At 43.7% G+C, this 144179-nt stretch overlaps 2 protein-coding genes across 2 annotated transcripts; one reads left to right on the top strand and one right to left on the bottom strand.

The window, feature by feature from the left end:
- Positions 1-10477: 10477 nt before the first annotated feature.
- Positions 10478-54522, top strand: rtn4rl1b (reticulon 4 receptor-like 1b). The gene is made up of 2 exons (XM_068008459.1): positions 10478-11252; positions 48495-54522. Exons 1-2 carry the CDS (start codon positions 11240-11242, stop codon positions 49838-49840), a joined length of 1359 nt encoding a protein of 452 aa, XP_067864560.1. The 5' UTR covers positions 10478-11239; the 3' UTR covers positions 49841-54522.
- A 31273-nt stretch (positions 54523-85795) lies between these two features.
- rpa1 (replication protein A1) lies at positions 85796-143734 on the bottom strand. The gene is made up of 17 exons (XM_068008458.1): positions 143577-143734; positions 140510-140557; positions 137935-138007; positions 135602-135710; positions 131769-131857; positions 130966-131049; positions 130038-130170; positions 124986-125088; positions 119926-119994; positions 117030-117222; positions 115346-115485; positions 113371-113519; positions 110471-110600; positions 107314-107490; positions 102419-102526; positions 100043-100129; positions 85796-86310 (listed from the first exon to the last, which is right to left on the bottom strand). Exons 1-17 carry the CDS (start codon positions 143607-143609, stop codon positions 86206-86208), a joined length of 1830 nt encoding a protein of 609 aa, XP_067864559.1. The 5' UTR covers positions 143610-143734; the 3' UTR covers positions 85796-86205.
- Positions 143735-144179: the final 445 nt, after the last annotated feature.

Raw genomic sequence — 144179 nt, 5'->3', positions numbered from 1 at the left:
AAATAGTGAAATTATAAGACAGATAAAGAAGCAAAGATAGGAAAAGACCAGATGGTACATTGAGCTTGCCCCATCTAGACATGGTGCGGCCATGTACACCACTGACCCTCCACTGTCTGTCACGCAATCTCCTAGAAGAGGTAAAAAAACCTGAGAGTAATTGTAAGTTTAGGAAATGCGTCTCCAAATCCTTAAGACAATCAATAAAGCTCCAGTAGATTGCAGTAACCTGTAAATCCTTCGAACACCAGCAAACCCACAACTCTCCCTCTACAACTGGAAATGGATCTGGTTAAGGGGGAGGTTGTACACTGCCAGCTTGGCTCCACTGGTAGCATTCTCACTTCTGAGTCAGCGCCTCGTGGGTTTGAGGCCCAGTCCAAGATTTGAGTCCATGATCCAGGCTAACACTCCATTGCAGCACTGAGGCCCTGTCTTGCTTGTTTAGGTGGATGTTAAAGAGCCAGAGCAGTATTTTGAAGAGCCGAAAGTTCTCCCAGTCTCCTGGATAACATTTCTTCCTCAAACAAAGCCAGCTCGAGCACATTGATTGATCTGTGGGATCTTTCTGTGCACAAGTTGCATTTGCCCACTTTGCAGCAGCCATTGCACTTTAAAGTAATTCATTATGTGAAGCACTTCCAGATGCTTTTGAGAGATGTTATGTAAATCCAAGTCTTTTTCTACATGCAGTTATGTCTCCTGTCTCCACACGATGATCTTTTCTCAGTCTGGCTGTTGAAGGGGTGGGAACTAAGAGATTGAGTCAACCTGGGCAGCATCTGTCCTCCCCCTGGTGGCCGATTATGGAGTGGCAATGGGAGCACAGGTTGCCTTCCTGTGCTCTCAGCTGGAAAAAGATGTGACGCAGCCTAAAAAAAGTTAGGAAAAAAATCACATGGGGCTCCACTAATGGCTCAGATGGTAAGTATGTTGTGGTACTAAAACCATACAGAACAGGAAATTCTGTTCAATCCTTGATCTGGGCTGAAGTAGTTGTGCTCATCCAGACTGGTAGTGTAGACATTACAATTTGCCTCAGTACCTCTGTCATGAGCAAAGGCTACATCTGATTGCTACCCAATGACACATGCTGTAAAGTATGTGAGTGCAGACATTGGTTGAGAAGTGGATTGGCTTGGCTGTGATGCTTCTCATAGTAGAATAGCCTGCTGACACTAATTGTACGGGGCATTGATTTCGAAAGGTCAGTCCTAGTTGACAAATTCTCCCATGACCTGGCCCCACCCTATCTCTGCAATCTTTGCCATCCCAAGACATAATCTTTGCTCTATTCACTCTGACCTGTTGTGTGACCCCCCTCCCCTCCCCCCGCTCCACTCCACCATCAGTGGCAGAGCTTTCAGCCATCGTGTTTCCTGCACTCTGGAATTCTCCTCCTAAACCTTTCCACCTGACTGCATCTCTCTCCATCGTCAAAAGCCTCCTCAAAACCTAGCTCTTTTACAAAGCTTTCCTCTAGCTCTTCTCCCAACTCTTGCTTGATGACCCCTCTCCCCCATCACCCCTTCAAATGATTTGGGAGATGTTGCTACATTAAAGGCACGACACAAGTGTGTGTTATTGGAAATCCTCACACAAGATCATGGAAGGCCACAGCATAGAAACAGGCCAATCAGCCCATCGAGTCTGTGCTATTGTTTTTTTACCATGGGTCACCTAGTCTCACCTCCCCCTCTTTGCCCCCCCCCCCGCCGTGCCCTTTAACATATCCCTGTTTTTTTCAAGAAACAATTTAGTTTTCTTTTCAGTATAGTCTTGAGATGTTCAAGTTTAAAGAGAACATGAAGCATGGCCACTTTTGCAAGGTAATGGAGAATTATTGATGGCCATGCAATCACACCTCAGCATGAGTTACTGCTGTCATCAGGAGAAAGGAGGAACTTAAAAAAATACATACAAATATGAGAATGAAATGCACCAATCATGGGTTTCAAATGTATTATTATTAAAGAAGCATTTTTTGCTTGCTCAATCTGCATACGTAAAGTCCCTTATTAATCACTTTTTAAAGTTTTTTTTTTCAGCAGTAAGAATTTATAGAGTTGTTTCTCTTTAAGGTCAAATTCTTACCGCAATAAAGAAAAGACAAAAACTCTATCTCCATTGAATTCCCATTTGCTCGAGAAGGGGATTTGCTATTAATCTTAATCAAATGATTCATCCAATCTGAAGAAAGTGCTTTCTCTCCCAGTTTATTTCCTTCTCTTTCAAATGGCCTTCGGTTGTTCTGCAATACCTTGGAATAACAACACTATCAAATATTAACTTGAATTTCATTCTCCGCCATAATGAAAAGAAGCTGATCTCTGAAGTTGGATGCACCTCCCGCTATTCCTTTAGGGATAGATAACATACGCTTGAAATGACTGGTATATCATGATTCAATTAGAAATAATGAAATCTCTCAAAATGCCATGGTACAATTTTTATTACAATCAATACTTTTTTTTCAGGCTTTACATTCTTTTTTCCCCATTTTCTCCCCTTGTCTTAGTTCCACCCGCACTGCACTAAGCAAAGAGGATATGAAGAAACAGCCATGATAAGGAGTTAGCGGTAGAGCAAGGACATCAGCAGCAATTGCAGGATTCGGAGCAGGTGACAGAGGGGAACATACCTCGTGCTTTGACCTTACTTGACCTGAAGCCATGAGATTTCACGGGGTCCAGAGTCAATGTTGTGGACCCCCTGAACCATGCCCATATGACTATATACCACTATGCCCCCACCTCTGATGGGTCTATCCTCCCAGTCCCGGAGACTCCTGTGAATATTAATGCACTCCTGGAGACTCCTGTAAATATTGATGCACTCCTGGAGACTCCTATAAACAATGATATACTCCTGAGAACCACCTGTAAATATTAATACACTGCTGGAGACTCCTGTAAATATTAATACACACTAAAGAACTCTTGTCCCAACTTCAAGTCAGCCCAATAATTGCAGAAAACATTTTTATTAGTGTGCAGCAACAGATATTATGTGCTAGGAAGTCAACACGTATAGATTACTCCTCTTAATTAAAAGTCACTTAATTCAAATTATCTGAAACATTTTTAGCACTAAATTCCCACTTTTTTGGGTTATTTTAGCTGTTTAATTCACACTATTGGATAATTCTGGGTTTTTGTAGCACTAAAATATGACTGAGTTATTAAGAATAGTCAGTACCAGAAATCTAACAATGAATAAATCAGGAATTTTTTTGAGTAGTTCCATGAGATCTTTTATGTCCACCTGAGAGGACAGATGGGCAGTTTAAGGTCTCAGTTTAGTGCACCTCCAACAGTGCAGCACTCCTTCACATTGGGTACAGTAGCATAGTGGTAATGTTGCTAGATGAGTAATCCATGTGGCCTGGACTAATAAACTATAGGGACATGAGTTCAAATCCTATCATTGTAGCTAGGGAATTTGAATTCAGTTCATTAAATAAAATCGGGAATAAAAAACTAGTATCAGTAATGGTGACTATGAGACTACTGGAGTGTTGTAAAAACCCATCTGGTTCACTACTGCCCTTTAGGGAAGGAAACCTGCTGTCCTTACCCGGTCTGGCCTATATGTGACTCCAGACCCACAGCAATGTGGTTGATTCTTAACTGCCCTCTGAAATGGCCTAGCAAGCCACTCAGTTGTTCAATCCTGCTACAAAAAGACCTTCACCACACAGATTGTAGTGGTTCAAGAGGATGGCTCACCACCACCTTCTCAAGGGCAATTAGGGATGGGCAATGAATGCTGGCCTTGCCAGCGATGCCCACATCCCATGACTTTTTAAAAAAATCAGTACTGCGCTGAAATGTTGGACTTGAACTTGAACTCACAACCTGCTGACTCAGAGGCACCAGTGCTACCACTGAGCAAAGATAGGCTCTTCCTAGTCAAGGTGTAGCCGTGCAAATAATGAGTTAGGCAAGGATGACATCATCACTCCTAAATTCCAGCATTTTCACCCAGGATCCGCTGATTGAACATACCACTACAAGACCGGGGTCACTTAGACTAGCAGTTGAGGAAGGTTTATGCTGGGACCTTAAATGTGAATTCCTGTGTTTTATGAGGAAACATTTTTTTACGCAACGAGTTGTTATGATCTGGAATGCACTGCCTGAAAGGGTGGTGGAAGCAGATTCATTAGTAACTTTCAAAAGTGAATTGGATAAATACTTAAAGGGAAGAAAATTACAGGGCTATGGGGAAAGAGCAGGGGAGTGGGACTATTTGGATAGCTCTTTCAAAGACCTGGCACAGGCACGATGGGCCGAATGGCTTCCTTCTATGCTGTACCTTATTATGATACTATGATTGTGCTTTTGGATAGAGGCTCATGACTTTCATAGAATCAATTGGTCGATTTTAAAATTCTCATCCTTGTTTTCAAATCCCTTCATGGCCTCACCCCTCCCTATCTCTGTAACCTCCCCCAGCCATACAACCTTCCGAGATCTCTGTGCTCCTCCAATTCTGGCCTCTTGTGTAGCCCCGATTTTCATCGCTCCACCATTGGCGGCTGTGCCTTCAGCTGCTTAGGCCCTAAGCTCTGGAATTCCCTCCCTAAACCTCTCCGCCTCTCTACCATTATCCCCTCCTTTAAGACGCTCCTTGAAACCTACCTCTTTGACCAAACTTTTGTCCTAATATCTCCATATGTGGCTCGGTGTCAAATTTTGTTTGATAATCGCTCCTGTGAAGCGCCTTGGGACGTTTTACTACGTTAAAGGGGCTATATAAATGCAAGTTGTTGTCGTTATTTGCAGGCAGCTGCCATGAATCATTCATCCTTTGGCAGCCAACTGTCTCTGCACTCTTTTAGAATCAAGGGCAAGCTGCTGGCTGTCTTCCTGGAGTCAAAGGGTATCCAATACTGCCGCGGCAGCTAACACCATTGCAAGGGACCACCGCTGAAGCAAGAGGAACGCTACGAGACTCACATACAAACTGAAATTAAAATTGAATGGGGCACTGGCACGCTGAAGGGGAAGATTTAGCTGCCTAGATCGGACTGGGGGCCCCCTTTCCAGTGTGCTCCCAATGTTGTGGTGACCTGCCGTGTCCTCCGCAGCTTTGCTCTTCAGAAAGGCCTGCAAATTGAGATTCCCGAAGAAGAGACCGGGTCAGAGCTGAACCCTCGGAGGCAGGAGCTTGGTCATGAGGAGGGCACAACAGGGTCACAGATAGCTGTTGGGGGAGAGCTGCAAGACAAACAGAGACTTTCAGTCACGTCTGATTAGATTATAGCTGTAGAATGTCTGTAACAACCAGGATGCTCCACATAATTCACATGTATAACCCTTCAGAACAATCCATTCATCATTAAAGTAAGTCCCATGAGGGCCCCAAGTCCACAAAAATCTTTTCAGTTCCATTGTGACTTTATGGGTTCAACAGAAAAATCATGAACATCATAACAATATTTCTGACAACAATCATACAAGGCTTCTAGAATTTTATAACTGAAATCCCAATTAGAATCATCACTGTACACCCCTCTTTTTCCTTTTCCCTAATTCCTAGTCTGCCACCTCTCCTAAGTGCATCTGAGGGTGTCGGGTCTGAGATGCGGACGGTTGCTGTATGTGACGACGAGCCCCTTAGGATGGACATGGGCTTTATCTCAGGGCCACTTAAGTCCTGGGATGGACCCCCGCTAGACTGCTTTTCTGGCCTTGGAATTTCCACTGTCTTGGCCTGCTAACTTCCTTCCATCTGTGACGGTATCTGAGGGGACTGGGCAGAGAACCTCTGTCTTGAGGGAAGGCAGAACACTTGGACCCATCTCCTGCTCTCCCAATAGAGAATGGGATCACACGATTGTTTTCCATTGATAGGTGGGAGAATAGATCTTGTGGAATTACTCATATCTTTTAATCCCTGGGACAGAGCATCTCAGATATCCAGCAAATCCTCTGAAATGATGCCCTGGACATCTCGGATTCTGGCGGATGTTGCTCCCACCATTCTGTCCCCCAAGGCCTGAATGCCAGCAGTCAAAGCCTTGATGTTGGAGGTGCTGACTTTGTCTCCGGGCCTCTGTGAACCGTGTCATGCCAGCAGAGACTCCTGCAGCTGACAGTCCTTCCAAGCTCCTCTGCATTGCTGAGACGCCCTCTCTGATGCTGCCACAAAAGAGTGCACTGAAGCGGAGGGAGTTCGATGCTGTGCCAGCATCCTTCCCTATCACTACAGGACTGCTGAGATCATCAGCCACATGCTCTGAAGCCAGGGGCTGATATTTTTTTAGCCTCTACTCAGGAACATCCTTCCCCACTTCCACTATCTCTTCCTCTGGCTTCCCTGTGTATTGTGCATCACCCAGTGTCCACTCCTCATCTGGACTACCTCTATTCCCCCCTGAGTGACTCTACCTGCAAACTGAGAGGGTGGATGATGGTGTGGGCCAATTTCTGCTGGCTGACCATTCTGTTGCGGGTCCTGCCATTGACTCCCTTTCTCTTTCTGCCTCTTCGTCCCTGCATCCAGCCCTTGTGGAAAGAAAAGGAGGGAAATTCAATGACCTAGAAATTCAGGTGCACCCCATTTTTGGGCCCACGGGATGGGAGGGGGGCAAGAAACAACCCCTGTGCCTGAATGGTGAGGCCCAAGGTGCCCCCGATATTGGGCCTCAGGTCTCATTTCCATCGAGCTGGCGAGCTGCGGAGAGTGACAGGCAGCTCGCTGGTGAAGCAGGATTGAAGATCGGGCCACTGCGACGCTGGACCCAGCTGCCTCAGGGCAAACCAACTCTCGCAGTGGGGGCCTCCGCGTGCTCCTGCTCCTCCCTGCTTCACATTCAGCAAAGTATTTTTTGAAAAACTTACCTTGTTTGGTTGCGAATGGCAGTGGTCCCTTTAAGGACCGCCTGTTAGGCCGCACATAGTCCTGGTTTTCCTGAGTGAAGTCGCTGCTGGCTGCCTCAGGGAAAACCAATCTTGCAGGGGGGTGGCCTCAAAACAGGCGTTAGGCTCCTTATTTGCATATGCAAAGGGACTAATGCTTGTTTCAGGCATGGGCCCCGAATGCTGAATTTTTTTCAGCTTTTACCAATATGGCGGGTGGCGCACTTCTGGCTCGTAATTAGCGTGCGCCACACGCCATATTGGTAAAAGCCAAAAAAAAGAGCGCCATATTGGAGGCTTTGGGGGCCGCGCAGCCAGATTTCTCAGCCGAAGCAACTTCCTTTTACAATCAAATACAAGTTGAAGTTGTCGATCCAAACCACAGCGAGGTGCCAACTGGAGGCTTCTGCATCTTCATCCAGGAGATAGGAACACCTGACGGGAAAGGCATGCCCCTGTGGTACCTGACACCTCTCCGGGGCCAGTTAGGGAGAGCATTTACAGTGGTCTGAGACCAATCTGCCCTCTCAGCTGCTGAAGTGTAAAACCTCGTAGACAAAAAAAGGGTTGGAGATATCTTGAAAAAAGGGGGAAAATACCCCCTCAAAAAAGTAAAAGGTCCCACGGACTGATTTCAAGGCTGTAACCTAATCTCAAACTACAGACATCCAGTTGAGAGTAACTCACATAATTGGTGTCCCCTGTGTCTTGGCCAATATTTATCCCTCAACCAACCTCACTAAAAAACAATTTATTTGGTCCTGATCACTTTGCTACCTGTGGGATCTTGCTGTGCGCAAATTGGTTGCCACGTTTCATACACTAACACAGTGACTAACTTCAAAAGTACTTCATTTGCTCTAAAGTTCTTTGGGATGGCCTGAGGTCCTGAAAGGCGCTATATAAATGCAAGTCTTTCTTTCTTTTCCCTCCTTATAATCTCTCCCATGTAAAATTTCATCAAGTTACATGTCCAAGGTTTAAAATTGCACTGTGAGAAAATAATAATCCATTACCGCAATTGCATACAATTCATCCGACCGCTATTTTAATGAAGGTGGGTCCATGCCTTCAATAGAATAGTGGACAGAGGCATTTCGTAGCTTAATTATAAAAATGTCACAGCGCAATTTTAACCCTCAAGTCTTGAGTGGTTGGATGACGTTCCAATAGAAATCCCAATGAAAGGATCCAAGCTGGCTAGCTTGCCATCTCTCTGCAGTCTCCTCCAGCCCGATATCCCTCCTCGTACCCTGTGCTCTTCCAGTGCTGGCTTCCCTCTCTCTTCTCTACATCAGTGACAGAACCTTCAGCCATCTTGCCCCCCACACTCTGGAACCCCCTTCCTAAAGCCCTCCACCTTGCCAATAACTCCTCACCTTCAAAATCCTCGTTAATGACATCCTCTGTGACTGTGTCCATGGTCCCTCCTCATCCTTCTCTGCAGCCTTTGACACGGTTGACCACGCACCATCCTCCTCCAATGCCTTTCCCCCATTGTTCAGCTGTGTGGGACTCCCCTCACCTGGTTCCATTCTTAAATATCCAGTCATAGCCAATGAATCTCCTGCAATGGCTTCTCTTCCCACCCCCACACTGTTACCTCTGGAATCCCCCAATGATCTATCCTTGGCCCCCTCCTATTTCTCATCTACCTACTGCCCCTTGGTGACATCATCTGAAAACACAAAGTCAGGTTCCACATATATGCTGACGACTCCCAGTTCTACCTTACCACCACCTCTCTTGACCCCTCTATTGCTTCTGTGCTGTCAGACTGCTGGTCCGACATCCAGTCCTGGATGTACCACAATTTTTTTTTATATTCGTTCATGGGATGTGGGCGTCGCTGGCGAGGCCGGCATTTGTTGCCCATCCCTAATTGCCCTTGAGAAGGTGGTGGTGAGCCGCCTTCTTGAACCGCTGCAGTCCTTGTGGTGAAGGTTCTCCCACAGTGCTGTTAGGAAGAGAGTTCCAGGATTTTGACCCAGCGACAATGAAGGAACAGCAATATATTTCCAAGTCGGGATGGTGTGTGACTTGGAGGGGAACATGCAGGTGGTGTTGTTCCCATGTACCAGCTGCTCTTGTCCTTCTAGGTGGTAGAGGTCGTGGGTTTGGGAGGTGCTGTCGAAGAAGCCTTGACGAGTTGCTGAAGTGCATCCTGTGGATGGTACACACTGCAGCCACTGTGCGCCGGTGGTGAAGGGAGTGAATGTTTAGGGTGGTGGATGGGGTGCCAATCAAGCAGGCTGCTTTGTCCTGGATGGTATCGAGCTTCTTGAGTGTTGTTGGAGCTGTACTCATCCAGGTAAGTGGAGAGTATTCCATCACACTCCCGACTTGTGCCTTGTAGATGGTGGAAAGGCTTTGGGGAGTCAGGAGGTGAGCCACTCGCTGCAGAACACCCAGCCTTTAATTTCCTCCGATTAAACATTGGGCAGGCCAAAGCCATGATCTTTGGCCCCTGCCACAAACTCTATATCCTTGCCATCGATTCCATCCCCCTCACTGGCCACTATCTCAGGCTGAACCAGACAGTTCACAACCTTGGAATCCTAACTGACCCTGAGCTGAGCTTCTGACTCCATAATCCTCTCCATCCCAAAGATTCCCTGTTTCCTCCTCCGTAACATCACCTTCAGCCGTCCAGGCCCTAAACTCTGAAATTCCCTCCCTGAACCTCTCCACCTCTCTCACCTCCTTTACCACTGTCCTTAAAACCTACCTCTTTGACCAACCCTTTAGACTCCCATCCTAATATCCCCTTCTTTGGCTCAGTGTCAATTTTTGTCTGATGACGCTCCTGTGAAGCGCTGCGAGGCATTTTACTATGTTAAAGGTGCTATATAAAAGCAAGTTGCTGTTGCTGTTAAAACCTTGCTCCTCAACGTCCCTTTGGCCATCTCCCTTACTTGCCCTCCTATTACCACTGGGAATTGTGAAGTGCCTTGGAGTGCTGGCTACAAAGGCCATAGATAAATTCAAGCTGTTGTGGAACGTGGATTGAGGCAAACTATTGATATTCCGCCACTAGATGTCCCTAGCTATTATATTATAATAGCTATCTTGGTATATTTAACAAGCATGAATATCTAGGCACATCAATTATTTTGTTTTATTGCTGAATATATTTACTCTGTTGTTGGACTTGGAGCAGTTAGGGCCTCGGCTGTTGAAACCAGGAGAGATGGCCTAACCCGTCATCGATCCAATCACTGTTCCCAGGTAACAGTAATTCTATATTTAAAACGCTGACTGTTAACCTTGCGAGATATGAACACACACACACACACACACACACACACAAATATATATAACACTAGGGGCTGGATACAGGACTGAGGCAACCAGTTAGTCAATCTCAGATAACTTTCTCAACTTTTTTTTTCTTTTTTTGCTTTGAATTAAAATTGCCTCTAACTGTCTGTAAATCCGCAATTCTTCAATCACACACACAAACACAGTGCCTCTCCGACAGTCACATGTCTGTGCGCAGGGTTCTGGGGGAATTCGCTGATATTTTTTTTGAACTCTCCCCAGCAGAAGCGCTTTATTCCCATAAATTGTAGATGGTGTAGATCGCGCGGAATGTTAAAAGTGCTGCAGGTAGGGGAGCGGGGACGGGATCTTTTTTTTCTCCCTCTCTTTCCTTCTTCCGTGCTCTCCCTTTTTTAAAATTTCTCTGTGAGGGTCGACCAGTCTCTCTGGGTTTTTTGTTTAAATTTTTAAACGATTATAGATTGAATTGGTAGATCGATGGAGGGGAACGCGGGTGTAGTCTGGGCTGGGCAGGAACTGGGGTGTGAGATTTGACGGATAAGGAGAGGTGTGTGTGTCTTTTTAGATAAAACAGACGTGTCCATCCCTCCTTATAAGGAAAAACATGTTATTTTTCCCTTCTACCAGGCGCTGGTTGCACGTCAGCTCCCCCTCTCCAGCCTGAATTAAACATTTCAACATTGAACGTATTCCAGGGGGCACGCGTGTTACTAACCGGCTTTAATTATATATATATATATATATTTTAAAAATCTTCTTGCAAAAAAAAAATTAGGCTGGTTTTCTGTAAACCCCCCCTCCCTCCCCCACCTACCACCCCTCCTCCTCCTCCTCCTCCTCCCAGTCTGACAACCCCCGGGTCGCAGCCCCTTCTCTAAGCCGGGCTCGGTGCGTCTCCTGCCGGCTGCAGCTGCCGGGTCCAGTCGCTCTCTCTCTCTTTCTTTTTTTTTAATGCTCTCAGGATGCGGGAGAGCTCGTTCGGGATATCTGTGCAACAACCCAGGACTCGCTTCTCCCTCCCGGATCGTTGCTAATTCGAGGTGATTTAGTCCAAAACCGCCAACTTTTCTTTGGCTGCACCAGGGGCGAAAATGAGCAGGAAAGGTAAGTTACATTTTTTTTTGGAAAAAAAATATTTAATTCAATGGAATAAAAAATAGAAGCGGTGTTTTATTTATGGTGCTACCCTGTGAATTTCTAATATTTGTTTTCTATATCGGCATAGGATTCAATGCATAAAATATTCATATATATATATATAATACGTAACATTTATTAAATATAGCAAGGACCGCCGCAGTGCGAGTTTTTAAGATTGCGCTGAATGCTGCCTTTATATTTAGGTCTCGTTTAGTGACAGATTGCGGACTTTTAATATAAGTTTTCGGGCTGTTTGGAAGCTGTTAATGGAAAGCGTCTAAAACGGGATCTTATTTCTGTATTATAGACGCGATGTTATTAAATCATTACTTGGCTCTCCCTCCGCTTTGATCATCTACCTTTCTCTCTTCTGGTTGTATTCTGAGGGTCAACTCAGTAATGTTACTCATTTTTAATTTTTTTAAAAAAAAATTGGCACCATCTCTTTTTCATTCTCTCTTACTCCCTTCGCCCTAGAATAGATGGAGAGGTTTCAGCCCCTGTACAGGGATCAGCTTTAACCAGCAGATAACAGGGAGTCGGTCGGTGCTGAGTCTATTTTTAAACATATTTTGTGTGTGCATATATATATATACAGCTCATCGTTATTTGACATCTGGTGGTACTTTTTAAGGGAGAAGGGGGTTGAAAGAAAGCAGCCCATATGCCTAATTCCCAAGTTTTTTTCTCTGAATCAAGGTGTCACCTATCTATCAGGAAGTATCCACTATGTGTGTGTTATGTCTGTTTTTTTTTAAATTGTTGCCCTAATGTAGCTTTGTTGATGTTGTCTGTCGCCTGAGCCTCTCGGGCTCTGATCTTCTATTCTCTGTTATCGAGCGCCTTCAGTGGCTGCAATGCTTAAAGAAGAGGATTAGGCGGATGAAAGTTGGTCTTTGTGGTGCTACCCTTCGTGTCAACACCCCCCATGATCTCCTCATGTAACCCAAAACAAATTGCGATCCGCCAAATCCAAGGAGGCAGCGAACCATGGATCCCGGCGAGTCTGCAGACTGCAATAATAAATAAATAAACTCAAATAAAAACTGCCGTGTTTAACTCTTCAGGGGCCAACAATCCCTCCCTCACAGCGAGATCTGGGGAGGGGGGGGGTTAAAAAAGCCTCAAGAGAATCTCTTGAGTTTATTTTTATGAGTTAACCAACAAAAAAGTTAAACTGAAAACCTTATGTTAAATATTGACAACAAAAATGCAAAGATAAGTTTTGTATCAAGTGTACGGCTGTCGCAGTTCCCCCAATACGTCTCAGCCCAATATTTAATGGCAAGGTTGGGGATAATTCAGTTTTACTTACACTTTTGGACAACGGTTTGTATATATATATATATCTTAAAAGGCAAAATTCGAGTTAAAACGTAACGTTAGATTTAAGAGTAGAATCTAGCTCACCACCACCACCCCTAAAAAAAAGAAAAATCAGTTCCTTTGATGCGAATAATCGGTTATGGAAATGCATTCAGTATCGATTTGTGATCGCCTTTATTCAGAGTTCTCGGGTTAAAGTGAATGGCTGCCAACGAACTTGGACTCAAACCAGAGCCATTAGCTCATTAAAAACAGCCCGGAGTCTCGATCCTAAAATAAACCAAGTGCCGGGTCAGCAACACAAGTATTTAATATTGGTCGCATAGATATAAACCGTGAGGATTTCTTTCTAAAGATTCTGGCAGGACTCCGACCTCGTTATTACAAAACCCGTGCGGCTCCGCTAAACCATTTCTTAGCCATGGTTCGCCTTATAGAGGCTTAAGCCTCCTCTTGGCTGCAGTTGCTGTTTCTGTACAGACCTTGGACCAAGTTGGTTATAAGGAGAGATTTTTTTTTTAAAAATTGTAGTTTGTAATAATGGAATTTAAAAAAAAACAATATATTTATATCAGGAAGTTTTGTAGCATTAAACATTTGACAATGTCAAGCCAGAGAGAATAAAGTGCTCTTGTCAAAAGTAAATCTTGATAGTGACACCTGTGTAAATATTGGTGTGTATAAATCCAATACTGCAGACAGACCTTTTAAGATCATAAGATAGATACGGGCGAGGCCCGTCATTGCTCATCTATCAAAACAAATCTTCCTGCTCCCTCCCCCACCAACAGCATCCGACTCTGATTTTAAAAAAAACTGTAGATTTTCATGAATTGAATCTAAAACAGTGCACGCACTCAGTGCGAATCGACAATGAGTATAAATATTGCAAAGTTTAAATGCTAGCGGCTCAAGTGCTAGACCCGGAGAAAATCAGCACTCGTATCCTCATACTATTTGTTATTTATTAAAGTCAGTGAAGAAATACCCAGCAATTTAACATATAATGTGGTGTAAAGCGTGCACAGGCTGTCTCTGAGACTCAAGGGCGGTGGTTGGGCCAATGGAATTCTGATGATATAAACTGCAAGAGCGAAGTTCAACCAGTTTCCAGTGGTATCAGAACACTGAGTTTGAATCACCGGCCTGCATCTTATTACCATCCTTTTCGTGTACATAATACATATCAGGCTGCGTTCATGTTTATTACAGGCTGTTTCAGTTGGTTCCAGGTAATGGCTGCTTTTTTAAAAAAAATGTCACTGTTATTCCCTTTGGGAAGTGAAGCTCTTGAATGAGATGGGTAGTGGGTATTACACACAGAAGTCAGAATGAAGATAAAACGTGTTATGTGACTGACGCTGTAGCAATACTAAGAATTATGTGACGGCAAAAGACAGGAAAATCTAATTAATTATGTATTAGGTGATGTACATAGGAACAAGAGTTGGCCGCTCAGCCCTTCGAGCCTGTTCCATCATTCAATGGCTGATCTGTATCCTAACTCCATCCACCTGCCTTGACTCCATATCCCTTAATACCCTTGGCTAGCAAAAATCTTATCGATCTCAGATTTAAAATTCTTAATTGAGCTAGCTTCTACTGCTTTTTGTGGGAGAGAGTTCCACATTTCCATCACCCTTTGCGTGAAGAAGTGTTTCTCTCCTGAATGGCCTGGCTCTGATTTTAAAGTTACGTCCTCTTGTCCTAGACTCCCCCACCAGCGGAAAAAGTTTCTATCAACTCTACCAATTCCTTTCAAAATCCTAAAAATCTCAATTAAATCACCCCTTAACCTTCTAAAGCCTAGTTTACATCATCTCTCCTCATAATCTAACACTTGGAGCCCTGGTAACATTCTGGCGATTCTGCGCTGCACTCCTTCCAAGGCCAATATATTCTTTCTAAGGTGCGGTGCTCAGAACTGTACACAGTACTCCAGGGATTTGTATAGCAAAACTGTAGCAAAATTCCTCCCCTTTAAATTCTAGCTCTCCAGTTATAAAGGCTAACATTCCATTAGCCTTTTTGATTATTTTTTGTCCCTGACTGCTACATTTAAGTGATCTATGTACATGGACCCCTAAATCTCTTTGGACTTCCACTGTTCCTCACTTTTCACCATTTACAAAATACTCGGATAGGTCCTTTTTTGGTCCAAAATGGATGACTTTACACTTACCTGTGTTGAAATCCATCTGCCACACTTTTGCTTACTCATTTAATTTATCAATGTCTCTGTAATTTTATGCTCCTGGCTACACTACTTACTATACCACCAATCTTTGTATCATCAGCAAACTTGGATATATGGCTCTCTATTGTGTTATCTAAGTCATTAATAAATGTAGCGAATAATTGAAGCCCCAGCACAGACCCTTGTGCGACACCACCAGTCACTTCCTTCCAATTCGAGTACATACCCATTATTCCTACTCTCTGTCTTCTACCTCCTAACCAGGTCAATAATTTGCCTTCAATTCCATGAACTTTAATTTTAGCTAACAGCCTCTTATGTGGAACTTTATCGAATGCCTTTTGCAAGTCCACATAAACTACATCCATAGACATTCCCCTGTAGTAACTTTAGTTACTTCCTCAAAAAATTCAGTTAAGTTCATTAGACATGACGTACCCTTTACAGATCTGTGTTGGCTCTCTAATTAGCTCAACGTTCTCTAAGTGTTCAGTCATAGAGTTATAGAATGGTTACAGCACAGAAGGAGGCCATTTGGCCCATCGAGCCTGTGCCGGCTCTTTGTAAGAGCAATCCAGTTAGTCCCAATCCCCCGCTCTTTCCCCGTAGACCTGCAAATTTTTTACCTTCAAGTATTTATCCAATTCCTTTTTGAAAGCCATGATTGAATCTGTCTCCACCACCCTTTCAGGCAGTGCATTCCAGATCATAACTACTCGCTGCACAAAAAAGCTTTTCCTCATGTTGCCTTTGGTTCTTTTGCCAATCACCTTAAATCTGTATCCTCTGTTTCTCGACCCTTCCACCAATGGGAACAGTTTCTCTTTATTTACTTTATCTAAACCCTTCATGATTTTGAACACTTCTATCAAATCTCCTCTTAACCTTCTCTGCTCTAAGGAGAACAACCCCAGCTTCTCCCGTCTATCCATGTAACTGAAATCCCTCATCCCTGGAACCATTCTAGTAAATCTTTTCTGCACCCTCTTTAAGGCCTTCACATCTTTCCTAAAATGCGGTGCCCAGAATTGGACACAATACTCCAGTTGTGGCCGAAACAGTGTTTTATAAAGGTTTAACATAACTTTCTTGCTTTTGTACTCTATGCCTCTATTTATAAAGCCCAGGATCCTGTATGCTTTTTTAACCGCTTTCTCAACCTGTCCTGCCACCTTCAAAGATTTGTGCACATTTACCCCTAGGCCTCTCAGTTCCTGCACCCCCTTTAGAATCATATCCTTTAGTTTATATTGCCTCTTCTCATTCTTCTTGCCAAAATGTATCACTTCACACTTCTCTGCATTAAATTTCATCTGCCATGTCTCCGCCCATTCGACCAGCCTGTCTATGTCCTCTTGAAGTCTATTACTATCCTCCTCACTGTTTACTACACTTCTAAGTTTTGTGTCATCTGCTAATTTTGAAATTGTCCCCGTTCACCCAAGTCCAAGTCATTAATATATATCAAAAAAAGCAGTGGCCCTGGTACCGACCCCTGGGGAACTCCACTGTATACCTCCCTCCAGTCTGAAAAACAACCATTCACCACTACTCTCTGTTTCCTGTCACTTAGCCAATTTCTTTTCCATGCTGCCACTGCCCTTTTTATTCCATGGGCTTCAATTCTTTCCTTAGATATACTTTTCACCTTTTACAAAATACTCGGATCTATCCTTTTTTTTGGTACAAAATGGATGACCTCACACTTACCTACTTTGAAATCCATCTGCCACAGTTTTGCCCCAGTCACTTTTTCTTTAATTGTAAATTCCAATAACTTCCCCACAACAGATGTTAGACTGACAGGTCTATAATTTCCTGGTTTCTCTTTCTCACCTTTCTTAAATAATGGAGTTACATTTGCAACTTTCCAATCTAAAGGGACAATTCCTGAATCAAGGGAGCTTTGGAAGATTATGGCTAAAGCATCTGCAATTTCCTCACCTACTTCCTTTAAAACCCTGGGGTAGAAGCCATCAGGTCCTAGGGATGTCAGTTTTTATTGTCATTATTTTTTCAAATACTATTTTTTTGCTTATGTTAACTTTAATGAGTTCCAGTCCTTGATTCATTATTAGTTTTCCTGGAATATCAGGTATATTATCCTCTTCCACCACTGTGAAGACTGACGCAAAGTAACTATTCAACAAGTCTGCCATTACCTTATTTTCGTTTGCAATGTTACCCGCATCTGTTTTTAAAGGGCCCACATTACCCTTGACTACCCTTTTTCTTATAATATAATTCTAAAACCTTGTGTTAATCTTGATATCTCTCACAAGTTTCTTTTCATATTCCCTTTTTGCAGCTCATACCATCTTTTTTTGTCTTCCTTTGTAGTGCTTTATATCTCTCCCATTCCCCAGGATCTACACTATTCTTTGAACTTTTGTACACTCTTTCCTTTAGTTTTATGTTATCTCTCACCTCTTTTGTCAACCATGGCTGTTTTATTTGGTAAGTAGAGCTCTTGCCCCTTAGGGTATATACTGGTCCTGCATTAAACTAAACTGTTCATCTGTAGTTTTACCCGATAACAGTTTGCTGTCGTCAGCCTCTGTCTCATCGCATTAAAGTTAGTCTTACCAAAATCTAGACTCTTAGTAACTGTGTTAAGTTTCGCCTTTTCAAACCTAACATTGAATTCGATCATATTATGATCACTGTTAGATAAATGTTCCCTTACTGTTAGATTATTAACTAAGTCTGGCTCAGTACTCATTACTAAATCTAGTATGGCCTGTCCTCTTGTTGGTCCTAGAACACATTGCTCCAGAAAACTACCTTGAATGCACTTAAGAAATTCATTACCTTTCTGACTGGTCCTACTCTGCCCTTCCCAATCTATATGAAAATTAAAGTCTCCCATTAAAACAACTTTGCTTTTGCTACAAAACTCTCTAATCTGTGAATTAATACATTCTGCCACTTCATTGCTGCTATCAGGAGCCCTGTAGGCAAGTCCTGTTACAGTTTTAAGTCCTCTCTTATTCTTCAGTTCTAACCATAGCATCTCCGCTGATTGCTTCCCCTTACCTGTATCCTCCCTTACTAATGTTGTAATAGTTTCTTAAATCAGTAAGGCTACCCCTCCTCCTCTTCCAGTTTCCCAATCCTTTCTCCCAATCCCTTATAACCTGGATTATTTAACTCCCAATCATGACCAGTTTGCAGCCATGTCTCAATAATGGCCATCATGCCATACCCTCTAAGTTGTATTTGAGCCTCTAATTAACTCAATTTATTTCTTATACTCCGTGAGTTAGTATATAAAACAGTTATTTGGGCAATGTAGTAAAATGGAGTCTATTGGATGGTATAGTAATAGTGGAGTGTGTTGGATGGTGTAGTAATAGTGGAGTGTGTTGGATGGTGTAGTAATAGTGGAGTGTGTTGGATGGTATAGTAATAGTGGAGTGTGTTGGATGGTGTAGTAATAGTGGAGTGTGTTGGATGGTGTAGTAATAGTGGAGTGTGTTGGATGGTGTAGTAATAGTGGAGTGTGTTGGATGGTGTAGTAATAGTGGAGTGTGTTGGATGGTGTAGTAATAGTGGAGTGTGTTGGATGGTGTAGTAATAGTGGAGTGTGTTGGATGGTGTAGTAATAGTGGAGTGTGTTGGATGGTGTAGTAATAGTGGAGTGTGTTGGATGGTGTAGTATTAGTGGAGTGTGTTGGATGGTGTAGTAATAGTGGAGTGTGTTGGATGGTGTAGTAATAGTGGAGTGTGTTGGATGGTGTAGTAATAGTGGAGTGTGTTGGATGGTGTAGTAATAGTGGAGTGTGTTGGATGGTGTAGTAATAGTGGAGTGTGTTGTATGGTGTAGTAATAGTGGAGTGTGTTGGATGGTGTAGTAATAGTGGAGTGTGTTGGATGGTGTAGTAATAGTGGAGTGTGTTGGATGGTGTAGTAATAGTGGAGTGTGTTGGATGGTGTAGTAATAGTGGAGTGTGTTGGATGGTGTAGTAATAGTGGAGTGTGTTGGATGGTGTAGTAATAGTGGAGTGTGTTGGATGGTGTAGTACATTGAGTTACATCGAAACTGCAGCACAGAAACAGGCTATTCGGCCCAACTGATTTATGCACCACAAGAGCCTCGTCCCTCCCTACTTCATCTAACCCTATCAGGATACCCTTCTATTCCTTTCTCCCTCTTGTACTTATCAAGCTTCCCCTTAAATGCATCTATGTTATTTGCCTCAACTACTCCTTGTGGTAGCGCATTCCGCGTCCTTAACACTCTTTGGATAAAGAAGTTTCTCCTGAATTCCCTATTGGATTTATTAGTGTCTAACTTATATTTATGACCTCTAGTTCTGGACTCCCCCACTAGTGGAAACAATTTCTCTCCATCTATCCTATCAAATCCTGTCATTACCTTAAAGACTTCTATTAGATCACCCCTCAGCCTTCTCTTTTCTAGAGAAAAGATACCCAGCCTGTTCAGCCTTTCCTGATAAGAATATCCTCTCAGTTCTGGTAACATCCTTGTGAATCTTTTTTACATCCTCTTCAGTGCTTCTATATCCTTTCTATAATATGGAGACCAGAACTGTGGACAATACCCCAAGTGTGGTCTAACCAAGGTTCTATACAAGTGCAGTGTGATGGATAATGTAGGTAAGAGTGGGGTGTGATGGATGGTGTAGGTAATAGTGGGGTGTGATGGATGGTGTAGGTAATAGTGGGGTGTGATGGATGGTGTAGGTAATAGTGTGGTGTGATGGATGGTGTAGGTAATAGTGGGGTGTGATGGGTGGTGTAGGTAATAGTGGGGTGTGATGGATGGTGTAGGTAATAGTGGGGTGTGATGGATGGTGCAGGTAATAGTGGGGTGTGATGGATGGTGTAGGTAATAGTGGGGTGTGATGGGTGGTGTAGGTAATAGTGGGGTGTGATGGGTGGTGTAGGTAATAGTGGGGTGTGATGGATGGTGTAGGTAATAGTGTGGTGTGATGGATGGTGTAGGTAATAGTGGGGTGTGATGGGTGGTGTAGGTAATAGTGGGGTGTGATGGATGGTGTAGGTAATAGTGGGGTGTGATGGATGGTGTAGGTAATAGTGGGGTGTGATGGGTGGTGTAGGTAATAGTGGGGTGTGATGGATGGTGTAGGTAATAGTGGGGTGTGATGGGTGGTGTAGGTAATCGTGGGGTGTGATGGATGGTGTAGGTAATAGTGGGGTGTGATGGATGGTGCAGGTAATAGTGGGGTGTGATGGATGGTGTAGGTAATAGTGGGGTGTGATGGGTGGTGTAGGTAATAGTGGGGTGTGATGGGTGGTGTAGGTAATAGTGGGGTGTGATGGATGGTGTAGGTAATAGTGGGGTGTGATGGATGGTGTAGGTAATAGTGGGGTGTGATGGGTGGTGTAGGTAATCGTGGGGTGTGATGGATGGTGTAGGTAATAGTGGGGTGTGATGGATGGTGCAGGTAATAGTGGGGTGTGATGGATGGTGTAGTTGTAGTGAGGTGTGTAGGATGGTGTAAATAGTATTGGGCAGGGTTGGATTGTATGAGCAATAGTGAGGTGTGTTGGATGGCATAGTAATAGTGTTGGATGGTGTAAGCAATGGTAGAGTGTGCTGAATGGTGTAGTAATAGTTGGGTATGTTGAATGGTGTAGTAATAGTGGGTCTGCTGGATAGTGTAGTGATAGTGGGTATATTGGGTGGTGTAAGCAATGGTAGAGTGTGCTGGATGATGTAGTAATAGCGGAGCTGAATGCTGTAATAATGGTGGCGTGTATTGGAGATATAGTAATAGTGGTGTATTCAGAAGTAGACTTTAGATGTAAAATGCATGAGGTAGAGTGTCACCATTCTGATATGTATAAACTATTAGATGTTGTATAATATATTAAGTGTTGCATAATTTAATAGATTGTGTATAGTGCATTAAGTGGTGTGCAGTGTTGGTGTGTATTGTGTGCAGGAGTCCATCCCGCCGCCATGAGTTACGTGTGGCCCCTTCCAACAACCCAGTCCTGCAGACTCCTATTGTTTGATGATTCATATTCCTTAGTTTGCCTTCTTTGAATTTTGTGGGTCTGGAGGTACGGAAGGAGCTATTCTTTCGCGCTGCCGCCTCGATGGTGGATAAATCCCAAATCACAACTCCCAGTACTTGAGATATATACAAATGGAACATAGATTTAAATCACCGAGTCTGCACCGTACACACTCCTGCGGCCCATTATGTCCCCTGGTGTATTAATGTATATTAGACGGCTACAGTTTTTAAATAGATCACAATGTGCTCTCCAGTGTATAATTCTTGATAGCTACTTCCTAAAACTGGTGTTGCTGCAGTTACAGTCAAAGGGTACCTGCCGTCGGTTCCTACGCCTCTGTCACTATCACTACTGAACTTATAAGATAAGGGGAAAAAAATCGACTATTTTCTTTGTATTATCACGAACAAAGAATTCCTGGTGGTGAGTTTTAGCCAGTCGCTAAATGTTTAGGTTCTGCTCAAGTTTATAAACCGCTCTGTCTTCACTGTTAACGGTTTATAACACTCATGCATCGACTGCTGTTGTTACTGCCAACCATCTATTGCCCTTTGTACACGGGGCTCCCAGCTGTGTGTAGGCACTTTGAGTGGTAATGTAAGCCAGTCGCTCCCAGGTGGTGCAAAATGAGCGGCCGACAGGCCCTCGCAACAGATCATTGGAAGGCTGGAAGGTTAGTCCAGTTAAAGCAGAATGAAGCATTCCACTGGAGTACTGTGTTATTCAACGGGTAGATTCGTGATCCACCATTGTGCGAGTGTGGTAGGTGGATGGGTGGTGATTAGGTGTGTGGGTATGTGTACAGTAGGCGGTAGGTGCGTATGTGTGGCGTGGGGGGCGGGAAGTTGTATATGAGCGGTGGGTGTGCGTGTATATGGGCGGTAGGTGCGTGGGGTGTGTATATGGGCGGTAGGTGTGTGGGGTGTGTATATGGGCGGTAGGTGTGTGGGGTGTGTATATGGGCGGTAGGTGTGTGGGGTGTGTATATGAGCGGTGGGTGTGTGGATGTGCGTGTATATGGGCGGTAGGTGCGTGGGGTGTGTATATGGGCGGTAGGTGCGTGGGGTGTGTATATGGGCGGTAGGTGCGTGGGGTGTGTATATGAGCGGTGGGTGTGTGGATGTGCGTGTATATGGGCGGTAGGTGCATGGGATGTGTATATGGGCGGTAGGTGCGTGGGGTGTGTATATGGGCGGTGGGTGCGTGGGGTGTGTATATGGGCGGTAGGTGCGTGGGGTGTGTATATGGGCGGTAGGTGCGTGGGGTGTGTATATGGGCGGTAGGTGCGTGGGGTGTGTATATGGGCGGTAGGTGCGTGGGGTGTGTATATGGGCGGTGGGTGACTGGGGTGTGTATATGGGCGGTAGGTGACTGGGGTGTGTATATGGGCGGTAGGTGCGTGGGGTGTGTATATGGGCGGTAGGTGCGTGGGGTGTGTATATGGGCGGTAGGTGCGTGGGGTGTGTATATGGGCGGTGGGTGACTGGGGTGTGTATATGGGCGGTAGGTGACTGGGGTGTGTATATGGGCGGTAGGTGCGTGGGGTGTGTATATGGGCGGTAGGGACGTGGATGAGTGAATATGGGCGGTAGGTGCATGGGTGTATGTGCCCATTAGTGTGCGTGTGGAAAGATAGGGGACATTGGGTATCTCTAGAAAGAGTATAAAGATGGGTAGACGATAGGCACAGCACGACTGGAGCAGGTCAGATCTGACCGATTAATCTGCTCTGAGGAGAAAAAAAATCTGACGGAAATGGTAAAAATGAGACTGCAGAATACAAGGGGAAACAACAATGAAGACATACACATTTTATATAGTGATATTCACTGTATCTGAGAAGCAAAGCAAACAATAGTTGGTGTTACTAACTCCCTGACTTGGAAAGATGTGCCTTTTGAGAACAGTATCGTATATTCATTGCGTTTTACACAATGCAATTGTTATGAGACGGGTCTCGAAGCTCTCCAGCCTTAGAGACCGAGCTTTTTACACAATGGGTTGCTGTCTCTGCCCACGGAAAGGGTTTCGGCGAGGAAAGGGTTAAATGCATGAGTAGGCACAGTCTCATCTCAATGGGTTGTGGTCCATGTCGCACGATGCACATGCAGCTTCTACAGCTGAAGACCCCCCTCTCTCTCTCCGCCCGCCCCCTTTCCCCCAAATCAGAGAATTGTCAATTTCAGAAACTGACCCATGGCCGGCGGTCAGCGCGGGTCCATCCAACACCCGGGAAATAAGGAGGGAGAGAGGGTCAGAAAGGACAGCGGAGAATAACAACCGGGCATCAGCTCGGATTCCGACTTATTTAAATACCTATCGGGAAGAGCGCAGTTTGGTGTAAATGGGTCAAGAGGTTTTTGGACGGGTTTAACGGCATTTTAATGTCTCGCACAATCTGCTTTCTCCCAACGTCTATTTACAGGCACTCACTCGCTGCGTCCGTGTGTGAAACTGGGGCAGAGGGTCCCAAGGGGAACCTGGAAAACAACCCCCCCCCCCCGCCATCTCCCACAAAACACTCCCGTCCCTTTTTAAATATGGTTGTCCGAGAATAGTCTACACCCCATCCTGGAGTAGATTTTATTTAAACTTTGAGATAAGGAGAAAGAGAAACAATGTTGAATTTCTCAGACAGTTGGCGGATTTGGCAGGATGTATTTTTTGTTAGAGAGGGAGGGGTTCTGCTGTGTGTACCTATCGAACCCCATAACCTACCCTATTAATAAAACAATATAAATAACGCGGGGCTATTTGGTAAGTCAGCACTGGTTGTGATTTCTGATTTGAATCGGTGACAGCAGGGGCGATCGAGATAGAATAATGTATTAGTTATAACAAGGTCACTTTAGACAGCAGTAGAATTAAGTGAAAGGAGGGCTGTTAAAACGTTAGCGGGACCCGGACTCCTGCTCCATCACTTGCAACGGTTGAAAAAAAAAATAACCCAGGCAGTTCTAATAATTTTACGAAGGAAGCATCCGGACATCTAACCAGACATGTGCTCTTTAATAAAAAAAAAAATATTTCAGCATAATTGACTTTTCACCACGAGCCAGTGCAAGGGGAGAGGGTTCAAACATCTGATTCTGAGGAATTAGTCAAGTTTTATAAAAATAGATTGGCTGCAAACGAGATCAGACTAGATGTGTTTCAAATGATTTAGAAATCTTTCCTAGAACGACCTTTTATTGTCTCATCTATCTAATTTTTCCTGTTTTAGTCTTTATTTTAATAAAGACTTTTAACAATACAATCTTAATTCAAAGGCACTTAATTCAAATTAACTGACAATTTGACATTTTTAGCACTAAATTCCCATTTTGCTGTCTTATTTACTTTGCTTAATTCACATTATTGGATAATTCAATTTGTATTTTAGTGCAGAAAATGACTTTCAATTATCGGGAACAGACTGTAAAAGGTTTTTTTTCCCTTTGGTGATGGCGGGGGGCGGGGGGGGGGGAGATCGTTCTTTCATGGGGAAGAAAATAGTCCTGTTCCTGATTCATTTTATTTGGTCCTTTGGGTTTAGGAGACTCAGTAACTTAAATTTCACTGAAAAATAAATCTACATAAATACCTAAATAATAGAAAGATTCACATCACAGAGTGCCACCGAAGCGATTCGGTGTACACTGGCAGCATCGGTTGTCATTGTTTGTACAGTGCTATTACTTATCTTTCTTCATGACTTGTTCCCTAAGTGTTTTATCTCATTGTCAGCAAACCTGCCTGGGAGCTGACTGGGGTGCAAGAGGATGAAAGAGACTCTCGGACAGAGGGGATTGCGGATGGAGGCAGTGTCCTGATTAGATTTTATTTGGAGGGGAGTTTGAGGAAAGCTGTATGTAGGTCAGACAAACAGGATACAGTCTCTGAAGCAAACTTGAGGGATTAGATGAGAATCTTTAAAACTGAAGCTCTTGCTATGGTAAAATTCCGCTGTGCGGTTTTTTTTTTCTTTGCATTAGATTTTTTTTTCTCCCCTTCCATTTCAAACACGTTGCTTGCAGCATTCACAGCAGTTTGTAAAGGGGGACTCTGGCGACTTACTGACTGTATGGAGATGATTCTAGCTCTTCAATGCCCAATTCTATATCTTCAGAAGATAATATTTTCTCTCTCGCTGTACTCGATTAACACCAAAGTCAGCAATCACAGCAGAAAGGAGGTACTAAACGTTGCAGCTCACAAGGTAGTTAAATAGGAGGAAGAGTATTAAGCCCAATTTAACTCATCCACCCAGAAAAAGCCCAACAGTCCCCCCTCCCTCCCTGCGTCGCCCATCGCTCGATACAACTGCTTCTTAAATGATTCCAGAGATTTTGCCTCCACGACCCTATCTGGAAGTCCATTCCACGTGTCCCTTAATCTTTCTGTGAAGAAAAACTTCACAGTATATCAATAATAAATTTGCCTTTTGTTAGTTTGGACCTGTGTATGCTTGTCCCATTGTCATGATTTAGTTTGAAGTCATGTTGTGGAATGATCCTTATCCACACCATTTACTATCTTATACAAGGTCCCCTCTCAGTTGCCTATGTAAACAGTCAATATGTAGGATAAAAGGTACACCATTTATTCCCCCCCCCCATTTCCTTGTAATTTACATGCTGATTTGCTTTTTAATTATTTGCGTTCACGTAATTCAACACTGCTGTGTGTTTTATTTTACCATCTGCCTGACTGTCTATCTTTATTTGCATTTAGTTTAAAAACACATTTGTCATTATTAGTGAGAAAGGTCAAACATCTTTGAGATTCTAAGTCCTGCGGTGTTTTCGAAAGTTCCCCCCACCCCGCTCCCGGTGACAATGCTTAACTCGGAGACACAGGAGGATAACTAAACGAGCTTGCACTTTACAGGTATAGAGGCAGATACATCAGATTGCTGTTGGTTTCTGGAACCATTCTAAAATGAGCCATTTATAATCCCAGTCACTAACAGATCTAGATCTGTGCAGTCAACAAGCCTCAAGAGCAGTGCCAGATTTACACTGCTCAACAAGCTCTGGAACTGTTCCAGATTTCTGCTGAGAACCAGCTTCAGAGAACAATGTGTGACATCTGCAGCTAACCTGACACTAGAACTGCTCCAGATTTTTGAAGCTAACCAGCCTCTGCCACAGTTCCAGATTTTTTTGGTAACCAGACAGCTTCTGGAACCATTCTAGATTTTTTTTAAATTAAAAAAAGTTAACCCGACTCTGGAACCAATTCTAGAATATTTGTAGTTGACTCATCTCTAGAACCATTCTAGATTATTTGTAGTTAACCCACCTATGAAACCATTCTAGATTACTTGTAGTTAACCAGTCTGTACAATTGTTCCAGATTTTTCTAAAAGGTCTGCCTCATTTGCAGACGCCATTTTACAGAGACTTACAGTATCTGAAGGCTAATTTTAAAGATCTACATTAAAAATTCTAAACTTCCTCAGGAATTTTTAACGTTTTCTTTTCAAAACAAATGATTTGGGGAATTTTCCCCCTTTTTTCCTGTAATGTTCTCCCTTTCTTCTTGGCCAACTCCCAAGCTGCCGCCAATACCCCCTACCCCCTCGCTCTTCGGACACACTAGTGACCATCCAGGTGGGACTCCCCATTCCATGTTTTGCTCCCCAGTGCTGGGAGATACCACAGCCTCCATTTGGCTTCTCTGTACTCATTGCAGCTCAAACTGTGAACTGTGTAAAGTGGCAAAGGTGCAAGTACGTATAAGGAGTTGGGGACATCAGGGCAATTCTGAGATTTGGACCATGGTGTGGGGGGGTTTGGGGAGAAGGAGACAAAAACCCAACCAAAAAAAATCTGTGGCAGGGTGGGGGAGGTGGGGCAGTGGTTGCAGTTCTGGAGAGCAGAGTCATACCTGCATCCATACAAGCTCTGTGGTACTGAGTATTAACAGTGTACAGATTTGAATTTACAGAATTAATCATCCTGCTGAAAGCTGGGAGATTGATGCCAATAAAGGACCCTTTTAAATACAAGAAACTCAATGAGAAAAGAATAACATCTCTAACTTTTAAATAATCCAATACATGAACCAGCTGAACAGATGCAAACCTGTAGTTTGTGGACTGTGGTTGCACACTCTCAAGCTATTAGATTAGGTATTCTTTGGCAGCTAATTGCTCAGGTACATTTGTGATCTTATGGAAAGATCTATTTCTTCCTTGATTATTACAAAGTACATTAAAAAAATCAATACAGCTGTTTGCTAAAGTATTGAAAAGCCGAGCATAGTTTAGCATAAAGAAGTTATGTTAAACGTGTATGGAACCTTGGTTAGATCACACTTGGAGTATTGTGCACAGTTCTGGTCTCCATATTATCGAAAGGATATAGGGGCATTGGAGAAGGTGCAAAAAAAGATTCACAAGGATGGTACCAGAACTGAGAGGATATCCTTATCAGGAAAGGCTGAACAGGCTGGGGCTCCTTTCTCTAGAAAAGAGAAGGCTGAGGGGCGACCTGATAGAGGTCTTTAAGATAATAGGGTTTGATAGGGTGTTCGTAGAGAAAATGTTTCCACTTGTGGGGGAGTCCAAAACTAGAGGTCATAAATATAAAATTGTTGCTAATAAATCCAAAGAGTGGTGAGAATGTGGAATGTGCTACCACAAGGTGTAGTTGAGGCAAATAGCACAGATGCATTTAAGAGGAAGCCAGATAAGAAAATGAGGGAGAAAGGAATAGAGGGGTATCCTGATAGGTTTCACTGAAGTAGGGAGGGAGCAAGCTTGTGTGGAGCATAAAAGCCGGCATAGACCAGTTGGGCCGAATGGCCTGTTTCTGTGCTGTTGTTTTGATGTAACTCAATGATGTAACCACAGACTGTACACATGTGCAATGCGGTGCAATGCACATTTTGTAACCGTTGGTCCATCCTGTAATAAATTGGGTAGCCAGGTGGTGAAGTATAGTATACTAGAGCCTGGTCTTCAGTTGCTTCCAAGCCTTTATTCACAGAGATCCACATTGCCCACACTACACCCTAGATCAGCTCTCATATAAATGAATACAAGAGAGACCCCAATTGATATGCACCACCTGAATACAATTAACACCAATTGATATAAATCATATGGATACAATTAACACATCCAGTCCCACCCTTCCAAACCTCCCATCAGTTCAGCTCTTTCAAAGAGCTGGCACAGGCACGATGGGCCGAATGGCCTCCTTCTGTGCAGTAAGATTCAATTCTATGAAAGTTGCCTTTCTGTTATTCTGGAGAGTAGCTCTGTATCCCTTTGCACGCTGGTGATTGTAGCTTTTCCCTTGGTACTTCTGTCTGCTCACACTCCCACGCATTTCTCAGTCAGGATTCCCCTTCCCATGACCCTCAGTTATCAAAAACCTTCTCCACGCAGGCAGGAGGCTGCTTAAATCAGCAAATCAGGGTTCCTACTCCAGTTGTAGGACCCTGATTGTAATTTTCAGGTACAACTAGGCGGAATGTGTACTTCACGTGCTCCACCTGTTTAGCTGTTCAACAAGCCTTTAATTTTTTTTTGGCGGAAATCAAAGCCCCTAGTGTCCTGCCAGCACTAGGACAAGCACAATGACAGAAAACCTGCCAGGACTGTATTAGTTCTTAACATTTGCCTTTAAAGTGGGCAAACTTCCATGCTTCTACACATTCCCTGACCCTCCTGCATAACCTGCCCATCAGGGGTTCTACCTGCTTGGTTTTGCGTGGTCTGGCTGGAAACTAGCCATTCAGAGTCTCTCTGTTTTTAAATCGGAGTCAGTTTTTCCCACTTATGCGTCTTATTATGTGGAGGCGTTAATTATTAAATTAAATTAAAATTGCTAAATGGACTAAATTACTAATTTTTGAGGCTTCCAATGAATTTTCCAAATCTGAATCCAAAATTGAAGCCACGGTCCCACTCCTGACCTCTTGGTTCTGGACTTGACAAAAGCTGGTAAATCTACTACGAACATAGGAACAGGAAATGGCCATTCAGCCCCTGGAGCCTGTTCTGCCATTCAATGTTGCCATGACAACATTCACCTGAGGAAGGAGGAAGCCTCCGAAAGCTTGTGAATTTCAAATAAAATTGTTGGACTATAATTTGGTGTTGTAAAATTGTTTACAATTGCCATTCAATTAGATCATGGCTCATATGTATCTTAACTCCATCTACCTGCCTTGGTTCTGTAACCCTTAATACCCTTGGCTAACATAAATCTATCAATCTCAATTTTGAAATTTTCCATTGACCCCCCCACCCAGCTTCAGCAGCTTTGTGGGGAAGAGAGTTCCAGATTTCCACTCCCCTTTGTGTGAGGAAGTGCTTCCTGATATCACCCCTGACCGGCCTTGCTCTAATTTTAAGGTTATGCCCCCTTGTTCTGGACTCCCCACCAGAGGAAATAGTCTCTCTCTATGTAACCTATTAACTCCTTCAATCAGCCCTTTGTTCCTGATGTCAGGAATTCTACCTCCCTTACTTCTCATTTACTTGGGAGTCTAATGGGGCTGGGTCCCATTCTTGCAACAAGGCACTGAGCCAAGGACTGCAGGGACCAGCAGGTATGTTTTCCTTTGATCATTAAAGGAGTCAAAAAGGCGAAGCAAATAGTTATCTTGAAAATTGAACTACCGTCAGACAAAAGGATTGAGGTCGTCTGAAAGTCTCTCATTCATTGGAAAGGTAGATTTTTTTTTAAGGTATCTCAAACATTGCTATGCTTGAATATTGAGATGAGAGAAAACAACCAAAGCATGAAATATCAGTTGACCTGGAAATTGTATGAGGGTCATTCTTCAAGGGGCTGGTGGTAATTAAGATTTGTGTTTCATATAAATCCAACAGAAGAGAGCAAAGCTCATTATTTACATAAAAGAATAGGCTGCGGCTTGATATTTCATTTCAAAATGAAATCCGCACTAGAAAAAAAATGTTGAAAATCTCAACTGGTAAATGTTAACAATGTCAATAAATAGGGAATATTATCTGATTGAATCTTTGTCATTTCACCAGTCAGAAGTATGAGTACATACCAGGAGCAATATAGGTACATACCAGGAACAGTATAGGTACATACCAGGAGCAGTGTGGATATATACCAACAATGGTATGGGTACATACCAGGACACTATGGGTACATAACTAGAGCAGTATGGGTACATATTTAGAGAAATATGGATACATATCAGAAGCAGTATGGTTAGGGGTACATACCTGGAGCAGTATGGGTACATACCAGATTTATGGGCAGAAACCAGGAGATGTATGGGCACACACAATGCGATGTATGGGCACACACTATGAGATGATTGGGCACATTGAGATGTATGGGCACACACCATGAGGTATATGAGCAGGTACTGAGATGTATGGGCACGTACTATGAGATGTATCGGCATGTACTATGAGGCGTATGGGCACATACCCAGAATTGGAAGTCTCACAGGGTGCACAAAGAACCATACAGCACAGAAGGAGGCCATTCGGCCCATCATGCCTGTGCCGTCTCTCTGAAAGAGTTACCAATTAGTCCCACTCCCCAAATCTTTTCCATGGACCTGCAAATTTTTCATCTTCAAGTATATATCCTTTTGAAAGTTACTATTGAATCTGCTTCCACCACCCTTTCAGGTAGTGTATTCCAGATCACAACAACTCGCTGCGTGAAAAAAATTCTCCTCATCTCCCTCCCCCTGGCTTTTTTGCCAATTATCTCCCTATCTACTCAATCAAAACCCCTCACAATATATTAGAGTTATCAAATTGACAACCTTAAATAATTAATGCTTCCACATTATAAGACAGAGAAGTAAGCAGAGAAAGGGACTCTGAGCCCCTGAGCTAGGGAGAGAGTAAAAAATATCAGGCCAGGCCCTTGTCCTGGTTAGAATCCATTGCCTCATGGTAGAACATGTGCATGTGACTGTTGGGCGAGGACAGACTTGGGTTTGTTAATGATGCCCCCCATGGTTGAATTTTAAAAGGGATGGGTGGTAGCCTCAATTGATACATTGAAAGAAAAATCAGGCAGGGGATCATAATGCAATATTGCCCATTTTACACTATTTTTTAACACCGTTTTGTACCCATCCAATGCTTTTGTTACCTCCAGACTTGACTATTCCATTGCTCTCCTGACCGGCCTTCCATCTTCGATCCTCAATAAACTTGAGCTCATCCAAAACTCTGCTGCCCATATCCTCACTAGCACCAAGTCCCGTTCACCCATTACCTCTGTGCTCGCTGACCTATATTGGCTCTCAGTCCGGCAACGCCTCGATTTTAAAATTCTCATCCTTGTTTTCAAATCCCTCCATGGCCTCACCCCTCCCCGTCTCTGTAACCTCCTCCAGCCCTACAAAACCTGGAGAGAACTCTGCGACCCTCCAACTCTGGCCTCTCCCACTTCCTACCATTGGCAGCCGAGCCTTCAGCTGTCTAGGCTTTAAGCTCTGGAATTCCCTCCCTAAATCTCTCCGCCTTTCCTCCTTTAAGACCCTCCTTAAAACCTACCTCTTTGACCAAGCTTTTCATCACCCCACTGACTATCTCCTACTCTGGCTTCCCTTAACCATAAAACATAGCCATACATCGAACACACTGAACTTTCCAATCATTCTTCTCCCCTCCCCCCCTCCAATATTCTTCCCTCCTTTCATGTGTGGGTGTACGGCTATGTTTTATGGTTAAGGGAAGCCAGAGTAGTTATATTTGATTGTGAGGGTGATAGGTAAACAACAACAACTTGAATTTATACAGCGCCTTTAACGTAGGAAAACATTCCGAGACGCTTCACAGGAGCGTAGTCAGACAAAAATTGACACTGAGCCAAGGAAGGTGATATTAGGAGAGGTACAATCAATGGGCTCCTAACTGTCCTTCACAGTACCTTGCCTGGGTGGACATTCTTCGCAAGTCAGCCTAGGCAGTAAGAGTTGAGCTATTCCACCGTGGAAGGCATCGCCAATGCAAATCTGATGCTTCTGCCTTCGCCCGACGCCCACGCCTGTGGGAGTCGCTCGACAATGATCAGGAAGGCCAACCGGAGCGATCTGACACAAGAGCTCTGAGACCAATTACAGCGGCCCCTCCACCGCCGTTCACTCAGCACAAGCCAAAGAGGAGCGAAGCGGTGACCTGGCAGCTCCGTAGGGCTCTGCACAACACCGCACGGTGCAGTTAACTCACTGAGCGATGCCGGGGCCAGGGGATACTTTCTTCTATTTGAACGACAGCTTTTTAAAAAAAAATTTATACACAACAAGTTAGTAGAATTCCCTTATGAAGCTGGTTCTGTTGTTCAAATCATCTGTGTTTGCACAGAGATCGCACAGCGGCTGGTTCTGGATGTTTGAAACCAGCAGAACAAAGAAAGGGGGGCTCTACGGTGTGAATGAGGCTTTCACCAACCTCAGCCTGGGAATTTTTGCTGTGCAGTATTATTTTTCCAACACATTCCTATTGAGTTCCTTTGTCTGCTCGTTAGCAAGAGGGCGTGAACGTGCTTAACATGATCAGGTCCTATGCCCCTGTTATGACAAATGGAGGAATTTGCTAAGAACCCGTTAAGTGTTCCGTAGGATAACACTGCAGGATTTACACAGGCAAGGTGCAAACATAGTGAAGTCTGACAATTAGTGAGTCTCCTGGTGAGAGTTCCAACACAAAGCAACACTGACTTGACACTAATAAAAAAAAACTCGAAACACCTCAGCAACTGTTCGGCTGTGGTGATGTCTGAATTTATAAAATTAGGAACATAGGAACAAGAGTCGGCCATTCAGCCCCTCGAGCCTGTTCTGCCATTCAGTTAGATCCTGGTTGACCTGTATCTTAACTCCATTTACCCGCCTTGGTTCTGTAACCCTTAGTAACCTAACCTATCAAAAATCTATCGATTTCAGTTTTGAAATTTTCAATTGACCCCCCAGCCTCAACAGCTTTTTGGGGGAGAGAGTTCCAGATTTCCACTCCCCTTTGTGTGAAGAAGTGCTTCCTGACATCACCCCTGAACAGCCTTGCTCTAATTTTATGGTTATGCCCCCTTGTTCTGGACTCCCCCACCAGAGGAAATAGTTTCTCTCTATCTACCCTATCAAAACATTTAATCATCTTAAACACCTCAATTAGACCAAAATTACAACAAAATGTTTACTAAAAAATAACTGGAAGTATGACCCAGTCAGTAAATAACACTGTCTGGCTGGGGGACTGAGCCATACAAGATAGGAAGTCTCAGCTTTGATCTCTAGTCTGCGCTGAGCTAGCTGGTCTGAGACTGGGCAACGGTCAGGATGCTACAGTTAATTTGGGATTCTGGGCTTGGGAGACGGGGGAGGGGCGGGAAGAAAGAAAGAAAGACGTGGGTTTATATAGAGCCTTTCACGACCTCAGGGCGTCCCAAAACGCTTTACAGCCAATGAAATACTTTTGAAGTGCAGTCACTGTTGTAATGTAGGAAATGCGACAGCCAATTTGCGCACAGCAAGATCCCACAAACAGCAATGGGACAACGACCAGATCACCTGTTTTTTTGTAAGTGATGTTGGCTGAGGGATAAATATTGGCCAGGACACAGGGAAAAGTCCCCTGGCTCTTTTTCAGAATAGTATCACGGGATCTTTGACATTCACCTGAACGGGGCCTCGGTTTAACGTCACAGCTGAAAGACAGCACCTCCAACAGTGCAGCACTCCCGCAATACTGCACTGGAAGTGTCTGCAGACTTGAGCACAAAAAAAAAATCTAGGCTAAGTGGGACTTGAACTCATAACCTTTAAACTCAAGAGGCGAAAGTGCTACCCACTGAGCCACAGGGCAGGAAAATCAACCAAGGTTCCCACCCCCCAATTGGTCCCTGGTGGGTGCTGCTGGATGATGCACAGGTGCGGACATCAGGTGTGGACCAGAGCAGGATCAGAATCAATTACCCTGCTCCAAACGGCTACGGCTCAGACGACGCGAATGGCCACGCAAATGAAGTAAAAGAGGGGCTGACAGAGCCAGTGGAACCGCACCCCAAAACCGGTCAACACATTCAGGAGAGAAGGGTTAAAGATGTGAATAGGCAGAGAGGTTAAATTAACTGAACATAGACTTGCATTTTTGTGTTATAAATTCTTGTGGCATAATCCAATATGTTGCCTTCGAAACAGGATTGAAGACGTCACGTTTTATACAGTAAACAGGCTCGTACTGGAAATGTCACCGTGACCAAACTAACAAACACTGTACCGTACTCTCCACAAAGGAAATGATGCACAATCAATTAAAGGAAAAATCCATAACTTTACGGATTTAAATAATAAAATACATAAAGCAAATCAAAATTAATTATAAAATCCATTCAATGGAAACATCCTGTCCGAAGAGGGCAATGAATAATGTCTATCTGCCGGTGAATGACACACAGAACAACAGAGTTTGGAGTGTCTTTCAAGGCAGTAATACATCGTCGGTGTAGAAGAACAAAGCACTGACACTGGGAATCGGAGATTAAAAACAGGCCCATCAGCATCTGAACGGAGGGACAAGTTAATGTTTCGGATATGAATCCTTCATCTAGTCCCACTCAAAACAACCTTTCAGGGTCAAGTTGGCTCAGTTGGTAACACCCTTGCCTCTGAGCCAGAGAGGTTGTGGGTTCAAACCTTCACTCTATGACTTGAGCTCATTATCCAGGCTGACACTCCAGTGCAGGAGTGCTGCATTGTTGGGGGTGTCATCTTTTGAATTAAATTGTTCAATGGTTAGATAGCAATGATTTCGTGGCACTATTTGAAGAGCAGGGAAGACTCCTGGAGTGTGGGCAATGCTTGGCTCTCAAACAACTGGTCCTTCACCTCTTTGGTGTTTGTGGGATCTTGGTGTGTGTAAAAGACTTCCTTTTGTATAATGCCTTATCGTGTCTCAAAGCGCTTCACATCATTCTGAAGAGCAAGGAACAGTTGCGTACGTAACAGTCATCACTCTTCAAAATGATGTGATAAGACTCTATACAAAAGTCAGCCTTTCTAGCACCTTCTGTTTTTATTTCAAGGGTTTGAGGGCATCATAAACTGCAACAGACAAGCCGATGGAACTTCAATGCAACACAGCTCAGTTATTTATTTTTTTCTTCTCCTCATTTTAGCCCCTTCCCTCCCTCTTCTCTCCTGAAGAGGTCAACTCCTTCCTTGAGCATGGTTCTACAGGCAGTGCTAGTCTTCAGGTACCTCACCCAAGTTGCCAGGCTTCATGTGTGAGCTTTGATATGATGGGATGTCAGGAGCATATCTGATTGAGGTGGATATCAACAGCTAATGCCTGCTCCTTCCTTACTGGGATACCTCCGTCAAGGGGGTACTGAATAACAACAACAATTTGCATTTATAAAGCGCCTTGAATGTAGTAAAAACGTCCCAAGGCGCTGCACAGGAGCGATTAACAAACAAAATTTGACGCCAAGCCACATAAGGAGATATTAGGACAAATGACCAAAAGCTTGGTCAAAGAGGTAGCATCCTGAAGGGGGAGAGAGAGGTGGAGAGGTTTAGGGAGGGAATTCCAGAGCTTAGAGCCTAGGCAGCTGAAGGCACGGCCGCCAATGGTGGAGCGAGGAAAATCGGGGATGCGCAAGAGGACAGAATTGGAGGAGCGCAGAGATCTCGGAGGGTTGTCGGGCTGGAGGAGGTTACAGTGATAGGAAGGGGCAAAGCCATGGAGGGATTTGAACTCAAGGATGAGAATTTTAAAATAGAGGCTTTGACAGACCGAGAGCCAATGTAGGTCAGCGAGCACAGGAGTGATGGGTGAAAGATACTACCAAAGGAGCAGAAGCCCTGACCGATTTTATCCTTCCCTGCCCAGGAACGCTGGAGCCAATGATGCCAACCCTAGCTGAGATCAGCTAAGTCAGCATTGATCTGGGATTGAACCTGGTTCCTTCCTGCTCTGTACAGCTCAGAGTTGGAGATTTTACTAAGTACCATCAATCAGGATCCTGGCTTACCTTGCTTAAAATCAACAATCTTGTGGACAGCAGTTGGGATAACACAATTGGCCTCAAGTGTCCCTGGGTTAAGAAGGAGAAATTAGTCATGGGGTTCTTCTTGCTCCTCATTGCTACCCGGTAACCCCTGCTGGAAGTCCGTTTGTGTGTGGACATCGAAGTTCTTAAAAAAAAAAATTCTCAGGATGGGCGACACTGGCAAGGTTATATTTATCGCCCGTCCCTGGTTGGACTGAGAAGGTGGTGGTGGGCCTTCTTTTAGCGATTGTTTTTACGACTATAAGTGGCTTCGTAGGCAACTTCATTAAGAATCAACCATATAGTGTGGGACTGGAGTCACGTGCAGGCCAGATTGGGTAGGAATGACAGGTTCCGTTCCCTTCCCTGAACCACATTAAAAACCCAAATGGTTCACGACAATAACCAGGTAATTTTCATGGTCAGCTTTCCTGGTGCTAATGACTAGATTTATTGAATTTAATTTCACAACTTGCTACAAGGGATTTGAACAGCTGACCTCTGGGCTGCAAGTGCAGTATCTCAACCACTACACTACATGGCTCAGCAGTGATGCATCGGCAGTGGAATAGCCTGCCGGCACACACCGCCGAGGCTCGCGCGTGAATAATGGCCACTCGGGCGCAATACTGGAGGATTCCCGTTGAACTGTAATCCAGGAAATAGGATTCGTTTTCAGCAATGGGAAGGGAGACAACTAGTGGGGGGGGGAAGTGAGAATTCTTGCCATTTGCAGCATATCCAGAGATATAACCGATAATGCACACACTTCGATTTTGAAAATGTACCAGACAGTTTGGCCACCAGTGCTATCAGGATTTATCACAGTCCAAGTTACAAGGAAATAACATAGCCCTTATCTACTGTGAGGCACTAATCTGGGCTTGGGTTCAGAAGGTGACATGCTTGCTGTCTGGTTTGACAAATATATAGATATTGTTTATATCTTTATAAAATTTACATCTGCATGCACTCCCTGATAATTTTTTCCTATTATAAATTCCTATGACCACATTTATAATGGGAACTACCTATGGAAACTTGTCAGGTTGTAATTATGCTCTCCTCACAATCGAGGTGCTGCAGCGCCACCAGTGGCAGGAGGGTGTAATTACAGTGTGACAAGTTTACATAGGCGGTTTCCATTATAACTGTGAACATAGGAAGTTAGAATGGAAATATAAAAATAAGGACAGAATATACATATTTAAAATGGGGACAGAATATCTGCATAAATTATGACTGATCCTATCAGGATGGTCAGTTCTCTGCTGACATTTAATTGTAGCCCCATTCAGTGCCGTGGACCCCTTATCCTCCCAGTCTGGAGGATGGAGTACTGGTCTCAGGTGCTACTGGCTCATGGTTCGGCAAATGTGACAAAGCTCATGTCAGACAATGGCCCTGTCTACCTGGGAAACACCAGATGAAGGCATCTCAACTAATTTCCTTGAATAGTCTTCATGAGAGCTAGCCACTGGAATGAGAGGTCTCACAATGACCGTGTAGGAAGCCATTTCCACCCCTCCCCCCCCCCCCCCCCAGAGAGCAGGACAGAAGTTATCAGTATAATTCAGACCTTCCCACCCTATGTCACTATCAAGCAGGTCATAGCCTACGACTTATAAACAAAAATGTGGATCAAGGAAAACTGAGGTGCCCCACATATGCCACCGTCTGACAGGCCTGGTAAGTTTTATCCAGCCTGTACGACAGTTTAGCCTTGGGGTTTATGGTTAAAATTCCAACAAGGGAGTTTGGAAGATAGGGTTGCCAACTCTGGTTGGACATTTTCCTGGAGATGTCGTCACATGACCTCCTGCCTCCAACCACCCCATCCCCCCCACAATCCCGCCATTGACACGTCCGTTCTCATGACACACTGCCTTTTCACTGCCAATCAGAAAGCCAATAGACTCTTCATTACCCGATTAGATTATTCTTGGCCGTCAGTCAAACAGCTTTTTTTTCCCCCAAGTCTGATATTTTTAACTAATGAACAATAGCGTTCGAAGAAAATAAAAAGAACACAATTTTTTAATGCCCCTATGATTTTTCTCCCGGGTTCTTGCTCACAGCAGTGTCCCAGAGATTAATTTTTAATTCCTGGAGACTCCAGGGCAATCCTGGAAGGTTGGCAACTCTATTGGAAGACTCCCCATGAACTACAGATACAGAGAACTGATTCTGTGTATTGTTGTGGAGAAGCCTGGCCCATTAAAACAATCCTACACTAACTCATCTGGCCTTCCATACCTGCCAGCCAATTACTCACCTGCTTGCGCCTTTCCTGCCCGCAATTGGGGATCTTAGGCCATCAAATGCAGTGTATCAATACCCTTGGTAAAAGTTCCACGGGCCTTCTCCTGCCAGTTCTGGAGTTCTGGGTCTCCATATTACAAAAAGGATATAGAGGTACTGGAGAAAGTGCAAAGAAGATTTACAAGAATGATACCAGAATTAAGAGGGAACAACTATCAGGAAAGACTGAACAGGCTGCGGCTATTTTCACTAGAAGACTCAGAGGTGACCTCTTTAAAGTTATGAAAGGGTTTGATAGGGCAGACGTAGAGGCGGTGTTTCTACTTGTAGGGGAGTCCAGAACTAGGGGACACAAATATAAGACAGTCACTAATAAATCGAATAAGGAATTCAGGAGAAACATCTTTACTCAGAGAGTGGGTAGAATGTGGAACTCGCTACCACAAGGAGTAGTTGAGGCGAATAGCATAGATGCATTTGAGGAAAAGCTAGATAAGTACATGAGGGAGAAAGGAATAGAAGGATATGTTGATAGGGTGAGATGAAGTAAGGTGGGAGGAGGCTCGTGTGGAGCATAAACATCGGCATAGACCATTTGGGCTGAATGGTCTGTCTCTGTGCTACAAATTCCACGTAATAACTTTAACGGGAGATGGAAGGAAGCCCCAAAGGTATGCTGTAAACATCTGTTCCACCAGGGTTTCTCCCACTCTCCCCTCAAAGTGATGGCGGTGAGATTGGGAGTTGCCCCACGAAAATTCCGACCGAGTGTGTCTGATGAAATGCATGACCTCTACGGGTTTCGTTCTTGTGCCAAGTGTCAGTTTGGCTCAGTTGGTGCCACTTTTGCCTCTCAAGTCAGAAAGGTTGTGGGGTCAATCCCCACTCCAAGACTTGGGCACGTGATCCAGGCTGAGAGCTGCACTGTTGGAGCTGCTTTTGGACGAGATGTTAAATGGAGGATCCATCCGCCTATTGCAATGGCTCAGGCAGAAGTAAAAGATTCCCATGGCACTAATGGAAGAAGAGCAGGAAGTTCTCCTGGTATTCTGGTCAATATTCCTTCCTCAACCAACCTTGGGACCTTGCTGTGCACAAATTGGCTATTGCACGTGCCTGTATAACAAAAGTGAACTGAATTTCAATTAGATGTGGAAGAGTTTGGGATGTCCTGAGAACGTGATAAGGTGCCACCTTCTCTGTGCCATCTTTTGAATCCATTGATTATTACTACAGCCTTGTGACCAGTTCCCTGCCATATTTCTGTGCACTCTGGATTCCTGCGAGTCAGCTGACACTGACTGAATAGTTAATTTTGACATCGCATAAGCTGCTGGACCTTCAATCTATGTAACTTCAGCTCTGCTTTTATCTGTCATTACCACCGTTTTCATTTTACCCAGATCATATTATATATTACAAAAAGAATAATGGATGATAAGGAAGGATTAAGAAGGCTGTAATTCAATCGAGGGGTTCGGATGTCTTCCATAAACCTGTCATCCAAACCCTCAGATTACATTACAGCCTTATTACTTGCTCCCAATCATCAATAATTCTATATATAGAAGTGTGTGCGTACACACACACACACACACACACACGTCAGCGACACAGAGTGGGAGAAGTACCTTGGGCACTCTTCAGACCCCACTCCACTTAACTGAATTCATGAAAAGGTACCTCGGGTTTTTCTGTGCCTCTGTGCCCTTTCTTTCTGCTCCTGCCAGTTTCCCCCCCTCTTCTCCTGAAGGCGTTGACTCTTGCTAAGGAACAATGCATGCGTGTTAACAACCCTCCAGTTCCTTAAGCAAGAAGAGAGGTTTGGGGAAGGAAGGGGAGGGTGGAGAGGGAGTGCGGTGAGGGAGGGCATCACTGCTGAAACTGACCCTACTTTCACATGACATAAACACATGCACTTTCAGCAGGAGTCATTGGATAGCGATCAGGAGTGGGGACCCTGGCTGATTATTCTCTCCCTAGCCCAGGACCCTCGCTACCCCTGTGCCAGCTTAACACAGACCAGCAGTTGAACTTGAGACCATCTTGGACTGAATATCTCAGCTACTCACATTGGGGAACCAATTTTTGCATTTTTAACAAAAACTAATTAAATGACCTCAAATAATTAAATTACTCTTCAGGTCTTCGAGAAGGTACTGTCACATTGATGCCACCCTAACAGGGCATCTATGCAAGACCTGAAATCTTAAAAGACTTTTAAGATTAAAGTCTTAAAACCATGTATAGATTTGACAGTAAGGGTACCGACATCTTTCCCAAAAGTCTTTTCCAAAAAGTTTTCCCTCGCGTTCGATTCAGTCTCCAACGCGCACCTCTGCTCTGGAGCGAGCTCAGCCCCTGGGAATTAAGTAAGAGCTACTCCAATATGCATTGCTGCTTTTTCCCTCCCCATGGCAGAGAGACTGATCTCCACGCAGTCAGGGCCTCAACCCAACCTGGGGGATCCATAGTCACAGACCCCATGGTCTATGTGGGGTGTCAGCCGTGGCTCAGTGGGTGGCACTCTCGCCCCTGAGTCATGGGTTCAAGTCCCACTCCAGAGACCTGAGCTCATAATCTGGGCTGACACTCCCAGTGGAGTGCTGCGCTGTCGGAGGTGCCGTCTTTCGGATGAGACGTTAAACCGAGGCCCTGTCTGCCCTCTCAGGTGGACATAAAAGATCCCACGGCACTATTTTGAAGATGAGCAGGGGAGCTTTCCCAGATGTTCCCAGTCAATATTTATCCCTCAACCAATATCACTAAAACAGATTATCTGGTCATTATCACATTGCTCTTTGTGGGACTTTGCTGTGTGCAAACTGGCTGCTGCATTTCGTACATTACAAAAGTGACTACACTTCAAAAGTACTTCATTGGCTGTAAAGCACTTTGGGACATCCTGAAGTCATGAAAGGCGCTATATAAATGCAAATTTTTTTTTCAAAAGTCCTGTTGCTGGGTCTTGACACCAGTGGCTCCATGGACTGGTAATGAACTGTTGATCTATCTGTTAGAGTTTAGCTGTTGGAGAAAAAAAATTACTCTTAAGGTCTTTGAGAAGATACTATTATTGATGCCACCACAACACGGCATGTTTGCAATTATACTGGGCTTCGTACTGCAGCATGTTCCACATTTATTGCTCTTAAACGCGGACTCCTAACAAATGTTTAATGAATAATTGTTATTCATACAGTTACTCATACAGTTAATAGGGTGTGCTGTAATTCTATGTTACCTGAATTCCCGTGGGCAACTGCAGATGTAAACAGAGAATGTGGGCTTCACGGTGACTAAAGTGGAAATTCGCTGCTAATTAGCCACCTTATGAATCTGCTGCGAACTTCTTCCACACAGCTTCTTAACTGCTGCACTCGGGCCCCGCTGGTGAAGAAACGCCCACATACACACAACTCACGTCGTGTTGGCCTTGCACTATTTATAAATTCATGGCCAACGCTCTTTCGAGTAAGTCATTCGGCTGAGATGCTGGAAAACTTTTGCACTCACTGAGATGAGGGAGGTTAGTGGGAAGAGGGCACATTCCCAGTGTCACGCACACTCCCGGGTCAGATACAAGAACATAAGAAATAGGAGCAGGAGTAGGCCAATCGGCCCCTCGAGCCTGCTCCGCCATTCAATAAGATCATGGCTGATCTGATCCTAACCTCAAATCTAAATTCATGTCCAATTTCCTGCCCGCTCCCCGTAACCCCTAATTCCCTTTACTTCTAGGAAACTGTCGATATCTGTTTTAAATTTATTTAATGATGTAGCTTTCACAGCTTCCTGGGGCAGCTAGTGGCACAGTTGCCCAATTAAAAAAAAAAGACTTGTATTTATATAGCGCCTTTCACGACCTCAGGACACCCTGAAAGGCTTTACAGTCAATGAAGTATTTTTGAAATGTAATTGCGTTTGTAATGTAGGAAACGCAGCAGCCAATATCCCACAAACAGTAAGTGATAATGACTAAATAATCTGTTTTACTGATGATGGTTGAGGGATAAATATTGTCCAGGACAGAGGGGAAAACTGCCCTGCTCTTCTTCAAAATAGTGCCATGGGATCTTTTACAGCCACCTGAGAGGGCAGACAGGACATCGGTTTAACATCTCGTCCGACAGACGGCACCTCCGACAGTGCAGCACACCCTCAATACTGGCACTAGGAGTGTCAGCCTGGATTTTGTGCTCAGGTCTCTGGAGTGGGGCTTGAACCCACAATCTTCTGACTCGGAGGGGAGAGTGCTATCACTGAGCCACAGCTGCCACTGTTCAAATCATCCCCAACAAGGTGCCTCAGCCGCAACCTCAGAACAACACCCTCCCCCCACCCCAGTGGACATATGTGTCACACCAGCCATCCTGTGGCCTCTCTGAGTGAGGTGCCCAACGTAGCACTAAATGAGGGCTTATTTTGTGCTGTTGGCACTTACCCATTAAGAGTTGGATTGGGACTGCCCAAAGCAGCAGACAGAGATTTTCATCCCATCAGTCTGGATTTGAACCAGGTCCTAGAGATGAAAGGGCAGTATCTGACCCCTTGCAGCACCCAGTCCTCATTTAACATTGCCATCGATTTTGGTCACAGGAATCTTGTTGAACATTATTTTTATTTTAGGATATTTCCCCATTTCTTTCTTCCCTTTCAGCCACGTAACGGGTGGGCTGGACGTGGGGGTGTGGGGGCGGGTGAAACAACTGCTCCCAGGCCTTTGCAAACAGACACAAGGCAGTGCCCACCCCTAAGTAATTTCTCCCTTCTTTAGAACTGAGAGGTTATAACTATCAGGAAAGGGCTCTTTTCTCTAAAAAAGAGAAGGCTGAGGAATGACCTAACAGAGGTCTTTAAAAGTATAAAGGGGTTTCATAGGGTATATTTACTTGTGGGGGAATCCAAAACTAGGAGTCATAAATATAAGATAGTCACTAATAAATTGAATAAGGAATTCAGGAGAAACTTCTTTGCTCAGAGAGTGGTTAGAATGTGGAACTCGCTACCTACCACAAGGAGTGGTTGAGGCGAATAGCATTGATGCATTTAAGGGGAAACAAGATAAACACATGAGGGAGAAAGGAATAGAAGGATTAGATGAAGGAGGGAGGGTGGAGGCTTGTGTGGAGCATAGACTGGTTGGGCCGAACGGCCTGTTTCTGTGCTGTAAATTCCATGTAATTCATGCCCTCTGAGAGAACTCTTTGCTCAGTCCTTCCCCCAGGATGGAGGCAGGCTATGGCCAGGAACTGAGGAGTGGACCAAATCAAACTTGCTACATTTGTGCTGCCCGTAAAATAATAAATAGTTTAGAAGCAATCTGTTGGCAGCACTCTCACCTCTAAGTCAGATGGTTGTCAGTTCGAGCCTCCCCCCAGAGACTTGAGCCCACAATCCAGGCTGACACTCCATGGCACAATTGAAAGAAGAGCAGGGAGGTGCAATGACCAACATTCAGCACCCAAAAATAATTAAACCCGATTGCTGTTTGTGGCATTTGTGTTGTGTGCAAAATGGCTGTCACTTTTGGCTACTGTTAGAGATTAAGATTGAGGAATAGTAAGGGAAACCATTTTATGTGAGAAGAGTCACTTATGTTAGGTTCCATTTTGTATTCTGTAGTTAAATCTTAGAATTAAAGACTGCAAAAACAACTAATTGTACAATATCTGTACAAGAGGCCAGGCTGACACATGTTTACATTTAGATTTGCTTTATCACGCTAAACTAGAGACTCAATATTGTTGTTTTGGGGGCGTGGCCCCTTTTGTGACCTGAAAACACCAAAGCGAGACCATAAGACGTCAGAACGGAGATTGAGAGTGAGTAAAGGGGCTACGGTATGCAGATGCCTAGAGGATTAGTGCAGCTAGAAACAGTATAAATGGTGTAAAATCGTAGTCATAGATCGGGAGATAAAGAAGGAAGACATCTGGAGGATTGAGCTGTAATGTGTGCATCTTCTGTGGCAAAGCTTCCTTTATAACCTCAGGTGTTCATCGTGAGTATGTGTAGCATTTAATCATTAATAAAACTTCAAGTGTTTGACTGAGTGTTGAATCTATCCTTGGCTTATAGGCACAGGACTGTAGCCTCTTGTCTATATTAATACAAAATGTACATTCCTAACACTGCAACACAACAGTCGCTGTAATTTATTGTATGTGAAGTGATCTGAGATGTTTGAGAGATGTGATAAGACCCTAGACAATCTGCTCCTATTTAACCCTCAACCAACATTACTAAAAAAAAGATTATCTGGTCAGTATCACATTGCTGTTTGTGGGATCTTGCTGTGTACAAATAGCGGCCATGTTTCTTACATTACAACAGTGACTGCACTTCAAAAGTACTTCATTGGCTGTAAAGCCCTTTGGGGGCGTCCTGAGGCTGTGAAAGGCGTCATATAAATGCAAGTTCTTTCTTTCTACCTCTTAATTCAAAGCTGCTTCATTCAAGTTATCTGATGATTCCATTTTGTTTCACCATTAAGTTTCCACTTTGCCATTTTTATTGCGTGTTATTGAATAATTCAACTTTTTTTTTAAAAAGGGGCAAAATGACTCTGAATTATCAGCAGTGTAAATGCAAGTCTGGAAATAAAGAGCAGGTCATTCAACATCTGGAAAGAGAAAAGACAGGTTCCAGCATTTTGGGCATGTTTGCTCGATCAGTTCTGATGAAGGATGTGTGCCGAAAAGTCATAACCTGTCATTTTTCTTTTCAGATGCTGACTGACCTGTTATGTATTCCAAGTGGTTTCCATTTTTAGTTTAGAGTTCCAGCATTCTCTTTTTATGTTTCATATATAAATGAGGGATAAAACTATTTTTAAATTGGTTTGAAACAATACATATTGTTTCTATATTCTTGCAGGATTTCAGGTTTAAAATATGTAAGAGGAAAAAAGAAACGTGAATGTCTCTTTAATAATTCAAAACAATATTGTTTGCTTCAGAAGGTGCACGGAGCTGAAAGGTTCCAGCACTTCTGCACGCTGACACTCAGCCATATCTTTGCAGTTAGTCTCAGTCTGCCCTTCACAAGGCTCTGGTATAAAATCCCTCTGCCTTCTCTCCCCAATCATCCTCAGTAACCCCACAACAACAACAACTTGCATTCATATAGCGCCTTCAACATAGTAAAACGTCCCAAGTCGCTTCACGGGAGCGTAATCAGACAAAAAATTTGACACCGAGCCAAAGAAGGAGACATTAGGACAGGTGAGCAAAAGCTTGGTCAAAAATGTAGGTCTTAAGGAGGGTCTTAAAGGAGGAGAGAGGCGGAGAGGTTTAGGGAGGTAATTTCAGAGCTTAGCGCTTAGACCAGCAACCACTCAAGGGATATGGGGATTGGGCGGGAAAGTGGAGTTGAGGTCAAAGATCAGCCACGATCTTACTGAATGGCGGAGCAGGCTCGAGGGGCCGTATGGCCTACTCCTGCTCCTATTTCTTATTCTTAATGCCCCCCCACCACGGTCACAAAACCTCTCCCACACAGGCTGCAACCCCTAGACTACGGCCGAGATGGCAGAAAATCGAAGCTCATTCCCCCCCCCCACCCCGCTTTGTTTCTGTGCCTTGTGATGTAGAAGCCATTTTAGTTGCAAAGGCTTCTGTTGAATTTTTACAATCAGAGGAGAATGATAGCAGAATGCTGGCACCTACCCTGCCCCCATATGGTTTTTTTTTAACTTGGCAAAAAAAGCGGCAACTCCAGACTGCTCTCATCAGTGCAACTCTTGAGTTGGTTGTTAGGGGCCCTGTGCAGGGCTCTTGGGTCACACAACCTCCAACTGTCCCCGAGTGAGACTAACCAACTTGGTGCCAGATCAGAGTTTGGGGCAATGGTTTTGGGCCCACAGCACACTGGATTGGGGCCGTCCCAAAGATGCTTACAGGCAGCGGACAGAGGAGGCTTCAATCCTGCCAGTCTGGGCCAGATGTAAACCCAGTCCCACTGCAGTAGCGAGACCCCGTTTAGTGCGGCTTTCAAATTGGTCACAGGAATTCTTCCCGTATATCAAAACCAATTTCTATTCAGGTTATCTCACCATTTTCTCCCCTTGGGCAGAGCGTTAAGACCAGGACCACGATGGAATGAGATGGAGCAAGAAAGGGGACAAATCAAACCTGCTTCTGGTCACTCTGGGGCTCCCTCCCCCACCCACCCCCCCCACCTCAGTTCCCCAAGTAGGAGCCCAGCTATGTGACAGCTGATCTGGTAGCTGGCATGTGCAAGAGCAATGCCGTTAGATTCAGCCTTTTCTTTCCCTCCTCTTTCCCCCACCCCCACCATCCTCCCTCTCTCCTCAGGCCGACATGGTTAGAGTAGTGACGCAGCACGAACTCACAAGTGTGACCCCTCCATCCTTGCAATCAGTGCCACAGCCCATTGTTATGCCAGTGTATACATTTTTAAGCACATCTCTCGAGACAAGTAATTTGAGAAAATTCAGACCTCACATCGAGTTATATCATCGAGTTACATCAAAACTACAGCACAGAAACAGGCCATTCGGCCCAACTGGTCTAAGCCGGCATTTATGCTCCACACGAGCCTCCTCCCTCCCTCCTTCATCTAACCCTATCAGGACACCCTTCTATTCCTTTCTCCCTCATCTGCTTATCCAGCTGCCCCTTAAATGCATCTATGATATTTGCCTCAACTACTCCTTGTGGTAGCGCATTCCACATTCTTACCACTGTTTGGGTAAAGAAGTTTCTCCTGAATTCCCTATTGGATTTGTTAGTTATTATTTTATATTTGTGACCTCAAGTTTTGGACTCCCCCACAAGTGGAAACATTTTCTCCACATCTATCCTATCATCATCCATTGTGGTACTGAGCTGTATAGACTTAGAAAGTCCTTGGTTTGATCCCCAGTTTGTGTTGAATTAGCTGGTCTTAGCCAGGTGTCAGTACGGGGAGCTACAACTATTTTAGCTGCATTGGACGAGGGAGGGGAACCAACCAATCAGGGTACCTGCTCTCGACTACGGTCCGATCACGGTGTGCTGGAAACAGTGTGTCACCGTGGGGTGAAGGCAGGATTGGGCTTGATTTTGATGGCCCCTCCATGATTGAACAAGAAAGAAAGAAAAGAACTCACATTTTTCCAGCATCGTTCACGACCTCAAGACGTCCCAAAGCACTTTACAGCCAATGAAGTACTTTTGAAGTGTAGTCACTGTTGTAATGTAGGAAACACGGCAGCCAATTTGCGCACAGCAAGATCCCACAAACAGCAATGAGATAAATGACCAGATTGTCTGTTTTAGTGATGTTGGTTGAGGGATAAATATTGGCCAGGACACCGGGGCAAACTCCCCCCGCTCTTCTTCGAAATAGTGTCGTGGGATCTTTTACACTCACCTGAGAGGACAGACGGGACCTCGGTTTAGCATCTCATCTGAAAGACAGCACCTCCGACAGTGCAGCACCCCCTCAATGCAGCACTGGAGTATCAGTCTAGATTGTGTGCTCAAAGTCTCTGAAGTGAGGCTCGAACCCATAACCTTCTGACTCAGGTCAAGAGTCTTAACCACTGAACCACAGCTGACACTTAAGCCACTGACACACACTGTCTTGGTTCAATTATGTAAGGCATATCATGGCAGCTTGCCTGGACAAAATGTAGGAAAACCTTGCCAAATGCCAACCCTTGCTCGCTGTCCCTGGCCAGCTTAGAGAGGGCCATTCCCAAAACGAAGGGTAAAAGGCAATGTGAAAGAGTGCCAAGAAAAATAATAACTAATACTTTTATTACCATTTTAATTTAATCTTGCTGCAATACGATCAGGAGCATATCAGGTTGACTCACCTCCCCATCAAAGTACGGCTGACATTGGGAACTGAGAAGACCATAACGGATAAAACCTGCCACCTCCTGGTGCGCAATAATTTGTTTTTGTTCAGAAACAGGAAAACGCTACGGTTGAAAACTGTAGGAATGGAAAGCGAGGCAGATTACGAGTAACACAGAGTGAGGCGACACAGAGTTTGAGCTTTACACTCTGAAGACTGGGGGAGGTAGGGCGCGCGATAGTTTTTGAAGTCCTGGGAAAGCGAGCTGGAGCAGGAAATAGTGAGAGAGAGAGAGAGAGAGATTGATTGACATACAAGGAAGGTTGCAGTGGGGAGGAGAGAGAGGTTGGAGGCCAGAGGCGAGAAGGGTTCAGGTATTAGATGACCAGGTTTCGTAGCATCTGGTCCGCGCGTGTATGATCAATGCTAGACGAGGTACACCAACATATTTCTGTTTTGGTTAACCACGTTAGACTGGAATGATGTGAATTACTTTCAAGTCTTTTTTCCAGACTAGTTAAAGTTTTTAAAGCAAAGTCACCTCACATGATCGGACTGTATATAACTGATAATGTGACTCAACATTTGTGTTTTCTCCTATTGCAGGGTGTGGCCTCGAGCTGTTCCTGGTGTTGCTCGGGTTGGAGCTCCATATTTCAGTCTCTTGTCCCAGACACTGTGTTTGTTATCCTTCTCCTATGACTGTCACCTGCCAGTCGCACGGATTCACCTCCATCCCAGAAGGAATTCCTGTCAATAGCGAGAGAATATTCCTCCAAAATAACAGGATAACTCTTCTATTGAGGAACACATTCAGCCCGTCCACGGTCACCCTTTGGTTGTACTCCAACAACATCACTTTCATTGACCCAGAGGCCTTCCGTGGATTCAGCCTCCTCGAGGAGCTTGACCTTGGGGACAATCGATATCTGAGGTTCCTGGATGCAGAGACCTTCAACGGTTTGGAGAAGCTTCATGCCTTGCATCTCTATCGTTGTGGATTGACCTTTCTGCCCAATGGAATCTTTGAGGGCCTCCACAACTTACAGTATCTCTATCTACAGGACAACCACATAGAGTACCTCCAGGATGATCTGTTTCTGGAGTTGGTCAACCTTACTCAGCTCTTCCTGCATGGGAATAAGTTATTGAGCTTGTCTCAAAACACCTTCAGAGGGCTGATCAACCTTGATCGTCTCTTGCTGCACCAGAATAGGCTTCATTGGGTTAACAAACGAGCTTTCCACGATCTTCGGAGGCTAGCCATTTTATATTTGTTCAATAACAGCCTGAGCTCGCTTCCTGGGGAATGTTTGGCCGAGCTCGGGTCACTGCAGTACCTCAGGCTCAATGGAAATCCTTGGGAATGTACCTGTAAAGCTCGATCCTTGTGGGAATGGCTCCAAAGGTTCAGAGGATCAAGCTCCAGTGTGATTTGTGAATCCCCCAGGGATCTAAAGGGGAAAGATCTAAAGGTCCTCTCTGCCCGGCTCTTTAAGAACTGCACAGGGTCGGAGTCGCTCAATCAGATCCGAACTAGCCCCAAGCAGCACCCCCATCGCACGGTCAAGGACGAACTGGAGCCCGGGCACCGGCTGCACACCGGCTCACCCTCTTCGGGATCGGAACACGGCCTGCCCGGCAAGAACGGCACGACCCAGCAAGACGACACGGCCAAAACCTACTCGGGGGAGGCCACACCAAAGAAGTCGCCCAACGAGGTACACCAGCACCTCGATGGGATGCGGGGCAGAGATTACCTGCCCGACGTCGGCCAGAAATCGCAGACCGTCCCCCCGTTCCCTCCCAAGCGCAAGTCACGGATTAAATGCACCCGCCGGACACGTTTCGAGCCACCGCCCGGGATCCAACAGCCCGCTGGTGGGGGCAGCCCCAGCCCGAGGGCCGGATTGCTCACCCTCCTGGCGGCTTTGGTCCTCGTCATCCGTTGAGCCTGCCACACACACCCCCCCACCTCTCCCCTCCCCCAGTAATGAGAAGGGCAAAAACATTCTAACACTGCCGTCAATCCAGTAGGGACCAAAAAAAAAGAGAAAAAAAAAGAAAAAAAAAAGAAAATTTTTAAATTACAAGTGATTAAATACTGTTACTGTGTGCTTAGGCAGACCACGGAATTGTTGGATGGCATTCTGTTTTGGATCATTGGAATATAATTGGAAATTGTTGGAATAACACACCCAATGGAAATGAATCGGCAAACACGGGACAACACAGCTAAGGGTTCCCACACTACCTACGGGCAGCAAAAATGCATCGAAGAGAGCACTTGGAAATACTATTTAAAAATTCCCAGCGTCGATTTGACATTCCTGCTGCTAAAATGTGCTTGGGAACACCCCTAAAACTCTGATTGCACCATTGTTTCCTGGAGGGATTCTGTTTTTTTTAATGCGAGGACGAACGATGGTAACCAAAGCAATGGTGGTTCTAGAAGTTTTCTGCGTAGACATGGGCATCTTTCTCAACTCTAAAAAAAGAAGCTGGCATCAGCCACCTTCTAATGAGGTTTCATTGTGACGATCCCAGCTGAATAATATGCATTGTATAATCGCAAAGGATGAACATGGTATAAAGTCCAGAGCTAGAATCATCCAAGTACCAAAAACTGGAGGCCACATACTTGTATGAAAAGATTCATAATGGAATAATTTTTTTAAGTGTCTACCTATAATTTGGACAATGTGCAGCCCTTATATAATTGACGTGTATTAATTTACGGAAATATATGTTTACAGATTATATTGCTACCCTATTACAGCTTATGCTAAGGTGTTTTTTTTCAAGGAGGCGGTGGATGGTTTATACACGAGCCACGGATCGAGATAGGATCGACACTGGAGTCTGTGCTGTTCTGGTTTAACTCGTTGGCTTCTGCTTTGTCTCCCCTAGATTTGGATAGAAGTTGCCCGGAGTCAACTTAAGTGGAAATAAGACGCTACCTTTGTTATTCAGGATGTGGCTCCATTTTATGAGGAAACTAAATCCTCTCCATTTATTTAATTTTTTTCTGTACTAAATATAAAATTTGTTGTACCTGAATTTACAGAATTGCTTTAAATATATATATATCTATATAAAAAAAACTTTTTTTTGGAAGAAATCAAGGTAACAAGTGCAGTATCCCTTTTTGTCAACCCATCTAAACAATTGAAAATGTAAATCTACACAGCTACTTTCACACAGTACTTTTTAGGTAGGGGTGGGGAGAAGGTCTGGGTTTCAGGACTGTGGCAGTGCTCACAGTGTGTGTGGAGGGAGGCATAAGGGGGCACCAATTGTCCTCCCTAAAGCCAAGTCTAAATAATTACCCTCCACGTCAAATCCTAAACCTCAGATGTATTAAAACAACATTGACTTTACTCACCCGTTCAATCTCATTTCCTTTCATTTCTAAAATCCCACCATCTAAATGGGACATTTAATATTGCAGACACAGAACACACACACAGTGATATTTTGTGAACAGCGTTAGATTTAAGGTAATACTTTGCAGAAGAGTGGGTGGTGGGGAGCTGGTTGGGACAGTGGGTTAAACATTGGTTCTTTTCACCTCTGGGACTTGGGGCTCAAGTCCAGCCCAGGCTGCTGGAGATGAAAGTCTCCTCTCTCTCTACAAGCTCTGGGGTCCAATGTGAAATGGGGTTGGGCAGTCTCCACTGAACTAAGTCCACTGCACAAGTCTGTCCCTAATTTGGTACAAACTGGTATTCTCAACAAGCAGATGCAAGAAGTTGAGAAGCTCAAGTTGGCACAGTAAAGGGGGGGTTACTTCTCCAAGGCTGTGGAAAGCAGAGGGAATTTTACTCTACACCTGAACATGGTATGCCCACATGAGAGCACTTGACATTGACATGGGGAGTGGGGGGTGGACAATTGCTCTGGGCACCTTTTGCATTGGCACGATAAACATGTTCTTTGTTGATGCACTTACTACGTTTTTTTTAAATTCATTCATAGGACATGGGCATTGCTGGCAAGGCCAGCATTTATTGCCTATCCCTAATTGCCCTTGAGAAGGTGGTGGTGAGCCGCCTTCTCGAACCGCTGCAGTCCGTGTGGTGAAGGTTCTCCCACAGTGCTGTTAGGAAGGGAGTTCCAGGATTTTGACCCAGCGACGATGAAGGAACGGCGATATATTTCCAAGTCGGGATGGTGTGTGACTTGGAGGGGAACGTGCAGGTGGTGGTGTTCCCATGCGCCTGCTGCCCTTGTCCTTCTAGGTGGTAGAGGACACGGGTTTGGGAGGTGCTGTCGAAGAAGCCTTGGCGAGTTGCTGCAGTGCATCCTGTGGATGGTGCACACTGCAGCCACAGTGCGCCGGTGGTGAAGGGAGTGAATGTTTAAGGTGGTGGATGGGGTGCTAATCAAGCGCATAGTGATCCTCCCCCTGGGTAACAAAAGCAGGAATAAAAGGTTCCATTCTCCAGCACTAAAAGTTCTGATAAATACAAAAGAAAAATAAGAAATGCCACCTGACAGCAGTAATGTTTTGATGTTCATTCGCTGATTTGATGGAATTGAAAGGTTTTAAACACTGATGAGGAGCCTCCTTCCCCGAAATAAAGTGGGCTGCGTATTGTTATTACCTGTGCAGCACATCCCTCCCCATAACCCTATTCCATTGAAAAGGTGCCACTTACCATATAATGAACAAACAATTTGTGCAGCACTCACCAAATAAAACGGTAGCGCAAATGACAGCCCTACCTAATTTTATTTATTGCTTGTGCGGTTGTTTTTTAAAGAAAAGGCTGTAAAACGTTATTAGGCAAAGTAAATCATATTCCTAGGAACTGGAGTAGGCCTGTAGTCAAGAATCGGATTTCTACTATCAAAAGATTATTTCACTTTCCCAGCACAAATTATTTCACGGCAAAATACATTTTTAGCAGAAAGATTTTATTTTGAAAGATTACATTTTAGCGGTTTGACGGGCTGCTCGCCCCGATGGCCTAGTAGGTGAAGGCAGCCCCTGATACACCATTAAGCTATGCAGACCAGGAAGGTCCTGGGTTCAACCCCTGATCTCAGCACTCCACAAATGGCCTCAGCATGCACAGGCCTTGGGGGGTGGGGGTAAGATCTGATCCAAGCCTCCTGCTCCTGATTGCCATTCATTAAGCCCTGCTGGAAAGCGAGTGTGTGTGTGTGTGTGTGTGAAGTTGTTAGCAGGCTTGGTTTGGCTGTGATACCATCTGTGGTTGAATTGCCTGCTAACACTCATGAAGTCGGGAAACATAAAGGATACCAGCCAGGACCGATTCAGGAGAGAGAAAAAAAAAAGATAGCGGCTCCTTCTTTCAGCCTCCAATATATTTTTAAATTTTGCGTTTGATTCTTTAAAGAAATAAAAGGGATACTGCAACTTTAATCGTTTTAGCAGTGATCTTTGCTGCAGATTTAAGCAACGGTCACACACGAGTCGGCCTCCAAACCAAGCAGCTTCCAAGAGGTCTGGAAGTGCACTGGTAGCGCCCCCTGGAGGTTGCAGGCAATAACTTTCAGGGAAAAAAATCTACCCATGTGGGAAGGGGAATGGTCAAATCAGGATTGAAGCATTATAACAAAGTCATCAAAACACTGTTAAAACACCTGAATATAGTTTCTTATTGGAAACAAGGCCAAAAAAAAAATCAAACAAAAAAAAGTCTATTATTTCATTTCTGCAAGATTTCCTACTTAATTTTCACATAATTTTAAGGCGAGTTTTCTATGAACAGCTATATTAGCTCAAAGTTTGCAGGCCACGAATGAGAGATTAGAGAGATACTGATTAACATAAAAAGCATTCTCCAAGAAGTACAAAGCCTCTCTTCACATTTCCATTATAAGAGTCCTGCTGGACCCTGGAGTTCTAACAAAGTATCCTCCCCCCCACAACCTCAAAAAGTGTTCTCCCGCCCTCTCTCTCTCTCGAGGGTGCTGACTCACATGGCACAATTCTTACAAGCACTTGCTGTTTTCTAGTACCTCGTCCAAGTAACTAATCTTCATGTCCGAGTGAGTGTCAGCGGGGTCTCCTGACCGTGAGGGAAGGGGGAAGGAATGGAGCTTCTTCAATCGGGTCCAATCCTATCCTCATCTGACATCCAGCAGGAGTCACTGGACATTAATCAGGAGCAGGGACCCCAGCTGCTTTCCTCCCTCTTTTGCCCAGGTGTGCTTAGGCCTATTGCAGTGTCCTACAGAACCTGGAGGTTTAAACCTTTATTTCTTCTTCTTCCTGCTCATCGCCAGAGCGTCCTCCACCATCTGGGATTGTGCACAGTGCAAGCCATGGACCACGACGTGACTACCACCGCACAACTCAAATGGCCAGGAGCTTGACGCTGGCGGAGCGAGTTGGACCAATGTATTTATTTTTATTTAGACTCCTGGGGTCCAGTTAGGACTTGGCAAAGCTCATCTAATGGGGAGGTAGAGGAATTTAGACGACAGGTAGTCCTCAGACAGCTGGACCTGAGACCGTCTGGTTTGGAGTCAAGCATGTTTTACATTGCTGGGGGACCTCATCGTGCTGTTACATTTAACTGTCTCTGTGTCTTCAATGGCACTGTTACACTCCCTGTGAGTACTGAATAAAACATGTACCATAACAGATTTGACCAGTAAATTGTGCTAGTGGTCTATCATTTGCCAATGTTTCATTCTTTAGTAATTGCCATTACATGCTCATATTTACTCTGAGAATGATTTTTTTTCTTGGGAACTTTGTAGCAGAGCACAGGCAGCTAAACCATGCCCTTTGATGTCTGGGCTAAGGGTTGGAAAAAAAAGAGATGCTTGCATTTATATCTTGCTTTATCACATCTCAGTGCCATCACGTACTAAATCACTTTGAGGTCCATTGTTGTAATGCCAGCAGTCTCAGCAGCCATCTTTCACACAGTAAGATCCCACAAAGAGCAATGAGATGAATGATCAGTGAAAATGTTTTCTTTATGGTATTCTGGATGAGGGGAGGAATGTTGACTCGGACATTCCTTGCCCTTCTGTGAATAGTGCCTTGGCGTCTTTAGCATCCACTGTAATGCCCAGCCAGAGGGGGCCTTGGTTTAATATCTCATCTGAAGGATGGCACCTCCAAGCATGTACAGGTAGTTTCAAATTTAGCCCAGACAGAGGGAATTGAGATCTTTCTAATGCGGGACATGGGTGAAGCAGTGTGCTGGAATACATCTTTTCCACCTCTGGGCTTGGGTTCAAATAAAGGCAGACAGAGGACATAGAGGTCTCCTCTTCCTGATTGAGACTGGGACGTGCAGTGTATCGTAACGCTATCCTTCCACCTCTGGGACTTTGGGCCACCTCCACTTTTGGTGGATATAATAAGGGTTTCTTCTCTACTGTTCCCTGTTAATGACCCTCCGTAAAATTAATTCAAGGCCCAATATATATGGGCGAAAGAAAAAGTTGTGCTGCGATTTCACATCAGTTGGCATTAGTTCCACACTCATTCTCAATGCTCGTCATACAGGTATAAGTTAGAGCAATGATAATCTTAATTTGGCGGTGGACGGGTCGATTTTGACTGCCGTCGCCTGTCATTAACTGGGTGGTAACGAACTCAAAATGGGGTCGGCAACCTCAGTGCCCTGTTAACAGTGACGATGCAGCCGGGTCCATTTTGAAAGGGGCCCACCGCCGAGTGTCCAAGGCAGGTGATAGACCCCTTTAACATGGAAATCAGGGTACTACGACATAGATAGGACCCCGATTGCCATTTTAGGATGGAACTGGTTGGAACCTGAGCCGTGCACACTCCGACCAGTTCCGCGGGCGGTGGAACCGAAGAGATCCGGCCAAAGGTAAGTGTCAGATTAGTTTTGCGGGCCCCGCAGGAGCAGGAGTGTTCATCTGGGTCCCACAAAAATAATATGGGCCGCAGCCACCCTGGGACCCGCACCCTCTGCGATCATGATCCCCCTCATCCCCCCGCAACTTACCTTGAGTCCTTAATCCGGCGAGCTGGATCGGGGCACCTGCTTGGCGACCCGTAGTTCACCTGGTCAAATTTAAATCAGGCCGTCGCCTCAAAATTAGAGAGGCCTCTTCGCCGCTGGAATGGGCGGCCAATCAGCATGCTCCGCCAGTCAATGGCCCAAAAGTCAAAATCGATCCAAGAGAGTCCACTCTCTGGGAGTTTGGGAATGAGGCGCATCGTTAGGAATGGGACATTGCTCCTGCATCGTATTTGGTCTGTGCCTTGCTGGATAATGCCAAAAAGAATATTTCATGTATCAGTGCCTGTAAGGTGGATAAATGGAATGTTGCATTCCATAGCAATGCCATTCCTCACCATCGTGACAAAAAGAAAATCATCTAGCCTTTCACTTCTGCCACCTGGGCATGGATCCAGTGTACATTGATGGGATAAAGAAAGAAAGAAAGAAAGAAAGAAAGACTTGCATTTATATAGCGCCTTTCACGACCTCAGGATGTCCCAAAGCGCTTTACAGCCAACGAAGTACTTTTGAAGTGTAGTCACTGTTGTAATGTAGGAAATATGGCAGCTAATTTGCACACAGCAAGATCCCACAAACAGCAATGAGATAAAAATATAGGCCAGGACACTGGGGAAAACTGCTGCTCTTGGAAATAGCACCATGGGATCTTTTATATCCACCTGAGACCTCAGTTTAACATCTCCTCCACAAGACAGCACCTCTCCTTAGTACTAGAAGTATCAGCCTAGATTTGGTGCTGTAAGTCTCCAGAGTGGGACCCGAACCCACAACCTTCTGACTCACAGGCAAGAGTGCTACCCATTGAGCCACAGCTGACACCTGTTCAAGAAGGTCTCCAATGCTGGGTGTAAAGATCCCACCTGAAATGAGTTTGGGCCGGCTTCAGCCAGTTCTCAATTGCACCAGAAAGCTGTCCCTAATGTGGCAGTGTCACTCGGTGAGGCCACCGGATGGGTATTATGGGAGGTGGCAGAGTAGGTGGTCATCTGCCGAGATCGGAGAGAAGGAGCGTCGCTGGCGCAGAATGGATTGGGGGGCAGGTGGGGGGGCAGGAATACTTTGCATCCAAATCATCCTGTAATTGACTTGGGAGTACATGATGTGTGAAATATTGAAACAGCAATCTGTTCAGTTTCGGAGAACTGACATCCCTCAATCTTGATGAGCACAAAAAATTAACACATCTTTATACAGAATGGAGAAAATCAGTCAGTTTCTGAAGGCTGATTTAGAGTGAAACTTGTGGCTGTATTAGTGATGTTGCTACCAGATGTTGAACAGCAATGTTATCCCGCTAACATCTGCTGTTGTTTTGTGCTGTTTCTTCCAAACTCGCTCTGTCTAATCAGATCAGTCAACTCATTAATTCACATCAATAAGTGTGGGATGTTGTGGACTCCAACACATGGCTTCATTTAAAAAATTATGCTGTGAAATGGAAATATGTAGCTCTTAAAAGATTTTCTCTGACGATTGTTAATTAATATTTATGTGCGAGCAGAAATAGCCTTGGAAGCCTTCATTTTTCAGTGCACTTTTACACTTGTTAGGTTAAGGATTGTTAGCACTGGAACAAGGGAACACTTTCCATTTTGGCCCAGTAATGTTTCTCAGCCCCCAGTCTCAGAAAAGTTCTCCCCTTACTGCACTCGTGTGACCTTGTTCAATTCCCATTTCAGCCATCTTGTGGCCTCTTTGAGTGAGACTGCCAACTCAAGAGTTGAATGTAGGGCGTTGCTCACCAGCTGCTGCATTGACATTGCCTCCACTCATTTTACATAGAACCCTTACTTACATCACAGAGGTGAAAAGCCTGTTCAATCCCCACCTTCATTTTTCTATGTTACTTGACGAGCCATTTTTTTTTGTACTTTTTACAGACGGACTTAACTTGAAGCTTAACTTTTTTTTTAAAAATTTTAAGCGCCATTTCTTAAGTAGCAAAAAAGTGCTAGTCTCTCATTCACAAAGCCTGAGTTTTAATTGTGGTCTCAACTGCTTGTCCACAATTGGCAAATTTCACAAGTTCTCGGCTAGGCCCGGTACTACTACGTCACTTCATCGTAGGGGGATTGGGGGGAAAGAGAACAAATAGGGATTCTCTCCCTCACTCCCAAAAGTGCTTGCTTCCGACCAGCTAATTTATGGAGGGGCCCTAAGGGCAACATTGGAACGCAGGCCTGCCCTCGCATAGATTCAACATTTCTACAGCGTTCCTCAGATGCAGGAAGACATCTCAAAGTTCTTAATACTGAGGAAGAGGAACAGTGGAGGGAAGGAGGTAAAAGCGAAGAAGGTTAAGGGTGGTGGACCAAAGACACGGTTGAAGAGATGGTTTGTTTCAAAGTGGCAAAGTGACGGGACCATAGTGGCTGAATAAGTGGCCAAGTAGAGGAAGACGGGGACAAGGAGAAGCCAAGTGTCATCCAAATGGCCTGGACAGTTCCATTTTTGAACTTTTCACGTTTCTGAGATTCCACTTTTTAAAACGGAAGCCCATCTTCCCCTCCAATTCTGTATTCACTGTGCATTGTGGAGTCGTCAGTGAGATTTTCAGCAAATTTTCATTTGTCACAAAGAAAACATTAGAACTTGAGCCAAGTTCTCCCTTCTCCCCCATTCAACCTTGAGAGCGGCAACAGGTGCCAACCCTGCTGCTATAGGAGGATGTCTTGGAGCTCGACCAGACTGGGAGAATTACAAAGTGTTTACAATGTGAATGGGGATAATTCTGACTTTGTGCAATAGAGTAAAGCGGGCGAAATAGGATCAGCCACCCCGTTATACATCTCTTCCGATTGAAGATAATGGAAATGAAAATCAGTTGGTTGATCTGATATGGCCCGTTTTACACTATCACCCCAAAGTCAAATTTACCCCCCCAGTTTTTCCTGTGGCAATAGGGTTAGAATTTAACAAGAAGAAGCAAAATACTGCAGCTGCTGCAAATCTGAAATAAAAACAGAGAACACTCGAACCTGCTCAGGCAGCACCCTTGGGGAGAGGAAGGAATGGTTAACATTTCAGGTCAGTGAGCTTTCATCAGGACTCTGGGTTCAGACGAAAGGTTATCAACCTGAAACATTAAGAACATAATAACTAGGAGCAGGAGTAGGCCGTACGGCCCCTCGAGCCTGCTCCGCCATTCAATCAGATCATGGCTGATCTTCGACCTCAACTCTACTTTCCTGCCTGATCCCCATATCCGTTGATTCCCCTCGAGTCCAAAAATCTATCGATCTCAGTCTTGAATATATTCAATGACTCAGCATCCACAGCCCTCTGGGGTAGAGAATCCCAAAGATTCACCACCCTCTGAGTGAAGAAATTCCTCCTCGTCTCAGTCCTAAATGGCTGACCCCTTATCCTGCGACTATGCCCCCTAGTTCTAGACTCTCTAGCCAAGGGAAGCAAACCTACCTTCCTCTCTCCACAGGTGCTGCCTGACCCACTGAGTGTTCCCAGCATGTTCTGGTTTTATTTGGGATTAATAAAGTTGTTCCTGATGCCGCAGAGTACAAATGTTTCACTGGGGGGTCTCATACTCCTACCACAGACTTGCAGATTGTTTCGCATGTTAGTCCTAATGCTCAGGAATTTGCTGCTCTACCATCAGGGCTCAGTATGGAATTAAGGAGGCAGCCATGGCAGCTTAAACAGCTGAAACAGGTTGTTCAACCAAACAAAGAATCATCAACCGATCTTCTGCACTTAGCTCTCTAGAATTTAAATAATTTATCAGTCTACAACCATTAGTAATATTACTGAGATGATTACTCACCAGCTAAAGTATGTTACTGGAAATGCCTGAATGCTACAACATGACTGCTTCTGGCCTCCGACAGCTCAGAAGACCCTCTGCTCTTCAAGGCCCCTTCAGCTAGGACACTAAAATCATGCCTGCTGTATAAACTGCTTCCCAAATAACAAGATGGTGAATAATTTTGTCATTACATAGAATTTCATGTTACATAGAATTTACAGCACAGAAACAGGCCATTCGGCCCAACAGGTCTGTGCCAGTGTTTATGCTCCACACAAGCCTCCTCCCACCCCTCCTTATCTAACCCTATCAGCATATCCTTCTATTCCTTTCTCCCTCATGTATTTATTTAGCTTCCCCTTAAATGCATCTATGCTGGTCGCCTCAACTACTCCTTGTGGTCCCGAGTTCCACATTCTCACCACTCTCTGGGTGAAGAAATTTCTCCTGAATTCCTGAATTCTAAAACAGCTTATGAACAAAAAATGAAATGTGAACCAGTGGTGAAAATTGTGACTAAAGGAGAAACAGAGACACAAACCTCTTTTCATTCCACTAAAAAAATGACTCGTAAGTCCATTGTCACAAATGGAATGCAAGATTCATGCTTGGCCTGTGACAGTATGCACCCTTAGACTGATGACATTTCCGATATGAATGAACATAAAGAACACATGAAATTAATATTTATGAAACATCAATGTCTTTAAACAAACTGAAAGAGCAAATTAAATATTCTAATGTATTTAGCAGTGAAGAGGTTTGAGGTATGTCTCAAGGGCATTTGACTATGAGTTGATAGATTATTCTAACCTTATAGACGTCACTGGTAAGGCCACACTTGGAATACTGTGTGTAGTTTTGGGACTCCCACCTTCAAAAGGACATTGATATATTGGCGAGACAAAGAAAGAAAGACTTGCATTTCTATGGCGCCTTTCACAACCTCAAGGCTTTCCAAAGCTCTTTACAACCAATTAAGTATTTTTGAAGTGTATTCACTGTTGGAATGTAATGGTGGCAGCCAATTTGCACACAGCAAGATCCCACAAACAGCAATGTGATAATGACCAGATAATCTGTTTTTAGTGATGTTGGTTGAGGGATAAATATTGACCAGGACACAGGAAGATCTCCCCTGCTCTTCTTTGAAATAGTGCCACAGGATCTTTTACATCCACCTGTTTAACATCTTATCCAAAGGGCAGCACCCCTGATAGTGCAGTACTCCCTCAGTACTACACTGGGAGTGTTGGCCTGGATTATGTGCTCAAGTTGCTGGAGTGGGACTTGAACCCACGACCCTTGCGAATTCAGAGGTAAGAGTGCTACCCACTGACCCAACAGAAGAGCTACAAGCATATCCTTGGAATAAAATACCAAGGCCGTAGCGACTGCACTTGGTGCAAACTGAAACAGGTGTGAAAAGACCTTCTGGAGGGATCCTCAGATTGCACGGCTCTGGGGCGCTCAGTCACCTCCTGAATTGTGCCGCTAACTCTGTGTTTACGGGGCCCAGAACTGCTTTGCTCAGAGGCAAAAGTGGCAGTTGTGAAGAGGGGCTCACGGAGCTGAATTTATTTTCACCAGAGAGAAAAAAGTTATTTGGGGGGGTAGGGGGGAGAAGCAACCCTGGGGTAGAATTCCCACGCTGTTCCTCGCGATCTCTCGTCGTGACTTCGGTGGCAACCCTGCAGGAATCGTCATTTTCCCCCGGGGTTTGCGATGATATCCCACCGAAGTTACGGTGGAAGACCGGGAGAACCCCCTTGGAAATTTCAGGTGCAAGTTCTTTGAACACCGGGAAACACGGACAGTGTAGATGCAGGTGGGTGATTTGACGCAAACTGCGAGCTCAGAATTAGAGGGCACGGGTCCAAAACAAACAATTCTCAAATAAGACTAGGGATTAAAAGAATCTTTATTATGCACAGTGCAATAACTAAAAGGGTTAAGTTATGAGGACAGGTTGCATAGACTAGGCTTGTATTCCCTTGAGAATAGAAGATTAAGGGGTAATCTAATTGAGGAGTTTAAGATGATTAAAGGAGTTTTTAGGGCAGATACGGAGAAACTATTTCCTCTGGTGGGGGAATCCAGAACAAGGGGGCACAATGTTAAAATTAAAGTTAAAATTAGAACTAGGCCATTCAGGAGTGAATTCAGGAAGCACTTTTCACACAAGGGGTAGTGGAAATCTGGACCTCTCTCCCCCAAAAGGCTGTGGATGTGGGGTCAATTGAAATTTTCAAGATTGAGATCAACAGATTTTTATTAGCTAAAGGTATCGAGGGATATGGAACAAAGGTGGATGTTTTTAATTAAAAATTGAATTTTACACAAGGACTCCGTTTAGATGTGGAAACTTGCCGATGTTTTTCATGTTATGTGTTGCGTTTTTCAAATGGTGGTCCTTTGTCAAGAAGAAATCATTCCATCAGCTTCAGTCAAATTTCCATCAGTTACGAATCTAATGGAATATCACCACTGAACACTTTGAAGTTTATCAATAACCCAGGGGAGCCAATTGTGAATCAAAAATAAAACTAAAATCCATTATTTGTTTGACATTTTACTTGAGAGAGCTGCTACCCCTCTGTGTTGGCTCTAGGCTGAATATCGAAACTGACATCCCACACAGCAATCCTTTCAGAGATCAGATCTTTGAAATACTCAAGGCTTCACCGAAAAATAATAATTAAACTCAATTTTGCCCCGCTCTCCCTCCCAACCAACTCACTGGGTCACTTCACATATAGTGTGATAGTGAGACATACTGATCAGAAAACCCCCAGCTTGAACCCCCTGCCTGTGTTGAGTTAACTGGTCTCGCCAGGGGCTGCAATGGGGGTCTTCAATTGGCCTCAGTGTTCTCTTTGTAGGAAGGGGAAAGTAATCAGCCTTGGAGCTTCTGTTCCTGATCAACATTCAGTGACTCCTGTTGGAAAATGCGGTTGTGTGGCTATCGGGTGAGATCAGGACTGGGCTGGGCCGAGCTGGGCTAGGCTGGGCGGGGTTGGGCAGGACTGGGCTGAGCTGAGCTGGGCTGGGTGAGGCTGGGCTGAACTGGAGCTGCGTTGGGCTGGGCAGGGCTGGGCTGGGTGGGGCTGAGCTGGACTGGAGCTGGCTGAGCAGGGCTGGGCTGGGCAGGACTGGACGGGGTTGGGCTGAGCTGGGCTGGGCAGGACTGGGCTGGGTGGGGCTGAGCTGGACTGGAGCTGGCTGAGCAGGGCTGGGCTGGGCAGGACTGGACGGGGCTGGGCTGAGCTGGGCTGGGCAGGACTGGGCTGGGCTGGGCTTGGCAAGACTGGGTGGGGCTGGGCTGAGCTGGGCAGGACTGGGAGGGGCTGGGCTGAGCTGGACTTAGCTGGGCTGGGGAGGGGCGAGGTTGGGCTGAGCTGGGCTGGGCCAGCCAGGGGATTGAAACTGGGGCATCAGTTTTGATATACAGCCTAAAGCCAACATAAAGGAGTAGCAGTTCTTTCTTCTAAAATGTCAAACAAATAATTGATTTTAGTTTTATTCTTGATCTACAATTGGCTCCCACGGGTTACTGATAAACTTCAAAGTGTTCAGTGATGATATTCCATTAGTTTCATAACTGATGGAAATTTGACTGCAGCTGGTAGAATCATTTCTTCTTGACAAAACACCACCATTTGAAAAACGTAACAGATAACAGGAAAAACATCTGTGAGTTTCTACATTTACGCAGTGTCCTTGTGTAAAATTCAATTTATAATTAAAAACACACAAAGATAAGGCGTGTTGATCTCTGCTGCAACTAAAGCACTTCCAGTCCATGTGTTCGCATTGTGTATGTTGGTGGGTGTTTGAAACAGATCTGTGTGCTGAGATTAACAAGGGTGCCCGGATAGTGTTGAATTGGAAACAATGTTTTAATTTTCAGCATTCCTTGTACGGTCAAACTGCTGTAAACTTTGCTCATGCTAGTTTCTAGTCCTTGCTCACCAATTTCTAACACGCTGACCGTTGCTTTAAACTATTCACCATGGTGATATAGGTAGTTTTCCAGATTTCCTTTCTTGCAGACACTGGGGTGAAATTGGACATGGGGCGGGGACACAAAACAGGCGGAATTGCATTTGCCGACCGCAATAAGACACGCCCGAAATTCAGTTCTATTGCTGTCAGTAGATCTGAATAATGGGGACTGCGTAAAACAGGCGACTGATGCGTTACCGTCTGCGTATAACAGGCGACTGTTGCGATACCGCCTGCGTATAACAGGCGACTGATGCGTTACCGCCTGCGTATAAAAGGCGACTGATGCGTTACCGCCTGCGTATAACAGGCGACTGTTGCGATACCGCCTGCGTATAACAGGCGACTGTTGCGATACCGCCTGCGTATAACAGGCGACTGATGCGATACCGCCTGCGTATAACAGGCGACTGATGCGTTACCGCCTGCGTATAACAGGCGACTGTTGCTATACCGCCTGCGTATAACAGGCGACTGATGCGATACCGCCTGCGTATAACAGGTGACTGATGCGTTACCGCCTGCGTATAACAGGCGACTGATGCGTTACCGCCTGCGTATAACAGGCGACTGATGCGATACCGCCTGCGTATAACAGGCGACTGATGCGATACCGCCTGCTTTGGGTCCCGACCCATGTCCAATTTCACCCCCAGTGACTCTTGATGGTGAACAGTCACATCCAGTATCTTGCCCAAGTGGCCACGTGGAGAGCCTGGACAGTGAGTGTCCACAAGCAATTCAACCATGGAGGGGCGTCGCAGCTGAGTCTGGTCTTGTTGAACCCTGGTGGCCACACACGCTGATTAAATAACACTCAGAAACAGGAAGCCTGGCTGTCTTTTCCCCTCCCTGACTGTTGACGCCAAATGCAGAACCCCAACCAGCTCAGCGTAGACCAGGAATCTTGGATCTGCTGGTCTGTATGGCTCAGTGCTGAACCAGGCGTTCCCTCAACCCACGAGGGAGCAGAGCTGAGAGCAGACCTTTTCCAACCAGCAGCTCCACTGAAACCATCCAGACACATCAGGGAAAATAATTAATTGTGGAAATTTTACCTTAAATTTGCAATATAAACAACTGACCCCAGGCTCCACCAGACTACTGACTCTTACAACAGGAGGATATTCTGGACTAAAACAGGAGGTGGAGGAGACAGTGTCGCTGGATCTGCAGATGGTAAAAGAAACAAAGAAAGACTTGCATTTATAGCGCCTTTCACATCCCAAAGCACTTTATAGCTAATTAAGCACTTTTGAAGTATAGTCACTGTTGTAATGTAGGAAACATAGCAGTCAATTTGTGCACAGCAAGATCCCACAAACAGCAATCAGACGATGACCAGATAACCTGTTTTTTTAGTAACGTTGATTGAGGGATTAATATTGGCCAGGACACTGGGGCGAACTCCCTTGATCTTCTATTGAATAGTGCTATGGGATCTTTTACGGCCACTTGAGAGGGCAGATGGGGCCTTGGTTTAATGTCTCATCCAATAGGCGGCACCTCCGACAGTGCAGCGCTCCCTCAGTACTGCATTGACGTGTCAACCTGGATGATGTGCTCAAGTATCTGGAGTGGGACTTGAATCTACAACCTTCTCACTCAGAGGCGAGAGTGCTACCACTGAGCCACGGCTAACTCCTATTCTGTGTCCCAAGGATCCCCTGTGGGTGGTTGCGCCACTGCCCAGTTTTAATCCTCACAGGGGGAGTTCCCAATCCTGTCTTCTTTGATTGAGATGGGGTAGAGTACTTATCAATAGGGATTCGCCCCAGGCTGCTCTCCCTGGGCTATGCTGAGCTTAGCTGGGGGTAGTGGTAAGAAAGTATAATTGGCTCCAGAGGGGAAAAATCAACAAGGCTCATCACTCCGAGCCCTCCTAGAAAGTGCAAGTGTGTGGACATCAGCTGACCACGGAACTAGATTCAGCCATTACGCTGTCCATGTCCCACTGACATTCATTGTTTAGGCCCCCATGTGAAAAATCATCATTCTTTATTGTCCTTTGACAAGTGTTGGAAGCAACTGTTCATCCCACAAACTGTGCATAGGTTCTGCAAGGAAACCAACAATTGAATTTGGGCAAAGTTTTGTGACTGTTTGACACAGATCTACTGACAGTTCCACTGTCTACTTGTTCAAATGCCATGCAGGATGTGCAGAACATTCATAAGCTATTACGTTAGAAGCGATATCCTGTGTCGTCCTTGGCTTGGTGGTAGCACTCTCACCTCTGAGTCAGAAGGTCTGGGTACAAGCTCTCCTTCCAGAGACTTGAATGCATAATCTAGGCTGGCACTTCAGTGCTGTCTTTCAGATGAGACGTTAGATGAGGAGTTCTCTCTGGTGTCCTGACCAATATTTATCCTTCAACCAACATCACTAAAATAGATTGTCTGGTCATTATCTCATTACTGTTTGTGGGACCTTGCTGTGCTCAAATTGGCTGCCTCATTTCCTACATTACAACAGTGACTACACTTCAAAAGTACTTAATGGGTTTTAAAGCGCTTTGGGACGTCCTGAGGTCATGAAAGGCGCTATAGAAATGCAAGTTCACTTTCTTTCTTTCTTTCTCTGGTCTCCGCTCGCCAGGGCTGTCTGGAGTGTGACCTGAACCCAACGCTTCTGCAGCGGGAATATTATCCCTGAGCCAGTGGTCACTTCATCTGGACATGAATCCCCCACTGGATATCAACCCTGTATTTAGAATTGAGATGGGTTTAATTTGCAAAAAAAGTACTGAAGACCTTTTATGTAAATAATGGGCAGAATTTTCAGGTTTCAGAAATGTTTAATGGTCACACTCTATGCCACAGCTGATATCTGAATCTTTGCAGTAAAGAAACCAATTTAAATATTTTAATCTCTTGCTGGTGACATTCAAACATAAATGAGGAAAAGCACTGGGACATCATGCCTAGCGCTGAGGTTAAGGAAGAAGCCAATTTAATTCTTTGGAAAAGATCTTTAATATAAAGAACTTTATCTAACTGAAGTTTTCAAGATTACGAAGGGAATTAACAAAGTTGTCCCAAGCAAATTGTTCACTATGGTTAAGGGTTCAAGTATTGGCAAGTTTGAAGCAAGAAGGAAAATCAGGTGGAACTTTTTTCATCCTAAGTATGAAATAAATAAGCAGAGAAGGCACAGATCATAAGAAAGTCTGGAGTGAGTAAGAGAAGTTTGACCTATCAATCCCTGCTCCATCCAGAATCTATGTATGTTTGTTCTATCATGGACTTTGCCAACATCTGTTGATTTCCTAATGTAAAAAATGTTAAGTTCCTCCTCTCCTGGGGAAAAAAAAGCATCGGTCCAGCTTCCTTTTGAAGGTATCAATTGAACCCAACTCAACTGTTTTCTCTGGGAACCTGTCTTACAGCAGACAGTGTAAGTGTGTTCAAGAGGCAATTAGATGCATTTTTAGAGACAGAAGGCATTGAGGGATAAGGTGAGAAGACATGAAGATGAAATTATAAAAAAAGAAAGAGACTATGCCTGTTCCTAGAGGTTTTTGGCCTTTAATTTCTACGGGCGGTTTCTCCTAATCTCCTGCTATAACTTTGATGGGAGATTGGTGGAACTCTCAGAGAAACGAGGTAAATGATTGAAAATGGCCGTATTCTCTGTTTCTCCTGGGGTTCTGCCAATCTCCCACCGAAGTTACAATGGAGATTGAGACAACCCCTACGAAAATTCAAGGCCCTTATCTCAGTAAACACCATTCTCAACGTTCCATATGAAGGCCATCCGAAAACTCAGGTGAAGACTGGAAAAAGGCTTTGAACTTGGGTGAGCATCTCTCAACTTCTCTCCCTTTCCCACCAACCTCGTGCTCCTAAAATGGCACCATGAACAAGTCACTTGTCTCCTCTATTCACCTTAACACTGACAAGTCTGGAAAACAGAAGGAAAAAGGCATGAAAGCAGAATGAACGTAACTCATTATTTCCAGCTAAAACAAGCTTTTGCCATTTCTCCGAGTGTTACGTAATGATATTTTTAAGGGTGCTTTGAGGGGAGATTTCCTCTGGTTAGCAACATCTTCTAAAAGAACGTGTTTTGGATTTCACTAGAAATAGCCATTAGATGAATTGGGTTCAAGAAGTCACATATTGGCTAATGGTCATCCTGTGCCACACGCTATTGCTTGTTCAGAGGTTAGGAAAATGAACTGGGCTCCAGGCCTCAGGCAGTGCTGTTGCTTGACAGGGCATTGGGAGGGATGCACAGAGGTTGCCTAGGCCGACTCTCCAATTTATCGTACTGGGGCAGGGGGCAGTGCCTGTCTTCCAGTTTTACGGCAGCACGGGTGAGATTAGAGAGGGGCATAAAACCATCTCCAACCACACTGTAGCACAGCATGTTGGAATGGCATTTTAAAGATTACAGAACCAAGATGGGTAGATGGTATTAAGACACAGATCAGCCATGATCTAATTGAATAGGCTCAAGGGGCTGAATGACCTACACACGGACTGCAGCGGTTCAAGAAGGCGGCTCACCACCACCTTAAGGGCAATTAGGGATGGCCAATAAATGCTGGCCTCGCCAGCAACGCCCACATCCCATGAACGAATAAAAAAAAACCTGTTCCTATGTTCCTAAAGAACACACTCAGGAGTCCAACTTAGCATTTCTTGTATCCTGTTTAACAATTTGCATTTATATCTTTCCACTGGCGTCCTTTCAAAATCTTATCATGAAGGTGGCTTGAAAATACGACTCGAGTCTCTTAATGACTTTTCACACAGCTATCAATCAGTGCAAGTTAGATCCTCAGAAGTGTGTAGCTAGTTTGCCAAATGAGTGTTGCAAACTAGATAGAAATTATGCTGGGGGTCAGGATCTCTGTGTAAAGGAAGTGAATGGGAAAGGTGCCTTCAAATGCTATGCTTGGAACGGAATTATGAGTGGATTAGGTGTGTTATTATCAGTACTAAATACATTCCTGTCTTCTTAACAGCTGTTGCAGCTGTGTGTAATTCTTTGGAAATCTGGTGTCTAATCAGGCGAACTGATGCACTAATCCATGTCAGTAATCATGAATGTTTGTGGATGTCACTTGGTGAATTAATTAAAATGGTGGATTGCATTTTTAAAGGGTATGAGCTGATCTTTACTGCTCTTTTATTATACCATCCCTGCTTAAAACCTAAAAAGTAATTGATCACAGACACCCATACACACGCAGGCTAAAACTAAACGTGAAAGAGAACAAGGCTTTGCCCACCAGTGATGCACCAGATGCTTTTAAACTTTTACCTGAATTTCACATTTTGGTTTTGCAGACTTTGTTATTTTTGTTTTGGTGGTGGTGGGGACGGGGAGTTGGGAATCAATTATTGTGCTCGTCATGGAGTGGGGGCGGGGGGAGTTCAACCAGTATCAGCATCAAAAAAAAAATCCAGATTAGACATCCCACAATTTAGAAACAGAATTAAGCTCCTTCCACTTTGCCCCCAAAATTGCCATAACTCCTTAAAAAGGACATAGAGGCACTGGAGAAGGTGCAAATAAGATTTACAAGGATGATACCGGATATACTTATCAGGAAAGGCCGAACAGGCTGGGACTTTTTTCTCTAGAAAAGAGAAGGCTGAGAGGTGACCTAATAGAGGTCTTTAAGACTATGAAAGGGTTTGATAGGGTAGACGTAGAAAATATTTTTCTACTTGTTGGGGAGACCAAAACTAGGGCCATAAACATAAGATAGTCACTAATAAATCTAATAGGGAATTCATACCCAGAGAGTGGTTAGAATGTGGAACTCGCTACCACAAGGAGTAGTTGAGGCGAATAGCATAGATGCATTTAAGGTGAAGCTAGATAAACACATGAGGGAGAAAGGATCAGAAGGATATGCTGATAGGGTGAGATGAAGGGGGGTGGGAGGAGGCTCATGTGGAGCATAAACACCGGCATAGACCAGTTGGGCCAAATGTCCTCTTTCTATGCTGTAATTTCTATATAATTCTATGCAACTCCAAACTCGTCACCTGCTACACCACTGCTGCATTTGACATTTTCAACAGCAGTCAGCATTGTGGCTTTTTTCTGAGTAAGAATGCTAATTTGGTGCTGTAGGGTTGCATACGCTGTGGAATCAGTACAAACTGCCTAGACTCATTTACTCAGCACCCTTAAAACCAACAGTGAGAGAGAAAGACCTTCATTCCCTCAATCTGCTTTGATTTGACCCAAGGTTCCTGATGTGACGCTCACCCTGTTTTTTTGTTATTTTAATACTTTGCCTTTTTTTTTGCCTTTTGTGGTTTTCTCAAGTTAACATTTTCACATTTATCGTTGTCTTCTGCAGTCAGTGGAGCTAGGAATGGCCCAGCCTGTAGATTGCATCCCAATGCCAAGCTTTGCTTGATCTTTTGGGACAATTCAGTTCTTTTTCACAGAAAGAAATTGCTTTTATGTCACACCTTTCATGTTCTCAGGATGTTCCAAAGCACCGCGCAGCCAATGAAGTCCCTTTGAAGTGTAGTAACTGTTATAATGTGGGAAACACGGCAGCCAATTTGTACACAGCAAAATCCCACACACAGCAATGAGATAAATGAGCACATAATCTTGTTTTTTATTCAGTGGTATTGGTTGAGGGATAAATATTGACCAGGAAACCGGGAGAACTCCCCTGCTCTTCTGTGAAATAGTGGCCGTGGTGTCTTTTACTTGAGAGGGCCTCGGTTTAACGTCTCATCTGAAAGGCGGCACCTCCGACAGTGCAGCGCTCCCTCAAGTACCGCACTGAAGTGTCGGCCTGGATTATGAGCTAAAATCTCTGAAATGGGGTTCAAATTCGCGACCTTCTAACTCAGAGGCAAGAGTGCTGCCACTGAGCCAAGAAAAAGTGACCAACAAGTTGAATGGACCATGCGGCTATGGTAATGCAGTCAAAAGACTTAAAATAATTAAAGAAATAGTTGGATGCTGTAATGGGCGACTGACTGTAAGTTGCTTCTGATTGAATGAGTCAGGATGGGTTAAATGACCCTGATCAACCATGTCTACCTTGTGATCTTGTGACATGCTCGACCAGTTCAGGCAAATACCCGGGTCTACGGACAGTTTCTCCCCCTTTCCCCTGACAATTGCACAACTGCAATGTTGAATTTAGTGACGTCCCAGCACTCTGGTGTTGTAGCTACCAGACCACCTGGGTTTTGTATTTTTTTTTCACAGCTTACATGGTGCCGCAGAGATGAAAATATTATTTGCTGCAGTGTACAAACCTGAATATCAATTGGTGTCATCGGAAAGATGTTCACTTTGTTCAAAACAAATTATGCCTCAAATAATAAAATTCTCATCCTTGTTTTCAAATCCCTCCATGGCCTCGTCCCCTCCCCTATCTCTGTAACCTCCTCCAGCCCTCCGAGGAGTCTGCCTTCCTCTAATTCTGGCTGCTTGTCCATCCCCCACTTGCTTCACCCCACCATTGGTGGCCGTGCCTTCAGCCGTCTAGGCCCTAAGCTCTGGAATTCCCTCCCTAAGCCTCATAGCCTCTCCACCTCTCCTCCTTTAACACACAACCTCTTTGACCAAGCTTTTAGTCACCAGTCCTAATGTCTCCTTTTTTGGTTCAGTGTCAATTTTTTTGTCTGATTACGCCTGAAGTGCCTTGGGACGCTTTACTATGTTAAAGACGCTTTATAAATGCAAGTTGTTGTCGTTACAGCATATCACACGACTGACGTCAGGTTAAAAATATTGCACATCCTACTGACACTGAAAGATACAGACATCACAATTTTATTTGCAACACAATTTACCTACCGCTTTTCAAAATTTGCTTAAGATGCACGGAAATTTGTGTTCCCCTGCCCCCACAACACCTCTTATTTTCAGTTAAAGTTTCCACCATTTAAACCGCCCACGTTTAAATCGGGCAAATAGTACAAACCATTTGCCATTACCATTATAGTCAATTACAAAGTCTCACCGTACAGTGTGTTAAGCACGTCGGCTATTTTGGGCAGAGACAGGTGTTCAGCGAGCAGTTTGCACCTCGTTAAGGTGCAATTACCTATTATACTTAATCACCTCTAAGTGGTGTCGGCTAATACTGATGGTGTTTGACAAATGCGTGAACAGGAACAGCTTTCAAGCCTCAGTTAGATTGTATTCAATTAGTCGTTGGTAGAGAATTTCACATGCCGAGGTGATATCCGAAAGCCACAATCACTTTCGGTACTTCCCTACTTAAATAATTCTATGATGTGGAGATGTCGGTGATGGACTGGGGTTGACAATTGTAAACAATTTTACAACACCAAGTTATAGTCCAACAAATTTATTTTAAATTCCACAAGCTTTCGGAGGCTTCCTCCTTCCTCAGGTGGTGTGGATATGAAATTTTCGAATCCTTCGCATTTGAAAATCACAGAACAATGCCTGGTGATTACTGCCCGTTGCCAAGGCAATCACAGTGAGCAGACAGAAAGGTGTCACCTAAAAGGCCACCGAATATACAAACCCCCCCAAAAAAAGAGAAGGAAGACAGTCAATAACCCGTTATATTAAAAACAGATAACATTTGTTCGCTGGTGGGGTTACGTGTAGTGTGACATGAACCCAAGATCCCGGTTGAGGCCGTCCTCATGGGTGCGGAACTTGGCTATCAATTTCTGCTCGACGATTTTGCGTTGTCGTGTGTCTCGAAGGCCGCCTTGGAGTATGCTTACCCGAAGGTCGGTAGCTGAATGTGCATGACTGCTGAAGTGTTCCCCGACAGGGAGAGAACCCTCCTGTTTGGCGATTGTTGCGCAGTGTCCGTTCATCCGTTGTACTGTGGCTTTCGGATATCACCTCGGCATGTGAAATTCTCTACCAACGACTAATTGAATACAATCTAACTGAGGCTTGAAAGCTGTTCCTGTTCACGCATTTGTCAAACACCATCAGTATTAGCCGACACCACTTAGAGGTGATTAAGTATAATAGGTAACGGATGAACGGACACCGCGCAACAATCGCCAAACAGGAGGGTTCTCTCCCTGTCGGGGAACACTTCAGCAGTCATGGACATTCAGCCACCGACCTTCGGGTAAGCATACTCCAAGGCGGCCTTCGAGACACACGACAACGCAAAATCGTCGAGCAGAAATTGATAGCCAAGTTCCGCACCCATGAGGACGGCCTTAACCGGGATCTTGGGTTCATGTCACACTAAACGTAACCCCACCAGCGAACAAATGTTATCTGTTTTTAATATAACGGGTCATTGACTGTCTTCTTTCTCTTTTTTTGGGGGGGTTTGTATATTCGGTGGCCTTTTAGGTGACACCTTTCTGTCTGCTCACTGTGATTGCCTTGGCAACGGGCAGTAATCACCAGGCATTGTTCTGTGATTTTCAAATGCGAAGGATTCGAAAATTTCATTTCCACACCACCTGAGGAAGGAGGAAACCTCCGAAAGCTTGTGGAATTTAAAATAAAATTTGTTGGACTATAACTTGGTGTTGTAAAATTGTTTACAATAAATAATTCTATGTCGAGTGTTTATCTATTGCCGGTAGTTTGCAATTAAAGCTACTCCTCTAGTTCCCCTCATTTACTCGCACAGCAAGCAACATGTCAAGTTTTGCATGCAACAAGGACTATTGTATAAGACTTCTTAGCTTAATTTTCAGTTTTATTAGGCAGCATAAGAAAAAAAGTGAGGAAATTCTTCCTCCGACATCACTGTGCTCTTCCAATTCTGGCCTCTTGCACATCTCCGAATTTCATTGCTCCATCATTGGCAGCCGTGCCTTCAGCTGCCTAGGCCCTAAGTTCTGGAATTACCTCCCTAAACCGCTCCGCCTCGCCACCTTCCTCTCCTTTAAGATGCTCCTTAAAACCTACCTCTTTGACCAAGCCTGTCCTCATAACGCTTTATGTGACTCGGTGTCAAATTTTTTCTGATTACGCTCCTGTGAAGCGCCTTGGGACGTTTTATTACGTTAAAGGCGCTATATAAATGCAAGCTGCTGTTGTTGTTGTACTGGGTTACAAACAAACAACACAGATTGATATAAATCGTCCAACGTGTAAATCGCATTAGCATGGACATGCCCGCTATAAGCAGTGGGGACTTTACATTTTTCTTTTGGTCTCCCTCGCCTGGTGGATTTACAGAATATGCTTAAGTTCTGGGTATTGTAGATTAGAGTGAAAACTACAACTCCCATGATGCATACTTCTTACACATGCACCAAAGTCCAAGCTCTGGGATTTAAGGGGAACTCAGGCCTCACACACTCAGAGAGAGGGTTGGGTCTGTGTGGGTGAAATGTCTTTCTGGCATTCCTAATGTTAAATGACTTACTTTATGGGAACATTTAAGATAGAAAAGAACTTGCATTTATATAGCACCTTATACGTCCTCAGAGCACCCCAAATGGAATGAATTACTTTTGAAGTGCAGTCACTGTTACGTTCGCTTCATTGTTGCCCCTGCCACTGGACTGAATACCCGCCCTCTCCGCAATCGGCACACTGCAGTATGTACGATCTACAGGATGTTACCAAGGTTACTTCAAATGGACCTCCCTCCCCTGTAACCTCCAGTGCTAAGAAGGACAAGAGCAGCAATGCCGTGGGAACACCATCACCTCCAAGTTCCCCTCTGAGTCACACACTATCCCGACTCGGACATATATCGATCGCTGTTTCTTCATCGTTGCTGGATCAGGATCCTGGAATTCCCTAACTAACATCAGAGTGGGCGCACCATCAATACAAGGACTGCAGTGGTTCGAGGAGAGGGCCTACCACCGCCTCAGGGCAACTGAGGATGGGCAATAAATCCCAGCCATGCCAGTATCGCCCACATCCCGAAAACAAAGAGAGAAAAAAATATAGGCAAATGTGGCTGTGAATTTTCACATAGCAAAATCCCACAAACAGCTCATAAGGGAAATAATCAGTTAATCAGTTTAAGGGGGGTGTTCGTCGAAGGAGGAATCTAGTGACTTTCTTTCAAAATTGTGCAATTTTGTATTTGTTTATTATATTACAAATATTATCTTTAGAGTTATCTCAGGTGGACGTAAAAGATCCCATGGCACTATTTCGAAGAAGGGCCGGGCACTTCTCCCCAGTGTCCTGGCCAATATTTATCCCTCAGCCAACATCACTAAAACTGATGTTCTGGTCATTATCACATTGCTGTTTGTGGGACCTTGCTGTGCACAAATTGGCAGCTGCGTTTTCTACAACAGTGACTACACTTCAAAAGTCCTTCATTGGCTGCAAAGCGCTTTGGGACGTCCTAAGATCATGAACGATGCTAAATAAATGCAAGTATTTCTTTCTTATATACTAACCTGAGTGAGGAAGGAAAATGGCAGCCTAAAGCAGTTTGAAAAAATTATGAGAGTAATCTGGTTGGTTTGGTATGGCAGTGGTAGCAATTGAGCAAATCAGAATGCTTAACTGAGCAGATCTTATCCCAGTTATTTAAGACAATGATTAAAGTGTGACAGACAGATTTAACGTGTGGCAAATTTAAAGTGATACCTGCAACCAATCATTAAAGTGTGATGTGTATTTTACGCGTGATTTTTAATTACACAGATTATCTCACCGGCGGCAGTGGAAATCAAGTGACAGTCACCTCATGAATTTGAAGCTCTGTCAGTTTAGGAATGCAATGGCCTCAGGGCTAAGCTTCTAAATTGCTCATTCTGTACAGGTTATTGGTTCTTCACTGTCACTAGTGCTGGGGCGTCCAAGACATGGCCTGCATGATCCTTTTACCCAGCCTGTAGCTCCTATCATCTTAACGTGCTGTGTCCAACCCTGACCGGTAACATTACGAGCTTGCTAAGGATGGCCCAGGGTTTTCACATTAGATAGTCTGGAATTTGCAAGTCGTTTCTGACCCATGTGTGGATTTCAGTGCTGCTCAGGTGTGCACTTTCTAGGTCACTAAATAGTAATCAAGAATGAGTACCCTTGTGGACTAGCACAGGGAATTCGAGTATGGGACCTTCCTGCTCTGTATGGCTCAGAACCACAATGGGCACTGCACTTAACAAGTGAATCATCTGGGCAGCACTCAGTGCATGCTTCATGTGAAAGATTCAGCAGCACACATTGAATAAGCACTAAACTGTCGCAAGCAGCCAGAGATGACTCATGTTAATTAAATGATGTATTTGATGTCAGCCCCAGACTTCAGTCTCAACTGATCCCAGTCCATAAAAACAAGAGGCATTGAAAATGTTTTCAAAGTCAATACTTGGAGCCGGTACCTAATCTCAGCAGGGGAGATTAAAGAGGTGCCAAAGAGGAAGGAGATTTTTCTCTCGGGCCAGCGATGGAGGGAGTTAGGATGAGATGGAGGGAGACAGGATGGAGAGAGGGAGGATGAGTTGGGATGGAGGGAGGGAGGATGAGTTGGGATGGAGGGAGGGAGATGGGATGGAGGGAGGATGAGATGGATGGAGGGTGAGATGGGATGGAGGGAGGGAGGATGGGTCAAAGTGCATGGCACACACGGCTATTAACGTCCAGCTGAAAAGTGGCACTCGCAGAGACGGTGGAACAGGTTGCCATATCTGTCCTTTTGGCCGGAGAATGAATCACTTCATGTGGGTGTTGTGGTGTGGGGGAAGGAAATCTAGAAATAGGAAGGCAAAGAATTAAATGTATTTTTAAAAATTCTATTTTGAAGAGGTCAATTGCAGTGTTAAAAGTGTATGTCTATTTCACAAAACCAGACATAGATTTCTTGCACAATGGATCATTTTTTATATTTTATATAAAATATACAAACCAGAACCCAGCCTGACCATCTCGACTCAAGCCTGGAGGTGTGTGTTTTTTCCTGCTCATTATGATTGTTTGCCTTCCCAATTTTCTCCCCTCCTCCCCTGTCCTGTCCTGAAGGTGCTGACTCTTGCTGGGATACAGCTCCATATGCACCTTGTCCAGGTGGCCATTCTTCATGTGTAAGTCTAGGTTTTGAATGGCAGCAGGCTATTCAACAAGGGAAGGCATCACTCCTGTTCCTGTCCTCATCCAATGCGCAATCACTCGCACTTTCCAGCAGGGAGTCACTGGCTGACAATGAGGAGCAATCCCCTCCTTGGTCCTTGCACGATGTTACAGAATGGTGGAATGCAGGTTTTTGAACAGGATTCCCTACATAGTGAATTCTTGACTCAGCCACATTGCCTGATGAAGGGTTGGTGTTCTCCACCAGAGACGACGGGAGCGTCATTCAGATGGCAAGTCACCCTGAACTGTATCTACATATCTTCTAATCTTCAGAGACAGTAGCATTGGAAGATACCAAGGAAAGAAAGAACTTGCATTTCTACAGTGCCTTTCATGACCTCAGGACGTCCCATAGCACTTTATAACCTATGAAGTAGTTTTGAAGTGTCGTCACTGTTGTAACGTAGGAAACAGGTACAGGTAAAGAGGTACTTTCCTTGCCCTCTGAACTAGGATATTGTACATTGATCAGGAAGACTTGGAGGTCAGTGGGGGTTAAAAACATCAAAAAGTAACCCTGTTAAATAGTCAGAATGTCCCTGCCCTAGGGAGTTAATAATGAGCCAGTGTTCCTTATCCTGTGTCCCTCCCACCATCTCTGTTGGGAAACATCAAATCTTCATCAGATCAAGGTCGAGAATTCGGTAGAGAGGAATAAAGGGCCAGGATTCCTATCCAGTGGCCCTTACGGACGTCAGAGGAGGGCAGATTAGCTGTGATGGATCCCATGATCAAATAGCCAGCCAGCAGTCACATAAATAATGGCCTCTGAAAGTGAAGTATTGTAGTACTGCTGTCACATGGGGACAGTACCTCAGTGCCCTTCAGGTCTGGAGGAGGGACAGCTAAATAATACAGAAGGAGGAAGAAAAGGAACAAAGACAATGGGTTAATAACTGAGATTTCAGGAATGTGAATCTCAAAATTCAAATTGCGATGCGTTTTCCTGTTTACAGCTTTGGCTCTGAGCAGCTCTCTCAGGATTTAGTTACACACTATAAGCCTTGTCTTGTTACCAATTTCACAGTCACAATTGCTGAGGAAGATCTCTTCTATACAACAACTGTTCCATTTTCCTTTAATTGTTCCATCTTTTACTGGAAGTAACTGTTACTATTTGTGTCCTAGAGGATATCCAGCAAGTTTGCTGTTTGCAAATATTGATTTTTTTATATATATATATATTTGACACAATTTACTTTGGCAGTCGTCACAGTTTCTTAGAAAGAAAGCCAACTGTTCTTGTAGTGTGAAGTCCTGCTAAGAGACAGCTCCATTTTCATCAAAAAGGGTTAGTAATCTCAGTGGCACAAGATTTGATGTACAAACATGCTGTGCCATGGAATCATAGGTCCCCGCATTATTCAGGAAAATAAAAGACAGGTATCTTGTGCTATCTTTTTTTTAACACACTAGCTGCCCAAAAAGAATGTTAGCAGAAATCTGCTGAGGGTGTCAGTTTGGCCTCCGAATCATTATTTGTGACAATTAACTTACTTATTCTGGTTATTTGCTGCCTGTTGCTTACCCTCATCTTTCTAGTCTCAACCCAATATCTCAGCCTTCTAGATTACGAATTCCCCAGCCTTCATGGCCTTGCACTTTAGAATACACTGTGGGGCCACCCTGGTCATGTCTGGTTGTATCCACTTTCCCACAGGAGTTGTTGAATAGCATTTTTAACAGCACTCCCTAGCCCAGGGGCACTGATATCTGTTGTGGCAACCCTGCTCCCAGTCAGATCAGCAGCACAGACCAAGGATTGAATCGGAGACCGCCCGAGGTGGCTTAGTTCCAAGTTGGGCAGTATATTTACCACTACGAGGGATGGGGGGAGGTCATGGTGCCTCGTAAGTATTTTCCAATAGCTGGTTTATAGCACAGCATGCAATTAGATCACATGGCTACCTTCTTGACAAGAGTCATGTGTCATGGCATTGCATGAGGGGGATGGGAGCCCGAGAGCAAACAAAAATTCACTTGGCAGTCTTGAGTTGATTTCTTTTTTTAAAAAAGCACCGTTTTCAGTTGCTGCCTGCAGTCCAGTATCTTGCAGACTTAATCCCTTTATCGACCCTTGGGTTTCATGGAAATCTGTTACTGTGACACTCGGTTCCAGCTACTGTGAATTTATGGTTGAAGTTCACTGTTGTTTGGCCCATGATTGATTTTTCTTTTCAATTATTTTCTTGTGTCTTTGTTGAGCTGCATCTTTTTATTGTGTGCTCTGTCCTAAGAATATCACATAGATGAGATCATTTATTAGTCGTGCATAAAAATAGTTGAAGTCTAAGTACTGGCTGGTGATTTGAAGTCATTGCATTGTGTCCTATTTACTATGAAGAATCACTTGATGGTATTAAGAGTGTGAAAGAGTTTTTCTCCAGTCATTTATTCTTCCATTTTTTTTTACTGGTAATTTCTGTCAGTGTTATGGACTGTGTTCAGCTTAAGCTCACATATTACACGTGTTACATTCCTTATCTTTAAAAAATGAGTCCACAGGGACAGCGTTAGAGGACACTGCTGATGGATGAGAGATAAAACTGACATAGTCCATTGCATAACATGATCCTCGCAGTGGTTCTGATACCTTCACATAACCACCTTTTATTACACTAGATGTAGCAACAGACACTGGCAGTGAAACCAACCGCTGCGTACAATCACCAGGACGTGTCGTGACTCCAGGACAGTTCTACTTTCTGTGAGGTAACTCGTTCCACTGCCAATGTGGATTGAAGAGTCATCACAGAGGTGATAGCAGAACTAGTGACTCAAGCATCGTATCTCACGGTGGAGCTCCACCCCAAGCAGGTCGTTATTTTATTTCAGTTTTCTTGCACCTGGTTCTTGTCGCAATTCCACAGGTGCTGGTGGCCCTCCAGCACCATACCCAGTAGCCACTCCACCTCTTGTCCTTATCCAACATTCACACTTGTGCTTTCCAGACAGAAGTGGGTACACTGTGACTTTTTCTCCTCCCCAACTCAGAGTGCTGAGTAATTAACAGAGTACAGACTGGGGAACAAACCTGGGGCATTATGGCTCAGTAGCACACTTGATGGATTTAGCAACTGAGCTATCAGGGAGATCCTAGAATCATTCTCAAACACATTTGAGCTTGTGCCTCCAGCAACATCTGAATTGAACAATTACACAGTTATTTTTCTTGAGGGCAAGGGTCCTTTTACTTTTCTTTGAAGGTATTTTCTCTCTTTCAGGTCTCCCCAAACCATGTACTCTTTCTACCACAATGGCAGATGACCACACAGGCTTCTGGCATTGCCACTGTGAAACAGACTGCAAGGGGCACGAGAATGGTTTTCCCTTCCTAGCTGTAGAAAACATCTGGCCTACCCATAGTAAGCACAGTAGGGATTCCTAGTGGGCGGGGGGGGGGGGGGGGGGGGGGGGGGGGGGGAGGGGAGGGGGCAGGGAATACACTAGATGTTAAGTCCAGGCCCATACCATGCCATGCATCTGTGTGCACTACTTTGAACAAAAAATTCCATGTCCCCAGGCCACACAATGTATTCAGGTGCAGCAAATTCTGCCTTAAATAATTATTGATTCACAAACTACAGATTTTATTCTATTTATATATCCATGCTGAACCTATTTAAAATAACATTTCAGAAAAGGGGACTGGGTATTACATTGAACTGGACCTTATCCTTTCACCTCTGGAACTTAAGATTCAAGTTCAGCAGGGATTGGGTCAAAGCTGAGGCAGAGTAGAGGAAGTTTTTATCCTGTCCTTTGAATGCTTTAACAATCAGTGCCAAAAATGGAGAACTGTTCCATTATCCAATCACCACAGCTCCCTTTCCCAATGAAAATAATTTTTCAGCCAAAGATGTTTGCACTATTTGAACTTTTCAAAAATTATACTGTTCGTTCACTTCCTACAATGCAGAAAATGAAGGAAGGTGATTCACACATACATTACACAGACTCAAACCAATAAAGTTGGATTAGATATGCAGTCATAAGCTTGTACAGCAGAGATACTATATTGCAGTGCAGCTATAGATCATGCTTCAATATTATGATGATCTGTTGGGCCTCCAGCCATTGAATGTATCTATGACTTTCAGTAAGGCACAAAATTCAGCCCGGAAATTGGTTATGTATTCAATTACCTATTGACAGCAAGTGACACTGCAAGTAGGAACACCTTGACATCATGATATTACCTACAATCCACCATAGCATTGTCACTCGTGATAGAGGCCATATTCGGGGCGGGGTGGAGAGAGGGGGAAATTTGAGGGACTTATTCCAGAAACACTCTTGCACATATCCTGGTGACCAGTTCAAAGCAGTGCAGGAATTCCCGCAAGAACCAGAGGGAAAAATATAATCTTCAAAGCTCTGCTCCTCTGAGGGTTTCCTTCAATACCTTTGAATTCAAATTTCTGGACTTCTTTGATTGATGGAGTAGTTTTTTTTAAAACCTATAGGAGGCAATCACCAAACTTTATCTATTAAAGCATACCTGGCTGCACTGGTGGGATACTGAAGATAAGCGCAATTACTGTAGAGTTCAAGGAAGGTGTTTAGCAAATGCCACTTTTATATCTGCTAAGGGGTCCTGGCAAAGTGGCAATGAGACAAGCAAGGGAATCTGATTCTGCACTTCTGCTTCTTAAAACGACAACCCAACAGTCCTCGCAAGAGCCATAACAAAAATGAGTGTCCGCAGCTATCAGAATAACGAAGGCAAAGTCCTTCAAATTGACAAGTGCAACCAACAACAGGAGATGTCCAAGTTTGCCATCGGCTGCACTCTCCCAACAAAAGCATCCAGATACAACTTGTGTAATTAAATGTTCAAGATGAACAGGGTCTTTCACTAATTTCATCTGGAGGGCAGGCTGACAACCACTTACTCCAGGACACGTGGAGAGCAAAAGAACTGAAAAATTCATCCATTTGGTGATGAATGTGCTGGATGAAGACAACTGATTCTTGCCGAAAAAACCAAGTTTAATTCAGTCCAATACTTAATTATAGAATCATAGAAGTTTACAACACGGAAACAGGCCCTTCGGCCCAACATGTCCATGTCGCCCAGTTTATACCACTAAGCTAGTCCCAATTGCCTGCACTTGGCCCATATCCCTCCAAACCCATCTTACCCATGTAACTGTCCAAATGCTTTTTAAAAGACAAAATTGTACCCGCCTCTACTACTGCCTCTGGCAGCTCGTTCCAGACACTCACCACCCTTTGAGTGAAAAAATTGCCCCTCTGGATCCTTTTGTATCTCTCCCCTCTCACCTTAAATCTATGCCCCCTCGTTATAGACTCCCCTACTTTTGGGAAAAGATTTTGACTATCTACCTTATCTGTGCCCCTCATTATTTTATAGACTTCTATAAGATCACCCCTAAACCTCCTACTCTCCAGGGAAAAAAGTCTCAGTCTATCCAACCCCTCCCTATAAGTCAAACCATCAAGTCCCGGTAGCATCCTAGTAAATCTTTTCTGCACTCTTTCTAGTTTAATAATATCCTTTCTATAATAGGGTGACCAGAACTGTACACAGTATTCCAAGTGTGGCCTTATTAATGTCTTGTACAACTTCAACAAGACATCCCAACTCCTGTATTCAATGTTCTGACCAATGAAACCAAGCATGCTGAATGCCTTCTTCACCACCCTATCCACCTGTGACTCCACTTTCAAGGAGCTATGAACCTGTACTCCTAGATCTCTTTGTTCTATAACTCTCCCCAACGCCCTACCATTAACGGAGTAGGTCCTGGCCCGATTCGATCTACCAAAATGCATCACCTCACATTTATCTAAATTAAACTCCATCTGCCATTCTTCGGCCCACTGGCCCAATTTATCAAGATCCCGTTGCAATCCTAGATAACCTTCTTCACTGTCCACAATGCCACCAATCTTGGTGTCATCTGCAAACTTACTAACCATGCCTCCTAAATTCTCATCCAAATCATTAATATAAACAACAAATAACAGCGGACCCAGCACCGATCCCTGAGGCACACCGCTGGTCACAGGCCTCCAGTTTGAAAAACAACCCTCTACAACCACCCTCTGTCTTCTGTCGTCAATCCAATTTTGTATCCAATTGGCTACCTCACCTTGGATCCCGTGAGATTTAACCTTATGTAACAACCTACCATGCGGTACCTTGTCAAAGGCTTTGCTAAAGTCCATGTAGACCACGTCTACTGCACAGCCCTCATCTATCTTCTTGGTTACCCCTTCAAAAAACTCAATCAAACTCGTGAGACATGATTTTCCTCTCACAAAACCATGCTGACTGTTCCTAATCAGTCCCTGCCTCTCCAAATGCCTGTCCCTCAGAATACCCTCGAACAACTTACCCACTACAGATGGCAGGCTCACCGGTCTATAGTTCCCAGGCTTTTCCCTGCCGCCCTTCTTAAACAAAGGCACAACATTTGCTACCCTCCAATCTTCAGGCACCTCACCTGTAGTTGTCGATGATTCAAATATCTCTGCTAGGGGACCCGCAATTTCCTCCCTAACCTCCCATAACGTCCTGGGATACATTTCATCAGGTCCCGGAGATTTATCTACCGTGATGCGCGTTAAGACTTCCAGCACCTCCCTCTCTGTAATATGTACACTCCTCAAAACATCACTATTTATTTCCCCAAGTTCCCTAACATCCATGCCTTTCTCAACCGTAAATACAGATGTGAAATATTCATTTAGGATCTCACCCATCTCTTGTGGTTCCGCACATCGATGACCTTGTTGATCCTTGAATTCAATTGGACAAAAGTAAATAGTTGTTTCTGTTCCTCCTAAATCAGCACTTCAATATCCTACTGCACTTCATACAGCAACTCTGAATGTTATTCAAGGATGGGATTAATGCTTTCAACCCCCGAGGCTAGAGTCAAGCTGGTATTTACAAAATTTTGTCTTTCTTGTTTCATTAAGGATCCCCAACACATGGCAAGGAAGCAGGTGAGTATAATATGAAAGTGAGAGAAAAGATAGTGAACATTGGAAGGAACATAGGAACAGGAGTAGGCCATCCAGCCCCTTGAGCCTGTTCTGCCATTCAATTAGATCATGGTTGATCTGTATCTGAACTCCATTTAGCCACCTTGGTTCCATATTCCTTAATACCCTTGCCTAACAAAAATCTATCAATCTCAATTTAGCAATTTTCACTATCTTTTCTCACTTTCATATTATACTTATCTGCATCCTGAAGACTTTTTACCAATATACCAAGGTTGCACCTAGCTTAACTGAGAAAATATACTAATTGAAAAGCAGTTTGTTTCCCCCCCCCACCATCATCTTCAAAAATGCAGAGCTCAACTCCCAAACTTCAAAAACAAAAAGGAAGTTGAAAGTTTCATACAATTTTGGAATTTGAGTCTCTGACCAGCATCTTAATATCTCTGCTATTATTAGCTTTATATCTGACACATCCTAAAGGACAAATTACTTTTGAAATCAGTCACTATATACAGTTTTATTAATACATAACTGAAAAAAACTGACTCCTTTTAATAAAAAACGAGCACTATAAGAAAAATGCTGCTGACAATATTAGGTCTGAAACCTTGAAAGGGTGTTAGAACATCCTCTACACTGGTAGCTTATCCAAGAAACAGGAAAATCTATAACTGATATAATAGAGGTTATTTTCCTGTTGACTTGCTTAGATACAAGGGTACAATCCTTTCAACCCCATAAAGTTGGGGTTGCAATTGACGCAAGTCTACTGGCGTTGGATGGCCTTTAGAGGTCATTCCTTGGATGGCTTCCAGTTTCTTGTAATGTTTTTCATTAAGCACTAGGCAGTCCCAGATGCTCTTTGGCAAAAAAGACTTTAGGGGCATAAGATTACCAGATCACAGGACAGGCTCATGTTTTTGCCTTAAATCATAGGAGACAATATGAAGCCTGGCTTGACTGGTTATATAGAATGTACAGCAAAGAAACAGGCCATTCAGCTTAACGGGTCTAGGCCAGTGTTTATGCTCCACATAAGCCTCCTCCCACCCTACTTCATCTAACTATCAGCAGATCCTTTGGATTCCTTTCTCCCTCATGTGTTTATCGAGCTTCCCCTTAAATACATTTATGCTAGTCGCCTCAACTACTCCTTGTGGTAGCAAATTCCACATTCTAACCACTCTCTGGATAAGTAAATTTCTCCTGAATTCCCTATTGCATTTATTAATGATTATCTTATATATATGGCCCCTAGCTCTGGTCTCCCCCACAAGTGGAAACATCTTCCCTACGTCTACCCTATCGAACCCTTTCATAATCTTAAAGACCTTTATCGGATTACCCCTCGGTCTTCTCTTTTCTAGAGAAAAAAAGAGCCCCAGCCTGTTCAATCTTTCCTGATAGGATGATTCCAGAACTGTGAGGTTATACCTAGTAAATCTTTTTTGCATCTTCTCCAGTGCCTCTATATCCTTTTTATAATATGGAGACCAGAACTGTGCACAGTACTTCAAGCGTGGCCTAAACAAGGTTCTATACAAGTTTAACATAACTTTGGTTCTCGAGATAATTAATGTTGTGACCAGCTCTGATGTCCTATCGTGCTGAATAATTCCCTGTTTGGATCCAAGGTAAAGCTGCTTTTGGGGGGGCTAAATAAATCCCGTTTTGTCGTCCAGACTATGCACCAGCTGCAATTGAATGACATGCTCTGAACCACATCACTAGGTGGAGCGTTGTGGCTCATTGGGAGAAAAAAACTCCCACTGTTGCCTCCTCCAAACAACTAGTCTGTGGCAATGACCTCCGGCAGTGCAGCACTCCCTCAGTACTGCACTTGAGCGTCAGCCTAGATTATGTGCTCAAGTCCCTGGAGTGGGACTTGAATCCGCAACCTTCTGACCCAGAGGCAAGTGTGCTGCCACTGAGCCACAGCTGACACCTGAAAGGATAGAGTTGAATACAAAGAGAGGACAGTGATACAGAAAGACAGAGTAGGAAAGAACAAGATAATGAGAGAGAAAATAATTTATTTTCCCTCCACGAGCAATGGTACAGGAAATCAACTGCAAGTATTAAAAGTAGGCTGTCTGATTGAACAGATAGTTTTCATCACTACAGTGTCATTTTGATACAGAATCATTCCAACAGATACACTGAAGTTTCGTAAGTTATGTCAATGTTTATTAGAATTGAAGCACTGAAATAAGTTGAGCAAGTATTAAGGGGAAAAAAAAAGAGAAAAATGGTTTTGCAGTTCCACCCAGTGATTTACAATGTTACTTCACAATGGTAAACCATACCTTGGTTGGAAAGCCTAGGGGCACATATATTCAGTCTCATCATCCAACATATGTTGATCAGAATTCAACATCTCTAGTTCTCTAACCCTCATGGAGTGGCACTTCTATAGTACCTCTTGAAAAGCAGAATTCTGCAACTGATTCTAAATTAGAAACGTCTTACATTTTCAAAGCACGATGGAAAGTGTTTTTAATTGAAGTTCTGAAGCACCCAGTTTCCTCCAGTCATGCAGTGCTCATTCTTCACGTCTGCTCAGCATTCAGCAAGCTTATGGAGCTGCATGTTTCCTAATATTCATTATCAGTCTCTTGCTGTACTCCTTATGGTCCACTGGTTTCACATCCATCATTGTCGCTTTGATACGAGATTCATCCTGCAAATATGAACCAGAAACAATTAAAATCTATATCACTGACTTTCTATCTCATTGGCTTATTATCATAGATCACCTTCAGTTGTTCAAATTGCATTAAAGTCTTTTCAATGTATATAAAATATAAGTGGTTGTTTTTTGTCCCACTTAAATCTACATCTAAAGAATGGATGTTGGTATAAAATGTTCAGGCAAGCTGCAGCATCTTAATGAGTTTGACTTAAATCACTGTTTATTTTAAAAACTTTTACAATTTCTGCACTTTGACTATTCGTCTTAAAGTTGAGCTCCTGTATCCATTCTCTAGTCACTAGCGAGAATGACTCAGCCCATTCAAAATTTTATACGGATGCCATTAATCAGCCTTCTAGACATGGTTCCTACATCCTCCAGGGACTAAGTTTATTCCTCCACCACCATTGTATGTATACTCGACCTGTGATATGGCAGTTGAGAATCATATAAAATCATGTGGGCTCGCAAAGCTCTCCGAAAGTTGTGGGACATACACCCAAATGGTGGCACAATCCTGCCGTCTTTGCCATACTGAATACACATGGCTAAAAATGGGACTTCTGCAAGCTGCAATAGGTGCTGTATAAAAGTAAGCTTCGAGTTGGAAAGTTATCAATATACCCATTCTGCCTGACTCTCGCCTGCCAATCCTTCCACCCAACCCAGCAGGGTCCAGTGGTCAGGAATAGGAATTAATCTCCCCCCCCCACCCCCACCCCCACTATATATCGTGGTCATTCCGTTGACTGCTGTTTACGAACACAGGGTCTTGTGCTATGCGCATTCAAAAGACCTTTTGCTCATGGCCGACCTCCTGTGATCGCTCCTTTCTCACCACTGGAGCTCTTTTCATTTCTGCTCTATTCTTTTCAATCGTACGATTCAACAGAACTATTAAGGTCAAGCTTCTGTTCTCACTGCTCCGCCCCAGCTTGCCAAAAGTGCCGTCATTCGCAGGTAGGTAGCACTACTCATCGCTCACACCTGGAGTACTGTTCACAGTTTTGGTCGCCTTACCTAAGGAAGGATATAATTGCCTTAGAGGGAGTGCAATGAAGGTTCACTAGACTGATTCCTGGGATGAGAGGGTTGTCCTATGATGAGAGGTTGAGTAGAATGGTCCTATATTTTCTGGAGTTTAGAAGAATGAGAGGTGATCTCAATGAAACAGATAAGATTCTGAGAGGGCTTGACTGGATAGATGCAGAGAGGCTGTTTCCCCTGGCTGGAGTGTCTAGAACTAGGGGGCATGGTCTTAGGATAAGGGGTCAGCCATTTAGGACCAAGATGAGGAAAAATTTCTTCATTCAGAGGGTTGTGAATCTTTGGAATTCTCTACCTCAGAGGGCTGTGGATGCTCAGTCGTTGAGTATATTCAAGACTGAGATCGATGGATATTCGGACACTACAGGAATCAAGGGATACAGGGATAAGGCGGGAAAGTGGAGTTGAGGTCGATGGGCCATGATCTTTTTGAATGGTGGAGCAGTCATATGGCCTATTCCTGCTCCTATTTCGTAAGTTCTTATTCTTGTCCTGCAAAGATTGGTGCAAAAAAAATAAATCGATACCAACTACATGTCCTTATGTAGTGCTATCTAACTGTACAAACTGTCTATATAGCTCTGTACATTACAGTTCTGGCTGTATGACTCATCACAATCTGTAAAAGCTGAAGGAATCATTTTTCCTCTTAAATACAATTGGACTCCATTAGCAAGTGAGTGGCAAGAATGGGGATTTAAAGTCTGGTCTCCTGGCTTGGGACCAGGCTGAGAGTTTTATTGCCGACATCTTTTCTTATTTAAGCTCTTAATGAAGATTAATTCAACAGAACTGGTCACTACCACAGAAATCTTCCATAACCCAAACAATGGAGATTTAAAGCATCCCAGTAGAATAAAGTTTACAGCAATGCCTGCAAATAATAAAGTAAAATTCTGGACGGATACTTTACTTCCAGAGCTTAAAAACAAACAATTTTAAGCAATAGTTATTATATATTCAGTACATGTCAAAAAACACCTCCAAGCTGTTGAAATAGGGAGAAACAAACAGTAAACAACTTGCATTTATATAGCGCTGCATATGTCGGAAAGACATCTTGGGAAGCTTTAAGTGAAAAGAAAGAAATGCATACAAGACGGGAAGGAAGAACAAGTAGGTGGAACGAGGCATAAAAAAAAGCAAAAGGTTTGAGAAGATTTTTGAAAGCAGGCAATGAAGAGGTAAAGCAGAAGGATTCAGAGAGGGTAGGGGCACTGTGGCTGAAAGTGTGATCAGTGGAGGACAGGGAACACATAGCAGATCAGTGTCAGAAAAGCTAGTGGAGGCATATAGCTCAATTAAATCACTGAGGTAGGTTAGGGTGAGGCCACAGAGGCATTTGAAGGTAAAAGACAAAGGTTTTGAAACTGAAACAGAAACGAGAGATGGAATGCAGAGCTCTGAATAAGAACGTGGACAGCAGCAGCATTCTTATTCAGATGATCCATCTCGGCCTCCTCCCGATATCCACACCATCACAGAAGCCAGTCTTCAGCCAATTCGATTCACTCCACATGATATCAAGAAACGGCTGAGTGCACTGGATACAGCAAAGGCTACGGGCCCCGAAAACATCCTGGCTGTAGTGCTGAAGACTTGTGCTCCAGAACTAGCCGCACCTCTAGCCAAACTGTTCCAGTACAGCTACAACACTGGCATCTACCCAATGTGGAAAATTGCCCAGGTACGTCCTGTCCACAAAAAGCAGGACAAATCCAATCCGGCCAATTACTGTCCCATCAGTCTACTCAATCACCAGCAAAGTGATGGAAGGTGTCATCAACAGTGCTGTCAAGTGGCACTTACTCACCGATGCTCAGTTTGGGTTCCGCCAGTACCACTTGGCTCCAGACCTCATTACAGCCTTGGTCCAAACATGGACAAAAGAGCTGTATTCCAAAGGTGAGGTGAGAGTGACTGCCCTCGACATCAAGGCAGTATCTGACCCAGTGTGGCACCAAGGAGCCCGAGTAAAATTGAAGTCAATGGGAATCAGCAGGAAAACTCTCCAGTGGCTGGAGTCATACCTAGCACAAAGAAAGATGGTAGTGGTTGTTGGAGGCCAATCATCTCAGCCCCAGGACATTGCTGCAGGAGTTCCTCAGGGCAGTGTCCTAGGCCCAGCCACCTTCAGCTGCTTCATCAATGACCTTTCCTCCATCATAAGGTCAGAAATGGGGACGTTCGCTGATGATTGCAGTGTTCAGTTCCATTTGCAACCCCTAAGATAATGAAGCAGTCCGTGCCTGCATGCAGCAAGACCTGGACAACATCCAGGCTTGGGCTCACAAGTGGCATGTAACATTTGCACCAGACAACAACCATCTCCAACAAGAGAGAGTCCAACCACCTCCCCTTGACATTCAATGGTATTACCATTGCCGAATCCCCCACCATCCACATCCTGGGAGTCAGCATTGACCAGAAACTCAACTGGACCAGCCACATATATACTGTGGCTACAAGAGCAGGTCAGAGGCTGGGTATTCTGTAGCGAGTGACCCACCTCTGACTCCCCAAAGCCTTTCCACCATCTACAAGGCACAAGTCAGGAGTGTGATGGAATACTCTCCACTTGCCTGGATGTGTGCAGCTCCAACAACACTCAAGAAGCTTGACACCATCCAGAACAAAGCAACCCGCTTGATTGGCACCCCATCCATCACCACTGGCGCACCGTGGCAGTGCGTACCTTCCACAGGATGCACTGCAGCAACTCGCCAAGGCTTTTTCGACAGCACTTCCCAAACCCGCGACCTCTACCACCTAGAAGGACAAGGGCAGCAGGCACATGGGAACAGCACCACCTGCACGTTCCCCTCCAAGTCACACACCATCCCGAAGGCTGTTCCTTCATCGTTGCTGGGTCAAAATCCTGGAACTCCCTTCCTAACAGCACTGTGGGAGACCCTTTACCACACGACCGTAGTGGTTCAAGAAGGCAGCTCACCACCACCTTCTCAAGGGCATTTCGGGGTGGGCAATAAATGCTGGCCTTGCCAGCGACGCCCACATCCCATGAATGAATTTTTAAAAAATTTGGAATGAGTTGTAATTTATGGAGGTGGAAGTAGGGAGGCTAGTTAGGAGAGCATTGGAGAAACAATCTTGGTGTTAAGGGCATGGATTAGAGTCTTTGCTGCAGTGGGATGGGGGAGAAGAGAGGAGGAAAGGAAGAGAGATAGGAGCACAGGCAAGCAATATTTTAAAGGTTGAAAAGGGCATCAATTAAACAGATGTAGGGAAGAAAGGTAAACTCCAGATTAAACAGTAAGGTCCCAAACTAATGGGCTTAACCCAAAATAGTAATTAGGGACACGGATGCACAGAATAGACACACATAGGAGCTGACAGACGACAACAGGACAGCTTCAGTTTTGCCTACGTCAAATAAGAAATAGTTTTGATTCACCCAAGGCATTTGGAGAGTTGAGGAGCAGCCTTTGAATTAAAGTTGGAGGTATAATGGTAAAGTGTATATCATCAGCATAAATCTGGAACCAATCCCATGCTTCTGGATGTCGTCAGGAGGGTGCATTTGTATGAAGAGGGAGGTATGACAAAAGTGAAGGATTTTTGTGTGATATAAATTACAGACAAAATCAAAAAGGTGGTGGGGGGGGGGGGGGGGGGCGGGTAGCCCTGATAATAAAGGATGACATAAGGACAGTAGTGAGAAAGGATCTTGGCTTGGAAGATCAGGAAGTAGAATCAGTATGGGTGGAGATAAGAAATAACAAAGGGCAAAAAAATCCAGTGGGAATAGTTTATAGGACCCCCAACAGTAGCTATCCTGTTGGACAGAGCATTAATCAAGAAATAAGAGGAGCTTGTAACAAAGGTAATGCAATAATCGTGGGGGATTTTAATCTTCATTCAGACTGGGCAAATCAAATTCGCAAAAGTAGTTTGGAGGACGAGTTCGTTGAATGCATTTCAGACAGTTTCCGAGAACAATACTTCGTGGAACCAACCAGGGAACAGCTAATTTAGATCTTGTCTTGTGTAATGAGGCAGGGTTAATTAGTAATCTCATGGTAAGGGATCCTCTGGGGAAGAGTGATCATAATATGATCGACTTTCACTTTGAGTTCGAGAGTAACGTACTTAAGTCCGAAACTAGTCTTAAACTTAAATAAAGTCAATTACATAGGTATGAGGGGGCGAGTTGGCTAAGATACATTGGGAAATTAGATTAAAAGATATGATGGTAGATAAGCAATGCGAACATTTAAAGAAATAATTTGTAATTCTCAATAAATATACATTCCACTGAGAAATAAAAACTTCACGGGAAAAGTGATCAATCCGTGGCTAACTAAAGAAATTAAGGATAGTATTAGATTAAAAGAGGCCGTATAATGTTGCCAAGAAGAGTAGAAAGCCTGAGGACTGGGAGAGTTTTAGAAACCAGCAAAGGATGACCAAAAAATTGATAAAGTGGGAGAAAATAGAATGAGAGTAAACTAGCAAGAAATATAAAACTTCTACAAGTATGTAAATATGTAAAAGCTTCTACAAGTATGTAAAAAGGAAGAGTAGCGAAAATAAATGTGGGTCCCTTAGAGACCGAGACAGGAGAAATAATAAATGGGAAATAAGGAAACGGCAGAGACATTAAACAAATATTTTGTATCTGTCCTCAAAGTAGAAGACACAAAAAACATACTAGAAATAGTGGGAAACCAAGAGTCTAATGAGAGTGAGGAACTTAAAGTAATTAATATTAGTAAAGAAAAAGTACTGGAGAAATTAATGGGACTAAAAGCAGACAAATCCCCTGGACCTGATGGCCCACATTTTAGGGTTCTAAAAGAGGTGGCTGCAGAGATAGCAGATACATTCTAGAACGGTCCCAGTGGATTGGAAGGTAGTAAATATAACATCGCTATTCAAGAAAGGAAGGAGAGAGAAAAACGGGGAGCTACAGGACAGTTTGCCTGATATCAGTCGTCAGGAAAATGCTGGAATCCATTATTAAGGACATGCTAAAAGGGTACTTAGAAAATTATGATATGATTAGGCAGAGTCAACATGGTTTTATGAAAGGGAAATCATGGTTGACAAATCTATTAGAGATTTTTGAGGATGTACCTAACAGGTTAGATAAAGGGGAACCAGTGGGTGTAGTATATTTGGATTTTCAAAAGGCATTCGATAAGGTGCCACACAAAAGGTTGCTACACAAGATAAGGGCCCATGAGGTTGGGGGTAATATATTAGCATGGATAGAGAATTGGTTAACGGACAGAAAACAGTAGGAATAAATGGGTCATTTTCAGGTTGGCAGGTTGTTACTAGTGGGGTGCCACAAGGATCAGTGCTTGGGCCTCAGCTATTTACAATCTATATTAATAACTTAGATGAAGGGACAGAGTGTAATGTATCCAAGTTTGTTGACGATACAAAGCTAGATGGGAAAGTAAGCTTTGAGAAGAACACGAAGAGTCTGCAAAGGGATATAGACAGGTTAAGTGATTGGGCAAGAAGGTGGCAGATGGTGTGTATTGTGGGGAAATGTGAGATTATTCACTTTGGTAGGAAGAAAAGCAGAATATTTTTTAGTATGGTAAGAAACTATTAAATGTTGGTGTTCGGAGAGATCCTTGTACAAGAAACACAAAAAGTTAGCATGCAGGAGTAGAGCAAGCAATTAGGAAGGCAAATGGCATGGTGGCCTTTATTGTAAGTGGGTTGGAGTCCAAGAGTAAGGAAGTCTTGCTGCAATTGTACAGGGCTTTGGTGGGACCTCACCTGGAGTACTGTGTACAGTTTTGGTCTCCTTATCTAAAGGATATACTTGCCTTAGAGGCGGTGCAATGAAGGTTCACTAGATTGATCCCTGGGATGAGAGGGTTGTCCTATAAGGAGAGATGGAGTAGAATGGGCCTATATTCTCTGGAGTTCTGAAGAATGAGAGGTGATCTCATTGAAACATATAAGATTCTGAGGGGGCTTGACAAGGTAGATGCTGAGAGGCTGTATCCCCAGGCAGGAGAGTCTAGAACTAGAGGGCATAGTCGCAGGATAAGGGGTCGGTCATTTAAGACAGAGTCGAGGAGGAATTTCTTCACTCCGAGGGTTGTGAATCTTTGGAATTCTCTATCCCAGAGGGCTGTGGATGCTAAGTTGTTCAGTATATTCAAGACTGAGATAGATAGACTTTTGGACTCTAGGGGAATCAAGGGATATGGGGATAATGCAGGAAAGTGGAGTTGAGGTCGAAGATCAGCCATGATCTTATTGAAGGGCGGAGCAGGCTCGAGGGGCCATATGGCCTATTCCTGCTCCTATTTCTTCATAGAATTATAGAAAGGTTACAGCACGGAAGGAGGCCATTCGGCCCATCGAGTCCGTGCCGGCTCTATGCAAGAGCAATTCAGCCAGTCCCACTCATCCGCCCTAATCTAGTGGCCCTGCAAAATTTTTCCTTTCAAATACTTATCCAGTTCCCTTTTGAAAGCCATGATTGAACCTGCCTCCACCACCCCCTCTGGCAGTGCATTCCAGATCCTAACCACTCACTGTGTGAAAAAGTTTTCCCTCCTGTCACCTTTGGTTCTTTTGCCAATCACCTTAAATCTATGTCCTCTGGTTCTTGGCCCTTCCACCAATGGAAACAGTTTCTCTCTCTCGAGTTTAGAAGAATGAGAGGTGATCTCATTGAAACATACAAGATTCTAAGAGGGCTTGACAGGGTAGAAGCTGAGAGACTGTTTCCCCTGGCTGGAGGGTCTAGAATTAGAGGGTAATAGTCTCATGGCTGATCTTCGACCTCAAGAGGTCGGCCATTTAAGACTGAGATGAGGAGAAATTTCTTCGCTCAGAGGGATGTGAATCTTTGGAATTCTCTACCCCAAAGGGCTGTGGATGCTCTGTCATTGAGTATATTCAAGGCAGAGATGGATAGATTTTTGGACACTAGGGGAATCAAAGGATATGGGGATCTGGCGGGAAAGTGGAGTTGAGGTCGAAGATCAGACATCGCAGAGCCGTCTCGAGGGGCCGGATGTCCTACACCTGCTCCTATTTCTTATATATCATGGCACTAGCTTCTTTCTTTCAAAGTACACAGGGGGTTAAAAATCAGCTGCAACCACATAACATATCCTGAGTTATTTTGATCGAATATTACAGATGTTGTCTCAACGCGGTGTCAGGAGGAGGGGCCAAACTTTTTAATTCAAATACACACATCTTGTGGGATTTGTTCAAATATGTGTTTGATTGGCACTTTTTTTCCTAGTTTAAAAGGACAATTATTTAAATCTGAATGATCCCATTTGGTTTTCTGGAAATTAATTCTCAGCCTGGCTTGTTAAATTAGAGTGTGATAGTTGGGCCAGATAGTTTCCATGAAGACAGAAAAGCAAAATGAACTGCCACTTAATACATATTTTGGTGCAGCAGTCACAATATTATTTTCTACTTGCTCAAGGAGATAGTTACATTTAATAACTACAGTAAAAATCTATGTTGTGAGATTGTTACTGTTCAATAAATGTTTGGCAGTTAAAGCTTAAGTCAGGGTCTACTGTGGTGTTATTATGCTGCTTTCCAACGTCAAGGAAGATCACTCAAGGGCACAATAAAACTAGAAAGCCAAGATTACATTGAAGAGGGTTCTCTGCTCGATTGCTCAACGTTCTATAAACTACCTAGTTAGCTGTGCATGTAAAAGCACTATGGGACGTAGGAGTGAAAGCTAACCTTACAGGATGGTTTGAAGAAGAATAAAAGCCTAAGAACACAACAGAGACCAAGGATGGAAACCTGGGGTACACCTACGGTGACCGTGCCGGCAGGGGAACAGAAACCACTGGAAGATATGCAAATCACTTTTTGAGGCAGGCAAGAACAGAACCAAGAGAGAACAGCACCATGTAGGCAGACTGTTGAGAAGAGACGTTGGAAGATGGAAAGATCAATAGTATTAAAGGCAGTGGAGAGATAAAGGATAAGGAAGGACAGCCACAATCGAAGTCATAGAGGGCATTATTAATGACTTTGCAAGATCAGTGTATGCTATGGGACGAGTGAAAAAACACATTGATTTACAGGTTGAGACCCTGCAAACAGCTGTCTCCTCTGGACGGGGGAACATTTGAGGCAAAATGTGATTCTAAAGCCTATTTCTTACATTTTTTTTTATTATATTCTGTTCAAGAGGTGGGTATAGTTAATACTGAGGGGTACTGCGACAAAATACAGGAAGATATTAATAAACTTGCAGAATGGCATGTAATTGGTAAATGAATTTCAATATAGAAAGTGTGAGTTGGTACATTTTGGTAGGAATAATAAGGAGGTCACACACCCTTGGAAAATAAGAGTCTAAATGGGGTAGAGGAGTAGAGGGATTTAGGGGTACAGATACACAAATCACAAAGTAGCGACGCAGGTTAATAAGACCATAAAAAAGCAAACCAAGCGCTGGGGTTCATTTCTAGCGGGATAGAATTGAAAAGCAGAGAAGTTTTTTTTTGAGGTTCTAACAAGGAGGGTTGATGAGGGTAGTGCATTTGATGCAGTCTACATGGATTTTGGCAAGGCTTTTGAAAAGGTCCCACATAGCAGACTGGTCAAAAAATGACAAGCCCATGGGATCCAAGGGAAGGTGGCTAGTTGGATCCAAAATTGGCTCAGTGGCAGGAAGCAAAGGGTAGGAAGGCTGTTTCCAGTGGGGTTCCACAGGGCTCAGTACTCGGTCCCTTGCTTCTTGTGGTATATATTAATGATTTGGACTTAAATGTAGGGGGCATGATTAAGAAGCTTGCAGACGATACAAAAATTGGCCTTATGGTAGATAGTGAGGAGGAAAGCTGTAGACTGCAGGAAGATATCAATGGACAGGTCAGGTGGGCAGAAAAGTGGCAAATGGAATTCAATCCAGAGAAGTGTGAGGTAATGCATTTGGGGAGAGCAAACAAGGCAAGGGAATACACAATAAATGGGAGGATACTAAGAGGTGTAGAGGAAGTGAGGGACCTTGGAGTGCACGTCCACAGATCCCTGAAGGTAGCAGGACAGGTAGATAATGTGGTTAAGAAGGTATACGGGATACTTTCCTTTATTAGCTGAGGCATAGAATATAAAAGCAGGGAGGTTATGCTGGAACTGTATAAAACACTAGTTAGGTCACAGCTTGAGTACTGCGTACAGTTCTGATCACCACATTACAGGAAGGATGTAATTGCACTAGAGAGGGTACAGAGATTTACGAGGATGTTGCCAGGACTGGAGATCTTTAGCTATGAGGGAAGATTCGTTAGGCTGGGGTTGTTTTCTTTGGAACAGAGGAGGCTGAGGGGTGATTTAATTGAGGTGTACAAAATTATAAAGGGCCTAAATAGAGTGGTTAGGAAGGACTGATTTCCCTTAGCAGAGAGAGGTCAATAACCAGGGGGCATAGATTTAAAGTGATTGATAGAAGGATTAGAGGGGAGCTGAGGAAAAACTTTTTCACCCAGAGGATGGTGGGGGTCTAGAACTCACTGCCTGAAAGGATGGTAGAGGCAGAAATTCTCATCACATTTAAAAAGTATTTGGATATGCACTTGAAGTGCCATAACCTACAAGGCTACGGATCAAGTGCTGGGGAGTGGGATCAGGCTGGGTGGCTCATTTTCGGCGGGCGTGGACACGAGGGGCCAAATGGCCTCCTTCTGTACCGTAAATTTTCTATGATTCTATGCTAAACTTGTACAGAACTTTGGTTACACCAAGCTTGGAGTACTGCGAACAATTGTGGTCTCCACACTATAAAAAAGGACATAGAGGCACTGGAGAAGGTGCAAAAAAGATTTACTAGGATGATACCAGAAATGAGAGGTTATACCTATCAGGAAAGATTGAATAGGCTGGGGCTCTTTTCTCTAGGAAAAAGACTGAGGGGTGATTTGAGAGAAGTCTTTAAGATTATGAAAGGGTTTGATAGAGTAGACGTAGAGATGTTTCCACTTGCAGGGGAGACCAGAAATAGGGGCCATAAATATAAGAAAGTAACTAACAAATCCAATAGGGACTTCAGGAGAAACTTCTTCACCCAGAGAGTGGTAAGAATGGGGAACTCACTACCACAAGGAGTAGTTGAGGTGACTAGGATTGATGAGTTGAAGGGTAAACATATGAGGGAGAAGGGAACAGAAGGGTATGCTGATAGGGTTAGGTGAAGAAGGGTGGGAAGAGGCTCACGTAGAGCATAAACACAGGCATGGACCTGTTAGGCCGAATGGCCTGTTTCTGTGCTGTACATTCTTTGAAAAGAGCAATTCCAAGGACAGCTATAGTCAATAAACATTCTGTAGGATGCTCCAATTAAGTTAATTCAATCCAACAGGAGAAGGGAAAGAGATTTCCCAGCAGGTGATGGAAACCAGAGTTTATATATTTCAGAGTGTAGCAGATTAATTCTTTTTTTGCAGAGATATATCCACGTTCGATATCTTGTGCCATAAATGCGTCCTGTTCTTCCTTCCCAAAAACACAAAAAAAATCATATATCAAAGATGCCCCTTTTCAAAAAGGATGAATCTCTAGAGGGGATTAGGGTTAAATTTACCAGAGTTGAAGACAAATATATTTTATTGGTCAGGAAAGTGATTTTGTGCAGCTCGACATCCTGCAAATATTCTATGCTCATGGTGGTTGCTGCCAGATTTTTTGATTTTTAAAAAATCCAGATGCCATTAAAATGCTAATTTTAACAACTTGCACTTAAAAAGTGCCTTTAACATAAAATATGTTCTAAGGCGGTTATAGAAGAAAATGGCATTGAGCAGTTGAAGAGTTAGGGAAGTGGTCATTTCGGAGTAAAATTAGGAAACACTTTTTCACACAAATGTTAGTGGAAATTGGAACTCTTCCCCACCCCCCCCCCCCCCAAAAGGCTGTGGATGATGGGTCAATTGAAACTTTCAAGACTGATAGATATTTGTTAGGTAAAGGTAGCAAGGGATATGGAATAAAGGCAGATAAATGGAGTTGAGGTGCAGATCTAATAAAATGGCAAAACAGGTTAAGGGGCTGAATGGCCTACTCGTGTTCCTATGAATTGATTAAAGAGCTGGGGTTTAAAAAGCATTTGAAGATAGGGAAAGAGGCAGGAAGACGAAGAATTCAGGGAGAAAGTCGGGTTAAAGCAGTTGAAGGCCTTCCAACAATGGAGTGGAAGGTGCACAGGAGTATAGAACCTCTGGGGGAATCATGCAAGGATGGGAAGGAAGATGTTAGTAAGAGATGCAATGTCTACATTGGGATGGGTCCAGGTGAGGGCAATGCCATAGAGATGGAGCATGGAAGAACATACGAACAATGATGGACGAACAATGACGGACAGGAAAAGACCCTCTGGTTCATCCAGCCTGACCCACACAATTGTGATATCTTGTGCATCACAATATAGAACGGAGCAGCTGGCCACATTGAAGCAGAGGGCAAGGAGCATTAATGACCCACAATTACAGTCAAACGTATGACTTTAGCCAGGGTGGTTTCGGTGCTGCGGTCAAGAGTGGAAACAAAATTGGTGGGATTCTAGTAGGGAATGTGGGAAAGGTAATTGCAGAGCTGGACGGTGACGGCGCATCGAAGATAGGAAAGCAAGGTTAGAGAGCACGGCAGGGTCAATGGCGGGCTTTTTGAGAAGGGAGTGATGATAGTAGTTTATGAGAAATGAAAGTGCAAATGTGAAGGGTGCCATTAACAATGTCAGTGAACAGTGGGCAAGAAAAAGGTATTTGTGTGGTCAGGAATTTGGTCGGAAGGGGACCAAAGGAAGCAGAAAGCAGATCTCATGAAGTTGATCCTGTTAGGCTGGAGGAGGCGGGGGAGGAGATGGAAGAAAAAAAAGAGAAGAAAAGTGGTATCAATCAAGGAGAGATGGTAAAAATGGAACCAAGGAAGCTATTGAGCAGCTCAATAGAGGTTCAGAGAAGAGGAAGCTTGGAATTAACATGTACCCCCCCCCACCCCCCTCCAAGGTTTAGGGTGAAGTTAGTGGAGTTGGAGGTGGGCACAGACAAGCAAGTGATCAGAGATGGCCTGATCAGTGTACAAACCTCAAAAGACGCAAGGTGTGCCAGCTGTGAGTGATGGAGTTGCTGTGCAGAGTGAAGTTGAGCAAGGACAGGAGGGTAGAAAAACTGGAGGAGACAGGGTGAGGTTGGGGGGGGGCGGCACGAGGGAATCAAAGTAAAGACTGGAATCATGGAAAATAAGCTGCAGTTTGGTGCAGAGGCTAATTGAAAGAGAGATCTCAGCAATGAAATTGTTGAGGAACTTGGGAAGTCGGTAGGCAAGACTGACTTTAAAGAAGAGGCAGGAGCAGTCAAAGGTGGCAAGGCGCTGAGCATATCTGAACAAATCAGCTACCCATATTCATAAGTCAACTTCAGCCTCCATGATCCCCTGTTGTGCCACTGGATGTTTAACAGTGGTGAGGCCTGGGTCTGATGCAGATTGATGAAATGACACATAGACACACCATCCTCACAAATGCTAGGCTGCAACCTCAACTGGGAAGCTAAACATCAAGCGGAAGAACTATAGCATCTTTTTAAGGGTTTTTTTGTATACTTACTGAATAAACTGACTGGTGTGTTTCTTTGAAAGAAAACCTGTCCACATTATATAAAATTAAATAAAATCTACTCCAGATTAAGTCACTCACATTGTATGTTTCTAGTTTGACACGGATCCTGCAGGTGTAGGACCGGAAGTTTGCATTCTGGAAAATTTCCTCAAAGGCTTGTTCGTTCTATGAAGAAAACAAGAATAAAGCCACAAATAAAAAACACACAAATATTTAGCTGATCCAAGGCATGCAACTTCAGGTTACAAGCAACCCCCAGAGAATCGAACAGAACGGCGAAGTCCCAGCACAGTGAGCTCTCTAACTTTCTCATTCTGTCAAAGTGGCTTAACACTCTCCCCATCCCATGCGATGGGAGAAGGAAAGGGGAAAACCAGACGCACCTTGCAAATCCTCTAAGAATCTACTCAAAAACAGCAGGAGCTTATGAGAGGTCCACCTGTCCATCCTTTCAGGACAAGTAATGGCATGTGGCTACATAATATTTTTATGCACTTTTTAAAAGACTCAAACCACAGTCCTAAACCAGAAAACCATCACCAAGCAGCTGCATATGTTTCTCCAGCACACATTACAATGCAATCATATTTCACTTTTAATGTTTTTTATTTATTGCCATTTGTCATTTCTGCCTCGTTGGTTTTGTGTTTATATGAGCGTGAGTGCTGAGTGCAGAAACTATAACTCAGGATCACACTGACGTCTGTTATTCCACAGTACTGCTACTGAGCTGAAACACTAAACACTCACCTGAACATTAGTAAACACCACTGAACATCTTTTCCTGATTGTTCAAATAGTTGAAGGAAATGTAACGTGCAATCTAGGCTAGAAAATTTCACTCTCACAAACTTCTTTCCAGTTTTACTTAGCTATAAAAGGTAAAGTAACTCACTAACTAACATGCAATGTGAGCTGCCCCCTCTATCTTCGATCAATTGCTGTTTTCTCATCTTTAACCTTTTCTGGTTCATTATGTCTCTTACCCTTTCTACCATCATGCTGCTAAAATGTGAACACATCTGAAAGAATACAAACAACATAATACCGTGGGTAGATCTAAAAAAAAGGGAAAACATGGCAAGGGTGCAGAAAACGCCAAAATGCAAAAACGAGCTGCCTTACAAATTATGATAAGGCTTGTTACATGTGCTCAGGGGCACACATGACTTTGTAAGCTGTTCAAGCAATGCTGACATTGTAAGACTATCCAAAACCAGGTTAGGTTAAAAAGAAAAATCCTAGATCTTGGAAACATTAAAACAAAAACAAAGTGCAGAAATGCAAAACAGGCTAGTCATCATGTGAAAAAGACAGGTCAACATGGAACCCTTCCGTGGCACAGCCTTGAGTATACTCAAATTTTAAAAAACTGTTTACTTTTCAGTGCTTCTATTTTTATTATTAGTTTTTCTATTTGGCTACGTGACCAGCAGGAATTTAAGACATTAAAGAGAACTGAACTAGGACACTATAATGGGGTTAGTTGGCAGGAAAAAAAAAGGATCATCAAGAATGAACATCATTTTACAGAAGGTACAACACTCCTATACGCATTGTAAATGCAACACTAGTGCCACATATGTAGTCCCCGAGCCCTGGCAGTCCAGGCCGTAATGCCCAAGCTGTTTGCCTTGTTTGAATTTTGTGGACCTGGAGGATTGGAAAGGGCTGCTGGATAAATTCTCAATTAGAACATCGATATCCATTAGTATCAGCATCTTGAGATATATGCAAATTAATATGAACACGAAAATAAACTTTATATATGGCATCTGATGCTTCATGGAATTCACCCAAGCAATCCAAAGGCACAAGCTTGGACAAAGCAACAAAGAATAATGGATGCACCTTGGTGAATGACAAAGCAGCGTTGAATTCAAGGGGCTCAGATAATGCTTAACTGTGAGTGGCCCAAGCAGTAATCAGCAGCCCCAGATTAAATTACTGCCTTAAATACACCAAGTACATTTAAAATATGCACTGGAGCAATTTTTCGCATCAAAGTAAGTCTTGTGATAACTCCATGTGTCATGACCTGCATACTGCCCTTTACATATTTTTCTCCCACAGCATTTCATTTATGTAAAGCTCAACTTTCAAAGTATGTAAAAATTGCAGAGATGACTCTGGACAAACCCTAGAAAATGTCAAAACCAATTACTTCTAATGCAATTATAGTAGTTTTTAAAAGCAAACATTTTTATTTCAAGAACCCTGATTAACAACATTTTGGGACAGAAAAGTAATTGGAAAGAAAAAAGTTTCAATAGTTGTATTTAACAGTGCCTTGGGGACAGCTGGTATACAGATAGCAAATGGTCTGAGATGATTTTTCAGAAGTAAGGGAGGTGGAAAGGAAGAATAAAGATACCAAAACAGTGGAGGGAAGTTCAAATACTCCTGTCCCAAATCTAAAGCTGCAATGTTTAAGAGAATTAATAAACCATTTACCGAGTCCTTCAGCTCTCCAAGATAAGTGGCATTCTGACCAAGGATAGCCTCTCCGGTCTCCTGGAAACAGGTCACCCACTGGTTTTCTCCAAAGTCTGCTAGATTTATCTACAGGACAAAATTTAACATTTATTACAAGGTTAAAGACATATTGGGCCCGATTTTAGCACCCGGTCCCGGGTGCGTTCTCGGCGGGGGGGCCTCAAAAATCCCGGTTTCGAGGAGCGGGACCGGATCGCGCCTCGATCCCGCCCACTTCCGGGTTGCGCGCTGACGTGCGGGGGTGCGTGCGTTGGCCCCGCTGGTGGGAATCCCGCAGGCAATTATAGTCAGCGGGGTTCCACTTGAGTGTATTTATCTTGGTATTTCAGGTCATTAAATGACCTGATTGAGCTGTTTATTTAACAGGTGTGGGATTTTACAGTGAAATGAGACTGTTTCCCATACTGGGGGAAACACTCACACTCTCAACGGACGTGTTGCAGCCAGCAGCCTGTGGCAGCTGCCAAGGTGCATTCCACAGGTGGGGGGGGGGGGGGGGGGGGAGCCTTCACCAACGCAGGAGGACACTCCGTAACATTGGGCAACGCCTGCCCTCCACCACCCTCCTCCAAGCAAGAAGATTCACCGGCGTGGAAGTCCAACCCCTGTGCGAGGACACACTTTTCTAGCGTGCACAACCCCGCAAACCTAAACCTGCCAGATGGGTGCTGCGTTGACATCCTCGGAGGACGAACAGCATGACCAGCCTCAGCAGCCTCGCAGTCCACGCCGTCCGCCTCAGAGACGTGCATCCCCACAACACGGTGCTGCGGCACATCCACCTGCACAGCAAGATGGAGGGCATCCGCAGAGAGAGATGCGTCGCAGGAGGCACTACCCTCCGCACAGGGTCTACAGACCGAGGCTCAGCTTCATGGACCTCTCTGAGCAGCAGTGCATACGGAGGCTCAGAGTCACTCGCCAGGTAGTTGCCGACATCTGCAGCCTCCTCAATGACGAGCTGCTCCCGGATGGACCAAGTTGCATCTTCTTACCCGTCGCCGTCAAAGTCACCACTGCCCTCAACTTCTTCGCCTCCGGATCCTTCCAGGGTGCCACGGGGGACATCACCGGGGTCTGTCAGTCGTCTGCACACAAGTGCATAAGGCAGGTCACCGATGGGTTGTTCCGCAGGGCCTCGACCTACATCAACTTCGCCATGGATGAGCGCAGCCAGACGGAGAGGGCGGTTGGATTCCATGCTGTGGCTGGCTTCCCACGGGTGCAGGGTGTAATCGATTGCACCCACATAGCAATACGGGCACCTCCACATGAGCCAGGGCTGTTTATCAACAGGAAAGGGTATCACTCCATGAACGCCCAGCTCATTTGTGACCACCGCCAGAGATTCCTACACGTGTGCGCCAGATACCCTGGCAGCTGCCACGATGCCTTCGTCCTCAGGGAGTCCACCGTCCCGCCCCTCTTCCACGCACCCAACGCCGGCAACGGCTGGCTCCTCGGCGACAAGGGATATCCCCTGCACACGTGGCTTATGACACCTCTGAGGAACCCCATTACCGAGCCACAGCGTCGGTATAATGACAGCCACATTGCTACCAGGTCTACAATTGAGCAGGCTATAGGGCTGCTCAAGATGCGCTTCAGGTGCCTTGATCGTTCCGGGGGAGCACTCCAATACACGCCACTCCGAGTGGGACGAATTATAGTTGTCTGCTGTGCCCTGCATAACATGGCACTACAGAGAGGGGTGCCGCTGGAGGAGGCCCCATGCACACCCGCCACCCACATTGAGGACGACAATGAGGAGGAGGTGGAGGAGGAAGAGGGAGAGGAGGAGGAACGACCCATGCGCCGAACACCAGCTCACCTGCGTGTTCGTCAGGCCAGGGAGGCACTCATATGCCAACGGTTCTCCTAACATCACACTGTGTGAGGCGTTCATATGTCATAACGTGCACAGACGAGGGTCCATACAGGCTCCCTCCACAGAAGAGTGGTGCCTGTACACCTGCACCCACTGGATTATGCCCAATGGGTGGGACGGGGTGGTCGTCGTCATGATGAGGCGCACGGAAGAGACATATTGCACAAGCCGCAGAATTATGGACAAGAGGTGGCAGCATTGGTGAGAAAAAGTGAGTTTATTTTGTGGTGACATTCAAAGAGTGGAAAATTAAAAAAAAAATAGACAAACACCCTGGTGCAATCCCTGTGTGCTCACGGAACTTTAGGCGTTCGTTTTCGGGACCCCCTACGTGGTGCTACCCCTGTGGCTCCAGCAGAGGTGGTGGCAGGTTGCTCCTGTTCGTGCCCTGACCGGGTAGATGCTTTGGGCCGACGCCCCCTGGGTTTCAGTGCCCGTGAGGGCACCTCCACAGACTGCTCCTCCTGCACCTGTGCAGGGGCAGACTCGGCCACCTGGAGAGGATGGATTATTGAGGGCACTGGTTGAGAGGGGGGCAACGGGTGAGACTTGGGGGCGCCTTGAGTAGCATCCCCACTTCCATTTCCCCGTTCACCATCTTCCCTCTCATGGCCAAGGCCCACATCACCCCTTCCACCCTGCTGGACAGCAGTTTGGATGACGTGGGTGAGACCTTGCAAGGCCACCTCCAATGTATCCGTCAACCTGTTGATGGCGGCAGAATGTTGTTCACCCTGAATCCGAACAGCCGTTGTGAGGGCCTGGATGGACTCATTGGTGAGCTGTGCGTGACGCTCGAGGGAGGCTAGCCTGTCCTCCACCGCAAACGTTCCCACACCTACCCGCGACACTATCTCAGAGATGCCTTCACGTCCCTGCGACACTATCTCGGCGATACCCTCCTGCACCTGTGCCACCATTCCCCTCATGCAGGAGTTGGACTCCTCCATGCGATTGTGGAGAGTGCGCGTGGCACCTCTCCCAGTACCTCAGCAATGTTCTGGTGCCCCTCGACGACTCTCCTTTTGACAGGTGGCCCCCTGGGTTCAGCATCTGGGTCCGGCTGAGCAAAGCCTGGAGAAGAGTGCTCCCACCGACGCGGACCCTCCGCGGCTGACCCTGCCACCAGGGTCTGCTCATGCTCACGTGTGCGCGGTGACTCACCATGTGCAATCCCAACTAGCTGAGGGGGGGGGGGGGGGGGACCCACCGAGGTGTGTGTATCTGCGCTGGTGGATGCAAGGCTCATGTGTGACGATGCACCCTCAGAGACGGGCATGTCCTCTGAGGAATCGCCCTCAACCGAGATGTCGATCGCAGACGGTCCTGCAAGAGAACAGAGGGAAATATCAGGCATGTGACCAAATGTGGCGGTGCGGCATATGCCATGTGATGCTAAGATCATTCACGATCATGAGTGATGAGTGCCAGCTTTCCCTTACCGGCCGTTTCGCCAGAACCAGACTCACCATCCGCCATCGACAGGCAATGCAGCATGCGGCTGATCTCCGGTGCCTCGACCTCGGCGTCTGTCAGGGCCACCTCGTGTGGCGGGCCCCCTCCGGTGCGTGCCCTATCGCGTACGTTCCTGGCCCTCTTCTCCTGTGAGGGCAAAACACAAAAACGTTATTGAGTGATGATTACAATGTGAGACGCTTCAAACATTGGTGTGATTGGGTTGAGCGTGTGCCAGATGGATGGGAGGATGCGTGTGCCACATGGCCATCCCATTGTATGGGTATTGGGGTGTGTGGTAGTGGTCGAGTGGGGACAGGGACGGTGGGTATGTGCAGGCACTGTGAGGCTGATAGTTGGGTGGCTGTGAGGATTGGTGCGGGAGCGCAGTGCTGTCAGTGGAGATGGGGTTGTGAGGTGTTTGAGGTGATGTGGAAGACGGAGTGACGCAGAGTGCATTAGTGTACTCACTTTTCCGGACCTGGTGAGGTCATTGAATCTCTTGCGGCACTGAATCCAAGTGCGGGTGGTGTTTCCCCTGCTTGTGACCTCCGCGGCCACCTCCTCCCATGCCCTCTTGGTGGCGCTGGCAGGGCACCTCCTTCCATCCGTGGGGAACAGCGTCTCCCTCCTCATGCGGACCCCGTCCAGCAGCACCTGGAGGGCGTGGTCCGTGAAACGGGGAGCAGCCTTACCCCTGTGCTCCTCCATCCTTGATGGAGTGTAGTTTGTGGCTGGAGGGGCTTTGGTGGACTGCCCCTTTAAATAGAGCGCAACCATCGCTCAGACTTCAATGCGCATGCGCAGGCTGCTGGCACGCAGCTGAGAAGCGCGGAACCCGTAACTGCCGGCTAATTACATCAATCATCCCGCGATCGCATGCGCAACGCACTCAATTTGGCCGGCGCATTTTCCTCGAGCCCGCCTGACCACCCGCTGCCAACCCACACCCCTGGTAAAATCGGGCCCATTATTTCATATATTGGAAGTATATTAAAATCTAAAACATTACTGAAAGTAATGGTAAAATAAAGCTTTAAATGAAGTTTCACGAGCCTATCACCAATTCTAAACAATTAAAACCTTTAGATAATAGGTTAAGCAAAAAACAAAGATCCTATGTACGTTGTTTAAACTGTTTTCCAATAATGCAAACATCCAGTAGCAATTCTGTCCAACTCCAAAATAAAACATTACAAGACTAGCTGTAAGAGTGCTCAGGAGCTACGTGCAAAGGGCACTGTGTTTTTTGTTGCAGCCTCCTAGAGACTTGCCATTCCAGGCCTTAAACTTAACAGATAGACTGTAAAATGACATTAGCCATGAGCTAAGTCACTGAGCTGCTCTATACACTCCACTGATGACAGGCATCCTTTTCAGTTCTGTACACCCATCAGGATGCAACAGACTGGAAAGTTCAGAACCTGCTGGTGCTGTGCATCACAGGAATAAGATATTTAATAGGACAGTTGAAACTAAATCTCCTTCAATGTTCTCAGATTGTACTTACTGACAAGATCATACGATATTTGAAGTTGGGGAACTCACGATCACACTTCTCACACCTATAAAGGCCATTCTGTTGATCCACAACCTTCTTGTTGCAATCTGCAGTGGGGCAAGCCTGGTACATGCAGTTTTCCTTCTTCAGATACACAATAGTACCTACAGTCGTGTAATAGTCAGCCTGCACAAAAGATGTTATTCAGATAAGGGATCAAAGTAGAAATGACCAGTTGATAAAGTTACTGCATCCTACAAAATGCTTAACCATCAAGTTTTAGGACACCAGTATGGACCAATAGGAGGTACACACTTCAAGGTGCAATACTTCAAATGGCAGGCAACACAAGCTGTCCAGAGAGTTGCTAAGCTTGATCAGCAGTGCAGGATTCTAACTCTGGCCTTCTGAGTGGGCATACACATGCTCTAAGGTCTAATTCCTCTTACATTCCCCTTCCTTCCATTTCATTTCTTTTCCACTTTCTCCCAGGCAACTGAGGCAATCTGTTCTCATTATTCCTGAATCCGTTGCTAGGTGTGCAACAGCTGCAGGATGTGGCAAAAGTTCAGATTTAACCTCTCTCCAGGAAGAACAACTACAATTGATACCCTTCTTTGAGAAAGAACAATTAAAGTGGGGTGTTCAACAAGGGGTAGGGGGACACAGAACAGAGAGAAAGCAAAATTACATTTGCACACATTTCCTGTCTACAAAACCGTACTTCCCATTGTCCCATTACTTGTCACACTTTGTATCAACTTTTTTCCATTATAAATTCCTTTGTCTACATTCATAATAGAAACCAGCTATGTAAAGTTGCCAACCTGTAATTGCACAGCCTGGCCAATGGGTGACACTATATTACCCTTTTCCCACAAGTCACTCAAAATGGAAATAATTAAAATTTTTCATTTGCTATTTTTTGCCCGAGTAACTGAAGCTGTTAATGTCCCAAATAAGGGTTTATTCAAAATAAAAATGATTTATTTCATAATACCATGACTAAGTTTATTCAATGAACTGTCTTTGTGTCTTTTAATGCCTTCATAAATCAGTCTCTCCAAAAAGCCTAGGCTTCAACTTCATATTTTTGCCCAGAGCCATGACTCAAGAGGTGAATGTATAAAAGGCCCAGTCTGAACATATACCATTCAGAAGCTGAGCCACTGCTCAGTTGTCATACAAAATTATTTGGAGAAAAGCTAGAGGACAAATTTCGAAAGCTTTATTTGGGAAATGTTGAGATTAAAAAATAAGTTCCACATGCGTGAAGAAAAACTACCAAATATACACTTGTAGCTTTTATTTTGCATTCTATAAACGGCAGAAAGTCCATTACGCCAAGAGAGCAAACAAAAGTGCATGCAACAGCCGGAGACAATCAGGCATCCAAGATCCAAAGAGCGATAGCAAGATTCAGAGACAAACAGACAACAAACAACTGTTTTTCCTCAAAGTTTAAGATCATAAATTAGTTGAAGCAAAAAGCCATTCATCATCTCCGTTTTGTTGATGTTAGAAAACGTAAACAATCTAATTAGCAACAGCTGCCAATCATAGAGCAAGACTTTCCTCATCTTAATTTGAGTTCATTTCCGCACCACCCCCAACCCCCAAAATTACAAAAAAGGGTTGAATTTTGAAGGCTCTAATTATCATGTTTTGTTGATAAAATTAGAATGTTTATATTTTCTGACAGCTGTCAGGCAGCAAGAAAGACAGAAACACAGATACATAGCCAGGAACCAATCGCAACAAACTCAATGTTTACAGGGCTCCTAGAAAGTCACAATGTAGTGCTGCTGGGCATAGGACCCCCCTCCATCTAGTGCTGTCAGGCCCCATGATCTGCCCCCTACCTGCACTGCTGCCAAACACCAGGAATCCACCAGTGAGTCAAACCTCACATTCCATCTCCTGTGGTGCAAAACCTCAGGTCTGCCTTCCACATCTAAACTCTAAGCTACTCCTCCCAGTGATGCCAGATCAAATAATTCCCCATGCTGCCAAATTACAGCAGTACTGTGAAACCTCAGGACCATTCCCTAGTGCTACCAAAGCACAGCCATGCTCATAAATGCAGAAAAACCCGTTGGCCCTCCCCCAGGACGGCTAAATACCAAAATATCTACTACCAGTTGATGAATCTTGCATATCATCTTATTGTGTGTTATCAGCTTTAAAAACAGTAAGGAAAAATAATTGAGTACATAGGTAAAGATATTTTTAAAAATATAAATACCATTCATTTACAGTTTTCAAAGAATAATGGACAGAGTTGTGGAACTCCACCCCACAAAGAATCAGTAAAAATCCATTCAGCAGAAATTGAAATAAATAACATATATAAATATTTTTATTTTTGGGGATGAATATAAAAACCACTGTATCTCTCTTCCTCCCATTACCACATCTCCCTCAAGTCACTTACTCCATGTCCGAACACATTTGAACTGATTCAGCTGCTAAGATTTGCCCAAGAATGACCTGGTGCAGCAAGTTTCCCAGGCCCGTAAGCATTCCAACCTCTCGGCATTTCCTTACAGAAGTAACTCAAGCAAGTTAATTTAGTTTGCAGCTGACCCACACAGACCAGGGAGATCCCAGGTTTGATCCCCAGCCAGTGCTGAGTTCAGCCAGGGCAGAGGTAACAATTGGCCTCAGCACCAATTATTTTTGTGGGTGGGGTGGGGGAGAAAGAGAAAAGCTTTCTATTCCCAAATGCTATCCAGCATCTCCTGCCGGAAGCAGGTATCAAGTATCAAGTAAAGATGGCCCAGTTTGACTGCAAAGCTCTTCACTGTCAAATAGCCTGCAACACTCAGTTGAGACGGTTACTTGGGCAAGACAATGACGTGTGCCTAGCATCCATGGAAATGTACTCCACAAACAAGCCAAGCATTTGGGAAGGGAAAGAGAAGCAGGAAGGAAAGTTGAAGGGAGAAGGGAAAAAAGGGATCGTTGAACAATAGTGTTAAGTGAAAGCACAAGCACAAACCTCTATGACACCATACAATTCACCAGAAATCCTAGGGACAAATTCTCAGCAGGAAACTGTTAGTGAAGCGAATATACCAATTCTTTGATAATGTAAAGCTTGCACTGCCATTGTGGCCAGTTGTGCTACATGTTAACAATCAATCAGTTAGGAATCTAAACTCACCTTATCTCCATGACCCAAATTCTCATTTTTAACCTCAAGCAGCATCTTCCAGTTCGTGTTTCCACCGAAGGTACCACCCTTTAGATCTGAAATGCACGTCCCTTCTAGTACTTGGCCCTCAGTATCAAACCTGTGTGGCAAACATCACAACATATACATGAACATCCACAGCAAGATATTTCCTAAATCCAGGTCAGATGTTGGCACAGCAGGCCCCAGGCTGGTGTTGGGCCAAATATGGGCATGGCGGGTCTATGGCAAGGCAGGCAGGTGGGGTCATGGCCAAGCTCAAGCTTCACCCGATGGTCTGGGACGAATGCAGATGAGGGGGGATGGGGGAAAAAGAGAAGGCTCCTGGTTGAGTTCTGGCAGTCAGGCTGACAGTAGGGAGGGTAGGCACAGAATAGGTCTGGCAGCACTAAATGTGGAATTAAACATAGTCAATTGAGGACAGCAACAGCTTTAGCAGCAACCAGTAAGAATACTTCATGAAGGAGCAGAAACCAATTACTAGATTGCCAGGAACAATAGGAATTTTGGCCACGAACAATGGGAATTTTGGCAGTCACAGTTGCACAGTCCAAACCAAATTGCTAGAAAAAGGGGACACATCGATGGACATGTCTCTATTTTTATTCTTAAAAAAGGTAGTCATTTCAGGCAACTTACTGCTGGGACCAGTGAGGTCAGAAGTAATTGACATGACCAGATCATGTGATCAGAACAAGAATCCTGGGGATTTTCCCCTCCCTGAACCAGGGATATTCAGGCCAGCTGCATTGTTCTGAACATCACTCTGATTGGGATCAGTCAAACCAGCACAGACAGGGGCTGGAAGCTGAGAATTTCCTGCTGTGTATGATACAGCTACTCATTCTGTAAACCCACTGATCCTGGGGAGTCGAGAAAAACAGATTTAAAAATGAAAAACAGAACATATGCTGGGAGTAAATAGCTTAAAAAACATTAAATCATTCCAGTCCTGATTTAATGAAGATTTTATTGGGCGGGGTTGGGTGCAGAAGAAATGTCTTGAGGCACAAGCCAACAGTATAAATTTCAGGCGTATTCAAAAAAAAACCCTAATTTTTATAGATTCAAATACATTACCCAGCAGAAATCACAAGCCATCACAGAACCAGATGTTCTAATTCAACACACTAGACTTGATGGCATGAGCAGCTAAAACATAGGCATTTTACCTCTGGGAGCAAGGAATTGAAGTCAGGCCAGGTGGCACAAAATGAGTCCGGGGAGCTTCACCTAGGAGTCCACAACATAAAACTACCCATAACTCAGCACCAATTGGAAGTCTCCCGAGAGGGTGTAAGGCTGACTTGATGTGGGAAACAAAGGTACAGCTGGTGGTGCTTATTCAGGGCAGTAGCTCAGGCACTTTTGGAGCATTGTATTGGGGAGCTTTGCCCTGGATTTAGCTTGTGTTTTGACTGATCTGGGATTATTATAGTATATAACCTTTGTGCCAGTTTGCTTACTTCTAAAACAAAGCCTACAAAAAAAAAGTTATAGGGAAAGGGCACAGCTTGGTGCCAACAGTGTAGATAAACTGGCTTCACACTTCCACTGTCACAAGTTTGCATTCTGCAAAGAAGCTAGGTTCACATTAGGGTCATCTAAATTTTGAATTTGCTGGCTTAGATGTATTAATGTTTCCTTTAAGTGCAATTTCCCAAAAATGATAGCACAATTTCACAGATGCTCCAGAATGTACTGTATTTGGTATCCACATCCGTCAATATAATGCATCTATTATACAAACTGAAAACAACTATTTTCCTACCCCCAACTTTGCATGCGAGCAATGGAAAAAAAACAGGCTTGCATTGCGTGTCTGTAAGCTGAATTATTGATAGGAATCCTATAAAACTACAAGAAAGATTTTCACTGTTGACACCAACTGTCAGTTGGAGGCATTTTCCCTAGACTTACTGGCAAGACAAATGGGTAGATTAACATACATCTAATCCAAAACAGAATTTCAGAGGATCAAATCAATTTCCCTTCACTCACTGTTTAAAGCTGCAATTTCCCAAGTTGCTGCAAAATATAAAAACAGATGTGTGTATAATGCACCACTTTCTTGAAATTCTTCCCAGTACCATTCACTCTGAAATAGGGGAGATCAATTCAGAAATGTGCGATTATGTACATCGCAGACCACTGTTCTTCGATCCCTCGGCCCCTGCTAGTCACGAAATCAGATCATGAGTGCAAAGATCCGAGGCCAGCAGGGCAAGTACACAAACTACATGCCTTGAAAATTGATCTTGGACTGCAGAAAAACTTTGAACATCTTCATAATGAATCTGCAAATGCTGCTTTACCTTCAATGTAGATGTCAGTGAAATGAACGTGGCAACTGAGGCACTGCCCAGTTAAATGTACAAACTGTTTTCAACAGCTGCTACACAGTATCGTGAGTTTGTACATAGTGTAGAAGAATAGGCACAAGATCTGCTCACACCTCTTACCATCCTACAGCAACAAGATAGGGATGTGCAATTTTTTTTTTCTTCCTTCTACAAGGGGAGCGGAGTTCTGTCCACCCAGCGCCTCACGAGAGCACTGGCAGATACTGATAATCACATGTGCATTCACACTACAAGTATAGCACTCGTGTGAAGCAGTTTCTACTTTGCACCGGCACTAAACTTGTGTAAATCAGGTGTCAACGCACAAACTGACTCCAAAGTAAGTCTCACTCCAGTGCCAGATTCAGGTTTCATTTATATTATAACTGCAACATCAATGCAAAGCAAGACTGTTTTGCACAGCCACTATAGTTGTAGTGTCCATACATGTACAGCACATTTAAGATTCAAGCACTGCCTATTGGTTCATTTCGGCTGGGGGTGGGGGAAATCAAAATCTTAACACACCATGCTCTCAGTTTGAAAGCCTCTGGAACATCCGGGTTAATCATTACAGTGCTGGACGACAAAACAGATAGAGATCGGCCACCAAAATCTGAAAGACGAGCTCCTTTGATAGCTATCACTGGTTGCTCTGATCCATCAAACTTCTCAGCCTAGAAAAAGAAAACAGAGGAAAAGTTGGAACTTCTTTAATTTTCACTAAAGATTATTTAAAGCAAGAAGTTTCAGCATTCTCTGGCACAGAAAGCAGACAGGCAGGCACCTGTTCCAGGAGCCTCTGCCACTGGTGGCCTTGAGCCAGGCACTAGTAGTGATAAAATGGCCAAAGATAGCTCCGAGGAGAATTTTTCCCTCCCCGTAGCATCTGCACCTAACTGCTGCCGCCCCAACAGTACAAGCCAGAAATCACAAACTTGCCATGCTAGGAATCAGATACAACCCCAAATGCAAATCACAGAATCAATGTAACGGCACAGAAACAGATCATTTGGCCCATCTAGTCTGTGCCAGTGTTTTTCTCCACATAGCCTTATCTCAGTCTCTTGCAGGCAACCAATACCCTTTAATATTCCACTTTTTCAAGCAATTATCTAATACCCTTTAAAAAGAATGTATGGACACTGTTTCATAAGTTTGTGGCACAAAATTCCACATTCTAATCACCCTCATTTTTTTCTAACTTTCAGTTCAATTCTCGGAGTATTTTAAAATTAGTGCCCTTCTTACGATCTCGCTGATCAGCGGAAACAATCCATCACTATACAAACTAACATAACCTTGAAGGCCTCTATTAGGTCACTCCATAACCTTTGCAGCTCAATTTAAGTCTTTCTTCTCAATTGTAATCCCTCATCCATGGTAACACATTAGTGAATCTACATGTACCTTTTTTATTGCTTTAAAATCCATCCTATAACAGAATGCCGAGAACTACATACAATACTCGAACTGCAGCTAACAAGTTCAACATTGCTTTCTTGTTTTTATGTTCTATGACTCCAGAAACAAAACCAAAAGATTCTGGTCGCCTTTATGGCCGTATCAACGTGTTGCCATCTTTAATGACCTGGGTATCGGCATACCAAGGTCCCTCTGCTCCATTTAAAATATTAGGGTGAGCTTCCTTTCCTCATTCTTACTTGCAAAATGTGTTACTTCAATTTTTTCTTTGTTGAACAGCGTTTGCCACCTATCTGCCTATCCTGCTCACAGATCCATGTGCTCCCGCAGTCTTCCATAATCCGTGTCACAATTTGCTATACCCCAAATTGGTACCAGAAAATGTTGATGATGTTCTCTCAATTCCAAAGTCCAGCTCATCTATACACTAATAGTGTGGACCACCACTGCCTAAAAAAAAATTCATTTGTCCTGATGTTGCCGATACAGTAGTTGTAAACTGGTTTTATGTTCATTTATTTCAGAGGTGTTGACAATCTTCCAATTGTGTGAAATTCTATAGCACAGAACCTATAAAATATGAGATATAATACACAAATCAAAAGGTGAATTGATTTGGATACATTGTTGGGGTAGTGAGAGGGTACTTCCTGACCTCAGGCTCAAATAGATGTAGGGCAGGACTCTTAGGCACACACAAAAAGGGACAATTATAAATGTCAATAGTTGGTTGAAATTGTGTGAACTTAACTTCCAGTGGCCAATTTTGCTGGGATTTGAAGGGCCCAAGGAAGAGAGAGATGCAAGAACAAGAAGCAGTTACCTACACACACCCTGTCGCAACTGTACCTCCAAGTGGAGCGCAGTATTAGTGTAAGCCACAGTCATTAGACTGGCACCCATTGCTTCCCTCCTAAAGGCTGCAGCACAGAAGTACACAGTTATCAGAATTCAGTCAATATCCAATATAACTGATTAGCATAAACTTTGCTGCAAGGATATTCACACAATTACAAGTATTGCAAAGCTATTGATTAATTTGATCTGAAAAAAAAATTCTGATAAAGGAGATGCTTACATCTTCACCCCACAGCGTAGTACTGACAATTTTCCCAGTCATATCCAGCAGGTAAACATTTCTCTTGGATACCTCTCGATTGTTTGACCTCACTGTTATCTTAGTAACATCTTCAAATGACTTGCAGACTCCAATAACATCTGGAAAGAGACAGGTACAAATTCTAAAAGGATACACTATCAGAACAGTGCAAGAGCACAAATTCCCACAAGGGTTTTGGAAAATTCAGTACAAGAACAAGTGAAATATACAGCGATTGGAGGCCCCGGACTAATGTGGGTTGAAAGCTGCTCGTCCCAACTTCAAGTCACAACAGAAACACAACCTCCTTTTTCTAAAAATTTGAGTTTCTGGTGTGCATTTTTATCTTGTTTTACAGAAAAAGCTGCCAAATTACTATGTACTATTTTAATCCACTTCCTACTGGCAGATATTAAGCTGCACTAGCAGAGGCTTAAGAGCGGGAGATGAGACATCCACCACATTCCCTTTTGTTAACTTGTTAGAACATAAGAATATAAGAAATAGGAGCAGGAATAGGCGACAGGCCCCTCGGGCCTGCTCCGCCATTCAATAAGATCATGGCTGATCTTCGCCCTCAACTTCACTTTCCCGCCCGATCCCCATATCCCTTAATTTCCCCTAGAGTCCAAAAATCTATCTCTCTCAGCCTTGAATGTACTCAACAACTCAGCATCCAAAGCCCTCTGGGATAGAGAATTTCAAAGATTCACATCCTTCTGAGTGAAGAAATTCATCCTAATCTCAGTCTTAAATGGCCGACCTCTTATCCTGCGACTATGTCCCCTAGTTCTAGACTCTCCAGCCAGGGGAAACAACCTCTCAGCATCGGAAACAACCTCTCAGCATCTACCCTGTCAAGCCCCCTCAGAATCATATATGTTTCAATGCAATCACCTCTCATTCTTCTGAACTCCAGAGAGTATAGGCCCATTCTACTCAATCTCTCCTCATAGGACAATCCTCTTACCCCAGGAATCAATCTAGTGGACCTTTGTTGCACCACCTCTAACTAGTATATCCTTCCTTAGATAAAAGGAGACCAAAACTCCAGGTGAGGTCGCACCAAAGTCCTGTACAATTGCAGCAATCCTTCCTTATTCTTGTACTCCAACCCCCTTGCAATAAAGGCCAACATGCCATTTGCCTTCCTAATTGCTTGCTCTACCTGCATGCTAACTTTTTGTGATTCTTGTATAAGGACACCCAGGTCTCTCCCAATACCAACATTTAATAGTTTCTCACCATATAAAAAATATTCTGTTTTTCTATTCTTCCTACCAAAGTGAATAATCTCACATTTCCCCACATTATACTCCATCTGCCACCTTCTTGCCCACTCACTTAACCTGTCTATATCCCTTTGTAGACTCTGTGTCCTCCTCACTGCTTACTTTCCCACCTAGCTTTGCATCATCAGCAAGCTTGGATACATCACAGTTGGTCCCTTCATCTAAGTCATTAATATAGATTGTAAATAGCTGAGGCCCAAGCATCAAGCACTGCAGCACCCCACTAGTTACAGCCTGCCAATCTGAAAATGACACGTTTATCCCTAACCTCTGTTTCCAGACAGCACCTTCCAGTGACCAGAAGCAGTTCCATAGCAATATGTTGGAAATTACTGTCCTGCACCAAACATCCCCCCCCAAAAAACCCTCACCAATCATTGTATCTTTGGCCTTGTTTTCCAGCTGATCTATCGGTACAAACTCAAACTGGACTGTGGGCAAATTATCTTCATCATCACATGGGATCACAGTGGTTTCATTATTAAATGTCATCTCATAATCATTCTTCACAGATGTATACTGTTTGTTGGCAGTCTTCAATGTTCCTCGTGACACATAATATACCTGGAACAACAAAGCAGATGCGGCATTTCACTCAGCTGCTTTTTATAGCACAGAAAGTTTGATCTCTTCTCCCCCTCCTCCCAACAAATCTTACATTTAAATCAAAATTAAGCTGTACGTGTAGGTCATAAATAAAACAGCCTAATGGCAATGAGGTGAAGATCGCCACTTGCACAAGTTGACCATAACTGGTCACATCACTTGCTACAGGCCTCACTGTTGGCATTTTTTTTTTGGGAGCACGTCGCACCTCCCTCCCAATCCCAAACGTGTCCCTGGCCAAATAGCTCCTTCCCAAGAGGCACAGCACAACAGCTCAATGAAGACACTCAGTGATCCACCTCCCCTAACGAGCAGATGCCTGACCCACACCCAATAATGGGGCCATTAGGAAATAAGAGAAACACATGCTCTGAAGCAGTGTCTCCCACAACATGTTCACTCCCACTTCATAACTTCACATATTTACCATTTCTCACTACCAGATTATATTTAAGTAGAAAATAAATGGACTCTAGACACTGACCTCATACCTGAAGCACGTTCTTCTAGTAACCTATGGCTTTCTACAAAAGTAGTACATGTTTAAAAATACACAGCTGTCCACATCAGGGGGCTCATGATTCTTTAGGGAAATAATTAAATAACCTCATCTGCCAAAACTCTTGTTTACTACTTAGTGATAAATTGGTTGAAGGTCACTTTTAATTTAAAAAAATTCTGGGCATAGTAGATGGAATTTTCATTCAAATAAACAACTTCTTTCAATGTTTCTTTCAGAATTACAATAGAAAAGTCAAGCAATTTTAAAATTAATAATCTTGAAGACAGGAATCATCAAAATTACAAGTTAGAAGGTCCTTTGGCCCATTCCATCTGTGGTGGTGCTAAGATTTCAACTGGAAATATCTTTTCTAATCCAATTTATCCTTTTATATTCTTCCTTTTCACATACTTAATGAGATCCCTTTTAAAAAGGGCAGCAGACGCATGGGAACACCATCTGCATGTTCCTATCCAAGTCACACACCAACCTGACTTGGAAATATATCGCCGTTCCTTCATCGTCGCTGGGTCAAAATCCTGGAACTCCCTACCTAACAGCACTGTGGGAGAACCTTCACCACACGGACTGCTGCGGTTCAAAGAGGCGGCTCACCACCACCTTCTCAAGGGCAATTGGGGATGGGCAATGAATGCTAGCCTTGTCAGCAACGCCCACATCCCATTAATGAATTAAAAAGTCACAGTCTGTACCTCAATAGCAACTTCCCCCTTAGTTCTTCTGGTGAGAGTAACATTTAGCCTCTGCCCTCCACACCCCCCCACCCCACCCTGCGTTACCAATTCACCAACTAGTGGAATCAATCTATCACTGTTCGCCCTCTCAAAACTGTGCATAATTCTGAAAACCTCTTAGATCCACTTTACCTTCACACTGCCAGTGAAAAATCCCTCACTTTTCTGAGCCTTTCTTCATAACAATAACTCATCATTCCAGAAAACAAATGCATATAAAGGATAGCCGTCAATCTTCCATGGCATCGCACATGAGGAGTCAAAATCAATTGTACTCTTCAGGTCAAGTGGGGTTAGAGGGCAGGGGATAACTGGACTAGGGCGTGCCAGCGCAATTCAGTCGCCATTTTAAAAAGTCACATATTCTGTCCTCATATTCATATTATAAATTCTCATATCCACATCTACAATGGAAACTATCTATGTAAACTAATCGCACTGTAATTAAATCCTCCTGCTAGTGGTGGTGCTGCACCTCCACTGGCAAGAGAGTGTAATTACAGTGTGGAAAGTTGACACAAGCAGTTTCCATTATGAATGTGGACGCATGAATTTATAAATGGAAGTGCATACAGATGCGAGATTTTTTTCAAAATAATATATCGATTTATACCCTAGTTTGAATAGGGACTCCAAAGCAGGTATCACAGGTAGCTTCAGAACTTCAATTATGTTGTAAAAATGGTGATAACCCACTACATACCATAACCACACACCCTCTTTTCTTTCTCCACTTTCATATCACACTTGGACATTAGGACCATCATGGGGTAGGGGAAACAAAGTCTTCTCTCGAAGAGAGACATTTAATCCTGTACCTCTGATCTTCCGAGGAAGTCAATCAACACAACTGTTGTGCTGGTGTGAAAGAGTTTGACTTTCCACTGATGCTGAAGTTGTAATGGAAGTTCACTGTCAAGGTCCCTGTGGACCAAAGCGAAGTGGAGACTCTCTCGCTGAGGGAGGGACTATCGCTACACGTTGGAGTCAGTTGGACCCAGACTTCAGATTTACATTATAACTTCTTAGCGTTGCTGCCCAGCTAGACCACTTCACAGCTGCAAGTGTAAATGAATTCCACAATATTAAAGCTGTTTTTTAAAAAAAAAACAACAATGTTCCAGGCATACTTCAAGCTCCATCTAAATGAAATGTAATAAACACTATAGTACACAGTATTATATAGAATGCACATTGAATATACAAGTTCCCCTCCCCTCAAGGTCATATTCACCTTGGAAGCAAGCTCCCTGCACACAAATCTGCAGTTTCTCCAGGCCAGAACATTATGAAATACTTCCAAAATATTTCAGGAATACAGCCTAGTGACTACAAGTCTGTAGTCCTTTTATATATTAAGTGCTGTGGTACATTTCTACAGAATTGTAACATAGGTCTCTTTACCTTATTTGCTTCAATGAGTGGGTAGTACTTATCCACCTGATCAGTGAAAACTGTGGCTCTAATTTCACCCTGCAAAACAAAGCAATTCAAATCAATAGGAATTCTGTATCTACTTAAGGAGGATTTCTGCATTAAGATCAAAATGAATTCACTTTTATTGCAGCCATCAATAACCACCAGCAGGCTCAGTGACAATCCATCTCATTCTCCCCCCATTCTGTGTACAGAGCACAACTCCTCTATCAGGAACTGTCCCAGAGGGTCTCAGCTGAGATCAAGAAATTACTCTGCAGGGAAGTCGCAGCTGAGAAACCATGTTCCAATTATGATAGTGTAACTTATGCTATTTTATGGTTAGTACAATTTATTGAAAAATCAATACTACCAAACTATTCCATTAAATAGTCAGCTTTGAGAAAAATTGCTTCCATTCTGATGTTCATTTACTTTTTAAATGAAACTTCATTGTATTTTAACAAGCTGTACAGTGGAATCTATTTTAGATATTACTGTTCTTTCAACCAAACATCTCCTGATTATCTGTTGGAAGAAATTAACAAGAGAACAGAAAAAAAATACAATACTCAGTTTTACACAAAGTGTTTGTAGAACAAAATTCAGTAAGAATTAAATAGTTCTCAAAATTTGTGTGTGAAAAATTGACATAGCTGAAACTGTATGCACCAAGTTTCAACAAAGTAAAACCATAACTTAAGGCTCATTGATCCCACTATATAAAAGTAAAAGGACATCCACATTGTCCAGAAATGGTCTTACTGGATCTTCCAGTTAGAAACTTTTATTCAAGGGTGGGAGTGGGAGGCGGAATAAAAGAGAAAAGAAGGGTCTTCAAGGCAATAAGATAGCATCACTGGATTACGCATATCCAAACCAACATTTCTTTGCACACAGGCAGCATCACATGGATCGACAACTGTGTGCGACTGGAAAGTAGTCCAAAAGGAGCATTACACCATTCAAAACAGCACCAAGGTAAGGCACGAATATTACTCTCAAATAGCAAGACAAATATGGATATGAATGATAGTGATAGATAGATGCAAAAATTGCTGCAGTCACAATGAGAAATGAATGAATGAATTTGCAGGTGCAAAATCAACCTGCTTTCATATGGAGAGCATATATGGATATAAAGTTAAAACTATTTCTAGTTACAGATGGGTTAAACCAATATCACTCACACAAAGAGACGTTAAGGCGGCCATAGTGTGGAACATAGCAAGAACAATTGAAAACATTAGGTTAAAGCAAATTGCATTACATCAGGATGGCAAAAACAAGCCATGAAAGTCAGGCAGGTTCTATGACGAGCATGTGATCCATTTCTCAAGATTACAGCCCAGGCGATAGAGATGAAAATTCACACCCTGATGTTTAAAGGCCAAACTCACACAGTAAGGGTAAGAAGCAGCACAGCTCATGGATCCCTCACAGGGATAAGTCTTTTAACTACCTTTGAACACATTTAGTGAGTTAATAAAATGGAGAGTAGCTTCGGGCCTACTCAGGTTCGGGCAAGCACACGCCACAAGTATACTACATTATTTAGATTCTGTATGATTTGCGACTTATGTTATATCAATTGGTCCAGGATGAAGCAAAAGGTGCAGGTCTGAGGCTTAGAAGAGGTAGGGACTTCAGAACAAGGACATAAATATAAGATAGCCACATATAGATCAAATAAAGAATTTAGGAGGAATTTCTTTACACACGGAGTGGTGAGAACGTGGGACTCGTTGCCACATGGAGTGGATGAAACATCGATTCGAGACATCTGAGGGGAGGCCTGATACATACACAAAAGGAGAAGGGAATGGAGGACTATGCAGGCAGGGTGGGAAGAGGTAATTAGAGTGGGAGAAGGCATGTGTGGAATATAAACACCGGCATGGGCCAAATGGTCTGTTTCTGTGCTGTAGATTCTATGTATATAATTCTATGCCAACCTCTTATCTTATTGCATTAATCAAAACACTGCAGACTACATTCCAAAATCTTACATTTTAATAAGGATTATCCTACTCAAGAGTTGCCTTCCTAAAAGACTATGACTGTACTGTAGATCTTCTCTACTTGTATGTGCTAATAACATTCAAATTACTCCAGGAAATGTTAGACTTTGTTATATAATTCATTGTAGTCTGTTATATTTTGTGATTAGATGACCCAGCAAGACCATACATAATTTATTATTTAAACCCCGTAGTATAATAAAGACAAAATTATTGGAATCATGAATCAGGTACGAAATGCATTCCATACGATTTGCTCAAGTTCTGAGGTCAACTGATTAATGGAGATTGTGATCTGCACTGTTAACTAAGTGCCCACTCTGCTGGGTATATAGTTTCTGTTCAATATTGCTCATTAAAAGTTTTGTTATCAAAGTGTGTTGTAAATGCACTCAAAGCAGCCCGACAGCTTCAGTGTTGCAGCACTGGGACTCAAGACTGGAGGCAACAAACCAAGTTCCTGTTCGAGCAACATTCTCACTTGGGCTTCAACAGCTGAGGGGAAGACTTTTGCCAGTCCTGGACACGAATGTGCTGACAGGAGGAGTGAAAACTGGCTAGGAATGTGGAACAAGAAGTGGCACTGGATCAACTGATCCTTAGAAAGTAACAGACATGGGATACTGAAGGAAAGCAATATATCTGGGGCACACAACCACTAAGGATTACAGCAATCAGCACCAGAGTAGGTGGTATATGGTCTGATCCATGTTCCATTCATTTCTTAACGTAAGCTGCAGACGGGCTCCAGCATCTCCTATGGGTGGGGGAGGGGAAGACAAGAAGGAAAATCAAAGGGCAGTCATGCCCGGGCAACAGCTTAAGCAATGTCTCCTGGCAAGGGATGCAGGGTAGAAGCAGACTGCCTGCCCACTCTCAGCTGTAGTGTTGTTCAAACTGTGGTCTCTCCAGCCAAGAGTCCCAATGCTCCGGGACGGAAACGATCAGTGGCGGCTGGTGATCTTTTCGACAGGTGAGGCATATGCCGAGCCATGCCAGCACATTGCCATGGCAACAGGCACTTCCTGTGGAATCCCACCACCAACCTAATAAGCTGCGTATTATCTTTTTCTAACTGCATTCAGTGGTTGTTTCCTTTTAAACCCTTACATGCAGGATTGGACTTTAAAAAAAAAAGCAATTAAAATTTTGTAGAAACAAACTAACTGAAGTATCACCAGATTGTTTTGCAACACTTTGCTGCTCAAGGTTGCCCAAAGTACAGTGACCAATAAATCCATCCTGTGAACTTTCCCGTGGGACGTCTTCCTGACTAAAATGCAATGTGAGGGATAAGAAATTCAGACGGGCAGCTGATCCGCCACTGCCCTGCCGTTAAAACTGAATTTAACAGAGGGGCCGGAAAATTTCCAATGGGGCATCCTCCCTCACATTGCCGTGGTTAAGTCGGGAAAAGAAAAATCGGACGGCTGATAAATTTAAATAAGTGTAACTTTCTGGCAGGAAGTCTGTGCAGGCTGCCTCACCTAACAAGCCGCCTCTGGTAACAGTCAACGGCCAGGTGGAGTTGAAGATAGGAATAATTGACAATAATGATGATTCAGAGTTTATGCTGAAAGTACATGAGCCATGCAGGGAAGGTCCTTCTCAATCAGTACAGTTAGTTCATCTTAGAAGTTTGCCTGTAGAATGCTAAAATATCCTCAACATTCCTGGGTGGGTGGGGGAGGAGGGGGAAGGGGAGGGAGAGACTGGGGTTTCCACTCTTGATGGTTATCCAAGGCAAGGACAGGATGGAGCTCAACTGTGATGCCTCCCATGATCAAATAATCCTGCTTACACTCATCACTGTCTTACAAAAGGCAATTGGTTGAGGTACCAAAGGGCGATGGAGTTTACACAACTACACCCACACAATTAGTCAACAGCTTGCAGAGATTTTAAAAAATGTAATTAAAAATAATTTTCAAATAATTATACAATTTTTTAAAAAACTGCATTTGTAAAATTGGTCTTGCATGTTGCTGTTCCAGGTGAGGTAAACTCGCTGTTTACAAAGATTAACATTTCTATGACCCCATGCATTCTGAACTGAAGTCAGTCAACAGATGAAACATTTTCTCGTAACCCACAAAACACCCGGCAGCTGGGAACAATGCACCAGCCCTCATTAGAAAATGCTGTAAAGGACAAACATAAATTACATCACTGGAAACCATTCTGATGTTAGCAAAAGGGTTAAATGCCTCATTTGCATAAAACAACTGCAGTTAATTGAGACAACCTTTGCAGCTGCTAAAACTGTATTCTAAATTAGCAGGGATGTATAAATTCAGCATGTGCACTCAAACCTTCAAAAAAATGATAACAGGTAGGCACCAGCTCTGGATCAGTTAACAAGACTCTTCGATTTTCTGCAGATATTTTTGGCTTGGCAATATGAAAATGATATCTGAAAGGTGGTTTGTCAAATCAATTAGAGAGTAGTTCTAAATCCCTCCGTTAAGTGCAATAATCAGGATGGTCTGAAACCTAATGTTGGATCAGTACTGGCTGTGCCGACCACAGAAAATCAGATCATGGCAGGTCTTCAGAAACCATGGGACAGCCTGGTGCCAGGCTGTGAAATTTTTGGCCTGCACAGTGTTCCAACATACAAACAAGTATTTAAAAAACTATTACTAACAAATCATTTTAAATAGCATATTGGATTTTTTTCCCCCAAAAAAGCTTTAATGATAAACCCAACATAGCTATTAAAAAAATTAAAACAAATCAATACACAATTTTAAAAGGTTTAAAAAAAATAAGTCCATCAACTCAATCAATAAGTTGACTTTAAAAATGTTCAAAGTATAAACAGTCCAGAGATGGATTGGTTTTGGTCACCATGTACAAGGATCTCCCTTCTTAAGGCTTAGTCAAGCAGCAACTGAAGACTGCCCCCTGCTGACCAACACAAGGTTTGCTGCTGAAGATAAAGCTGTTTAATGGGATCACCCCCTAGTGGTGAGTGAACAAAGCAAAAAAATGATTGCACAGAAACAGTCACAGAAGGATTCTTACACTCTCATCCAGCAGCTCAATGGAAAATAGCTTTCCCTCTCCACGGGAGTTGCTCCAGGTTCTAATCTGACTCTTATTGGTAACACGAGCCCGGATTGTCCATCTAGGGAAAAGGAGAGATTTAATAAAGCCTTTTTATTTCACAACTTAAGCCAATTCAACAGAACAGACTCTGTGCAGAGATTATACCCAACAACCTTGTTAATACTCTGGCATGACAGGCAAATCAATTTGTAGAATATTCTAAAATGTTTAGCTACTTGTGAAACATTGCAATAGATTAATGCAATGAACATAAGAGAAGCATGGCTTGTCCACAGGAAACAAGGCAGAAATTCTTTCTCATGAGCAAAATACTGCAGAAACTGGAAATCAAATATAAAACAGAAAATGCTGGAAACACTCAGCAGGTCAGGCAGCATCTGTGGAGGGAGAAACAGAGTTAACGTTTCAAGTCGATGACCTTTTGTCAGAATTGTGCACCGCACATCTTGAAAATTTTCTTCGGAGTTACCCAAGAACAAGCACTCTTGGAATATTTATGTATTTAAGATGCCTGAACTGGTGGTATTGCGATTACAAACACGGGGGCCCTCTGCTCAGCCAATGCTTTTTTTCCCCTCCCACCTCAGGGAGAACCTGAATAGACACACAACTATTTGAAGTCTGATCAAACCATAAATTTTGTTCTGCCTGAGTACTCACCACATTTCAAGAAACATCCATTTTATTTGCTCATCTGAAAATTTCCCAAGGCCAGGTCAAACCTGGTCAGTAGCAACTTTCCTGGCAGGACTGCATTAACATTCAGAAACATACTTACACATGGAATACTGCAACTACCACACATTTTATGTTGTATCGGAGTTAATAAAGGTTGCAAATAATTTACTGACCCACACCGCACCCCCCCCCTCCCCCTTGATCTTAAAAGTAAGTGGCTCAATTACCTCAGTTTTGGACAAACTTCAACACGGGGCTTAAAGACAACGATTACAGCCATTTTTCTTATGAGTGTAGTTCAGTCACTCACTTCCTTTGTCCCTTCTTACAATTTTTCTTTTGTTTGACATTTCTCTCCTCCATCATGTACCACTCCTTCAGCAAAGAGGGCCAGATGATATATTCTCAGACTTCTAACAGCTACAAGGAAATACTCAAAGGAAATCAAGGTGACCTGCCCTACCATTTTCAGCTGCTGTGGAAAAGTGCACAATCTTTGCTCACTGCATCACCTTGATGCCATTGGTGAGGTTCTCCCTGAGGTGGGAGGGGAAAAAAAGCATTGGCTGAGCAGAGGGCCCCCGTGTTTGCTAGATTTATTTAGAATTATGCTACAACAAAACAAAGTATTCACATGGCAACAGTCATTGATGTTGTTTCAATGTGCTTCTTGTGTATTACTATTAATTCATCACCTCAAAATGCTCCCACCGCTATCAGCAACAGAACGGTCATCCCTAACCTCCTCCAGCCCTATAATCCTCCAAGAACTCTGCGTTCCTCCAACACTAGCCTCTTCCACATCCCCCATTTCCTTCGCCCCATCATTGGCAGCCTTGTTTTCAGCTGTCTAGGCCCTATGCTCTAAAACTCCTTCCACAAACCTCTTCACCTCTCTCTTCCTTCAAGTCGTTGCTTAAAACCTACCTCTTTGACCAAGCGTTTGGTCACCTGTCCTAATGTTTCCTTCTATGGCTCGGTGTCAATTTTTGTCCTGTGAGGCGCCTATGTTTTACTACACTAAAGGCGGTATATAAATGCAAGTTGTTAATGCTACATTTGGATAGAAGGAATTTTTAATGGAAGGATGGTATACAGACAATATGGGGAACTAAGCTGTTAACACAAAAAGCACAAAACTATGAATCAGCAATTCATTTAAATTGAGATTTGGACAGTGAAGGAACTAATCTTTTGGTGTGGCTCAGTGGGTAGCACTCTCGCCTCTGAGTCAGAAGGTTGAGAGTTCAAGTCCTACTTCAGAGACTTCAGCACATAGTCTAGGCTGACACTCCCAGTGCAGTACTGAGAGAGTGTTGCACTGTCAGAGGTGCCATCTTTTGGATGACACGTTAAACCGAGGCTGGGTCTGCCCCCTCACGTGGATGCAAAAGATCCCACGGCACTATTCCTGGCCAATATTTATAACGCCAACCAACATCACTCAAAAAAAAAAGATTTATCTGTTATTATCCCGTTACTGTTTGTGGGACATTGCTGTGCCCAAATTGGCTGCTGCATTTCCTACATTACAACAGTGACCAGGCTTCAAAAAAAAAGTACTTAATTGGCTGTAAAGCACTTCTGGGATGTCCGGGGGGTCGTGAAAGGTGCTATATAAATGCAAGTTCTTTCTTTAACAGATGCCTATTGCAATGCACATGATAGTAGGAAAATTTCAGAGTAAAATAGTAATACAAGTGTAATAAAAGTTTCAAATAGGGATAACAAGGTGGGGAAGGGTAAGATTCAATGCTTTAAAGTATTACGAATAAACTACTGCAATTAGGTTCATGTAACTGGCAGAGATATTAATGGCATCACAAACATGGCTGTAAGGAGGAGGATAAAAAGAGCCAAGGCACACAATGTGCAAATAGAGACCGATTACAAGCAGGGGTGTGACATTATTGAACGCAACAGAGCATCTTTCAAAAGGACAGACTCCAGAAGCAATAATGGGGAGATTAAACAATTAGGACAACAAAGTAATAACTTCCCAAAAGCATTTTGTGAGGCGCTACTGATGTTTATTTACATTGGGAGTAATAAGTTTGGTTTTAAAAGCAGTAAGTCATGGCTCAAGTTTACTTGAATAGGTGGCAACTAAATTAGCAGATGGTCATCAAGACTTGGATTTTCAAAAGGCATTTGATAAAGATCCACATGCAAGACTGGGGCTAATAGAAATACCAGCAAATCAGCTAGTTGAACCGAAGACTATCTTAACAATGGGATCCAGAAGGTGCCAAAAGAAAAAGTCTTCATGTGGATGGCTTCTGTTTTCTTTAAAACCCACAGATCTCGTGGTGTTGGTGGGGGGGGGGGCGGGGGGGGGAATACATAAGTGAGGAAGTTATGCTTCAGTTGTAGAGCCTTTGTCAGACCCCATATAGAGCAGTGAACCTCAGGAAAGATGTATTGGCCTTGGAGAGGGTACAGCGCAGATTCACCAGAATGATACCGGGCTTAAAAGAATTAAATTATGAGGACCAGCTGCATAAACTTGGTTTGATTTGAAATTTTCAAGACTGGGATGCATCAAGAAATTTGGTTATAATCATTAGTAAGGCCACATTAATAATTAGGGCACTGTATCTTCAAAAATTACACCAATGCATTAGAGGAGGCTTATAAAAGAGTGACAATGAAGAATTTATGAATCAAGGCACCATGAGAATGACAAATAAGTTTCATCATCACTGGGGAAATATTGAGCAGTGTTAGTGGAGAGGCATGATTCAGACCTTCAAAATGACAGGCAAAGGTGATGTAGTTGTAATTACATTATCTAATGATACAGATGTTAATTTATTTAAATTAACAGATCTCCCATAGTGCTGCCTACACTATTTTATAAGGTGAAAGGAGCATTATGTCATGTTCCACACAATACATTATATAACAATGGATATGTTTGTCTTGATAACCCTTTCCCAACAGGCATAAAAAGGACTGCCTTGAGGATAGCTGTCTGCTAAGGTGTTTAACTTGGCCTATCCCCATAAGGCTACAAAGTGCCACTGAAGCACAGCAGACCAGATAGGTGATTGTCTAACTGCTCTACTACTCCCAGTGTAGAAATGCTCCAAATAGGCACACCCCAAGGTGAATTAGAGGCTAATTGCTGAGGGAAGTATGTGTTTTTTTTTAAATGCGTAGCAATTCTTGCTTTCCTCCTGGGTTAGCAGGAGGGCTTCGTTCATTGGCTCCTTGATGCGAGATTAGTAGCTGCTTGTAAATCTTCAGCACCTCCCCGTGGGCTGAGGCCAGGTATTCCGGGTCAGCAGAAACCAGCAGTAAATTATTGGCTCATTTTTGACTTTAAAAAAATTCAATTGTGATTTGTAGCTATGTTATATGAATGCCTGATTTGGTCCAAATATCATCAATTGTGATACTATCAAGAGTGTAGGAAGCATGTAACAAGACATGTAGAGATTACAGAACAAGAGGGCATAAAGACTAAAAATTACAAGAAATCTCCCTCCACCCAAGTAGCAAATATGGAAAGAACTCCCAGCAAAAAGCAGCTAATGCTAATTTGATTTTTAAGCAGATAAATATTTACTTAAGGCAGTTTGAAGATTATAGGGCCAAGTTTAGGCAAAGGTGATCAAATACTCCATATATTCCTGCACTGCTGGGACCATGGAAATGTCATCTGTGAAATGCAACCTGTCAACTTCAATAATGTAATGCCAAACTGATATCCTGCAATTCTGCCAGATTACCTTTGGGAGTTAGGGATTAACCATGGATATTGATCTTTTTCAAATTTTTACCCGTTATTCGCATCTCTCAGGGAGATTAAAGAAGTAGCATACAGTCCATGAAGGAGCAAATTATATCTGGTCCATTGAAAGAATGGGCTTGATGAGCCAAAATAGTCTCCTTCTGTGTCCTATGCTTTTATTTATGGAGATGGTTTTTGCAACTTTCACAATGTATGCATGACACTGTACCATGTATAATCTGAACAGCAATTGTTAATTAAAACCCTAGATGTTCCAAAGCAGAAAATTGTGGAGAATGACATATCTAAATAGATTACAATTTTAAGGTGGAAAAGAGCTGTAGTGGGATTTAAACATCTATCACCTGACCTGAAGGCCAAATTAATTGTGCACTTGCTATCAACTAGTTTGAGGGAAGGCATGACATTAATGGGCACCAATTCCTCTGAAGAAATCTAGACGTACCGTTAACCTCAGAGGTAAACTGAACCCTAACCCAAGTGGCTGGCCAGTACACTCATAAGTAGGACCAAGCCACCCACCTACAATCATTCAATTTGAGACAAAACTAGAACAAGTTGAGCTCACTTACTTGGACTGGTAGGGGTTAAGGCAGGCGATGGGCACCACTTTTGCCTGTGATCCTCCAGTGGTGTTGGGTGTTCCTCTGATACCACTAGGTTTGTTTGATATCCTGCTCTCACTTTTTGCTGGGGCACTGTGGACTGCAGGATACAAAACTATAAGCGTGATATTTTGTGCACGAATACCACCCTTTCTTTCTTCTAACAGATGATACTAATACAAGCCTCTGGGCTGTTCATGGTCGATTTTACAAATTCACATTCAACAAAATTAAGTGTACTGAACAGCTAGAAGAATCGGAGCAAAAGACGACTTTTCTTTTTGAGATTGCCTCATTATCATTTACTAATTAGAATCATAGCACAGGAGGCAGCCATTCATGCAGACTCTCTCTCAAGAGCTATCCACTTACTCCCACTCCCTGCACTTGTAATTATTTCTTTTTCAAATACTTAAAAAAATGTTTTAAGTGAGGAGTTTGCACTTATTAGGGTTAGGCTCCAAAATGTCCGCTAACCTTTTTAGAAAAAGAAAAGAGTTCCAGCATTTGTACCATTACAACCATAAGTCAGCATTTAAAAAGCACCTATGTCAGGTACTAAGTTAAAAGAGCTAAGCAGTCTCAACCCAATTTAAATTGTAAACAATTTTACAACGATTTTATTTTTAATCCCACAAGCTTTCGGGGGCTTTCCCCTTCCTCAGGCAGTGTGATAATTTAAATTGAGCAGGAGCCTATAGTATAAAATTATTCCAATTGTGCTACCCATTAATTCAGCATAAGCCAGTTAAATCTCATGAATAAGCCAGGATAAATAGCGTAGCAATTGGAAACATCACACCAGTGAAGTAGCAAGTGCTTGGGAAACCATTAAGGAAGCCATACACTTCACCCAATGTATACCTACGAGGAGCTTGACACCATAATTTCTCACCTGAAGCAGCATCTGATGCATAGCCATTTGGCACTGGCCTGACTGTTGATGGGTTTGCAACAGCAGCTGGCTGCTGTGTCTGACCTGTGTAAATCAAAAATTAAAACGTTGATAACTACATAAATTTGGAATTAAATCACTTATTCTCAGCCTTGCAGACACCAGCCATTTTGGGTCCAAAACTTTCCAAGAAAAAGGCAGCACTTTACTACTAACTGTAGATTTTCCTCACTTTAACTGAAAAGTGACAAAGGAGGGTAGAATACACACAAATCTCACCATGGCATTATTCAATCAGATATCTTCCTCCAAAAGCCGAGCTGGTTAAGTGCATAGCTGAACCATACAGATTTAGGAAATCCCAGGTTTGATGTCTGGTCTGTGCCATGATAGGTCATTTCTACCAGGAGGTTGCAGGGATACTACAATTAGCATTAGCATCCCTAGGATAGGGAAAGCAAAAAGGTTAAAGCTCCTCTCCTGTTCACCATCCCAGTAATTGCTGCACAAGCTACATGGGTGTGGACTGTGGGTAGAAATGGTATTACTCCACACACTCAATTATCCCGGAGACATTCCAATGTCTGGGCTAGCCACTTGGGTGAAGTACCAGAATATATCCACAGAACCATACCTAGCAAGGAGTCAGTGCTTTCAGGAGGCGGGGAGGGAACTATATTACTGAGAGGGAAAAAAAAATAGAAAAATGAAAGCTCAACTTAATTTATGATTTTTTTTGCATACATATACACCTATATTACAAATAAAATTATGTGGTAAAAGCTCTATTAGATGACACTTACCTTCATTGATTGGCACTGGATTACCAATCTTCCCATTCACCTGATCAGCTGTTTTGACAACTTTCAAGTCAACAATAACCACTGCACGTCTAGAACGGAAACAAATCAAGCATATTAATGACCTTTTGTTTAACCTACTAAATTACTAATATTTGAATTATATGGATAGTCACACATTTTGCCACATCCCAGCAAGAGAGAGACAACCCAATTTACAGCAAAATATTGAAATCCTTTGATAAGATATAGCCTCCTCCAAATTATAACTACTTTAGAGCAATGTGAATTTTTTTTAATGAAACTTGGCACTTCGATATAGGTTTCTTGCAGGAAATTATATGGTAGCAATTTAATGGAATAGGTTTGACAAATCGGAGGAAGGTAATTTAAGAAAAGTCAAACGAACCTCATACCATTAGCAATGTTAACTTACTAGTTAAATCTCTTGTGGTATTGCCCACAGTAAGACAAAGGATACGGTCAGTCATTTATGTGTCCCCAATGCCCTGGTGAAGCCATCCACGTTGCTTTCATTAAATGGACTTGTCTGCTGCTCCCCCCATTGCTACCCTCTTCCGCCATCTCACTCGACCACTGCCGAGCTAGCACGTTGTGACTCAACTGCTGCCTCACAAGCATAATACTTTCTGTCCTATATCGTCCATGTGCTGCCAGCTGTGTACTGTACCCCTTAACACTCGTGTCCTCCCCCCCAAAACACTGATCCATTGTCCTCCATAGCATCCCTCCAGCCCAGAGATCCAACTCCTGTCCAACCTCCAACACACGACATTCCTTATGCGACTGGAAGCATGTAATTACAATGTGGCAAGCTTTCCATTATATAAACATAGAAATTCATTAATGGAAAAGGTTGACAGGAAGTGTGTACAGATACAAGATTTTTAATATAAAAGCAAGAAAGCAAGAAAGAAAGAAAGAAAGAAAACCAAAAAATTAGTCAGACTGAGCAAAAAAAACTTGTATTCATATAACGCCTATCACCACCCCAGGATCTTTCAAAGGTCAATTATCGCACAGCAAGGTCCCACAAACAGCAATGAAATAAATGACCAGTTAATCTGTTTTAAAGTGGTGTTGGCCAGGACACTGGCAAGACTCCCTGCTCATTCTCAAATAGTGCAACCTGAGGGGGCAGATAGGGACTCTGTTTCATATCTCATCCAAAGGAGAGCACCTCCGACAGTGCAGCACTCCTCAGTATTGCACTGAAGTGTCAGCCAAGATTATGTTACTCAAGTCCTGGAGTGGGGCTTGAACCCACGATCATCTAACTCAGCTGTGAGAATATTACCACTGATCCAAATCTGGCCACTTGTAATTGGAGCTGGGACATTGTATCTTGTTCTGGTTTCAGGTATTCGGTCAACGACCAAATACAAATGGGTCACAGTACTGAAAAGACTCCTCGGTGAGGATTTGACTATTTTTATCCTCATTGTAGGCTGTTGTCTATTTTTGGGTTGTTCTCCCAATAGGGAATATTTTATACCACAGTTCTACAAGGCCAATAAGTAGTAAATGCTGTTCTAGAGCTGTGATCACATATTGAGCTGGGGATGCCAGACTGTCTTTATTAGCACTTGGGCATAATGATGTTAAGGACCTTCAGCAATAACTAATATGGGAGTAAACAAGATATGCAAACATGACCACTAAATCAGCTTACATTTAAGACTTTTGCTTTTCATTGCCGATCCTGTCTGACTCACTACCCTTGATTTTTCTAATCCGCCATTATTTTTAAAATACCATTTAAAATCTTGGCTCATATTTCTTCTCGTCTAGTGGAACTATTTTTGGACTTTGCAGTGTTGTACATTTATGTTCCTGTAAATATGCAAATGGAAGCATTGGTACAGCACTGTTAAGGGACCAGTTTCATAAAGAGCCTGAGGAATCATTAGATTGTGTATAATATTGGTGACACCTAACATGCACAGGGACCTTTTGTGATCAAGTAGGACAAACTTGCAACAAAATTGAGAAGTGTTATCCAACCAGTAAATAAAAGCAATTTGCAGTGTTAAATAGAACAATGTATATTTAATCTTTACGGGGGCATGCGAGGTTATGTGCTGTTTGGAATGGTGCATGGCAGCTAAAAAGAAAAACCGTTCCTTTTCTCATGTTTCAAATTGAGCTTGGATCCAGCACAAATTTGCTCATATGTACAGTGTATATTAGAGCTGGCTACAGGCATGGCTAGATTCAGCACTGGAGTGGGAAGAGTAGTAAGTCTCCATTGTCAGTGGTTCTTTGTAGTCCAATTCCAGGGCCCACTGTGCAGTCAAGAGAGAGATCACTACTCTTTCTGCATGATGGTGGATTCTTCAATCCTAAGTAATCTTTCTCCATTACAAGACTAGATATTGTACATAAAATGCAGCAAGACAGGTGTTGAGTTGAGAAGCTGAGCCAGTATCTACCTCTAAAAATGAAATGCTGCAGAACTTAACTTTCTTTCCCTTTCATGTTAGATAAACACACTGTAGTTGGGGAGTGTTGTATAAGGTATGGAGGTTGTCTTGGGGAGGGTGGGAATGGAAGAACAGGGTTCAGACAGTAAGAAAGCAATGAAAGAAGTTCAAATTCTCAATTATGCCAAATTGTGATGCAACCCTTGCATTAACAGTTGGCACAAGTAATCCACCAGTGAACTGGAGTGTTCACCCTTACAAATGAATGTTAGCATAAGTCCAAATGGACTGAAAATTGTTCAGTGAAATTTAGCCAAATAAAAAAAAAATCAATGTTATAGTGCCTGCTGTGGTTAATTAATTCCTGCTGCACTTAACAATTCCTCCATTGTAGTTTGTCTGCTGCAGAAGCCTGCCCCATCTTCAATTTATCTGAGGCTGGACAAGTCAAACCTCCACTCTAGCAGCTCCAGGGAATTTCAGGGTTGTTGAACACTCACACGATAGATCAGTCATGGATGCTACAATAAAGTTTGTACTTTTGTTGCCAATTCTTAGCTACTCTCAGAAAAAGGCTCATAATTTTAAAAAAAAATATGAATGGCTGGGACTGGTTCACTATTTTCTCCTGTTATTTGACCGCATCACGCGGTTAAGCCAAGACTATATTTCCAGTGCTAACTAAAAGACACGAAATGTGGTGCTTGCCTGCAGAACTGACCAGAAAGAACTTGCGTTTATACAGTGCCTTTCACAATCTCAGGACGCCCAAAGGCACTTTACAGCCAATTAGGTACTCACTGTTTTGATGTTGGGAAATGCGGCAGCCTATTTACGTACAGCAAGATCCCAATCAGCAATGAGATAATGATCAGATAATCTGTTTCAGCGATGTAGGTTGAGGGATAAACATCGGCCAGGACTCCCCAGTCTTCTTCGAAGTGTCGGGAGATCTTTTACATCCACCAGAGAAGGCAGACAGGGCCTCGGTTTAACGTCTCATCCGACAGTGCAGCACTCCCTCAGTACTGCACTGAGGTGTCAGCCTAGATGATGAGCTCAAGTGTCTGGAGCTGGACTTGATGCCACAACTGACTCAGGAGGTGAGAGTTCAACCACTGAGCTTTGGGACATCCTAAGGGCATGAAATGTGCTACATAAATGCAAGTTCTTTCTTTTAACCTATTCTCTGAGTGAATCCATATGCAAGGTCTCTGCCAATCTTCTCTTCTTTGCTGTTCTTGAATCAGTGTATTTATCACTCACCCTCCAATTTTCTCCTCCTCGAGCCCAGGTGAGAAGTGCTCCTTATATAGGGAAAGCCTCTACCATTTTAAACATTAATGCATTTTTCACTGCTCACAAATACCAGTCATAATCTACGCATCATACCTTCCATCCTTCATTGTATTACAGATGAACCGGTTGATCTGGCAGATGCAGTTTACTGCAATAAGGCCCTGATCGCCCATGTAGTTCAGCTGAGTTGCAAGCAGGAAAGCTGAAAGAACAAGGATTTTATTTTAATTGATCGTATCAATGCTTAATATCTTATATCCTAACACTGTGTATAAGCTTTTGTCTCACTAACATTTCAGGGGTACCTCTCACCACTCATCAATTCATCAAATCCCAATACAATACACTTTTCAAATAATACTGTGCAGTGATTATATCGGTTGAAGAGTTTTTATAGTATAATGACAGCATTGGATAGAAGATTTTGGCTAATTATTATTTTTCTAGTATTTCCAAGTATTAGCAGATAAATGTTCCTGCAATTCATTAATTAACAATTAAACTTCCCAACAATGCAAATTCCTCCATGCAGCATTTCTTTTTGACGAAGTATTGGTTACAAATGATACCTTATAATGAACACAGTCCTATTTTTCTTTGGAGTCTTGCAGAGCACCAGTCTCCAACTTAAAAAAGGTTGGCAATGACAACAACTACTTGCATTTATATATACCGTTAACGTATAAAACCATCCCAAGGTACTTCACAACGGTGAAATCAGAAAAGTGGACACCGAGTCAAAAGAGGTTTTAGGAAACTTGGTTAAAGAGGTAGCGTTAAGGAAGGACTTAAAGGAAGAATGGGAGGTAGAGGCGGGAGGGAATTCCAGAGCTTGAGGCTTAGGCGGTTGAAGGCAACGCCACCAATGGTGGGGCGAATGGGGGTTCGCAAGAGGCCAGAATCAGTGGCAAGGAGAGTTTTGTTGGGGGGGAGGGAGGGTTTGTTGAGGTTACAGACATACAGAGATAGGGAGGGGCAAGGCCATGAAAGGACTTAAACACGAGGATGAGAATTTTACATTTGAGTCGTTGGGGAACCAGCGGCCAAATGTAGGTCAGCAAGGTCAGAAGCGATGTGAGTGAGACTAAGTACAGGATAGAACATGGGTTAAGGCAAGCAATGTTAGAGGTGGAAGTAGGCATTCTTTGCGATGGAGAGGATATGGGGTCAGAAGCTCAACTCGGGGTTGAATAGGACACCAAGATTGCGAATAGTCCAGTTCAGCCTGAGACAACGGCTGTGGAACAGGATGGAATCAGCGGTGAGGGTACAGAGTTTGTGGCGGGACCGAAGTCTTCAGTCTTCCCAATGTTTAACTGGATGAAATTACAGCTCATCCAACACTGGATATTGAACCAGTGCACATTAACAATGCAAGTTGATGCTCTCTTTGGCAAACACTGGGAGCTCACTGTACAATATTGCCTCTCAGCAACATTATCTGCAAACATGGTGTTCCCTTCCATATGTATACTGATGACTTCCAACTATACCTCAACTCCACAACTGCTGCTGCCCACCAAACATCAAGTAGTGGATAGGCCTGAATTTCCTCCAGCTAAACATTCGTAAGTTCAAAGCTAATTAATTCAAACCCTAAAGTCCACACCCTTGCCCTCAGTTACTCGGTCAGGCTAAACTTGACCATGTTCAACCTTAGTACTCTGCTCAATTTGGGAGTTGAATTTCAAACATCCAGTTATCACCAAAACCATCTATTTCCACTGCCAAAATATATCACCTATTTCGTCCCGACTGCACTCCCACCATTGCTGAAACTTCATCCACATCTGTCACCTCAAGTTAGATTTTTCAAACTTGAAGGTTCCACAGAACACAAATTCCAACTCACTGAGATCTCCACCCCCCCCCAACCTATTTTACCCCTCGCAAAAAAATTATATTCACCTATCACCCCAGTCCCTATCGAGCTGTGGCTCATCCTCCAGTGCAATGATTTCAAAATTGTTGTTTACAAATCCCTCCATGCTGCATCTGCAGCCCGCTCCTGCCCCATGTTCGAGCTCACAACCTCTGCTCTTTTTGGCTTGGACTGCTGCATGCTTCGTCTCCTCCACCCTGCTCCACTCCAAGGCTGTCAGTCATCACTGTTCTGTACTCAAATTACACAAAAAAAAACGCTTCTGAGCTCGGCACATTTCTCCCCTTCTTCAAAGGCCTCCTCAAAACCTACCTCTGCAGGCACACTTTCAGTCACTTCTCAATTCCTACCCTGTGAAGTGTCTTCTCATTATGTTAAAAGCATCATATAAGTGCTAGTAGTAGTTCCAGTTTAAAATTGCAGGAGCAAATCTACGCTCCATTATTAGCATGCTAATATGTTGCATAAAATTCAATGAACTGGTTGAGCAATTAGATCATTTTTAGTTAGCTAATACAAACAAATTCTGCTCTGCAATACTTACATGACAGTGTATGGATTCCATCACTCATTAGTACACGATACCTTGGGGGCCCATTTGTAATTCGTCGGATACTCTATATAAAACAAGATAAACTGGTTATATGGCAGAAGCAATATTGGCTGTAAATAACAACAATGTATTACGATTGATTTGTGCGAGAGTAAGCAGAAGGGGCCCTTTCCAGTTTGCATATTCATCCAAACTAACAGGGATCACCAAAACTTCAACAATGGCAACACTGTGTTGGACCCCGATTTGGAGCCCGCAGGCTAGAATCACAGTTTAAGGTCTATATTCCCATCGGTGACGTTTCAGCTGCTTTGAACCAGCCCATTCTGTTGAGCTATCTATGGTAGCAGGGAAAGAATATGAAAATAAATGAACAGATTCCCACAGAAGAGGAACAAAAGCAACACCCACACCCTGCTCAGTTGACCACAGAAGATCTGCAGCAACAAAGCCAAGGAGCTATCAATTTTAAAAAAAATTAAACCAGAGGATATTATGTCAAATACTTTTAAAAACCTCTGGATGTCTCCGTAATATTTTGCAACTAAACAGAGATCAATTGGCATAACAGTGCCCACAATTATTAACATGGCACATTTCAAGCAGACCCAGGTGTTTTTCTACAGGGGTAACAGAACATAAAGAAAAAAAAACACACTGGGCTGCTCAAGAGCCCCAAGTAGGAGTGTCAAGAGAACCACTGGCAGTGGGCTGAGAGTAGTTTGCCTCCTCACCTTTTTGCCTATGAATAGTATGATAGTACATTTATGTACTATCATACTATTCAGAGAACTGGAACACATAACTAATATTTTACGACAAAAATTCTTTTTCCATATAGGAGTTCACCTCACCAAAAAGTGGGAATAAGTTAGCAACAGGTTATAAGGAGAGCAAATGATTTGCCGTGATAAGTGGTGTACGATTGTTCACACACTCAGAAACCAGTATTTTCATTACTTCTGGGGCTTGTTTTATGCAAATCTGCTGTACTCAGGCTGCAAATCATGTTGCATGATTAAGTGGATTAAGCCCACGGCAAGGAATCACTAAAGAGACTACACGATAATATCAACAAGTTCCATCCCACCATCAAGCTCACCATGGACTACTCCTCAGAATCAGTTTCTTTCTTGGACACACGAATCTCCATCAAAGACGGGCACCTCAGCACCTCACTCTACCGCAAGCCCACAGACAACCTCACGATGCTCCACTTTTCCAGCTTCCACCCTAACCACGTCAAAGAGGCCATCCCCTACGGACAGGCCCTGCGAATACACAGGGTCTGCTCAGACAAGGAGGAACGCGATGAACACCTACAGACGCTGAAAGACGCCCTAGTAAGAACGGGATATGACGCTCGACTCATCGATCGACAGTTCCGACGGGCCACAGCAAAAAATCGCGTAGACCTCCTCAGGAGACTAACACGGGACGCAACCAACAGAGTACCCTTTGTCGTCCAGTACTTCCCCGGAGCGGAGAAACTACGCCATGTTCTCCGCAGCCTTCAACATGTCATCAATGACGACGAACACCTCGCTATGGCCATCCCCACACCTCCACTACTCGCCTTTAAACAGCCACCCAACCTCAAACAGACCATCGTTCGCAGCAAATTACCTAGCTTTCAAGAGAACAGCGTCCACGACACCACACAACCCTGCCACGGTAACCTCTGCAAGACATGCCAGATCATCGACACAGATACCACCATCACACGAGAGGACACCACCCACCAGGTGCATGGTTCATACTCCTGTGACTCGGCCAACGTTGTCTACCTCATACGTTGCAGGAAAGGATGCCCCAGAGCATGGTACATTGGCGAGACCATGCAGACGCTGAGACAACGGATGAACGGACACCGCGCAACAATCGCTAAACAGGAGGGTTCCCTCCCAGTCGGGGAACACTTCAGCAGTCATGGACATTCATCCACCGACCTTCGGGTAAGCGTACTCCAAGGCGGCCTTCGAGACACACGACAACGCAAAATCGTCGAGCAGAAATTGATAGCCAAGTTCCGCACCCATGAGGACGGCCTCAACCGGGATCTTGGGTTCATGTCACGCTACATGTTACCCCACCAGCGAACAAATGTTATCTGTTTTTAATATAACGGGTCAGTTGCTGTCTTTTCTATGTTTCAACCTCTCTATCTCTGTTTTGTTTTGTTTGTTGTTTTTTTTTGGTGATTTGTATATTCTGAGACCTGGCAGGTAACACCTGTCTGTCTGCACACTGATTGCCTTGGCAACGGGCAGTTGAAAAAACTGTCTGTAATCACCAAGCATTGTTCTGTGAATTATAAATGCGATTTCATTTCGAGGATTTCATTTAGTTCACCTGAGGAAGGAGGAAGCCTCCGAAAGCTTGTGAATTTAAAATAAAATTGCTGGACTATAACTTGGTGTTGTAAAATTGTTTACAATTGTCAATCCCAGTCCATCACCGGCATCTCCACATCATGATTAAGTGGAGACATTTACATGCTGTGCCATGCCAAATCAGTTGACCTAATTATAAGGCAGTAACATGCAACAGAAAATAAGATACTTACAATAACTTGTAAAAGTGGCTGTGAAGGAGTTCCTCCTTGAACTATTGACTGTAAAACAAGTTGAAGAGTTATTATTTATCAAGAGATGTGAGTTTATAATCCATGTGGAAAAAGAACAAAGTCCTTTGAGTCACCATTAAGATGGGCCTTTAAGCGCAAACTGAAAAGGGAGTTTGTAACATGAGATTATTCATAAACATTACATTTCAGTGTTGAAGGTGCTGCAGCATTTATTATCCAGTTCGGAAGGCCCTGGCCACCCTTGAGCGCCTCCCCACCTCCCCCAAATCCACATCATCAGGATTCAGGTTGCAGACATGAATCGAAGTCTTATCATTGCATGCCACTGCAAATCGGGGCATTAAAAACTATTGCACTACTGCTCCTTTCATTTTCACAAGTATCTGGATTTTCAATGTTAACAGAAGCATGAAATTAAGTAAAAAATTGTGCCTAAATGCTCTAATTAGAATTCAAAATTACATTTTATGATTCCCATTTAGATTGCATTCTCTAAAGAATTGTTTTGACATTTTCCTACAGTAAAGTTAGGTACATTTTCAGTTTTTTTACACTAGGCATACTACTTGAGTTCAGAATGAATGATCACTCCCATAAGCAGACTTCACATCCCCTACAAACTGCACAGAATGTTTTTATCTGCCCAATGTCTAGGCAAATATAACGAGACCCAGATTTTGAACACAGAACTCTTGCCATTGTATTGCAGCTTAATAGAATATTTCACGTGCCACCGTGTGACCTCAGTGTCTTCAGTAGGCAGCTAAATATATGCTTTCAGACCGAGGTTTGGGCTATAAACCAACTGACAAATTTATTTAACACTAAACAAGATAATAAACAGTGTTCTATACAAACAGAATACATAACAGTAGTCAATCTTCTCAAAATGTCAAAATAACAATGTCTCTTCTCTCGTGCTACCTCTCAGCAAAACATTCATCCTTGAAGCATGGTCATAGTGGAATTCTACTGCAAAGCTAGATTTAGTTCAGTCTCCATGCTGGTTTTAAACCCCCTCACTGACTGACTAGCAAAGTTAGACGTGGATGCATCATTCAACATCCTTTCAAGGCATTCTGACAAAAGGCATCTCTCAATTACATTAGATCAACCTTATTCACAGGTTGTCAATTACAAAAAATGTTTGCCCACACATCTGTCATTACTGTAAAATTGAAAAGAAATCCCTCAGTCCGTCTATACCTGATCAAATTGAACAGAATGACATAAAACAGCAAGAAGTCAAGCAGGGCTTATTTGGAACAATAGATCTGAAGTGACCCTTCTGCATTGAAGACTGTACGGTGTATCCCTGTCGCTTGCAGCAACCCATATCAACACCGTGCACGTCACGACTGACAAGAAACCAATAAATGATGTAACACAAGATAAAAATGATGCACTTTTGTCACAATGTTTAATACAGTATGGTTATTTTAATGAGGAACTTCAATCCAAATTTAAACTGGGAACACCAAAGTAGTTTGGTGTCAAAGTTGATAAACGTAATGCATAGCTGCTTCATGAAGCAGTGCATCAAGTGCACCACCTTTCGTGGCTTCCTTGATTTGGTAATAAGTGACTCAGACCTCATACAGGGAATGGAAGTCATGGCAGCCTTGGGGACAGCAATCACAGAATGATCCAGTGCAACATGTGAGATTCTGAAATATTGAGGATCAAAAGAATTAAGGAATAGCTTAAGCAGACTAATTGGTGGGGGGGGGGGGGGGGGGGAAAGAGGGGTTAATTGAACACTTCACTACAGAACAAGTGGAACATCTTTAGACATGATGCAGAGCATAAATACATGGGATCAGCAAGCACAGGCTAAACAAGAGTGACCCTAAAAGTTGCTGATCATCATGAACTCATCTTTCTCTTTCAGATACTGACTAACCAATAGAACCACAGAAGTTTATATCACAGAATGAGCATATGCAGCCCATTGTATCTGTGCACACTCTTTGCTAAAGCAATCCAAAACTATTTACTGTTCTCCGACCATAACTGTGTTCCCTGACCTGACTCCCGCTCCAGCAACGTCTCGATTTTAAAATGTTCATCCTTGTTTTCAAATCCTTCCATGGCCTCATCCCTCCCTATTTCTGTAACCTCCTCCAGCCCTACAAACCTCCAAGATCTCTACACTCCTCAAATTCTGGCCTCTTGAGCATCCCCATTTTCATCGCTCCATGCCGCTTCAAGACTGCCGTGCCTTAAGCTGCCTAGGTCCTAAGCTCTGGAATTCCTTTCCTAAACCTCTCTGAATCTCCACCTCTCCTCCTTTAAGATACTCCTGAAAAACTATCTTTTTGACCAAGCGTTTGGTCACCTATCCTAATATCTCCTTACGTGGCTCAGTGTCAAATTTCATTTGATTATAGCTCCCGTGAAGCACCTTGGGATGTTTTACTGCAGTAAAAGCGCTATATAAATGCAAGTTGTTGTTTTTGCACCTTTGTGTGTGCAAATTGTCTGCCATGTTTACTGACATAACGTGGACATGGACTACTGACATAACAACTGACTGACTAGCAAAGTTAGACGTGGATGCATCATTCAACATCCTTTCAACTTCAAAAGTTCACTCACCTGTTATCGCTGTTTGGCACATTGGGAAGTCCTGTCTATCACTTAGATGTTCCAAGGGTTAATCTAATTCAACGCCAGCTATATTCTATTTTTAGTTGTATTATTTTAGCAGCCAAAGTAGTAAGTTTTTAAGGTTACAGCATTGGCTGAACCAAACTCTTGCTCTGCCAGTAGCTGCACATCTGGGGCCTGGAGCAGAGGCTTCCTTCAGCACCCCACAACCACTGATTATATACACACACCTCACTCTTTACAGCACCTTGCGGGAAAGAAACCCCAACATTTTTAGCTTTCAGTGCTTTTTTTTTGCGCTAACACACCGGCACATTTTACCAAGTATAAATTAAAAGAAAAACTGACTGCGACACGACCGGAAAGTTATACAAGGTAATGGTGAAAATAAAACAACCGGAGCGGATTTCATGAGGTAAACATGCTGCGTACGCACCGCTATAGCTCCTTCCGTCAGTGTAGTCGCCATTCTCTGCCCGGTTTGAACTCCTCTCGTTCCAAACGGACTTAAATTATTTCGATTCGCGCTCACTTTTACTCTGGCGCCAAAATAACACCACGCAAGCTCAGAACTGTCCGGCGGCACCGTTACTGGCAACGCGCAGGCGCAGTAAGCTTTCTAGCCTGGGAGGTCGGCTTCATTTCCTTCGTTGCGCATGTGCGGTGCCAGTACATTGCGAGTGGAACGTACGTTGAGGAGAAGGAGGCGGGCGATGCGTGAGACGTTCGCTTCACACCACGTATGATCCGAGAGGGGGATGGATGTGAGTTTAAAGAGGGCTTTTTGCGAATTCACGATTTTCATTACTCCACCATTGGTGGCCCTGCCTTCAGCTGCCTAGGCCCTAAGCTCTGGAATTCCCTTTCAAAACCTCCCTCCTTCTTTAAGACGTTCCTTAAAACCTACCTGGTTGACCCTGACCTAATATCTCCTTATGTGGCTCAGTGTCAAATTTTGTTTGATAATGCTCCTGCCAAGCAGCTTGGGATGTTTTACTATGTTAAAGGCACTAGATAAATGCAAGTTGTTATTGTCTAA

This window comes from Heptranchias perlo, chromosome 28 (assembly GCF_035084215.1).
Source record: "Heptranchias perlo isolate sHepPer1 chromosome 28, sHepPer1.hap1, whole genome shotgun sequence".
In the NCBI taxonomy this organism is placed as follows: domain Eukaryota; kingdom Metazoa; phylum Chordata; class Chondrichthyes; order Hexanchiformes; family Hexanchidae; genus Heptranchias; species Heptranchias perlo.
Note: the sequence above shows the minus strand (reverse complement) of the source record. Positions and strands in the feature narration are given on the sequence as shown.

Coding starts and splice junctions, on each gene's coding strand:
- rpa1 (XM_068008458.1), bottom strand. CDS start 143,609: ATGGCGACTACACTGACGGAAGGAGCTATAGCG. Junction 140,558..143,576: donor TGACGGAAGGAGCTATAGCG/GTGCGTACGCAG, acceptor CTTGTTTTACAG/TCAATAGTTCAAGGAGGAAC. Junction 130,171..130,965: donor TGCATCAGATGCTGCTTCAG/GTGAGAAATTAT, acceptor TGTATCCTGCAG/TCCACAGTGCCCCAGCAAAA.